The sequence below is a fragment of the Dromaius novaehollandiae genome, chromosome 1 (assembly GCF_036370855.1).
Source record: "Dromaius novaehollandiae isolate bDroNov1 chromosome 1, bDroNov1.hap1, whole genome shotgun sequence".
Taxonomy (NCBI): domain Eukaryota; kingdom Metazoa; phylum Chordata; class Aves; order Casuariiformes; family Dromaiidae; genus Dromaius; species Dromaius novaehollandiae.
In genome coordinates, this window is record NC_088098.1 from 51,717,039 (window position 1) to 51,854,396 (window position 137,358).

General features: G+C 51.9%; 9 protein-coding genes and 1 long non-coding RNA gene across 18 annotated transcripts in view; 5 read left to right on the plus strand and 5 right to left on the minus strand.

The window, feature by feature from the left end:
* Positions 1 to 324: 324 nt before the first annotated feature.
* On the plus strand, positions 325 to 2,862 carry NDUFA6 (NADH:ubiquinone oxidoreductase subunit A6). Its single transcript, XM_026101760.2, has 3 exons — positions 325 to 545; positions 1,095 to 1,210; positions 2,603 to 2,862. Exons 1-3 carry the CDS (start codon positions 419 to 421, stop codon positions 2,732 to 2,734), a joined length of 375 nt encoding a protein of 124 aa, XP_025957545.1. The 5' UTR covers positions 325 to 418; the 3' UTR covers positions 2,735 to 2,862.
* A 2,105-nt stretch (positions 2,863 to 4,967) lies between these two features.
* Positions 4,968 to 7,827, minus strand: SMDT1 (single-pass membrane protein with aspartate rich tail 1). Its single transcript, XM_026101773.2, has 3 exons — positions 7,569 to 7,827; positions 6,802 to 6,942; positions 4,968 to 5,875 (listed from the first exon to the last, which is right to left on the minus strand). The coding sequence occupies exons 1-2, from the start codon at positions 7,716 to 7,718 to the stop codon at positions 6,805 to 6,807; spliced, it is 288 nt and encodes a 95-aa protein (XP_025957558.1). The 5' UTR covers positions 7,719 to 7,827; the 3' UTR covers positions 4,968 to 5,875; positions 6,802 to 6,804.
* A 477-nt stretch (positions 7,828 to 8,304) lies between these two features.
* On the minus strand, positions 8,305 to 15,637 carry PHETA2 (PH domain containing endocytic trafficking adaptor 2). The gene is made up of 3 exons (XM_064511753.1): positions 15,500 to 15,637; positions 14,421 to 14,573; positions 8,305 to 13,860 (listed from the first exon to the last, which is right to left on the minus strand). Exon 3 carries the CDS (start codon positions 13,836 to 13,838, stop codon positions 13,035 to 13,037), a length of 804 nt encoding a protein of 267 aa, XP_064367823.1. The 5' UTR covers positions 13,839 to 13,860; positions 14,421 to 14,573; positions 15,500 to 15,637; the 3' UTR covers positions 8,305 to 13,034.
* On the plus strand, positions 15,587 to 23,114 carry NAGA (alpha-N-acetylgalactosaminidase). The gene is made up of 8 exons (XM_026102549.2): positions 15,587 to 15,884; positions 16,629 to 16,803; positions 16,992 to 17,169; positions 17,771 to 17,865; positions 18,626 to 18,787; positions 19,274 to 19,471; positions 19,986 to 20,129; positions 20,722 to 23,114. Exons 1-8 carry the CDS (start codon positions 15,727 to 15,729, stop codon positions 20,893 to 20,895), a joined length of 1,284 nt encoding a protein of 427 aa, XP_025958334.2. The 5' UTR covers positions 15,587 to 15,726; the 3' UTR covers positions 20,896 to 23,114.
* A 704-nt stretch (positions 23,115 to 23,818) lies between these two features.
* Positions 23,819 to 34,581, minus strand: WBP2NL (WBP2 N-terminal like). Its single transcript, XM_026101294.2, has 8 exons — positions 34,471 to 34,581; positions 30,390 to 30,498; positions 29,697 to 29,832; positions 28,019 to 28,111; positions 27,053 to 27,268; positions 26,527 to 26,655; positions 26,071 to 26,147; positions 23,819 to 25,753 (listed from the first exon to the last, which is right to left on the minus strand). The coding sequence occupies exons 1-8, from the start codon at positions 34,527 to 34,529 to the stop codon at positions 25,706 to 25,708; spliced, it is 867 nt and encodes a 288-aa protein (XP_025957079.1). The 5' UTR covers positions 34,530 to 34,581; the 3' UTR covers positions 23,819 to 25,705.
* A 672-nt stretch (positions 34,582 to 35,253) lies between these two features.
* SEPTIN3 (septin 3) lies at positions 35,254 to 55,315 on the minus strand. Of its 7 annotated transcripts, none has more exons than XM_026101239.2 (10): positions 54,835 to 55,315; positions 46,661 to 46,852; positions 46,285 to 46,413; positions 45,895 to 45,976; positions 44,998 to 45,135; positions 44,578 to 44,695; positions 43,672 to 43,767; positions 41,512 to 41,611; positions 40,991 to 41,042; positions 35,254 to 39,697 (listed from the first exon to the last, which is right to left on the minus strand). In XM_026101239.2, the coding sequence occupies exons 1-10, from the start codon at positions 55,298 to 55,300 to the stop codon at positions 39,562 to 39,564; spliced, it is 1,509 nt and encodes a 502-aa protein (XP_025957024.2). In that variant the 5' UTR covers positions 55,301 to 55,315; the 3' UTR covers positions 35,254 to 39,561. The 7 variants fall into 7 exon arrangements, with proteins under 7 accessions (XP_025957024.2, XP_064367828.1, XP_064367826.1 ...); XM_064511758.1 differs by having other exon boundaries at positions 41,512 to 41,608; positions 54,799 to 55,315; XM_064511756.1 differs by having other exon boundaries at positions 54,799 to 55,315.
* A 3,135-nt stretch (positions 55,316 to 58,450) lies between these two features.
* Positions 58,451 to 66,836, minus strand: LOC112983451 (uncharacterized). The gene is made up of 3 exons (XR_010389219.1): positions 66,616 to 66,836; positions 63,148 to 63,216; positions 58,451 to 61,918 (listed from the first exon to the last, which is right to left on the minus strand). It is a non-coding gene; the product is annotated as an uncharacterized LOC112983451 (long non-coding RNA).
* Positions 66,837 to 75,311: 8,475 nt separating this feature from the next.
* CENPM (centromere protein M) lies at positions 75,312 to 82,628 on the plus strand. Of its 3 annotated transcripts, none has more exons than XM_026102259.2 (6): positions 75,312 to 75,454; positions 75,825 to 75,904; positions 78,079 to 78,177; positions 79,156 to 79,283; positions 80,286 to 80,377; positions 81,206 to 82,628. In XM_026102259.2, exons 1-6 carry the CDS (start codon positions 75,398 to 75,400, stop codon positions 81,329 to 81,331), a joined length of 582 nt encoding a protein of 193 aa, XP_025958044.1. In that variant the 5' UTR covers positions 75,312 to 75,397; the 3' UTR covers positions 81,332 to 82,628. The 3 variants fall into 3 exon arrangements, with proteins under 3 accessions (XP_025958044.1, XP_025958052.1, XP_064367843.1); XM_026102267.2 differs by having other exon boundaries at positions 79,204 to 79,283; XM_064511773.1 differs by lacking the exon at positions 78,079 to 78,177 and having other exon boundaries at positions 79,204 to 79,283.
* Positions 82,629 to 91,364: 8,736 nt separating this feature from the next.
* TNFRSF13C (TNF receptor superfamily member 13C) lies at positions 91,365 to 106,528 on the plus strand. Its single transcript, XM_064511768.1, has 4 exons — positions 91,365 to 94,144; positions 99,368 to 99,559; positions 100,027 to 100,377; positions 103,134 to 106,528. Exons 2-4 carry the CDS (start codon positions 99,418 to 99,420, stop codon positions 103,457 to 103,459), a joined length of 819 nt encoding a protein of 272 aa, XP_064367838.1. The 5' UTR covers positions 91,365 to 94,144; positions 99,368 to 99,417; the 3' UTR covers positions 103,460 to 106,528.
* Positions 106,529 to 127,971: 21,443 nt separating this feature from the next.
* Positions 127,972 to 137,358, plus strand: part of SHISA8 (shisa family member 8) — an 18,005-nt gene continuing 8,618 nt past the window's right edge. The window contains exon 1 of the mRNA XM_026101367.2: positions 127,972 to 128,963. Within this exon, the coding sequence (XP_025957152.1) occupies positions 128,404 to 128,963 (560 nt within the window). The 5' untranslated portion in view covers positions 127,972 to 128,403. The remainder of the gene's footprint in view (positions 128,964 to 137,358) is intronic.

The window sequence follows — 137,358 nt, forward strand, 5'->3', positions numbered from 1 at the left end:
ACACACTCAAAGAGTGAAAGTAAATGTGCACGTGTGACTGTCAACTGGTGGTAAAAATGAACATTACCGCACGTCAGGGGATGCCGGGAGCAAGCACCACCCAGGACAGTCAGGGGAAGAAGGGCGTTACACCTATGGCGGCCCTGGCGCCCGGGAGCCGTTGAAAAACATCCCGGCAGCCACCGCGGCGGGGGGGGAGGGGGAAGGGGAGCGGGGGAGCCCCAAGGACTCTGCTTCTCCCCACCACCGCCCGCGGCGATTGACCACGTGGGAGGGCCTCGGGCCGCCGCTATTTGCCAAGGAGGGCGCGCGCCGCGCCCAAGAGGCGCGGAGTGGCAGCGCGGCGACCCAATGAGACGCGGCCGGGAAGGGGCAGGCCGCGCCGCGCGAAGCGGTGGAGGGGGGCGGTCGTGGAAAGATGGCAGTGGCCGGCAAAGGAGTCGTGGCTACGGCGGTGAAGCCGATCTTCAGCCGGGACTTGGGCGAGGCGAAGCGACGCGTGAGGGAGCTGTACCGAGCCTGGTACCGCGAGGTGCCCAACACCGGTGAGGGGAGGGAGGGGGCGTAGGGCCGACCGCGCATGAGCGGGCGGGAGCGCGAGCTCAAGGTCGTAACGGCCGCCCCGCCGCCGTTGGGTTCTTAAAGGGCCAGTCCAGGGTGCCGGTTACCCGTCTCCCGCGTCGTGTGGAGGGTCCGTTCTCGTCCCATCGCAGCCCCCGGCTTCTCGCTGTCGGGTTTGCCTTGCCTTGGCTGCCCGACTTTCTCCGCGCCTGGAGGCTGAGGGAGGCGCGGCCTCCGCACACTTGTTTACCGAGTGAAATCGGTTTTATGTTTCTAGTTAAGTAGCAGATAAGCCCATATTTAATTCTCCGTAATAGGGTGTGCGGCATCACTGTCTGCCTTCTTAAAGCTGCACTGGTTTTGTACCGTGACTGTGTTGTATATTTGTTTTACATTAGTAATGCTAACTAAGCTGGCAGACAATACAAGAACAAATGACTGTAGGATCTCATAGGGTTGGAGCTGAATGCTTTCAGCAGAAAAACTTATGAGCAACGTAGATGAGCTCTGTTGGTGTTCTCTGCTTTTCCTAGTACACATATACCAGCTGGACATCACAGTGAAACAGGGGCGTAATAAGGTGCGGGAGATGTTCATGAAGAATGCCCATGTTACAGACCCTCGGGTGATTGACTTGCTGGTTATTAAGGTATAAAAAAATTATTCCTGTCTTGTTGAAACTGCAATATGTGAAAGTGGGTAATTGATGGTGAGTGCGATGGAGAATAGGGGCTGTTTTACAGCTCAGTTTTATCTCTGCTTGCTCTATGGAGGAGCTGAGCCAATCTGGACTGCAAGAGAGTTATCTCAAGTGACACAAGCTTGTTGATAAGGAAACAAGTTGCTTTAGCATGGAGAGGAATAGGGTCTTCCCTCCACTGTCATATGGCAGAGTGGCTAGAATATGGATTTTAGTCATTCAGTGTAAGTGGCTCTTCCAGTTTGCAGATGCTTAAAAGAAGTGCATGACAGGCAAAACAGTGATCTAAACACTACTGTATTTGCTTTTAGAAAGCAGTGGCAATTGAAGGAGAGGGGGAAAAAGATGTTACCAGCTAGTTTGCTATCAGAAATGACCTTTCTACTCCCTATTGCACTTGCTTAGATTGTGGTGTGTTTCTCCTCACCACTTCTGAAACATGCAATTAGAAAGGCAGTGCTTGATGGGAGACTGGTTTTGGGTTTACATAGGTGGCAAAACAGCCTGACCCAGTAAGATTTCTGGGTACAGCTTAAGCCTGAAACCTGTCTGAGTCAAAGGAATAATGCAAATACCAAGAGCAGGTAACACTTCAAAACTTGTCTGAGCAACAATAGCTGAACTCTGCAGTTCTGATGGATTAGAAAGCTTCCAGCCAAGCACTGCCATGCTCATCTGTAGTGCTTCATGCACTTCAAGACTGCTAATCTGTCTTTAAATGATTGAAAGGAAGTCTGGAAACAAGAGTTCTAGGTATTACATTAGGTGGTACCTCCAGACACTTTCATCCTGCGCTATGCTGCCATCCCCTGAAACTGGTGCAATAACTATTATACTAGAGTTATAAAGAATCTGGTATGTTTAATATCTCTGTGGTAGTGATGTCAGTGCAGAGCACTTACCAGTGATTTTACTTAGCTTTACAGCTAACTCACTGGTATTCCAAAAGTGCTTTTAAGTGGAGATGCAGGAAAGTTAGGAATGTTATATAGACATGTTAATGCGGTGCCAGTGACCAGAGAGACAAGCCAGGCTCTAGAAAGAGGGCAGGGCCCCTTGCTCATTCCACAGGGCTGGGAAGCTGTACTGTAGAGGCAACTATCTGCTAATGTAGGACACAAAGCATTGAAATACTAAGGCAAGAACAGTGTATAAGTGATGCAAGGAATCTTCCAGAGTGCAGATTAGTTGATGCAGCTATTTAAACCTTTAAAGCTTTTCTTAAGACTAAATGTGGAACAAATAAGCCAGAGAGCAATCAGATGACTTTTACAGTGGTGTATAGTTAGAACTGGGTTCTAATTGAGAATTAGTCTAAGATATTCTTTTGTTTGTGCACAGGGAAAAATGGAACTTCAAGAAACTATTAATGTATGGAAGCAGAGGACTCACATCATGAGGTATTTCCATGAGACAGAAACTCCACGACCTAAAGACTTTCTGTCCAAATTCTATGCAGGCCATGATCCTTGAGATGGACTGGGTGTGTCTTGCTGCCTTGTATTACAAATAAAGAGCTATATAGTAGAAAGAAAATCTGTTCAGAAAGAGTGTATACCACTGTGTATATAAGAGCCTAATGACTAAATTTGAATCCAGTGTGTGTGCGTACAAGTCATTATGAACAGCAGTGATTTCCTGGTTTTTGACAGTGTTTATTTTCAATGCGTGGAGTTTTTCCATCACTTGCCCTAGAATACTAGCGAGTAGCCAGAATATAACCTGGTTGTGGAGTTTTCTGCTTAGCCTGCAAGGCCTGTGTGTAGGTGTTAGCTCCCAGGAATAAAGAGCAGACCTTCAGAAAAGCCACTGTAGTCACAGAAATATTTTTGTGCTTGAGGCCCATCTGTCTTCATGCAGTGTTTTGCAATTTCATGCTATGACTTTGTTGACCATGTTTTTACTTTGACACTGTTCTCTGTTTAACTCCTACCAGAGAATGGTGTAAAATCCAATAGGCCAATAAAGCCTTTTGTACAAAAAAAGATCAGCAGAGTCTCTGTTTCCCTGCTGCAAAATGAAATTATCTAGGAAAATTGATTTTTATATCATTATCTAGAATAGGGAGACACTATAAGAACATCTGAATGCATAATAGAATGTAATGTCCTACCATCACCTCCCTAATTAAATCAGGAATTACTAGCTAAATTGTTGAGAAGAGTAAGCAGAATTTGCTCCTTCACTAGTGGAAATGTTTTTCAGCAGGTGGCTAAATGCTGGAGCACTCCTGTGTGCAATCAGCATTGAATCCTTGTAGCACTCTCAAACTTCTTATCCTTGCCAAAATACCATTTTGGGCTGCCTTCCCCATATAAGAACTGTTAGGCAGCGTTCCTCAGGGCTCTGGGTGTGTATGTGTACCAAGAAGCTGAAGAAGGACAGACTACAGGATCAAGCAGCAATAATGAACAAAGATATGCGGGTTCCCAAGAGCAGATGAACTGAGGAACCACTTCTCAGAAGGTCCTGGGGAAGCAGGGAACAACTCAGATACTGAGTAACTTGAGAACTTGTCAACTGCCTTCAACTACCACTGTTAGGGCTACTCAATTTGCAGGTTCCCTTTTCTGTCAGTTGTACGTGGATCTGTCCTAAGCTAGAGAGAGCTACAGAGCAAACATCAAAATCATTGTCAAATAGCTAGCAAATATGGCTGTTTGAACTATACGTTGTGCTAATGTGTATGCATACTGTCTCAAAATTTTTTTGTCACCTGAAATCAGAGCAAGTTACATGTAATTGAAGGATGCAAAGCAATTCTGTACATTTACAAAATGAAGCTAAGGAAGGCAGTGCCATAAATGTTAGATATGCCACAGCATGGAATCTACTTAAAACATAGTCCAGACTATGAGAATGCTGGCAAGCTAAGAAGTAACTGTTCACTGTTAGGAGGTAAGTGAGACTAACTTAAATTTTACATTTAATTTAAGAGATTTTAAAAAAGTGAGAAATTTTTCACCCTAATCTCCTTAAAATCATAAGTAAACTAATTGTGATAAAAGATGAGATTTCTTTTGACAGATCTTTCTTGAGGAAAAGTAAAAGGAATCTCTCAATTTGAGAGATACTCATAGATTTTCATAAGAAGGCATTATTCTTGGGTACCAGTAAGTCAAGAACTTCTTCCTTGCATTTTTAGATATAAAAGAACGATGTATATATCCTGGTGGAACACATCTTGCATTTCATACCTGTTCATAAACAGGAGGTAATCACAGCCATAAAAAGGCAAAGCTCATGTATTTTGCAGGATAATCTGCTGCAATGTATAAATCTGAGGATTTTATTTAAAACAAAAGATTCCCACTTACAAAAAATAGGTATACCATTATGTAAACTCAGGGTGTGATTGTGAAGCAGTGCATACTAGCGTTTGCTCTTTGGAAGAGCCAGGGGTCAGCCTCCCTGCTCTGATACTGCCCTCTCCCTTGTGCAAGCATCTGTACAGCTGGCCAGACTGGGGGAGCTGACATTAAAAGAAACTTTGCTTTTTAACACTTACTTGAATCCTGAAGGGAAAGGTGGCAATCAAGAGGCCAGACCTAGTGTCCAGAAACAGAGAAAGACATAAATGCTTCTCCCTGTGGCAATACTAGCTTAAAAAAAAGTACGCACATTTGACCTTAATATTTCCAGTTATTTGAGAAAACAAGTGGCATTCCACTCGTCCGAAGTAACAGAAGATATCCTAGGCACATACTATCAGTAAAGAAAAGATCTTAAAGTTTATTATTGATGATTTAACTGCCCTAATGAACACTTTTGAGGAAGAAAAGGTTGAAATTTATACACAGGTAAGAAAATAAATATATTAGGACTCATACAGAAGTACAGAATGGCAATTACAAAATAGCTGTGGCCAGAGCATTCAGAGAGAATCTCCTTGTTCTTAGATAAGATGCAGTAAAACACATTAGCTTAGTTAGTTTGCCACTCATGATCTTAACTTTCTATTAGCAAATCTGCTCAGAACTTTGACTCCACAAGGAAATACTCTGTTTAACCATCAAATGAAATTAATGATGTGGTCCCTGTCAGACATAACTGCATAGGGCCAGATTACAGAGGAACATTATCTGAACTGTAGTGCCAGCATCAACATGCACCCCACAGTTCTAATGGGAGTCTGTTGTGGGACTGCTTGTTCCTCTAGGACTCCTGTTGTGCACGTTAGATGGCACGGTACTGAGTCTCATGGAAAGGACAACTGCATGTGCATATGAACAGAGCATCCTCACTTGAACAGACACATGGAGGTAGAAAGGTTAAGACAGAAATGCTGCATCATAATCTATAAAAACAAGAAAACAAATCTGTACTTCTCAGTCTGTTGTTCTTTAATTATGTTTTCATTTAGCTAATAAAAGGAATCCCAAGCAGTCTTTTTATGAGGCGAAGATAGTGTATGCAAGGATGTAGTCCTATCAATTATTCCCTTCAACCTTCATCTACAATTTTCTCTCATACAGACATGCAAAGGACAATTACTGGCAAAGGGGATACAGGGCCCCCTGCCCTTCCTCTTTAGGAATGGTAAAGCACAGGTGACAGATGTCAAAACCACTTCTTTGCCACTGGCTTCCTCATTTCTGTTCTTCCATTACAATTCTGCAAAGAGATTAAAAAAAAAAAAAGCATTACTTGCCAAAGGATCAGCCTTGTATTATTCTTCAGATATACTGTACCAACCTCCAGACCATTCCCTTCCCCACAAACCATGCAAAGTTGGAGTTTACATAAAACAGACTTCTAACAGGCCACTGCAATCTTTCCAACTTTTTAATTCCTGTCTTTAGCTACTACAAAGTATGTTATGAAAAATTCCTTTATCAAATGAAGCACATCCACCAGACTGATTCCTGGAGCTGAGAAAGAATCAGATGCACTCAACCTAAAATTTGTACACAAGAAGGGCAAGCCAAATGGAATAACATAAAATGGGGGTAAGTGTGGTGTAGTGTAGATACATTTCTGCTTTTCCTTTGATGACACCAAAAGATCCAACTACTTGAGAGATCAGTGTTGTAACACCACCTATCTGATGCTTTGATGTGATGGATTCTGAAATTCTCTCCAATTGTTCTACGTTAGAATTTCATACAATGAGTGATTGTTACTTAAAAGTCATTCTACTAGTTAGCAGAAGACTTTTAAACAGGTAATATGTAATAACACTTTGATACCAAAGTCCCTCTTTTATTTTTGCAGTATAGACCTATAATCCTTTACTGACTACAGACGGTTTATTTCTGATCCAAATGACAAGATTTAAAAAGAGTATCAGTTTATTATGATCACGAAAGAATTTACGCTGTAGAGATTTCATATTCAGACACCAGTCTGGCCTACTCCAGTGTAAGAGAATAAAGAAGTCCATAGCCGGGGTAATACGGCTGCGCATGTGCATGGGTTTAACCACAAGTACATCTTTCAAAGCTGCTGATCCCTGTATTTCCTAGTCTGTCATTCTCCTCCCTCTTCCCAGCCAGCAGGAAGCACAAATAATTAGATTGCTGGTGACGTTAAACACATACCCTTTAATCATCATCGTCATCATCCTCTGGGACAAAGATGTCATGTTCTTCAAGTAGGGCTGCGAAGTTCTTACTGATCTGAGTTCCAACGTACAGGAAAGGGATCACAACGCTAAATACTCTGAGGAGGCCAAAGGGCATCTACAAGGATCCAATCGAAAAGGATAAGTTTTTACCAGCAAGTTTCACTCTGGAAGAATTTACATACCTCTGGCTCTACAGACAGGCAGCGGGGCTGCAAAGCCAGAGAAGTTTGTCACCATCACGAGAGCATGGCACGGTTAAAAGTACTTCGGCACCAGAAAGCGAGAAACCCGCAGAGGATTCAGGACAAACAGGAGCAGCAAAAATTGTTGCCAGTGAGAAATGGTGCCGGAGCCGCTATGCCAAGGGGCAGGAGAACGGCACGAAGAGCAGAGGCAATTCCCACAGCTGGCCCGGGGCCCTCGGCAGCGCCACAGCCGCGGTACCGCCGGCCTACGTGCCAGCCGGCCTCGGCGGCGCTTTAAACGCAGCCCTGAAGCGAGCAACCACCTAACGCCGCATACACCTGGAAAACGCCGGCCCCGGGGCTCTCGCCAGCACTTCCGCGTCCCTCCGCCCCGCCCTCAGTCTCCCCGCTCATTAGCCCAGCCCCTGTCACTCAACACCGCCGCCGCCCGCCCACGACCCATACGGCGGCAACGATTGGCCAACGCTGCCCATCAATACGCCGCTCCCTGCCGCCCATTGGCTGCCTTCCTTCGCCCTCCTCGCAACTCGCTCACCTTAACCGGCTGGGGCAAAATGGCGCCGCTGCGAGTGACGGTGGCGCTGCGGGAGGGCACAACGGGCACAGCTGGGGCGCGGAGAAGCCCGCCCGCCCGCGCCGAGGAAGCCGCGGCAGCCGCCAGGAAGCGCCCGGCTGCCGCTGCCATCGTCCTTCCTGCCCCTTGTCGGGTGCTGGAGCAGCCGAGTCGAGGCGGCAGCGGCCCCGGCGACGCCTCCAGCTCTCGCGATGCTTGGGAGGGGACGGGGGGAGGGGGAAGTCTCTAGTGAGCATGCGCAATGGGGGCGGGACGGCCCGCCCTGCAGGCCGCCGGGAGCGAGGGCGCCCAGCCGCCGTGTACCAGCTGGGGGCGGGGGGTCGTGGTGTCCCCTGCGCTGGCGGTTTCCGCCCTGAAAGTGCTTTTGGCTTGAAATCAGAGAAAGAAACGCCGCCCTGGGCATCATGGCTGCGTTTTCCACAAAATGGGCTCGAAGATACTGAGAAAGATGGGAACAAATACAGCCCAAACGACCCCCTTGAGTAATCGTATCTCTCTTCGCAGTCAGGTTACCGCGGAAAGAGAAGGGAAAAGAGAAGTATCCAACCTCTTTCCACGCAAAGTGCTCGTCATGGATATGCAACCAGAGAGAACTGAGGTTGGGTAACTCTAAAAACATGAATAGCGAGAGCCACTAGGCTGTGGAAAACCTTTTCTTGGGTGTTATGTGTTTACAATTCTATTAGTAACAGATGGGTTACAGATAAAAATGGTTTATTCAGCTTACTAGCATAAAATACAAATGTTAACAATGTATTGAAATGCATAATACACACTTTTTCCGCATGTAAAAGACAGGCACATGCAAAGTTGCCTTTTAAAAAAAGATAACACATTATCTACTTAATATAAGCACTTCAAAATAAGGGAGTGTTTCTGCAAGTTGCATGTAGTGTCACCTGTTAATTGTGCAGATTTTAAAGTACATTTGATGCTGGTGAAAGATGCCACTGAAACTTGAACTCCACAAAGTTCCCAGTGCATTTCAGTGGTTTTTGTTTCTTTTAAGTTTCTCCTCAAAGGTAGCTGAGAGGAGTGAGTTTGGGGGCTTTGGTTCTCCCTACCTGTTCATGCAGTAACTATTGTGATAGAAAGTGTTTCTCCAATCTTAATCATTAATGTCCAAAAAATGGCTAGCAGATAGTGGTAAGAGTAACCTAAAAATTTTACCAATGGCTAAGACCTGGATTCAGATCAAGTGAAAAACATCACAGTGGTTGTTTTATGAAAAGATAAATGTGCATAAATCAGTACATTATGGGCCTGAATTTGAAATCCCTTCCTCAGAACAGTACAAGTATTTCATCGTTTTTTTAGCTGGATTGAGAGTCCTACTGGCAAAGCTTACAAAAAACATGTCGGCATCTCCCTCCCTCTTTAGGTCTTCAGATTATTAAAATTCAAGCATTCTGGTTCAGGCATTTTTCTCCCATCGTTTTTGCGTATCGTTCTAGAGAGAATTGCTAGAAAAGAAAGTGACGTCAGTACTTTGAGAAAAATAGCCTTTCAACTTCAAAGTATTCAGTTCCCCTTTTGCCAGGGATCCTGTTTTGTGCTGGCCAGAGATTTTCCATTTTAAAAAATAATAAGAGAAAGAGAAGGCAGGAGGTGGAGCAGTTCAAACCTGAATGACTGGAGAAAAACATACAGTGGCAATCAGTCTCATTTTGGTATAGGGGATAATGTGCTAGCAGGCAGGGAAAATTCTCTCCTTTACCTGTAATGATCTGGGCCTGCACATACAGAGAGAGCACAGTCTATTAGCAGGATGAATGTACAATCTCAGGAAACAGAAATCCTGACCTTTTGCCTGGGGGCTGCTTCAAAAGGTTGTTTCACAGCCAGCATAACTGATCACAGATGAGCTGATTTGATACATTCTATCTCAAAGAAGGTGGTGGAGCACCACCAGCTAGTTGATTCCTGCCTAATGAAGCAAGTGGTGGTGTTCAGCCAACAAGGTACCTAACACATGCACATGTGCGTGCAAGCACATACAAATTTTGGCACGGCTCCAATAATGATTCTTTTTACTCAAACAAGGGCAGTCCCTCCTATGGAATGGGCTAGACAGAGATGGCAAGGAAGCCCTGTCAAGTGCATCGGAAGTCATAGAGCACTTTCAAGATCTAGCAAATGCCCAGGCATAAACTGTTAGGCAAGGCAGGAATATTGTTTAAAATTCGGCCATTTCCTTCTCAGTACTGCAGAACAAAATGCAAAATTACTTAAAATGTAATCAGACAGAAAGCAGAGGGCAGCTCCTCATTTGCAGGATTTAGGATTTAGCTGGAGCGTGTACTAATGCAAAGCCAGGTAGCGTGGAAATTGTGTGATTTGAATGGGACAGATGAAAGCATTAAATATAAGCTCTTTAGTAGTGTTACTAGCAGTATCCTGGCTTACTGAAACAAACTAAGCTTCTTAAAAAAAAAAAAACCCTGCCATTAAATGAATAATAGTGTTTCAATTTCAGTTCTGACAGAACTGGCTTTGTTAATTTATTCTCTCTGTTAAGTCACTCCCGATTCCTGGGTCTCATGTAGGAACTGCCATTATATTTTGATTTATTTTGGAAGTAAAATCTTCACTGTCACACTGCCTTCTATAGGTTTGAGACATCCTTCTCTCCCTATTACATAAAAAAATAAAAAAATGCTCACCAAATCTGACCATGGCCCCAACATACTCTCAGTCAGAATGACAAGGCACCAGACAATGCCTGCCATCCCCTGGTGCTGCTGAGCTGTCATGGGGAAGGGGGCAGATTCCCATCAAGGTCAAACTGTCCAAGGGGCAGCTAACGAGGCGGAGGTGGCCCGTAAGTTCAGCCAAGTGGGCTGCCGAAGGAGCCTGGGCACAGGCCCAGGGTTGTGTCAGACCCAGTGCAGCTGCTGCCACTGAACATAGGAGCCTGAAGCAGCTGGAAACAGGCAGTGCAAACACCTGCTCCCACCATGCTCACACACACAGGGGAATCTGGAGTCACAAACACCCCGATGGACAAAGGCCTATTCCTGGCCCACCTGCTCCTATTTCTTCCTTACTGTTTTCACTTTAGAAACAAAAATCCTCCAAACCCTGAAGATTGCTACTATGAAGAAATACAGACATGAACTAGAGATGACTGGACTCCATTATTCATACATGAAGGTTGCACTCCCCCCTGCCTGAAGTTATTTTTTTAAGATCTGATTTCCTCTAATATACCATAAAGTAATAATCAGGCAGGAAGCTTTTTATCCAAAGCTACCAAAGAGATATTTTCAAAGGCACCAAGTGTCAATGGCAGTCATTTGATTTCTGTCTTTGACAATGTCTATTGGCTATTGTGAAGTATTAAGATGAGTGCAATTAACTCCAGAAAAGTGAACAGGTACCTACCAGGCATGACTTGGAATGACCTGTTGCTTTTCTAGTAAGATTCCTTAATAGAATGGGGCAATAAAAACAAGTTTAACACTGTTAGGGAAGATGAGATACACAAGACTGTTTCATGTATTCTTCTGCTCTGAAAAGCAGCCCTCACCAAGAGGATATGAGTTATAAACACCATCTCTGGGGTGTTCTGAACAGCTTTTTGTAAAGCCCCTGGAATAATGGACTCAGCACCCATGCACTTGTAGCCCCGAAACCTGAGTGTCCTTTAGCCAGTCTCTGACCTACTAGTTAATCACAAATCCATTTCTGTATAAAGGCAAAAGGCTTAGCTCACCATAGTGCTTCTCATCTGCTAAGATGGGAAAAGCTACTGAGATTAGCTAAGTGATGCTGAGACAAAATTGGAGGGAAGCCCCAACGGGTCAGGTTCTGGCTTTGGTAGAAGGAAACATTATGGCTTTTATGTTCAAGGCAAGTTCAAACATGGCTGACGCGCAGGGACCAGGGAATAACTTACAACTCACACCTTCGGTTCTCTTTGGGGCCAACCCTTCTCTTCCTCCCTGCTTCTCCGGGGCCCGGTCATATCTTTTCTTTCCTCCAACTCCTTGGCTCCGCCAGGCGCTCTGGAGAGCTTGGCAAAAGACGCTCTGCAAGGCTCTGGACACTGTCTTCAGCGATCCTGGAGACAATAGACTCCAACGAGCAGACTGTACCATATATGGCACTTTCCAGGAACTGTGGTCTGTACAGAGGCTAATAAATTCTTCCCTGGGAAGGCAGACAGGCTTTATCATTCCTGGTTTATAACAGGGAAGACTTAAGCCAGAGAAATTAACAGGCCTGGAGACTGCTAGATAGTCAGAGCCCAAATCAGACTTGTGGAGCTCCTGACGCCAACTTTTGGTTCAGACCAAGCCCAGCATTTCCCTTTCTCCTCCCCACGAGCCTTGCTACTGAGTTTGTGTGCCCAAAGGAGCCTACGCAAGCTTGTGGAATCCACCCAAGACATCCTGAGGTATTCAGCAGGGAAGAGGATTAGTGCGGATGAAAGTAAATAAAGAATGAGGTTTGTGGATATGGCAGCGCTCTAGTTTGGTACACAGCCCCACTCCCTACCCTGCTAAGCAAGTTGCTAATAGGGTGTAAGAAGAGGTTCCTGCACCCAGTTATCCATCCAAGTATCCTGTCACTGAGTCCCACCCATCTGGGCTTGACACTGTCGCTGCAATGCATTACTGATACAAATTTTGAAAGCTGAAAGGCTACGGTCTTAAACTTGAGCCCATTATCACAGGCAGACCCAAGAAACAGAGTATGTGCCAGCCACTAGGTCAAATCCAAGCAGGGACCTATCAAGGTGAACCACGGCTCCTGGGCCAGCCAAAACCACGGTATCTCAAATATGTCCTTGTAAGGCTTGCGTGTGGCAGAAGAGGCACAAAGCTGTAGGTACCATTTAGGGCCAACAGCCCACCGGAGGCATTTCGTAAGAACTCAGTCTTATCTACAGTGAAAAAAAAAACTTGCAGAACTTCAGCATAATACCACAGACACTAATAAATGCTGACTGGCGCAAACTTTCACACTGAAAAACAAAACCAAAGCAATTGGTGAAGGAGAGGCTGATGATGAAACACCCAGAGCATCCGCCATCCCAGGATGGCAAGGATCAAGACAAGCCATTTGAGTGGAAACAGGATGAGGCCTGTTCTGTATGTGCCACTTTGGGTCCCTTTCACACCTCCAATCACCAGTGGAGAGTTCAAAGGCAGCTCTCCTGGATTACACACTCTCCAGCTGTATAAAGCCTCATGGAAACGCAGAGAAAGCAAAAAATGAGGTCCAGTGAAGACACAGGTCCCTCCTGCATGCCCTGTGAAGCATACACACAGCCCCCCCCCCCCCCCCCCACACACACACACTCTCAACCACCAAAAAGGGAAGAGGGCAAACAATGTCCCTCATTTCTCTTTTCCTGCACGGGACAGCAGCCAGATGCAGCAACAGCTCTGCTAGAAGTCAGCTCTGTCTCCACGTCCCATGTCACAGGTTTCCCCTCTGCTGCCTCTCCAGCCATTCCCGTCTCAGCACCGCAATCTCCTGGCCATACCAGTTGTGCAGCTTTGAAAAGCAGGCCGTCTCTGGAGACACCGGGCTCTCCTGCAGAGCGAGGGAGAGGCCGGGCGCAGGGGACCCCGCTGCACTGCCGGCGGCTGAGCGCCGGCGCGGAGGCAGAGGCGGGGGCTTCGAATACCCCCCATCGCGGTCAGGGCTGGAGGTCACCCCGGGAACACCGCTGCTACCCCATGTGCAGTAACCATTCTCCAGAACAGCGGGCTTCTCCTGGACAGGCAGCAAGGCAGGATTGGAGAGGTGCCTCTTCCTGCCTGAGGATGACCTCCTGGGTGACTTGCGGCAAGCAGCCAAGCTCTTGCAGGCCTCCTCCAGCTGCTTCTCTAGCTCCCTCACCACCAACCGCATGTAATCGAAGCTGGCCCGTGAAAGTGCCTTCACCCAGGCCTCCATGGCAGCCTGCCCATCAGCCACCAGCACATAGGCCTTGGCACCCGCATCATCAAAGCGGATGGCAAAGGCGAACTCCTCAGCAGCCTCGCACAGCTCCACGGTGCAGCCCTCTAGCACCACCAGGCCCATGGGCTCCCGGCTTTCCCGCTCCTCAAAATAGAAGAGGAGGTTTCCCTTGAGGACGAACCAGCGGCGCTGGTAAGAGGTGGTGTGGTGGGTATGGTGGTGGTGCCGCTCCACGCGCTTGCGGAGGAAGCCAGCATGGTCGGCAGGCGAGTCGCAGGTGGCATAGTGCGCCACACTTCGCTCATTCAGCTTCATCGTCCCCCCGCCAGCAGCCCACCTAGGAGCAGAGGAAGAGACAGGGAAGAAGTCGACTCGGCGCAAGGAACGATTCACCCCTCCAATCCTGCGCAGAGCCAGGCCGTGGGGAGAAGCATCTCTGACTCCAGCAGTCCCAGCTGTACAACAACGTTTAGCCCAGCACGTATCACTCGCTGCAAATGGCAGGCCAGACTCCTCACGGGTCTAGAGGGAAAGTCACTAGAGCTCCACCACCAAGATGCCTACCTTCTCCAGGGGGAAAACAATACTGCTGTTTCTTTTTTTTACTCCACTGATGTCCTACAGAAATGAATGTGGCAGGTTCTTATGGTGCACATCAAAGAAATTTGCCTCTATGACTATGAGGCATTCATTTTGACCTCTCCTCTACTATGGGACAGGATAAAGAGAGCATTTTCAGACCAAAGAGCTCAGGGAGCTCTATTTAAGCACCCTCTCCCTGCTCCCTGTCTACACTGAGGACCATGTGGCCCCATCAGCCTTCCTGGCAGCAAGTGCCTTTGCCCAGCTTGCTCCCAGCACCAGCAAGTTGGGCAACGGGGCTGAGAGGTGCCTTACCAGCTGGGCTCGTCAGACTGCAGTCCCTCGCCACCTTCCTTGCGCTGGCTGCTTTCTTGATGAGAGCCTCCGGAGCTTCATTGTGCTCATCTCCATGTCCGGTCGGAGCTAAACTGGCAGAGACGGAGTCGACAAGACCAGAACAGCTCGGAGCTGAAAGAACAGAAAGCTGCATCACTCAAACAGACCCTCCCAGGGCAAAAAGTCGAGGCAACGCAGAGCGTTCAGTGTGCAGGAGCGGAGACGGCCGGGTGCCACAGATGGGTGGCTCTGAAAAGCAGGTGCAGCAAAATCTGGGACATTTGTGTTTGGCTTCAAAACCTCAGCCTTGTCCTAGTACAGGCTAATACTCACACCTTCCTGGAGAGAGTGCTGAGAAAGTGTTTTCTCCCGGGACACAAGTACAGTTCAACCTCGCAAGGTGATTCTACAAGTGTTTTTTGGCTCCCATGGGCTTGTTTTGGTTTTATTTAAAAATAAAGAGAGCTTTTGTAGAAGCACGTCGCTGCATCATCCGCACAGGCCCTGCGCAGGCAGTTCAGCCAGCCGCACAGAGCAGCTCCCACGGAGCGGCGTGCTGAGAGCAGCCTTTGCGCTTCTACAGCTGCAAATGGGGGCTCAACCGCTAAAACACGGCACAAGGAAACACACAGAAAATAAACCACAACCGCCACTTCCAGCCAGGTCGTGGCGGGGGCAGGGGGCCTCCTTCTCAGGCAAGGCAACCCCCGGCCCACGGCTCCCTCTTCCCGCTGTCCGCCCCCCTCCCTGCCCCGGCACCGCGGGTTCCCGGGCCCCACTGGCCTCCAGCCCGCACCCACGGCCGCGTCCCCGCCGGCCCCCTTTGCCCCTTGACGCCCTGGCAGCGCTGCCCCGCGGCGGCCCCCCCCTGCTGCGGGGGGGCCTCAGGCGCCGGCCTCCCCCCTACATCGACACCGGCGCGCAACAGCGACGGGGAGCAACAGCAGCGGGGCAGCACCGACGGGGCACGTTGCCGACGGGGCGCAATGCCGCCAGCGTGCAACCCCCGGGGGGGGCAGCGGCGGCGGGGGAGGGGGGCGCGCACAGCCATGGGGTACCTTAGCGGCGGGGCGGCCCCGACGAGGCGCAGCAGCGCGCGGGCGGGGGCGGCGGCGCGGCAGCGGGCCGGGGGGCGGGGACGGAGGCGGGCGGCGCGGTCAGGTGATGCGGCGGGATCATGTGAGCGCGGCGGGGCGCGGCCGGTGTCGGCGGGGCCCGAGGCAGTCGGAGCCGCGTGTCCCTGGGCGGCGGCGGCGGCGGCGCTCGCCCCCCGCCCCCCCGAGCGATGGGCGCCTGGGGGCTGGCTCTGGCCTGGGCGCTGCTGCTGGCCTGCGGCCGGGCCCTGGAGAACGGGCTGGCGCGGACGCCGCCGATGGGCTGGTTGGCCTGGGAGAGGTTTCGCTGCAACGTGGACTGCGAGGTGGACCCCCAAAACTGCATCAGGTGAGGGGGCGAGGAGACCAGCACCCTGGTCCGGGTGCTCCCGTCAGCCGAAGGCGCTGCGGGGACCCAGGCCTTGGCGAGCTGCCGCCTCGCCGAGAGGCCAAGTGGTCTGAAGAAACACTGGGTTGGTTTCCGGAGTGTCCCCCCGCGTGTGCGTGGGGGGATCCCGGCACGCGAGGTGGATGTGTGTGTTGGGACCGTGCCACGGCCGAGGGCGGAATGGGGCAACGCGTGAAAAACCTGCTGAGCGGCAGGGAAGATGAAGGGAGGATGAATGGGATGAGTGGGGTGGTGGGACATCGGGCCTGGGGCTGCTGGTGGGCAAGGCAGGACTGTGCTTTGGCACAGGCTGTGCGTCCTGGGGCAAGTCCTGCAGCAGTGGGTAGTGGTGCCTTGTGAGGGCACTGGGAGACCTGGTATGTGTGAGACAAGGAGCCCAGGCACTGTGGTGCTGGGGCCAGGAGTGTGCAAGACTGAAAGATGTGGCTGGGCCTTGCGAGGTGTCAGGGAAGCATTTCTGCTTGGTGAGATCTGCTAGGCAATGAATGGGCCACTGGAGACCCTCCCATATCACCTGGCCTGCTTTGTGGTGGCAGGGGGAGGTGGACCCTCCAGAGCCCTAGTCAGTCCAGAAATCCCGCTGGCTACCAGCAGTCGGTGAGGTAAAGAGTTAGCAAGGGCTAAGTGTTATGGACTGGTGGCGCTGTGCTTCCTCGCCACGTCCGAGTCTCTCTCTCCCCACAGTGAGAAGCTCTTCTTTGACATGGCAGACCGCCTGGCAGAGGATGGCTGGAGGGAGCTGGGCTACAAGTACATCAACATTGATGACTGCTGGTCAGCAAAGCAGCGGGATGCCTCAGGACAGCTGGTTCCCGATCCCAAGAGGTTCCCCCGAGGGATTAAGGCCTTGGCTGACTATGTAAGTGCATGTAGAAGAGGTTGGATCCAGAGGGAGGATGGAGATGGCTGGGGCATCTCTGTGTCTTTGCATCACCTTGGCTGGAGCTGTTGAGGCAGGAGGGCTGGGATGGGGTAGAGGAGCTCACTCCCCTGGGAGATGCCTTGGACCCCCTCTGTCCCCTCCTTGCAGCTCTCCTCTCCTCACAGGTCCATTCCCGGGGCCTGAAGCTGGGCATTTATGGAGACCTGGGCACCCTCACCTGTGGGGGCTATCCAGGCACCACAGTGGACCGTGTGGAGCAGGATGCCCAGACCTTTGCGCAGTGGGGTGTGGACATGCTGAAGCTGGATGGGTGCTACTCATCGGAGGAAGAGCAGGCAGAGGGTAAAGGCTGAGGCTCGCTGGCTGGCTGGCGTTTGTCTCGTAGGTGCTTCAATTGGGAGCAGCCATCTGTCTTCTGTCCTCGGAAATGCTTGGCCAGCTTTGGTTCTTTTCTCACGTCTCCTCTTGTCGGTCTTTATACCCCTGATGGGCTGGGGTTTGGGAAATGTTTCCAAAAAAGCTGCATCTCAGAGGAGCTTTTGGAGATGAGGCTTATCTGCGCATGAAATAGGGCCCAGGGTGGAGGAGGAGGAGGGAGCCATCCTTGCCGGTCCCTTTCCTGCAGAAGTCGTGTATGCCGATGCATGGTGAGCTTGGAGGGTGGTGGTTGGGTTGGTGTTTCCACCCCAGGATCAGAGCAGTAAGTGTTTGATTCTGAGAGAAGGCAGCTTTTGTCTGTCTCCCAGGGTTAAATCTTTTCCCTGGCTGAGCTCATGGGTAGCTTTCTGAGGGCTGCCATTCCAGCAGGGCTGCCATGGGCTTCCTGGGGGCTGGGTGCACCCTAGCTGCAGGGCAAAAGGGTAACCTGGGCAGCTCTTGGGCAAAGAGGAGCCCCAGAGCTGGTATAATGCAAGTTTACCAGTCAGCTGCTTCTCTCCCTAAGGCTACCCGAAGATGGCGAAGGCCTTGAACGCAACAGGCCGTCCCATAGTCTACTCCTGCAGCTGGCCAGCGTATCAGGGTGGGCTCCCCCCAAAGGTGAGGGTTATCCCAATGTGTGCTGGGTCTGGTGGGTTTTCCCGTGTCCCCTGTGCCCTGGGGAGCTCTCACTGTGAGCTGCAGGAGGCCATGTGCTGCACTCCTTTCTTACTGCTCCATTCTTCATAGGATGGGTCTGTAGGTCCCAGAAGGGGAAATGACCTCCCTGCCAGGAATTGGCTTCCTGTGAAAAATTGGGGTTCCCAGTGTGACTGGGCCATAAGATTTTGGAGCAAGACCCCAAGATGTGCCTTATCCACCCCTCTCAGCTCATGTGGGCTTGATCCTGACAGTCTGTCCTCCTCAGTGTTGTCCTGTCTGGTTCAAATACTTGAAATGGAGCTTCTACTCTTCCCCAGCAGATGTTGCTCCTAGTAACATTTCTTGTTACCTGAGCACATATTTTTTCCCCCTTCCACCTTCTGAATCAACCCCAAGCTGCCCCTATTCCCTTCTTGCAATGGTCTTATTCCCCCATAGCCTCTGTGGTTGTTTTGACAGACGTTGTGTCATATTGGGATATGCCCAGTCATATTGGGATGTGATTCTGTCCTTCCTAATTTCATGCTGTTGTCCTTCCCTGGAGCCCTCTGGCTTGCAAATACTTTTCAGACACTGCAGTCCCAGCAAGCACCTTCTCGCTGGCGGGGGTGAGGAATGTAGTGTCTGCATCCCACCAACCTCTGGCATGTAATGCATCCCCCCAGCCTGCAGGCTCCATCCTCTCTCCCTCCTGCCTGACTCCTTTACTCCTATCCAGGTGAACTACACCCTCCTGGCAGAGATCTGCAACCTCTGGCGTAACTATGGAGATATTGAGGACTCCTGGGACAGTGTGCTTTCCATCGTGGACTGGTTCTCTGCACACCAGGACGTGCTGCAGCCGGCGGCTGGCCCTGGCCACTGGAATGACCCAGACATGGTGCGACTGGGTGGTGGGTGCCTTGGCCCAAGCCAGGAGTGGAGGATCTCCAGGGATCCCCTTCTAGATACAAGGCAAAGAAAGCGTGCTCGAGTAGAATCCATGTTGCTTCAGGCAGAAGAGGAAAAGCCCGTGTTGCCCTGGCTAAACTGATGGAAAAGCCTATATTGCAGTGAACCCTCCACCCCTTGTGTGTCCTGTTACCCAGGTGACCTTGTCCTTCCCTATACCCCTGCATAGCCTGGGGGAGAAATAGTGGTGAAGCTGAGGGTATTAGTGGGTGCTTTTGAATATGTGCCGATCACTTAGCACCTAGTAGAAACAGGACCTTCCAGCAATGGTACTGCTCAAAGGGAAGTGAAAGAGCATGTGAGGTTTTCTGCACTTACCCCCCACCTAGCAGGCTGCAGCGTCACTGAGTCAGACATGCAGACAAGTTTCCATCCATTTTCTGCTTCTGCTTTCTTTGTCCCCTCTCCCTTCCAGCTCATCATTGGAAACTTTGGCCTTAGCTACGAGCAGTCACGCTCTCAAATGGCCTTGTGGACGGTGATGGCAGCTCCGCTCCTCATGTCTACTGACCTCCGCACCATCTCCCCGAGCGCCAAGGAGATCCTGCAGAACCGGCTGATGATCCAGATCAACCAGGATCCCCTGGGAATCCAGGGACGTAGGATTGTCCAGGTTAGGGGGAAGGTGTATGCATTTGTGAGACAGCAGAGAAAACAGGAGCAGCACGAGGGAGACAGTACTGAGGGAGAGGGAGGGTATGCAGAGAAGCAGGAGCGCTGTGGAAATGGGGACCTGCTGGCTTAGCAACCCATCCAGGCAAGGTCAGAAGTTACAGACCAGCATTTCTGTGTGCGCCTCCTGGAACTCAATGGTTTGGATCCTCTTCCCCCTGCAAGGGTCTTTCCTGGTGCCCACTGCATTCCCAAATGTTCTCATGCCCATGAGAGGGTAAGATGAAGTACAACAAGAAGTCTCAGCTGTCACTTGCCTCCCACCACCCTGTCTGCCTTTGGCTGGCAGGCACCTCCTGCTCAGAGCTGCTCTTCGCTTCCCAGTGGGCAAAGCAATGAGGCGCCCTAAGAGCCTGCAGCATTTGGGGCACCACGTGGGCCTTTTCCCCTGCTCTGTCCCTGCAAGAGGGAGCTGGTCCTGGCAGCTCTGTCTCACCTGCCTGTTCCCATCCCAGGAGAAATTCCACATCGAGGTGTTCCTGCGCCCGCTGTCCCAGGCTGCCAGTGCGCTCGTCTTTTTCAGCCGGAGGACGGACATGCCATTTCGCTACACCACCAGCCTGGCCAAGCTTGACTTTCCGGACCATGCCATGTATGAGGTGAGCCCTGCTGGCTGGCTGGGCTGGCCCCACAGTGTCTGCCCGCCCCCCCCCCCCCCCCCCCCCCAATCTCCCTCCTATTGCAACCCTGTGCAATTGGGGACAGGAAAGAGGGGAGTTTTACCCTCTCACTGGCTGCCCCCATGTCAAAGGGAAGGCCTGTTCCCCTACCCTGAGTCATGTGCTGCAGGCTATTCTGTAGATGGCAAACACTCTCTTGCTGTGCTCTGGCAGGTGAATGTTTCCTGCTTTCCGTGACATCTCCCTCTTAGGAGGGACATGACATAAAGTCTGGGGGCTGCACTGCTGCCTGGGGCACAGAGGGGACAGCTGATTTCTCTCTTTTCTCCTAACTCTCACCCAGTCCCTGCAAACCTTTGTGCAGTGACCACTGAGCAGGGAGCCTCAGGGTCTGATCAGGTTTTGAGGCTGAGCCTGTGGTTAAGGCCATGTTCTTATGTGTGGCATGGCCAGCTTGGGCCAACTGCAGGTGCATGGTGGGCTTGGAATTTTGTCAACCCTGGCTGGACTGGCAGCAACTCAGGATGGAGGATTTGTGGACATCCTGGTAATGACTGTCTCTCTCTTGCAGGTCCAAGATGTGTACAGTGGTAAAATCATCAGCAGCTTAAAGACAGGAGACAACTTCACGGTTGTGATTAACCCCTCGGGAGTGGTCATGTGGTATCTCTACCCCATGGCGCAGCCCTGGCACTTAGTCAAACAGCAAGGTCCTGAGGGAGGTGTCCACCCTGTCATCCTGTGACAGTGCTCAGCACGGGGGACGTGGGGCAGTACCAGGGTCATCTGTGAGGCCCTGGAGCGCCTTTCTCTGCGCTGCATAAGTGCCTCTTGCTGACATTATTGACAGTGCAGGGGGATGAAGTTTATGCCATTCCTCTGGTACAAACTTGATGATTTCTACTTAATCTTTGTAAAGCAGGACTTCTTGTTACCTGCTTCCTAAGGGTGGTGCACAGCTTGATTCCCTGATCATTGCAAAGCGCTCCTGTGGAAAAAATGCCATAAAAACAGGGTCTGACCTCTGAGCTTACAAACCCTGATACCTGAGTGCTTCATCACATCAAGGTGGGTACCACATACCACTGCAGGAGATATTTTAACTAGACCTGCAGAAAGGCTTTAGATGCTTTAGTATCTTGTCAGGTAATAGCTCCCCATGTGTGTGATGGAGTGACTCCCAAGGGTCAGACATGATCACCTTCTCTCCTTTGCTGTAATCAACTTGGCTCAGAATAAGGGGCTGTCAGTAGGGCTTCACCCCTCCCACATACCCTCTGTGAGACCAAGAGCTCATGGAGGCAGGATGGTCCTGAGCACAGAGGCTAGGGGGACTCCCAGAGGCGCTAGCTTTGCTTGCAGACCTGAGCCTGCTGCCAGCATCCTCGAGGCCAGCACTACTATTGTCCAACATGCATGCCAAAAAAAAAAAAAAAAAAAAGGCTAGTAACACCAATCCTTCAGGAGTTTCCTACCAATTTCACTGCCACGCTGCTGGGGAAGGTTTTCAGTCAGTGGGTCCGCACTGTATTAAAGTCCCTCTGCTGTCAGTTTACAGCAGAGCAAAAACCAAAAAATGCCTATGCAGAACCCCAGTAGTCTTGCTGTGGAACAGCTTAAAAAACCTGCCGTGTCATAGCATGTTGTGCCCATAACTGATGGTGGGGAGTTACTGGTCTTTAGAGTTGGTGGATAGTCACAGGTGCCTCCAAGCTGCAAGTTGCATTCCTGTCTTGCTTTATTTCAGCAGGAAAGTTGATTTACCTGCTGAAAGGGGGCTCACCCTCTCCTCTAGTAGGCTGAACACTCCAGGGTTTCTCAGGGAACAGCTCCTCCTTCTCCAAAGGGCAGCTACATACACAGCTCCAGTAAAAGGAGGAGTTAGCACTAACACCCTGGAGGGGCTTGGAGTTGTGGGATGAGCTCTGGAACTCTTAACTGATTCATTTTGGTACTTTGGCTGTGCCTGACAGTACATATCCTCCTACAGTGGAGGCTGAGTATCTGCAACTGCTACCACAGATGTTAGTCATGGTGGGACCAACCACGAGGGGGAAAACTGCCATCCCTCCCAGGCACTAGTTCCTGCTGTTCCCCATAAAGAGAAAAGCTGTGACAAACAACTGAGTAGAAGAACATTGTGGGGAGGAATGTCTCAAAACATGGGGGAGACTTTACCCATAGGATTGAGGGATGGATAGGGCTGTTTCTTATCTTGGATACACAAAAGAACGTGGCAGATGCTATGCTCACTCTGCCCTTTGCTGCTGGACACGAGCAATGCCAATGTGCACTGGTGCTTGCCCTTCCTTGGTTGTTGTAAGCACAGGGAAGCACTAAAGAAAATACTGCTTAAAAACCTACTTGTGATACAGGTGAAGTTTATCTCACCTGATCTCATGTACTTCAATGTGTCATCTCAGTGCCCACAAAAGAGGCAGCTAATGCACTGTGTTGCAGGATCACTCGCTGCTTCTCCCACCCCCCTGTCAGAGCAATTTTAGCAGACCAGCTAAAGGCAAGCACAGGCAGAACAGGTATTCAAGTTTAGATGAGACACGGCCTGCCTACCTACCTCGACTGACTCAGGATAGGGGTGCAACATTTGTTAAAATTCCTCCCTAAGAGTACAGGGCAACTGAGGGAGACTGATAACAAGAACAGCCTCAGATGGGGGAAGTACCACATTTTAACTTAACCCAAAGAAAAAAAAGTTTCCCCTTTCAAGTCACTCCAGATGACAAAGGAGGGTTGGGAGTCTACTCCAGTTCTTGGAGGACCAAATGGCTGACTCTAGCCACTCACAGCAGCTTTCTCCAAGCGCAGCAGCAAGATACTGAATATCATGCTTTGCAATGCCAATAATAAACCAAAACAAAAAAATCCACTTCATGCCCATGTACAGGAGCTGGCTTTGTTCTTGCTAAGTGATTTAGACAATTTAAATAAAAGGGAAGCAGGTCACAGACTGTCTCTTTCACATTTATTCAGCATTGCTAGCTGCTTGGTTAATGCCAAATTTTGGGGTCAGTACCTCCAAAGAGGAAGAACTACACCAGGAGGTAAAACTGGTTTCCTGTCAGCGACTGATGTGGAATAGGAGACAGCTTTCCAGTAGTTACATTATGCTCAGCAGGGCATCAGCTTTCACTGGCACAAGAAGAAACTCAAGATTGTGCAGTCTGCAATTAAGTGTGATTTTCTTCTTTAAAATATATTATCCCACACTGAGCAAAAAAATAAAAAGCTGTATTAACTGGCTAGTTGGGAGTTCCTCTTAAAGACAGGCTTCCCTCAGACAGTAAATATTCATAGGAGAGCTGCTAAAAATCCAGCTTTAGTGAGGGGCAGGGGGGTGACACCACCCTGTTAAACAGTGTCACCTGCCCTGAGTGCCAGTTCTGGATACTGGTGACAGGAGCAAAGGCACAAACCACCCTTCCACCCTCCACAGGCAGTCAAATGATTAGCCAAACTCAGTGCTTCTGCCCCACTGTCTTTCCCCCCAATTCTGATTCCAGACCCAGCTTAGCAGTGCACAGGGAAGAGAGCAGGATTGACCCAAAGCCAACCAGAGAGACCAACAATGTTTAACACTTGTTCCCGCCTTCTGTGTAACTGGCAGGAATGACAGGTCAACATAACACACACAACAGCAAACAGGCAGCTAAAGTTATCAACACTTCTGTATTAAAGTGCAATGCAAAAGTTACAAACATTCATGGCTGAATTTTTTAGTTTCAGAGAATCATCAGAACATCTCTAACTGATTTAAAAGGTTTTGTTGGTGGTGGGTTTTTTTAGAAAAGGAAGTTCACTTCCCCCTATGCCAGGCTGCTTCAAGAATTCATTCTTATATGTTGTGCAAACCTCAAGCCCTGGCATGCAGGGAAGTAAGAGGAAAACATGCTCTTTCCCCTTCACTGAGAAAGTAGGAAGACTACAGGGAAGAAGTATGATCATCCCATATATAAAGGACCACATTGGTCTCCATCATACTAGTGGCACTCTCTTCAGAGCAGGTTTAATGGCAATATCTCCTAAAGAAGAAGGAAAGGCTGCAGCTGAGCAGCAGCAGAGTTGAGCATTAGTAACATCCACACCAGAGACAGCAGTTTCCCAGTTCAGAGGGTGCTGCAACCCTAAGCAACCAAAGCCCAGTACTACAAAGCCTGCTCTTCCCACACTGCTCAGATGCAGGCATACACAGTATCGCTTTAGCAGCCTAAGGAAGAGAGGAAGCCCAGTTTTCCCTTGTCAGGCTCACACTCTGCATGAGCTTGCTCAGCAGAAGGAGCCAGGGCTGCCGGACCTGTCCTCTGACAAGGCCAGTGCCAGGTTACCTTCCTGCTGTTATCTTGCTCCAAGGCAAGCAGCTTCCTGCTCAGCACTTGGCTCTGTTATGCTTGAAGAATGGCTACTTGACACAGGACCTGCTCCTAGAAGACCAAAAGGAAGACTGATACCCACACCTGCCAAGCTATTAGTTCACGGCCCTGCAGCCCCACCTCCTGTTTGCTTTTCTATTCTACAGCTACAAAGGCAGGCTGATTTTAGGAAGTCATTGCTTGTTTCCAGTTACTTCTCACACAGCTTCTCTGCCATGAGCATCAGGCAACTATACAGCCTGGCTTTGTGGCATGTAAGGGATCTGTCAGAAAACTCCCATCGTGACTTTGAAGATTCACTGGAAATGCAGAGGTGCATCTCACAGCAGAGGGGAAGGAGCAGAGACAGTGCTGGCTCTCCAGACACCAGCAAGTGCAACATCTCACCCCATTCTGGAAGGATAAGTAGGAAAGGAGATGGAGAAATACTAGCAGAAGGTTTTGCTGCATTCAAAGCAGGCATGTCTGTGCCCAGAAGCTCCTCTTGCCGTCAGAAATGCAGTAGGATGATCTATCCAGAGCACTTTGTAGTTCTTATGACTGAGCTGCTGGGTTTGGCCTCTGCAGGTTGGGTCCCATCCCCTTCCCACTTACACTACCAAATGGTTAAGTGTCTCTCAGGATGCATTTCTCAAGTTTGTCACCCCACGACTATTAGTCCAGGACATGAAACATGCTTCCAGCACGACACAGGATTTCCAGAGTCCCATCTCACACTGAGCTGTGCCAGAATTTAAGGAAATTACCACCTTTCTTGGGCTCCCAAGGGTCTATGCGAGGAACTTCATGGCTGTCTATACCTTTCCTCTTGGCTGATGCTTGAAGTCAAAAGGCTGCCACTCCAAATAGTTCTACTGCAAGATCCCAGAGACTTCATATTTTACTCTTAGATTAGTGATATGGTTCACTGGTTTATGAAGAAATCCATCTCTTCCCTCAAGCCAAGGGCAGAGCAAAAGGTTAGTGCTCTGACCCCATGAGATGATGCAAATAAGCAGGAAAGTGCCGCTGCTCTGCCTTGTATTGCCACTGACAATGTTTAAGGAGGGCAGGGGCTCAGCAGCCCGACACTACATACACTGTATATACATAGAGATCTAGAGATATGCTAACCCAAGGGGTAGTGACAGCCAAATTGTCTTCAGGGAGAGAGAGTGTGGGAGGCTGTTAGTTGTTCTTTTTATCCTCAGGAGGTGTATAAGGAGGTGGCTGATCCTGGAAGAGAAACAAGACAGTCAACCACTCTGCCTGTTTTATGAGGATCTCTTCCCAAGCATTCCCAGGCTTGGTTTATGGAAGTCACTGCTTCTCAGTAAGTTACAACCAGAACTGGATGCTGTATTTTAAGCTGTCATTTCACCCCACACACATTCCACTGTGTGTGGCATATGCCAGGATCTGACTCCCACAGCCAAAAGGCTGACTGTCCAAACTTCAGCTCAGCACATGCATAGCAACACCGTGTTCCTCATAACTCCTCCCCAGCTTCCCTCCCAAAAGCGCAGAGCCCCCACTAAGGGTGCAGTGCTTACCATGGGCATGTACACGTTGTGTGGGTTGGCAGGGTTGTAATATGCACTGGAAGTAGCTTCCATGGCCTTACTGCCACCTAGAGAGGAAGGAGAGGGAGCAAGCATAGGACACACTTGTCTTAAGCGGCTTTTGCTGTGGCCCCAGCCCCAGAGCCTTCTCCCCAACTACTGCTCTTTTGGGGAGCTGACATATCCAAAGAGCAGCAGCAACCGCAGCAAGCTGGGTTTGAATCTGGAGCAGTGCAGGAAAGGTGCAAGCTGGCTAGAGCTGACCACAAGCTGTACAGTGCAGCGCAGAGCTGAGCAGCTTCTCCAGTCCTCTGGCATCTCAAATTACAGACCAACATGACTTAGAGCTCCTGCAACAACAGGTTCCCCCTCCGCCAGCACCACCCAGAGCTCAAGCCTCCAACTGCCCCTTTGTGCCTGGGCCCTGGCAGCCCAAGTCCCATTTACCTGGCATCCCTGGGTCCACCCAGGCTGTGGGAGCTGAGGGGGCCGAAGGTCCTGCAGGAGAAGGCCCGGAGTATGGGGGAGGAGGTGGCACATACATGGGGTTCATGTTTGGAAGTGGTGGGTAAATACCTGTTAAAAAGATGACACCGGATTGATGCTTTAGGTTGTTGCATCTAAAGGGAAGGGGAGCTCACAGGCTTAGCAGCATATCAGCCCTGGACATGAGCTCTGCTGCCACAACGTGGAAGCAGACAGCAGAAATTTTATGTTTGGCCTGTCATGCCAGCAGGTAACAATTCTCTGCCAAGCAGAAGCACAATTTAGATGCTGCATTTTCACCTCCTGTCCAGCTGCAACTCAGGAGACACACAGGTATGATCAAGAACACATGGTAAGTTTTGCAAGGACAATGATCCTCGTGTGAAAAGGAGACAAAACTACAGTAACCCTCAGTGTGCTGTCATGATTTTTTTTACAGCTAAGACCAAACACACCCTGTTACTAATCACCACACAGCTTCCATTACCTGGAGGCTGGGCATATGGATATCCCATGGGCTGTGGAGCTGGTCCATAGGCATTCACTGGTGGTGGCATGTAAGGATATGGTCCATTTGGTGGTGGAGGAGCATAGCCCCCCGGCGCAGGCGAATAACCCCCTGGAGCAGGTGGGGTGGGTGGATACCCTCCGGGCACAGGTGTATAGCCATAGCCAGGGTTCTGGAGAGGGACTCCACTGGAAGCTAGAGAGTACACATTTATTAAGACAGATGCTCTTTTGTTTTAACTGAATGTTTGTACAGAATAAAAGATAAACAGTCCCGTTAATGCAGCCCTATTGCCCATCATCCTAATTCTAGAGACACTCACTATACAGTCCTAGCATAACACTGGGCTTGAAAAGCATTTGGAAATAATCTCCCTGCAAGTTCATAGGGTGCTAAAAGAAGTCAGCTGCACAAATACTAGCTAGAGGGTAACAGATCAATGGCAGGGCTTCTGCAGTTGGAGTGGGGGGAGAGCATTTTAAAACCTGCACAATTGTTTTTTTAAACTTTCTTATCAATAAAGGCTGAACAGATTTTTTTTTCCATTTCAAAGTTTTAAACAGAAATGATTTTTTTTAAATTTAGTTTTCCCCTCTCCAAATGTGGATGTATTATCTTTCCTCATATCATTCCACTATGAGAGAACTGGGCTGAGGGTAGGTAAGTGCTCTGGATATATTTTTCATTGTCACGTATTTCAACTTTTTTCCAGGAGGAATAAGTTTCCACAGAAAAACAAAGACCACCTCAAAAACACAAACTCCAGAATATTCTGGTTACACCAAGCACTAAGGTGAAACAAAGGAAAAGGACTGGAAGGAAAAACAAGCGTTCCCCCCCCAGAATACATTGTTGTGGATGAGTGCATAGGATGCCCCCTCTCCCAGTCCCTAGCTCAGCCAGCTACGGCGGGGGGGGGAACTGCAGACTCTGAAGATCCCTTACCGCTGGAAGCAACTTTGAACATCAGCTGTCCAAACTCAATGGCTCCTCCGCTGTTAAAGGTCAGTTTAAATGTCCCCTGCCCTTCCCAGCCACCTAGGAGAGAAAATTGGAATTGAGATATACTAAAGAAGCTAATTTCAATTAGTCATGGTTAAGACAGAAAAACAGTTAGTATTCAAATTTAATGTATTCTTTATTAGACTTTCAATAAAATTTTGTATTGTATTGCCAGGAGGATAGAATCATGGCTTTTGTCTCAGAGGTCTCCAAAATAATACTTTCTAAATAATGTCTCAGGAAGACCGTGAATTTATTATTATTTTTTTAAACACTTTAAAAGAGATCTCCAATCTTGTTATGTAGAAGAACCCTATTTTATATCCTAGGTTGGTCTATCCTTTCCCAAAAGGTTTAATAGTCCCCAGTTATGATTACAATGCAAAGAAAGAACATTTTATTCACTGAGGACTTCATCAAAGCCCTTGAATGAAATTTTATTACTGATCCCAGTAGACTATAGACCAGGGCCTGAAACTCAAACTAGGATCAGAATCAAGTACTACATTTTAATTTTCATTACACTACGTTTAATTTACAATTTACATTACATCTTCGCCCCACAGGAGCTCAGGCATATTATAAACATTTAGGTATAATGAAATACTTCCAGAGAATTTCTAATTAGTCAGTGAGATCACAAGATAAGCACAAGAGTACTTTGTTCTGTAATTTTTTCTTTTTTAGAAACAAGGTATCATTTAAATTAAAAATTTCATAAAATAAGCTTGAATATTCTTTTCCCTTGTCTAATTAGCAATGAAGTTATGCTGAGAAAGTAAATGTAGAGATAATCTCTTGGGGAAAAAAGTAGAAATAAAGAGCAGAAATACAACAGAACAATCCTCCATGGACAAAGTAATCCCCTTGGAGATTCACCTCCTTAAAACCACTGTCTTAGAATGATTTCAGCATCAGGAAATGGCTGATCCACAATCCAGAAGGCCTAGCCACTCTAAAACATCGTTAGGAACACGAAGTGAGAGTGTAAGCTCTCCAAATACGTCAAAGCGCACATAAACTAGTGCTGGGGCTAAAGAAGGAAGAAATGTGAACCAATAGCTCTGTTTTTTAATCCTAATTACCTGCAATTCCCCATGTTTGGTCATGACTCTTACTATAGTTCTTATCAGTTTCATCATCAAGTTGTGGACAAAGCTGAATCAACGATACAAAGCAGTGTCCGAGATGCATACAAATGTACACATGTTAATAAGGGTCTACTGATCTCCACAAAGCACATTTAGTTGCTAAATACATCTAACAATACCAATGGCTGGTGACTTGATCACTTAACCATCCTTTCAGGTCAAAGTTAAGGGAAAACAAGCACAGGCAGAAACCAAGTAAACACAACTGACACAGCAAGACAGAATTTACAAGATTAAATAAAAGCCATTCTATCGAAGTCCGTTACAAGCTTTGGGGGCAGAAGGTAACACTGAAACCATCTCAAAATTCAGAAGACAGGAGTCACCTTAGTGTGCACATGCTAGCCATACTGCTGTAGCTACACTGTTCACTCTTCCTGTGCAAGCAAGCACTCCATCTGAAGTTCAGCAGAGCAGAAAAGGACTTGTGAAACTTAGGAAGAGATAGTCTACAAAGCATGGGCACGTACCTCCTGCCTCAGCCTGAATCTGTCCTTTGATGTAATTAGCAGAGAAAACAGGCTGCTCAATAGAGCACCCTTTGACCAAATAAAATGGCATCATGAAAGACAGCATGGGATCCTTGCCCTTCGATACAAAGATCATCTGTAAGACAGGAAGGAACACTTTTGAAGTAGCTGATTTAGATATAAAGGCTGATTATGGAGTTCTAGTTGTAGCAGTATCCCAAAAAGGGTAATTTAAACACTGCTGTGGAGAACTGAATGCCTAGCGTCAATATGTATGCTGTTATTTCAGTGACATAGCTTTCACACTGCGCGATCCCAAACAGACTTGATGTCATGGCTCACTCACCTGAAGCACTTATGTTCCACAATGACACACAACAATACACAAATGCAGAGTTTTACTGTTCTATTATTTAAGGATAAACTGGACAGTTTTCAAAGAGAATAATACTGATTGATGCATCACATGAAATATATTCTCTACATAGGATATTTCCCAGTTGGCATGAGCCTTAGGGAATTGGGATAGCGATACAAGAACAAACTGTTTTATTTCCACTATTCCTTCTCCTATCTAACACTCTCAGTGATTCCTCGCTTAACAAAATCACCTCTCCTATTGCTGACTAGGTTTCTGACTTAGAAGTCTGAGATCCCTTGGGAAAGGGGAAGCCCTATTGGCATCAGACTTACCCTGTAAGGGGTGAGGTATAGCATTCCTTTCTTGGTGCCTTTGAAGGCTTCAGGCTTGCCCGTCACGTCACTGAAGGAGAGCTCCACATCTTTACACTGTTTGAGAACGCTACAGGAGGAAATTGGACAAATTGGAGACCTCAGCAACAGCTGTAAGGCATGCACCATCACATAGGGAGGGATTAGCACACCAGAAACACTGAATATGGTCCCCAAAGATTCAGTTCTGCTGTGGGCCCTGCTGTTTTCTCTTTGAACATAGAGGAATGATTTATGCAGAGCAGAAGATCTCACACTTGTGACAAGCCCTGCTCCTCCTCCACAAAGAATAGTTTTAAACGATCATTCCACCTTCCACCTCCTAAGTGTTAAGGCTGAAGGAACTCCCCTATCCTCAGGGAAAGGGCCTCAGCCCAAAGGTCAGGGTACTGAAAGGGCCAAACCTCTTGAAACCTTCCCACTGAAATCAAGGGACCATCTCAGAGCAAGCCACTCTCTCACCAAGTCCATGTTCACATTCAGGACTGGCCACTGCGCAAACAGAAGTCCTCTACCACCACACCCATTGGGCAAACTGCACTCCAGAGGAAGTTACTTCATTAACATACTAACTGCAGACCACATTTCACATGATTTAAGTAAATAACTATGATAAAAAGCACTGCACTAAGGAGCGGAACTGAGGAGCCACTAATGCTAGCAGGAAGGTTATCATCATAAGAAGTCTATGTGAACATTAGCAAACTCTCCTACTGACACCAAAGCTTGATGGGAAATTGCGAATGTCTGTTGGGTTAGGGAAATGGAGGTATCTGAAGAATTAAATACATTTTTCAGGAAAATAGGAACAGTCAACTCAGGTGTCACCAAGTTGGGGGGTGGGGGCGGGGAGATCCTAAACCACCTTGTAAGAAAAAAAATGCAGAATAAATGAAAGTACCTTGGGAGTGAGGAGCTTGCAGTGTGTCACAGTAGTAGAGAAAGCCAATACATTTTCAATTTGAGAGTGTAGAAAAAATACTCTAAAAAACAATCACCTCAACACAAGCGTGAGGAGGCCAGATCTAAAGTTACCCTTACATATTCTGACCAGCCTATTGTAGTACTCAGATCAAGTCAGGAAGTTGCATGATTATTGGGGGAAAGGAGAAATCGGTAAGGCCAAGTTATGGGAAAACAACCAAAAGCTCTGTAGTTTCAGGTTGTATGTTCTTTAAGGAAGACAAAACATAACAAGATACATATATCTGAAAAAATGCAGCTATCCAAGAAGTAAGACATTAACAAGTTTAGCTTCAACGAGAAAAAAATCCCGACGAAGAGAACCTGCTGAAACATTATTTCACAGCTTAGCTAGACCCAGATTCCCACACTGGCCGAGAGGGATAGACTGATGATGCAGCAGAGCTTTTTCCATTTCCAAGATGTAAAAGGGAGACATTTCTTCTAAGTTAAATAAAAGTAATGCCTCAGTATTCTGAATATTACCAATATTACTTCCTCAACAATACGCTATAGCAGTTTTTCACGTCAGCTGGCTTCATTGGGAAGAACTTCCATGTAGTCGCTTTGATGTTTACTCTTGTAAAGTTACTCAAACAAGCAAACGCCACAGCAGCCAACGCTGGGCATAATTATACTGCTGAACTGGTTTGCATTCGCATGCCAGTCTAGGACTGTCATGGGATGGCTTAGCACCTCGTGGAGGCCTGGCTTCACCCATCTATGACTAAGCAGCATCTCAAATAATGGCTTGAGGTCAAGGATACAGAGATTTCCTTCAAGTCAGCCAAGACTACAAGTTTCAAAGATCTCGCCTGACTAAAGTTTTAGTGGTGAGTTCCTAATTCAACACTATTTGGAGCATATTTCTCCTATCATTTACCAGGCTGAAAACAACTTCACAACCCTTTAACACACCTTTCCTTTCTAGGATTTCTCTGGGCAAGTCCAGGATCTCAGAAGCATCTTAACACAATTAAAGGGAGCTCAGGACTTGTCGAGCTAGTTCAGCAATCTCAGGTAGTGGCAAGTGTCAACACTAAACAGCTGGTTTAGATTTCATAACAAGACAAGAAGAGCTTCTGCTCTGTTCACATCTTCTCTTTGGCAGAAACCTTTCCGCTTCTTTCCCCTCTTACTGTGAATTAAAGTGATTAAGGCTCTGCCTTAAGTGATCTATGCCTCTCTGGCATCGTTATTGAACAGAACAACATAAAAATCCCACATTCCTTCTCTATTACAGCCACTTACACAACAGGTACATACTCATCACTGCAGATGCTTCCTGAAATGCCATTAAAAACCAATGAACTTCAACAGAATAGGCTGGGCAGCTTTGTAGATTTTAGCAAAGTTTGCTTCCTTTTGCTTGCTCTAATTCTGCCTGCGTGTTTCAACACTGCCAGGGAGGACTTCAATAAAACAACCCCCCCGGGTTTCCCGAATTCACTCTAAAGCAGCGCAGAAAACCTCCACTTTTATCTGTGAATTCAGCACTATTCTCTTTTCAAAATTAAAGGTATTACATAAGCACCAATTAGATTACATGCAAGGACTGGCTGTACGAGGTAGGGTTTGCTTGCCACAGACAACAGGACCGGCCTAATGTGGGACACAGCTGAAAACCCATCCGACACTCCAGCGCATGCAACTCTGAGATCTTTCAAGCTTTTCCAGTCACTCACAAAGAAAAGTGGAAAGAGAGGTAGGAAGAAAAGATACTACTAGATAAACAAGGCTGCACAGAGGTCTACAGTCGCGTGCAGAAACAAATCGGGAGAATGCAAGGCTCTCAATAATTTTTCTCTACCCACTGACCAGAAGATGCAACAGAAAGACAGTGAGATGGGAGCGGGGAAAGCACTGCCAAACCCGGCTACGTGCTCGAGGGTCCCTAAAGGAGCAAAATCAGCGCAGTGGGGGGCAGTGCCCTTCTGGCAGAGGTCACGAGACCGTGCTTGCGGGAGACGGACGGGCAGACGAGGGGACCTGAAATGCCGCAAAGTGGCCAAAGGTCCCGGCCCGCCTGGGAGAGACAAAGCGGGAGACAGGGATGCCCGCAGCTGGGTCTCTGCAGCCACAGCGGATCTTATGGAGCAGGAGGGCAGCCCCCCAAGCGGTAGGCCGAGCAGCAGCCTCCCACCCCCAGCACCCCTCTGAGTGCAGCGGCTGAGGATGGGACCTCCAGCCTGGCTGCCACACCGCTCCCCTCTGCCCTGCCTGCTCCAGGCCCAGGGCAGGGCCCCCACGGACCCCAATGGCAGGGCTCCCCAGCCCCATAGCTACCTTGCAGCAGTAGTCCCCGGCCCCACAGCAGAGCCTCCCCATGCCACAGCCACCCCACAGCAGGACCCCCATACACCCCAACAGCAGGGCTCCTCAGCCCTGTAGCTACCTTGCAGCAGTGGTCCCCAGCCCCACAGCTGCCCCATGGCAGGGCCTCCCCACTCCACGGCAGGGCTCCACAGCCCTGTAGTTACCTTGCAGCAGTGGTCCCCAGCCCCACAGCAGGGCCTCCCTGCCCCACAGCTGCCGCATGGAAAGGGCTCCCCAGCCCTGCAGCTACCTCACAGCAGCGATCCCCAACCCCACAGCAGCCCCATGGCAAGGCCTCCCCGCCCCATGGCCGCCCCACGGCAGGGTCTCCCCACCCCACGGCAGGCCTCCCCAGCCCTGCAGCTACCTCGCGGCAGTGGTCCCCAGCCCCATGGCCACCCCACTGCAAGCCCCCTAGTACCTGACACTGCAGGGCTCCCCAGCCCTAAAGCTCCCCCACAGAGGAGGCCCCCACAGCCCCCCATGGCAGGGCTCCCCTGCCCCACAACTATCCCACAGCAGGGCCTCTATAGCCACCTCATGACAGGATCCTCCCCCCCAGCCCCCCCCCCCATAGCAGCATAAACCCAGCTCATGGCACGCTCCCCCCACTCCCCACAGAGCAGGGCCCCCAGCCCCATAGCCATCGCAGGCAGGACCCCCAGAGCAGGGCTTCCCTGCCCTACATCTACCTCACAGCAGGGCCCCTCAGCCCTACAGGCACCCCAGGCAGAGCCCCCCACCCCACAGGCACCCCCGGTACCTCTCGCCGTTAGGAACGACGACACCACCCTCCTGCGAGTGGTTCCTGTTCAGCGCCATCTTGCCCCGCACTGGCCCCGCCCCCACCTTGTGCCACCACTTCCCCCGTGACGTCGTGCCCCGCCCCGCGTGACGCCCCACTCCGCCTCCGTGACGTCATCGGGCGCCTTGTTCTCTCCCCCCTCCCCGGCCTGTGATGGCGCAGCTGTGAAAGAGTTGGGGTTTTTTTTACCCTCTTGGTTTCCCTAATCCGCAGCTAAATGCGTGGGGCTTTTTTTTTTGGTAAAACGCCCTCCCAGGCCCAGTTCCCTCAGCCTGGCCTCAAGTGCTGTGGGGCAGAGCCTGCCCTCCAGCTGCCGCCCTGGCCCGGCGGGGCACAGGGAACAGACGAGGCGAAGTTCAAACGGCAAAGTTGTGTTTAATTGGACAGCACAGAGAGAAAGTTAAACCTGGCGGCGCTCGCACCCGGCTGGCGTGTGTGTGTGTGTGTGTGTGTGTGTGTGTGTGCGCGCTCCCTCGGCCGGGCCCGGCGCGGGGCCTGCGCCTGGCTGCTTCCCGCCTTTCTGCCGCTGCCCCGGTCTCCCGGCACCCCTCAGGCCGGACGTGCGAGCTGCAGTAGTTACGGAGGACGATGTGGTGGCTTACTGGGATTATTCCTCTTGTATTAAACTACGTATTTCCTCTGGGGAAGAAGCTAATTCTGGAACGGCCTTGGATGTTTCCAGCGGGCTCCGGTGTTTCCCCAGTTGGATTTGATGCTGCTGGGCAGGGTTGGTTGTACTCAGGGAAAGCTTTGGATGTAAATACTGCCAAACCTTCCATTCACGTCTCACTGAAGCACTCCCTTTCCATCCCGGGCTCAATGAACCCTTCCAGCACCTCGTTTTGCTGCCCTTTTTCAGAGGCTTGCTGAGGCTGGGGGAAATACGCATCCCCTTCCAAAGGTACTGACTAACACCATGTTTTACACAGCCTTGCCCTCCGAGATGCCTGCTTAAAAACATAAGCTGATCTTAATTAATTTGCCCTTATAATTAACCGCAAATACTAGTGTCTAATCATAACCCTTCTTGCTCTCTTTAAGGGCAAAACCATGTCTGCCATAATGTTAGTTAGCACCTTAGCTAGCCTAAATGATATTTTGTCCAGTATAAAAAAAGGCCTTTGGGATCTACCACGCATTACAAACTTCCTTTGGGAATAACTTACATGGTAAAGAGTTCATGAGTCTTTGAATGCTAAAAGACTGCATACCTCCCGGGTAAAGTTTGAACTCTATCATCTCTCTGTGTTGCGTACCATTAAAGTGGTGACTATGAGGGGTTCATCTGATTTGCTGCGGTCACCCTGGGAATCAGCTGGTGACACGAGAGAGCTAGGATCCACTGAGGCTTTTCCCAGCTTTTCCATCAGCAGAGACCTATCTCCAACAGACTCCTATCTTCTGCAGTCACACAACATGGGCAGTTTTTGATTTTTGTCACTTGTGGACATAGAAAGACTTTCTGGTAGATATGCAGATGCCATTAGGATGTTTGCATGACTGGATGGCAGTGTGGCATACCTGAGCTTGCTTTGCTCAGTGAACTTTTATGGGTCCATTAAAAGTAGTCCATGATCTGACTGGGAATTGCAGAGCAGAGCTTGAAACAAGTTATAAGCAATGGAAAACTGCCCTCTTTTTTTGCATGAGGACCACTTTGCTTTCACTAAGCAGGGCAGTGTTGGCTTTCTGCCATAACCCATGTTTGGGCCCAAAAGTCACAGAGGTGAACCTACTGCAGACAAAAAGGCACCCTGCAGCACTTGGCACCGATGGTGCATGTCACAGCCTGGGGTGACAAAGCCCAACGGCAAGAAAGTTTCTTTATAGCAGCAGCACGGCTGTCAAAGAGAGACGTGAGAAAGCAAGTACAGGAAGCACCTCCGTATGCACCTGCTGAATATGATAGAGCGCAGATTCAGGCTTCAGTTCAGTGAAGAAGAGGAGGACTGGAGATGTCTTTCCTGCTGTACTGGGTTTAAAACATTATGTACAGCATGGACAGAAGCAGCCACAGCAGAGAACTCCGGGATGATGTTCATGGCAGCCAGTGATGCTGCAGTCACGTCCACGTTGGTCTGGCCAGTGGGAGGAGATGAGCCGTGCGGAGGCTTTTACCCTGCGTCTGGCTGTGAATGGCCAAGACAGATGGCAGGACAAGTAGCAATAACAGGACATTTTCCCTGTCTGTGAGGTCTGTGATACAGCTGCTTGCACCAGTGAAGAGGCTTTTATTCTCTGTTGGGCCCGGGAGGCCTGGTGCGAATGGGAAGGAGGAGGTAACACTATGTGTGCACACTGCATACAGGAGTGCTGGGAGCCATGAACATGGGTGGTGAAAGGACCAAGAAAGACCAGTAGGGCCTTCACATCCTTGTGATGTTGAGAATGGCTGACTTGTATGGACAGATAGGAGTGAAACTGAAGAGACTTTTGCTTTGCAATGACAACACCAGAGAAAGCCACATCATGGACATATTCTCTTACATGGTTCTGCTAAGGCTCGGTGTCTCCGAAGCACCCTCTGCCTTCCCAGGGCTGGCCCCCATACTGCTCTGTCAGCAAACCTCAGACTTAGCCTGAGTCATCTCCAGCTATTCACTCGCTAGGATCTCCTCCTCCCTCCTGCGTCAGCCTTACCAGCTGCCCATCCCTAACCAACTGCACTTCCCGTTACTCGTGCTGCTACAGTCCCACACCATGGCATTCTCCATGTGCATTTGAAATACAACCTACCGCTCTTCTGGAAGCGACAGCCCCTGCCAACTGTGTGACATGCATCCGCTAGGTGACAGACAGGCAGAGGCTGTCGAACTTGCAGCAGCTGTGATATCTGTCAGGAGGGGCTGAGTCCCTCCTCCCTTCTGTGCAGTCAGCTATGATGCCTTCTTCCTGGCTCAGCTACGTAGAGGAAAGAGCTGACAGTGCTCTTTCACCAGAGATCAAATGTGAAGATGCCTCTGGATTAAGATGCCTCAGATGAAGAAAACTAAAGCTATTCTCAGTAACAGCACTGACTTGTGACTTGGCCTCTGTGTGAAGAAGGAAGTCAGCTCCTTGAAAACAGATGTGAGGACATATCCCTGCTGATGGGCAAGGAGGGCTGATACAGCAGCCACTGCAGCTCTCTGCCCCAGCAGCATCACAAGCACATGTGGCGGCAGGCAGGGGCAAGGCTGCAGCTGAGCCCCAGGGAGGACGGGGAGCCCCAGCACACAGGAATCTTGGGCAAAAGGGGGAAAGTGCATTTCTACATAACTGAATTCGGTGATGTCTCTCCCTCCTTGTGGTACATAGTTTTCACCCCACAGCACCCTGACACAGTGGAGCCCTTGCTGTCTGCCTGAGAGGGCACGTGCTGCCACCTTCCTTGTGCCCAGCTGGAGGCTGAATACTCAGGCCTGCTCCACACTGGCCAGAGGGATCGGGGAACAGAGTAGGCCAGGTGTGTTTGTCTTTCCTAAAAGCAATGTATTTTACAATGTGAAAATGAATTCCAACCCTGACGTGGGGACACTGGCTAAACAGGACAATAAAGCCTTCAGTAAAGCTGCTGTTCCACAGTCTGCTTCTGGGTCCCAGTCCCATACAAGGGAAGGTAAAACAGCAGCTTCTGAACATGGCACAACAAAAGCATGTACATAAGGAGCATGTGTGAGAGCTGGTGAAGAGATGGGGAGGGAGAAGGAAGAAAGAACTTGGAGAAGAGGAACACTAAAACACTTGGAGAAAATGAAGGAGAGACAGGGTAGAGAACAGAGAAAGAGAGGGAAAGAAATGGAATAAGGAAGAGATAGAGGGGTAAAAGGGAATGAGGAGAAAAATAAAAGAGAGGAGGACTTAGAAGCTGGGAGCGCAATAGGAGGGGCAGAGGGGCAGCACAGACTAAGACTGCTGGAGTAGCAAATAGACGTTTTAGTGAAGAGAAGGTTTTTCTTGTGTTCTTGCCACCAGTGGAGACCAAGGGAGACACCCTGGTCCAGTGTGTCACCCTCAGCAACTCTCTTAGCCCAAGGCCGTGTGCTGAGCAGAGCTGTCCCCAAGGAGTCCCCAGCCAGCCCCGCATGATACAGTGTTCCCTGCACCCCTCAGCAGTGGGACCGTGCTGCAGAAGAAAGGTATGGCCAGGACCAGCTTGGCGCTGGTGGAGAGAGGCTGAAGAGACTGCTGCAGCTGGGCATGAGGTAGGGTAGCCTCAGGACAGCTCGGTCGGAGCTGGAGGCTACACAGGATCAAAAGCCTGTGACCTTCAAGGATGGCTTTTGATCTTAGCACAAGGCAGGGAAAATGCATCCTCTGCTGCAGAAACACATTCTGTTCCTCTTGGTTTTGCTTTTTTTGGAAAATATGGCTATTTCCCTCAATACTTTGATGCTTCTCAAATAGATGGTAAGGCCCAAGAACTAGTGTGTCTCCTCCCATCAGTCATGGCCTGGACCTCAAAACATGTCAGTATGTCACTTCCCGCATCTATCCACTTCCACATTTCTATTTCCCCTTGGGAAGCCACAGCAAGAAATGGGGAAAAAATACTGCCCTCCCCCATACTCCTCAGAGCAACCACTGCCTTTTCACCCACCAAGGACCCAGCAGAAAGCTCTGCTGCCATCACTGGAAGACACTGCATGCACTGACTCCACCATCTCTCCTGGGAGTCTCTCCTTGCTGCGTCTCCAAGGGATAAACACAGGACTACAGCCTACTCCATATGCCATACCTCCCACCTCCAGAGCCCTCCTGCTCCCAGAAATCAACCCCCCAGCCCTATTTCCTCTAAGCAAGACACACATCTGAGCCACAGAACATGAGAAAAAGGAAGATGACAGTCTGTGTAAAAACAAAACAAGAATGAGGACATACTGGGAAGGACAAAGGAGATGCTTTGGTCCAACCCTGGCACACAGGTATACATACACACACGCATGCACACATCCTCTCGCACACGCAGAGGATGCGCCACGTTTCCAAGACAGGCCCATGGTAGAGTCAAGGGTAGCACGGATGGATTGTCATATCCAGAGACAACGGGTGACAGCAGGGAGGGGTCATTCACAGGTTACTTTCATGGTTTTCCTCTGTCTCGACGGTCATGGGGGGCAGCCCTCCGTTGTCATTCAGTCGCTTGGCCCTGTAGGTCTCGTAGTGGATGTTGTGGGTCACTTCTTTTAGATCTTGAAGGTGGGTCCTGCAGAAGACAAAGTGGAGATGGGGTTGCAAAGAGGATACAATAACCAGCATCAGCGCTGTTAGTGTTAGTCTTCTGAGGATCATTTTATTCCCCAAGATAAATGGAAGATTCCTTCAGTCAGTCTGGCTAACGAACATACTGCTCTTATTGTACAAATGCCATAACACAACTGATAGCTGGAGCATCATCATTCAAGAGAATGCATACACAGCATGTAGGATATTGGCTGAAATCCCTGGTTCTGCTTGATAGTGCCATGCCCCTCTCAAACCAGTGCCAGTGGAGACAGCTACTGGCCATTGTGGTGTGTGAGAGCAGGCAGTGACTCATATCTTCTCACATCCTGCTTCCAGCAGTGTTGAGATGATAATGTGTATTAGGTGCACTGGGGACCATAACCTGCAGAACTCTGCCATGAACAGTAGTATCTAACCTCCTTAAAAAGCCTGTGGGCTTGGGTTGTTTTTTGTTTTGTGACTATCACTTGGCTAGGATGTTTTTACTAGAAGACTTGGGGAAAGCACAACTGCTCTGGTAAGTACCACTGTTACGAACTTGTCCTGAGCACAAAAAGAGGGTAGTAGGGTGATGTCAGAGCTCTGTACCTTGCCACGTGTCTTATTACCACCATATCTACAGCTGTTATGAGTCACAGAGCTCTGGCTTTGTAGTGTATTTCCCCTATATTTTAGTTTTGGTCCTATTTAAAAACCTTATTGTGTTTACAGGGAACAGATGTCACCCTGGCTCTTTGCAGGTCTTCTGCAGAATTCAGGGCAGATATCATTTGTGCTGAGATAGCTTCATAGAATAGAATATGAATAAGACAGGACAATGAAAGCTGAATGAAATATGAAGCCTTTCACTTCCAGATCTTATGTTCCAGGGCATCCCTCAAGCTGGGTAGGAGGCATGGTCTAGGACTGGGTAGGGGCCTCTTTCTCACTGATTCTAGCCTAGTCATATGTTGGCAACAACGAGAAGTTGTTGCCACCTAATATGCTAAATGGGATGGCACGGGGTGCTAGCATCCTGCTCTTCCTCAAAGCATCCATATCATACATGAAAACTAACGCTATATCTTGGTGAGGTAGGCCACATCACTAAGAGAGCCACTAGCGCATCCTACCCCTTAGTTCAGTCCAAACTATCCTTCGGAGTGTCCACACAAGCTTTCACTGCCTGGAACATGCTTTTTCTTCCCTCCCATGGGGGCTATTTCACTCTAAGGGGTGCAGTCTCAGGAAGACTTCTCATCAAGAACAAACTGGTGCACGACCATAGCCTCACCTGATGACAAAGTCTCGAAGTAGGGCAAATTCGCAGTGAGTGAGGTTTTCCACTGAAAAGAAAGAAAGTAGTTGTTATATTTTCTTAATAACCCCTTCATGGTTACAGAGCATGGGCAGGTCATTGCTGTGAGGCATGTTCCAGGTGGGCAGAGACTGCATACTTAAAAAAGGACAGACAGTTGTTGTGTGGACACCAGACACTGTCAAGCATTGAGTGGACACACTGTCAGGCATTGAGCAGCCATATGTGAATTTTCATTTGAAAATCAAGAAAACCTCAGGAGATCAGCTTCCCTCCTGGTGGTATTCAGCATGGTTCCAGCTTCTGCCAGTTAGTGGTACTGCAGTGAACATGGCAGTTCCTTACAAACAGAACTATCTGAAATTTCTTCTTTTGCTCGGTTTTAAAAAGTTTACAAAAGGCACAGGAAGGTAGCCACAGGAAATGTGTTTGGACCCTGGTCTATTACTGGGGCCTGCAGAGATACTTTAGTTTCCCAGAAGCAAGGGTTTCTTTACCTTCAATGATTCCCCAAGGTGTTTTTCTGCCCAGGACTCTTTTGCCGTTCACTTGGTACTCCTTGTCGCTGCCCACTACTGCGAACGGCATGCTTTCCTGCTAGGGAGAGACAGGTGGAGAGACCTATCGAACCCATTCCAGTGAGCAGCAGTATCACTGTTCCCCATCCACCTTTCCTTCTGCAAAGTAACAAGTTTTCCAGAGCAACACTTCAACTCGCTGTCCTCTTCACCCATCAGCGCTATCCCTGGCATTTTGAGCCCTTACTTTACAGGTGTCCTTGCACCTCCAGAGCTCAGCGTGCAGTTTGCAGCAGTGCCAAGGGTTCTGGAGGATGGGGCAGAGCTTTTCTGCACACATCCTCAGCATTTCTAAAGGGGAGATGCGACCAGAAGGAGGTTGCTTGGTGTAACGAGAAGAAGATCTACTGGCTGAAGGCTGCTCACAGGGATAGTTTGCAGTGAGTATTTCTCACCAAGGAGTTTGCAGTCCCTAACCAGAAGGATAGGACTCAAAATAATCCCCTCCAACAGGACACATGAATGTTCAAAATCTAATATCTGAAATGGTTGCACTCAGAAAGGCCAGGGATGGGATGGGGTGCTCCCCCCCGACCATAGGTGAGGCTATCAGAGAACTTAAAATCTCTGAACGGGGGAGAAAGCACCTGTTCCCAGGCTGCAGGGTGCAGGAGACCCTAGTATCTCCATAACGTTTTGCAGATATTCATAGATGTACTGTGTTTCATAGATGCCCTAGGACCTGGGAAGGAACTTCAATTATCCCAGGAATGGCAATTAAAAAAAAAAAAGTGATTCTTACATGTGAAACTACCAAACCCTAAGGCCATGGGGCTGAAGTGCAGAACAAAATGTGTAAAACAGTAATGGTTTTGGAGAAGTCGTCAAACCTATCTGGTCTTCACAAGAATATGTGTTGTGTTGCCATATGGGAAATGATTAATTAAGCTGGGGAACATGGGAATTTCTGCTAGGGGTGTGACAAGAAAAGAGAGTTGAAAAGACTAGTGTCAGGTTGCGAGGCAGATACCATTGGAGTTTCTTGAGGACTGTCATGGAAGCCAATATATTTTCACTAATGGCCTTGCCACAATAATGATGAGTGGGATAATTAAATGCACTAACGTCACGAAGCCAGGAGGCATTGTCAGTATAGAGGCAGGCTGGGTTGTTATCCAGGAAGGTGTGCAGAAGTTTGAGGCATGAAAGGCAGCATTCAGGAAATAACAGCAAGAATTTCTGCTACAGCTTGGGAGCTCATGAGCAAGTAACCACTGAAGGAGGGGAAGGACTGCATGTGCTAGTCAGTCACAAGATGACCACGAGGCTCCAATGTGATGTGTTTGTTTAAAAAGCACATGTGGTCCAAGGGCTTACAGTTCAGATCTCTCCAGGAGAGGCAGGGAGCATCGGGTACCGGTATCACAATACTCTGCTGGGGAATCAAGTCAAACTGGAGAAAGTGCAGAAAAAAGTGAGTAGGAGGATGGGGTACCAAGAAATGGGAAGCCCATTCTAGGAAGCTTGTCTCATTTAGCTGACCAGAAAGCCAACAGAGGATAATGTGGTTCTCTACAAATGCCTGAGCAGTGGAAGCAATCACTAGGCAGGAGAACTGCTCAAGTCAGTGTTGGCACAAGAACACAGACATAATCCTGGGTACAAGCTGGTCATGAACAAACACAGTCTGCAAATTACAAGGTGGTTTCTAACTCTGATGAGGGAAGGATGGGACAAGCCTTTTCACAGGAACTAGGGGAGCAACAAACTGAACTGCTTTTCAGATAGAGTTTGATCAGTGGATGAAAGTGCTCATGGGGCAGTTGTCTGGGACAGTGAGAGGCTGGGCATCAGCCACATACCAGGCCTGTTTTATCCTTAACACAGGCCAAACAGAGCATTCAGCAAGAGAAGGTGAAACATGGTCCTTCCTCACTCAGCCCTCATAGCACTCTGTGATAATGACAGGGACAAATTAAACTAGAAAGGACGAATGACCATCCCTTACATTTATTGCATCTTTCACCCAGGGACCATAAAGCACTTAAAACCTTCTAGCGACTCTGTGTCTGGTTCACACTCATTAAATTTGACTAGTCCTCATCCCCCCTTCCATTCCCATGATGAAGTGTTTCCTACCCTGATTTTGTCGTTCTCTGTTTTATCTTCCAGGTCCTCATCAAATTCTTTCTGGGGGTAAAACTCAATCCCATTTACTTCTAGCTCTTTGCGCACCTGAGCAGAGAGAACATTTTGAAGCAAAAAGCCACACAAGCCTGAAGGGAAGGCAGGCAGGACAGCCGGGCAAACATGCCTGGCATATCCTCCCAGAGAGGAAAGGCTGGAGGGACCGTTCCCAGGGAAGTGTGCAGCAAAGTGAGGACTTACGGCAGCAATGACAAGCCTTTCTTCCTCAACCCCAGTTACTCATCTAGCTGTGGGTTATCATGGGTTAACACAGGTCACATGGCAGACCACCTCATGGCATGTCACAGGGATACACATCTTTATTCTCCCTCTAACAGGTGCCCTCAGAGCCTGCAAACAGCTACATCTTCAGGACAGTCTCAAGACTCAAGCACTTTTTGGTTTTCACTGTGCTGTCTTTACCAGATCCTTATTGGGTTTTTTTTTGACTATGAATGTCCCTTTGGGTCAAGAGACAACATTTTCCCAGAAACCCAGAAATGGGATTCATGAGCACAGACGTGTCAATAACAGGTACCTCTGTCTGGAGATACCTGTTGCCCACACGTTCATTCAAAGCCCGCTCTTGGATACAACCAAGGAAAGGAACTGGGGCACAATTCTGTGGGCATGGAGTAGTGCCAGCAGCCACAAGGTGTGAAAGGCAAAGCAGTCCAGGCTGCACTTAGCCACTGCTACCCCACACCTGGGCTCTTGGTCAGAGAGGCAGGACCTGGTGTAGGACTCTGTGCAGGCACTGTGGACTGTGCTGCAGCCCCAGGAGGAAAGAGACAGCCCATCTCTCCCATCTTTGAGCTGGGGTGGAGAAGGGTTCCATGCAAGGGAGGAGATACTCACTCTTTGTTTGAATTCAGTCTTCTCCTCCAAGGTCATGGTGTCAGCCTTGGCAATAACAGGGATGATGTTCACTACCTTGCTGAGATGTTTCATGAACTCCAGGTCCAAAGGCCGCAGGCTGCAGCCCGGGAGGGAGCAACGTGAAAGGGATCATTTTACCCTCCCCATCCATCATCCTAGTGACCCTCCCAAGCATCAATGCATCAATGAAACCTCCCTTGTTCATTCCCTGCTTGTTGCCACCATGATCTTTTCTACTCCCTTGTTATCCTAGACCCTTTCAAGTCCCACAGTGCCCAAAGTGTGGCCAGCCCCACAGGCAGGATCCCTGGGTCCATGGCTGACACAGAGCAGTGCAAAGTATGTATCTGCCACAGAGGCACTGTGGGGTTGAGAAAGGAAGGGGGATTGTATACGTACGAGTGGCCTGTGGGGGAGATGAAGTAGAGGCAGCAGTGCACTCGCGTGTCTGGAATTCGTTTCTTCCTTGCAATATTCACCTCCTCTTTCAAAAATTTTTCATATTGCTCATTGATGTATTTCTCAATAGGTTCCCAGCTGTTAGGGTAGGAGAGAGAGATGAATAGACAGGTACAATCTCCTCATGTTCCTGCCTACAGTGTTCCCAGCTTTGACAGCAGTAAAGCAGGCTCTGGGGTATAAAAAATCCTCCACTACCATCTCACCATCAGTAGAGATATTTAAGAGTTTCTGTAGCTGAGATCAGGGGCTTTTGCAAAACCACTGTTGAAATTGGGGGGGGGGGGGAAGGGGAAATTAGAAGGGGAAAAAGAAAGACCCACTGTTAGCATGGCAAGGGGCTGCTGAAGGCTGCTCTTTGTGAGAAATATAGGAAAAATTTGGAGTTGGCTCAGTATGGGCAAAAGAACTTGAATCTGCTAACTTTCAGGTAAAGGAATGTATGTAGAATTTGGGGGAACTGTCAATCTGGGAAGGGGATTATAGTTTTTTGCCTGACTTCGTGGCAGTGAGTTTTCTGACAGCATCACTGCATTTTACATGCATTAGGGGAGGGCTGAAGGGTTGAGAGTGAAGAGGCGGGAGGAGGTGAGTGTTTGAGTGGGACCAAAGGTTTTAAGGCACAGAAATAGGCACTTGCTGTGTAATGTGTGCATACCTCCAAGCAAACACATGAAATCAGAGCACTCACAATTTCATATCCCCATTACCTCCCCCAGCCCCTGAGTGCCATACAGTCCCAGACCTTTTCCAGGCCGCGTAGGTCGGAGTTACTCTATTTGCTGGATTAAATGCAGCCCTTTCTGGGGCACAAGGCCCTGGCTGTGTAAAACTCACCAGTTCTCATTGTTGATCTGGTCCCCAAATCCTGGGGTGTCAATCACTGTCAGCTTCATCTTGACACCACCTTCTTCAATGACTGGGGAAGAAATTACAAACGATCATACACCTCCCTGGGGACTTGCTCCATCATGAAACACATCTCTGTGCCCTGCAAGGGAACAAGAGTGCTCTACACTCACCCCTGCCCAGAAAGCATGAACAGGCCAGGCTGGCTCACTGCAAGCCTGGACAGCTGTGATCCCACTTCGGTTTCTTACTCCAAATTTTGATAACCTCTGCATTAAACCACTCTGTCACAGGAAAATGGCTTTGTGCTCAATCTGTGGCCTAAAGAGCTCTTGAGGAGAATGGGAATTGCCCACACTGCAGCAGCCCAGCTCTTACCATGCCCAATAGCTTTGATCTCCACTGTCTTGGGGATCTTCTCCTCACGGTTCCAGCCTGAAGATTTGCGGCTCACCTGGGATTTGAAGAGGGTGTTCACCAGTGTCGACTTCCCCAGCCCACTCTGACCTGAGGATTACAAAGAGGAAGCTCGTGACATCTGCCACAGCTTGATGATGTGCAGGGCCAGAGGACAGAACAAGACTAGCGAGGGAAAGGTCTGTAGGTATCTTCTTGCCTTGCGCAAGCTGCCCTTTGCCCCCACTGCAAGCACTGCCTGTTCCCTCATACTTCCCAATGCGGCCTGCGCTCCCACCTGGCCTCATGGGACAGTGTCCTACCATGGTTCCCAGGACTTCAGCTGATTCCTGCCTACCTACAACCATGATGTTGAAGTCGAAACCTGTCTTCATGGTCTTCTTGCGCATCTGCTCAATGATGGTGTCAATCCCGATGTAGCCCAGCAAGTTGGCATTAATGCCCATTGGTTTCATTGGCACAGCTGGTTTTTGCCGCGGCTCTGGGACCAGTTCAGACATGGCTGCCTCGTTTTTGCCCTCCACTGGCCCTGCACAGGGAGAAAGATTGAAAATCATCATTCAGGTATAATGAGGGCCTCCCTGCTATCCTATCAGGGGCCAAGGGCAATTCATTTCAAGGGCTGGTGGTTGAGCATGACTGAACAAAATGATTTTAGCAGTAAGACCCTTCATGGGGGAGCATCTAAAGTTTCTAGCATACTTTTCTATATATCGCTCTAGTTTTGGAAGTTGAAAAGTGGGGCTCTTCAAACACTCAGCATACTAATGGCTACCTCCAAACAGCAACAGATCTAGCGAAGCTGACCATGCTGCTAATCAGATACCAGAAGATCTGTGCAGCTCCATTTTTTTCCCCCCATTCACACCAAGATCACTGGTGTTTTATCCCCTCCAAGTTTAGCATGTGCCCTGAAATTTGGAATGGAACAGACTTCCCTTTCAAAAATGTTCATGTGTCAAACCTTGGCATCAAAACAGAGCTTGGGATTTAACGTGAGGCCTTGCAAGCTTGGCCACAAGCGGAGAGAAGAGCCCTTCTCTTCCAGGGGAGGCTGCGTTACTCACTGTGCCACACGCTCTGAGCTCTTTAGAGGAAGGTAGTGGTGGAAGTGCAAAGTATGGCCACAACCTCTGTTTTTGCCTCCAGCCTGTAGATTGGAGTTTTTTGTCATGTCTACCAAGAAACTTATCAACTGCACCTTTTTTTCCTCACTGTCCCCTCCTTGGTTCTTCCATGTAAAACAGACCAGCAAAAGGGAAGGCCCTGTGGGCTTTCCAGCCTCCCTGACTCTCTTTATCAGGTAATGGCACACTCTGCTTGGGGCAGGCCTCATCTGCTTATCTCCGTCTCTTGTTTCTCTCATTAGTGAGCAGCTCCCACCCGCCATGGGAAGAAGCTGGATGTTGGGAGAGGACAGGACACAGAAGGAAAGCTGTAGTTTGTGGGGAAAGGAAGCTTGAGGGATGAATCCAGAAAAGAAGAAAAGAAGTTGAAGAGGATGGGAACCGAATACCTTCAATACACAAAACAGCTGCAAACTAGAGCCTCTCCCACTCTAATCACTTGGCTCCCCCATGCTTTGTCTCATTAGATGGTTATTTTTTCAGGACAAGGACAGCTTGCCTCTTTGCTTGGTAAGCACTTTGCTTATTTTGGTTACCACTTCAGTTCAAATAATCCACACTAAATTATCCCTTTAAATCCTTTTGGTGGGTTTTTTGCTCCTCTCAGCAGAACCCACTGGCTGCAGAGAAGCAGGCGAGCGGTCAGGCAGACAACTGCCATTTGGTGGATGACACACCACTTGGAGAGGAAGACAATTCAGAGGTGGCTGAGATGGGGACACTGTCAGCACTAGTCTGGGACCCTGGTGGCAGTTCAGCCAGGTCAGTCAGAGACAGGGGTGGAGAGGAGGTCAGAGGGGTTTTGTTCAAGGACAGGGTTAGGCTGTAACAGCCTGCATGGGCATCTGTCTACCTACCCTGCTCATCATTGCCATATCAAAGCTTCAATGCAGACACAAAGGACTGCTCTACATAGGGAAAAATTTTTGTTTTATGTAAGCTTTAATATCCCAAGATCATATGCCTGGAGTAGAACTTGCAGAAGGGCCACCCTTAGCAAGGAGAAAGGTGCCTGTACACAGCTCGTTTTACACCACTTGGAAAGTGTTTTACGTTAAACTGGGAAGAGAAGTTTTCCCTCCAGAAGGGCTGCATTACACCTGTGAGAGCACAGCAGCACAGCAACCCAAGCATAGCGCAGCTGGTAATTTCCTAAGGGTCTCTGCTTCATACCACCTCTGTTTCACCTTGCCCGCAGAGGACAGACCTGCCCAGAGGATGTCCCTTGCCTGCTCTTTCCCACTGAGCGGGTGCACTCTGAGCTATCATCACCTTATTCTGGAGCAGTGAGCGTTAGCCTGGAGGGGCCACAGCACAAGATGGACCGCTGGCCTGAGCCAAGCTGGCAAATCTGAGCTCCTTATGCTAACGGGGAGCTCTAGGTTGAGGCAGCCTGCCGAGCTGAGTGTTTCTCAGCTGCAATCCGCTCGTACACGCGTCACAACTAGTCTGTGCCTTTCCTGCTGACAAAGCATCCCCTGAGGCTCCTGTTGTCTTTTTCCAGCTTTCTCAAAGCTGTTGCCAGCCAGGAAAGCCCATCTATCTGGCAGAGCACAGAGGGCCAATCCAGACAGCTCTCCTGCATCCTTCCCTTTGCTCATCCTCTCTCAGTCTGCCCCACACAACACACGTTGTGGGTGTGTGGCTGTGCCAAGGCCCCTATTCCTGATGCGGCATCCTCCAGTGCTGACCCCACACAACCCTGCTCAGGAGAGCATCTCATCAGTGTCTGGGCCCGAGCATGTGAGGATGAGTAAGGAGGAGACCAAAGGCTGAAGGCAAGCACAGCTATTGCTTGCTGTTCCTGGCCACAAGGTGCCAACCCTCCACTGCAGGGGTAAGAGGAGGGATGGTTTCCCAGAGCAGCCTGCACTGAGGCCCCCATACTCCAGACTGAGTTGTGGAGCAGGGGAATGATGGTGGGATGTGGGGCAGGGGGCTGCAGCCCAGCAGCAGTACTGGGGAGACTGTCTTGCTGTATGACCAGAGCGGAAAGGCAGCCCAGTCCCGCGGGAGCAAGCCAGACAGGAGGAGCTCAGGTCCCATTCCTGCCCTGCTGAGCCGTCTTTGCCACCTCCCATGGCATCTCCTTCCTGTCTCCCAATGGCCAAAGAGTCCTTCTGACAGTCACAAGGATCAGTATATTAAAGGAAGTGAAGCACTTGGCTATTACAGTAATAGGGGATGAATAAAGCCCTGGAGGCAAATGCGGAACAGGTTGAGGTGAGAAGAAAGCCTAGACAACAAAGACATCTCCGGAGAAGGGAACACAGGCGTTCCCTAAGCAGCCTCCCTGTGGGGCTGATGGCATGGGCTGAGCAGGACAGGCCCAGGACCCTTTGCTGCATGGGCAGTAGCTTCTCCTTTGGGAGTCTGTTACCCTCTCCTTTATTCCTTTAACTCCTTTTTCTTATATGGGGAGAAGGAAGGAGGGACGGAGCTGCCAGCCAACCTCAAGGTTCACAGGAACATTCATGAGTTGTCCCCGAGTCTCGCTGCACTGAGGGATGCTTTGCCCAGAGTTGCCAGATGTTGCCAACTCTGCTGTGCACTGCAATACTTGGACATTTCTTTGCAGGCTTTGCTGCTGGGGCTGGGAGCTTGCAGTGGCTAGAGCGAGCTTTTCAGTGTCATGTCTTAAGTGCCTGAAGTAAGCACCTACAAAAAGCCCTCAAATCAGGAAAAAAGAACTCCTAAAGTCTCCTTAAATATTTCCTGGATTTTCTATCAGTGATGTGGCTCTGGGGGAAGGAGTTTTGATTTTGGATATTCAAGGTCTCAGGGTAGACAATATCCTCTTTCACTTGCCTTCCTCTCTCCCCATGCCACATCTGAAAGGGAAGCCCCCGTTTTACAAAGAGGTATCCAGGGGCTCAGCTTTGTGCACATGATTTTCCACCTCTCGGCTTCCACAGAGGAATCCAAAGAGACAACTGAGGAAACGGCATGCCGGCAAGGTCAGGGTGTGCAGAACCAGAGGCGTGAGAAACACCTTGAGGGAGGAAATGTATCTGCCTGGTCTGCTGGGAATATCTCTGTTTTATATGAAGTAATGCTAACACTGCTATGAAACCTCATTAAAGCTCTTAGTGCATGGTCAAGGGGTAGCATTATGCATCCCAGGCACATCCTGCAGCCCCTTCAGCTGCTGCCTGTCCCTGTAATGAATATATGACAGGTCACTATTGTCAATGTAGCTTCTAATGAGTAGGGGGTTAGCCAAGGTTGACAATATGCATCCGCTGTTTGCATCACCACCCTTTTCTCTGCTGCTTTGTTCTGTCTGCTAAGCAAAGGCTGATTTAAGAGGGTGGTTGTTGGTGATACCTCTGCTCCCCAGTTCCCAGCAGGAGGCCTGGGCTCGGCTGCTAGCTGATAACCTCTGGCTCAGAGAAGACGTTACGCTCAGATCCTAGCCCACAGCAGGGAGAGCTGCAGTGTCTGGGCCAGGGCAGGCAGGGTCAGAGGGGGCAATGGGTGCCCAGAGAGGTACCCGCGGGACCAGCTAGCCCCTGCCTAACCACTCACCAGTCCACCCCAAAACCTCTCACTGGAAGGCCGGCGTACATAGCCAGCAGCAAACACCACTGCTGCACCACACCGTTAACATCTACTTGCCTCTGACATTCACAACAGCTATCTGGAGACGGAGGTAGCCTTGTAAGATGCATTACAGGGCTCAGATGGTGGGGACGTCCGTTTACTCCTATCCTGGAGGCAGACTAGACCCGATAACCTAGATACAGTCTTATCCCCTCCCCCTGTCTTCCCGTTCTTTGTCTGAGAGGCAACACGGAGGGAGGGGTAGAAACCATCCGTTCACAACGAATCCAGCTTCCAGTAAGGAAAGGCTATTTAACCCTCACGTAACACATCAACAGACTCCCTGTAGGTCTCCTCCCATTCAGCAAAAGGCCATCCTGCTCCAGCTGGAGGCAGTGATCCAAAAGCACGTTTTGCTCCGTCCCCCTTCACCCATGTGGCCCCAGACTCGCATTCCCACTCCCTGCTGATGCCACACGTGGAGGAGGGAAGGCTTTGGTGCGTGAACGCGGCTGCAGGAGCAGGCCCTACGCAGGTTACATCAGGTCCCTAGGAAAGCAAGCAGCTGCTGCTGTAGTGTGGCTCTCCCTGTGGCTTGCAGGCAGTAATATCTGTTCCTTGCTTCACATCTACGGAGGTACTGGATTAAGCATTTGTCCATTGGAAAACTCCTTTTCCCTCCATTCCCATGATGATCCCGACGGCATTTCTCCCAGCGTATAGTGCAAAGGCCAAACCGTGCTGGACACACCACCTCACCTCAGGTTGCAGAACACAGGCATTTTCTTTACCAGGTCTTTTTGCCTGGCCTAGGGACCACTGGGTGTTTTGAGTGGGGCCGTGAAACTTATCCCAGCCCTTCGGGCTGCTGCAGCCTTCCTGGGGGCCACCTTCCTCTGGGAGCCCTCACCACTCTGCAGAGGGCTGGGGCAGGAGCCCGGCTCTGCCAGGGCCACAGTGAAATCTGGGGCAGAGTGTGCTGAAGCCTCACTAGAAATGCAGACGGTGGAGGTGAAGGTGCCCGAGTGGGGCTCCCCGCACCTCCCTAGTGGCCGCCCCAGCACGTCCCCCCATCCCGCCTCCCCAAATGCCTCTCCCCGCACCCATGCCTCGGCACCTCTCGGGAGGAAGCCGTCCCCCTCGGTGCCTGCACTGGGCTGCACCGTTGCAGTCCTTGCCCGTGTGCCCCGTAGCCCGAGGTCGCAGCCTGGGTGGCAGGACTGTCCCATGAGGTGAGAGGATGCCGGCACATGGGTGCCCCATCTCCCTGCAGCTGCCTGTCCCCCTGCCCTCCTGCCTGCTGGTGTCAGAGGGTCCCAGCCTGCCGCTGGCTCCGGCGCCGATGCCTAGGGAGTCACACAAGACGTTCCCACTGCCCTGGCAGAGACCACTTGTCAGTGGAAGGGACAAGCCAGCTGCAAAGCAGCTTGGGGGTTTTCCCCAGCTCCGGGCCGGCTGGGATTATAGCTTTCTTTCAGAGCAGCCCCTGGCGACAGCTACCCAGCATCAGCACCACAACCGCCCCTGCTCTTTCTCCTTGATGCCAGACTGCTACCACAGAAAGAAAAAAAAATACACACCAGGACCAATTTCTTCCACTGCCCTTTGGAGGATATATTCATCCCCAATGGCCAGAGCTTGGCAGCATGGGGGTACCGCGGAGAGTGCATGCACAAAAAGCCCAAGTGCCCCTCCAGCATCGCCCAGCCCTGCCAAGCCCGGAGCATCCTACCTTTGAACATGAAGCTTCCTTTGTCTCTGATTACTCTCCCAAGAGGGTGGGTTTCCCCCCAGTTTTCTAGCCTGATGCTGGCGCAGCGCGGTGAGCTACGAAGCTCTGCTTTTACCTCTCTCTTTCTTTCCTGTCCTCTTCTCCCCCCTCTCCTTCCCCTCCTTCTCCAGTGGCTATTTCAGCTGAGCGGGGATGCTGGTGCTGCTCCTGCTGCCATTGTCATGTGACCTGAATATTAAACATCGCTGCAAAATCTCCCCCCGCGCGCCCTCCCCCCGGCTCCATCCTGGAGCCTGCGAGAGCCTCCCCGCCTGGGTGGGCAGGGGAGCAGGGCTGCAGGGGCCGCGAGGGACGGGCTCCATGTGTCCGGGGGGCCCCCCAAGCACACGCCTGCCCCCCCCCTCCTTGCACCACACACATGTTTTCTTGCTCTTTCCCTCCCTATTCCCCAGCAGTTTGGCATGCTGCTGTCTGCAGAGCATCTCTGGATGTAGCCACTTGTTTATGGAGGGAGATATTTAACCCCTTGCGGTTTTGCTCTGGCAGGGCTGAGCGATGCCAAGAGTCTTGCTCCCTCTCTCTGTAGATGTCTACTGGGTTTAGGGGATTGCAAGGCCTCATCCTGCTTTCCTGAAGAAAGGGAATTGGGGATAGCTCATCAAAAGCAATTTGCCCTTCAGCTCAGCTTTGGAGGCATGAGAAACCCTTTCTCCTTTGGCACCATGATTCCTGGCTGTCAGCCCCTGGTGCAGAGGCAGAGTGCGAGCCGTCCCCTCTGCATGCGTGTGTGTGTATGTGTGTGTGCGTGCATGTGTGTGCATAGCAAGCAAGGAGAGGTGCCGTTTGCAGGCCACGCCAGCAGCGTTGGCATGAGCAAGGCGACGTGTGCCTTTGTGTCAGGGTGCAGAGATCACATCTCTACGTGCCCCCGGAGGCATCTGTGCCTGGCTGTGCCCGTGTGCATGTGTCAGGGTGGATGTGCCTGCTTCTGGAGAGCCGTGCAGATGCGCCCGGCTGCATTTCTGCCAGGGGCTGGAGGCGTCTGGAGGGGGACACCCCTTCCTCCCTCCGCGCTTCCTTCTCCTACTATTTGCTGGCTCGATTCCTTCTTTCACGGAGGGCTCTGCTCCGCTCTGGTGATGGGGACGGGCCCAAAGCAGGTCTCATGGGGAACAACACTGGCTGTCCTGGTCACAGGTACGTAGGGGGGGCGCAAGGCAGGCTCTGAGCTCACCCCTCCGCTGCCCTCCCTCTGCACCACTTTCTCTCAGGGGATTATCTGCAGGTCCCAGGATTATCCCATGCGTGGCTTGGCTCGCCTGGGAGCAGCAGCCCCACAGCCTTCTGCGAGCCCCTTTGGGGAGCGGTACCCCAGGCCCCTCCCATGCCGTGCCCTTGCTGAGCGCGGCAGCCCTGCGGCGCCGTGCCAAGATGCCTCCGCCTGGGACAACTCCCACCTCCGGCTCGGTGGGGCGAAGGCAGTGTCCGGCACGTCGCCACCTCAGTGGGTCAACGGCGTTTTCTTTTTAGGGCCAGGCTGCTCTGCCCAGGCCTTTCCGGGAGGTCTCCGCATGTCCCTCTGCTGCGTGGCAGTCCCACTGGCAGCTGTGGGTGCCCCGCTGGCTTATTTCTTGTGGAGGGTTTTGAGCACCTCCTTTTCCAACGGCAAAAAAAGAAAGCCGTATCCACTGTGAGTTATGGGAGCATTTAGAAATCACCCTCTGCACTGAAAAGCTGCTCAGGTGAGCCTGGATAGTCTGAAGAGGTGACTGCCTTTGGCAAATGCATGGGTAGAGACACCCCGGCCCTCACACCAGCTTCCGACCACCAGATTTTTCTCCTTAAAATGTTGGTATTGGAGTAATTTGCTCACCTTTCACCTGCTGCTTATAAACACACTCCTGTGGTTGTCATGCGTGACCCAGAGCCCAAGGGGAGACATTCCCCGGGGAGAGGAACTGCCTTCACCCCTGTCCCCTCGCCTGCTCCCACAGTCTCCTGGTGGGAATGGGTCCCGCGCGGCGCAGCGATGCCCTCCTGCCCGTGCCCCCGCGCCCTCCGCGTCGGACTCACGTGCCGGCCAGGCTGGGCCGGGCCGAGGAGACCCACCGGTGCTGCCCGTGCTCCCTCCGCCGGCGCTCGCTTGCAGCCCGGGGCCCAGCATCTTCGCCGCCATCTCTGTGCTGCCAGGGCCGTCGTGCCGCGGCCGAGGGAGGATGGGGGTGACGGGGGCCGAGCCCCTCTGGGTGTCAGGGTGCGGGCGAAGCACTGCCACCGGCATCTCCCCCCGGGCTGGCGGGGGGCTGCTCAGCCCCTCGGCCCCGGCCGGCCTCTCCCTGCCGCCCAGGGGCGGCCGGCGGGGCGAGGGGGCCGAGGCGGGGAAGGGCTGGGGCCATGGCGCAGCCACCTCGCACAGGGCCAGCGGCTCCCGGGGGGCTGGGAGGCGCTGCCGGTCCCGGGGGGCCGCCCAGCCGCTGTGGCGGAGGGTCACTGAGAGGGAGCTGCGCTTTGTCAGCGCCGCGCCGTCAGCCCGCGGCAGGGGCCCAGCCGTGGTGGAGATGGGGCCTGGCTCCATGGGGCCAGGCCGGGCGCCCCCGCGGCCCCCGGCGAGGGCATGGCCCCGGGGCAGAGATGTGGGGGCGATTTCCCTTGGCGGGGGCAGTGGGCCGAGGAGCGGCAGCCCGCCAGGCACCGCGGGGCGGGTGGCCAGCCCCGGGATGCGGCTGGGGCCGGAGGAGGAGCCCGGGGTGGGGAGACGCCTGCGGTGAGGGGCCGGGGTGAAGTCCTCGTCCATCCCCGGCGCTGGCAGCCACAGCCCGGCCTGGAAAAACAAGCAGGAAGGGTGCGCTTAGCCCCCGGCCCCAGCCCCGCTGCCGGCCGCCAGCTACCCCCGGTGCCCTACGCAGGGGCACCGCAGGCCCCAGCAGGTCCTGCCCGGCAGCTGTTCGGAGGATGCTCGCGCCGTGAAAGGGGGCCGAGCCCTTACCTGGTCCCGAAATGGGGGCGCGGGGGGGCACCCCGCAAGGGGACACACAGAGCGCGAGCGCCCAGGGTGCTGCGTCCGCCCGCAGCCTGCACCCGGCGGGCTGCCAGCCTGTCCTGCCCTCCATCCCGCCTTCCCTCCCTCTGGCCGCTTCTGCCCGGCCCTTAGTCGTCTCGTAGGAGGTTTTCCCAGCTTTGTTCAGAGGCAGTGGGAGAGGGCGACGCTCTGGTGGGGGGGACCCTGGCGGGCCGGGAGGAGTGGGCAGGGTGTGAAAGGCAGCTCTCAGGCAGCGCCAGGGAAAAACAAGGCCGAGGGGCACGTGAATGACCAGCGTTTCCACAGAGTGGCCTTCAGCTGCGAGACGGCCAGCCCTTTCACGGGGTCTTTCCTGGCGAGCCCCGGCCAGCTGGGGACACCGGCCCACGCGGCCCCAGTCGGAGCGGGGAGCTCCGCCGGGGCGAGTGAAAGCCGCCTCCGGCCACGACAATGAGCTGCTTGTGGTGCGCCCGAAATGGCCAAGTGCCTCGCATTGCAGCCATTCCTCCCCCCCTGTGCTGGCACATTCCCGGCCTGGTGGCTCGCGGGCCCCGGGGGGCCGCCCCACAGCCCGCACCGGCGTCCCCTGTGCCCCCCGTCTGGCTCCCATGCTGCTGGTGGGAAAAATGCCGCTGGGATGTTTTCAGACCCGCCGGACGTCACAGCAGAGCCACCTGCTCTTGAGAAAACGACTGCGATTAAAAACAAAAAGCACTGAATTTTTGAAATATTTTCCCTTTCTCCTCTTTTTGTTTTTAAATTACAGATTTCAGTTCAACAGATTATGCACCCATTGAAGAAGGCAGTGTTTGCTTTTCAGGTCTTTGTCCAGGTTTATGCCTTTTGTGCTATTCTGATTTTCTTTTGCTTCTCTATTATTACGGTTGCTTTTTAATTCCACTAGCATTTGGCCATTTTCAGGGTTAAAAGGGCATCCGTTACAAGCAGCCAGTGTGTTACTCTGTACCTTCATCAAAATAAAAGAGATTTTGAAGAGCAGTGCGATAACCAAACAGGAAAGGAAAAGAATGCATGTGTTTTGGTGGGAGGGATGAGCCAAAACATTGCTCATTGGCAGGACAAAAAGAGAGAGATGGAGCGGAAAGTGAAAATAGCAACCATTGCAATATCTATGCTTTTGCTTTTTTCCGAAAAACTGGAAACGTTCAAAATGCCAAAAGCTTCTTGTGAGAAGTTTCAGCATCTCCAAAGCTGAGGAGTCTCTCATGCAGATCCGTGCCCTGGTGGAGAGGAGTCACCTCTCCCCTGGGGAGACCGTCCTCAGGTCCTTGGGGGCATTAATGCTGTAAAGGAGATGGCAGCCAGCTGACTCAGTATCTCTCCGTCCTGTGGCGGGCAGAGAAGGGCACCACACTGGCCTGGGACCAGCCATGAACTGCTCATCCACAGAGCGGCATCATGGCAATGACCGCGCTCAGGGGCACACCGGGGGAAGCAGGGGCACTGGGAACTTCACCTTTCAAAATTTTCTTTCAAGAAAAAATACAATCAAGGTATATGAAGTCCCATCTCTGCTTACATGCATGTGGACCAGTGACAGCAGAGACGCAGGGAGAGATGGAGAGGAAGGCAAGGGCACCACAGCACAGTGATGCTCATGTGCCGTCCGGTGGCCCTGCTGAAGGCAGGGACCATGCCGACAATGCGGAGGGGATCTCAGCCTTGTTGCTGGCCATTTTCGTGGCAGACAGCACCACACAAGAGTGGTGCATTGCATTGGCCCACTGGCAGCACATGGCAATCAGGGGGAGAAAAATATCTATTATTTCAGTTATGCATCTGATCTCTTACACAGCTGATTTACGCAGCAATAGGAGAGGTTGGGTTGATAGTTTCTGCAGCTGTGGGGACCTGTAAGCATTTTGGCTGCATCATCTTGCTGGTTAGAACCACCTGCCTGAGGTGGAGGGGGTAACCACCACCCCATAAATCACACGGTGGCTCCATCGAGAAGCTCCCTTGCAGGGCTGGCATATTCTTCCCAGCACTGCCTGCTCCTCCAGGCCCCAGCTTGGCCATTGGAGGGTAGCCGGGTATTTGGACTTGCTTGGCCCCTTGTGCAGGAGGCCACGTCCCTGTCAGCCCTCTGGCCGCGACAATCTTCCAGGGGTCTAAAGGCTGTGCTGAGAGCCTGATGGGAAGTGTTGTGGGTAAAGAAGTGCTGTGTAATTTCTATGTTTCTTTCAAGAAAAAGAGAAAGGAAAGGTGAAAAAGACCAATCCAATGCTGTTCAGTGTTTCCAGCACTAAGTATCTTCTCTAATGCTTCATCCAGTTTAATTCAGTGTCTGAGACTATTTCACTCTCCCTAGAGAGAGTCTTTATAGCTGCACAGATATCACAGTGAAGAAACAGTCTCAGTTTTCAGTCAGTGTTTTCCTTTTGCTTAATTACTCCCAGATAACCCCTCAGTATACCCAGAAGAGAAACCACTCAGATAAAGAACTGTCCTACTTTAAAGAGAATCTAACTACAAACTAGTCCTTGCTGGCTGTCTTAAGCCGGAGGGAGGCGGCTCCCAGGAGGAACAAAATGAAAACAGAGCAGTGGAAAATGTGGTTTGTTACACACTTTTATTTCATATTTCATAGTAGAGGGCTTTGACACTATTGACAATAAAGTACTTAGTAGCCATGAAAAATACCTGGCTTGATACCATCAGGGCTAAAGGGAGTGAAACATAAGCCAGAGAAGCTAAATAAATAGTTTGCAAAATATCCAGCAGGCCTTGAAACTTGGGCCTATGCCTTCATTAGCTCTTGGGATGAGGATGGGGTATCAGGCAGATGAATGAAGAGGTACTGGGGATGTCAAAGGCAACAGATATTCACTAGACCACGTCTCAGTCCTCCCCCCACCCTGGCAGAGTTGTTTCCTATGGCATCGTCTCCAGCGGTTCACCCCGCTAAATGCTCAGTGCCAAAAGCGCTGGTGCTCTCCTTGTTTCCCTTTTGAGATACTCAAACCCCAGGATTCACCATAGAAAACTGAACAAAAAGGCAAAGGCAAGTGGGACGGGACTGAACTTGTCTTCCTCTTTTTGGTCAGGTTTCTATACTGACTCCGGTGTGCAGAGGAGATGAAAACAGGCAAGATTGTACACAGTGAGTGATGCAGAGCAGTAATGAGGCATCAAGGGGCCAGTGTGAGCCGGCAGACCCATGGGAAGCCCCGTGGCAGCCCAGCCTGCCAGCTCACTGAGAGCGGGGCTGGCCAGGCACCTGAGCTTGTATGCAGGGCACTCCCATACACGGCACAGACCTGCAGCAGCAGGCATGGTGCGCCTTTCATTTTTACTAGTTTGGTGGTTTTTCGACTTCTCTTTTGACTCAGCAGGTGAAAGCAGGTTTGGAGGAGGTGAAATGGCAGAGCAACTTGTGCTGGTGGAGACCACGGTGACCAGCTCCACACATCCTGACTGCAACATACCTTTTGACTCTGGCCTTTTTCATCCTGCCCATCCATGTCTATCCAGGCTTGGAGAAGCCATGCTGCTGGGGCAGAGGAGGGTTCATTTGTAGGGTTGAGAGAGTCCTTTCTGAAGATCTAGTCTAACCATTTTGTAAGCAACTAGCTGAACCAGCAACCAGACCTTTTTTTCAGGTGAGATTGACTGGGAGGTGCCCAGCCATGGGAACCAGCTCCTAACAAGAGATCAAACTGGAAACACCAGAAAGACCCCCATGCATGAGAGGGATTTCCTTACTATAAGTCTGTTCAGCAGGCAGCCTTGTCGCACAGGGACAATTTAGCCTGTCCTCAACCTCACAGAGCCCCTGATCTCTAGTACAAAGATTTTTTATTGCTATCCCATTATTCCAGCTGGGGTCCATTTGCATTGCAGTCCTAGTTACCAGCAATGATGGGAAGCAGGTTTCCAAGCTGACACTTGGAGACTATAGCTATATTGTGCTGGAGGACAGGAGATATGATCGATGCAGCTGAGGACGGTATGTGATACCATGCAGTATGCAGCCCTGTGGTTTTTCCCTTTCACAGGCCTGATTCGCCAAGGCACAAAAATGCCTGGGATGTACCTGTTTCAGGTTGCACCTGCGCTCGCTAGAGCGAGTGTAACTTTCAGCACAGGAGTCATCCCACTCATTTCATTTCCCTGCTGGATGAGACTCCCCAGTTCAGGACACTTGCATCAAGATCTCCGCTTTTGGCTGAATGGAGGGACTCTTAACTTGCCTTCTGGCTGAAACAGAGCTAAAAAGCTCCCACCAGTTTTGCTGTGAAAGATAATGGTGATACTGTTGCAATCTGAGTGGATGAAAAGGCCCAGAAAGACCTAGGCTATTTACAAGGTGCCCTGACCCATTCCCTCCTGAGCCAAAGCCCTTAGAATTAAAAATTAATTGTATCCTCAGAGAATTACCAACAGCACATCACTCAGTTAAATCAGCCCAGTGCACTCTCCTCCTCCACTCAAGAATCGAGGAGAAAACCTCTGCTGACAGTTTCAAAGGAGAGTTATTGCATGCTGCCAAACTCTCATCTTGGAGGCTGAGCAACATGACCCCATCTGGGAGGTGTGATGGAAGGAAGAAGCCTATTTCCACAGCTGGATCGAGGGACTCCTGCTGCCCAAAGGAGCTGTCGGGGTCTATGGCACAGAGCTGGCACCCTCGGAGCAGCCTGGGGATCTGGATATGATATCAGCATGTGCAGGTGGCAGCGTGGGATGCTTGGACACATGCACACCAGGGTCGTGGTGGCCGGCTGACATCCTCCAGGATGTGTGCGAGTGGGGCCCATAGAACCCTGCCGGTAGCTGACATCTATCACCTACACAGCTTGCATATCCAAAGAGTGTCTTCTGGGTGAGAGGAGAAGCGATCACTATGACCAGGGTGCTGTGGATGGCACAGGAGAGCAGCACCATGTACGTTCACGCTGGCTGGACTAGCAATGGCTCATTACAGTGTCCCACAGAGGTGAAGGCAGGAGCACAATATACAACAGTGACACATCACCATGATATGCATCAACAAGAGCCAGGCCTGGCTCTTGACAAAACCTCCTGTCACAGGTTCAGAGCTCCCCTAGGGCTTAATTTACACCCTGGGCATCGCACTCCACTGGCAGGGAGGGAAAAGGTGCAAATGCCCCAGGTACCCACAGCTTCACATCTTCTTTCAGTGCTTTGGTAGCAGATCAGCCCCAGGGGTGTGCAGAAAGTGCAAATACTGTATATAAACATTGGATTTTGTGCGAGACCCACATTATACAGCTTGAGTCCAGAAAACACAGGCAGTGTGACTGGTCCACTTCACTAAATGGCTCAGTGTCCCTTCTCAGAGACATGCAGGGAAAGGGGGTTGAGGGATGTTTCACAGCTTTCAGTGAGGATGACAGTGAAGGGAGAGTGGCACCCAGTGCTCCAGGGATTCACACAATATGACTCTGGGGTGCAGGGGACCAAACAAGTGCAAATCAATTCACAGAAAAGTATCCTGTCTCCTTCAGTTGCAGAGAGGAGCAGAAGATCAGGTGCTCCATGGTGGACCAGAAGAGGTTTACAAGATAAATCTGGCAGCATCCCTTCACGAAGTGGTGCAGAATATTCTCTGCTTGGCACAGGGTTTGGACGAACCTCTTTAGTAAAGATCTTAATGTGAACATTGTGCTTACAAAAATGCTAGACTGAGAGCTCCAAACTCTGAAGCTCTCAATCTCCAAAACAGACACAAAAAAGCAGTGCACCTTTAACAGGGAGAAAGGCATCCAGTCTGCAGGGCTCAGTCAGTCCTTGGCCCCTCTGCACAGAGCTTCAGCAAGCTTACCAGCGCATTGCCAAGGGTGATTGCTGTGAAGAGCTCAGCTGAAGCAATGAATGGGGCTGAAAGCCACCAAATTCATTTCACCAAAAACACCTCTCTGACTTAAGCAGCCTGGGTTAGATTTAACCCAGCAACTAGGAGTAAAAGGCTCTGTATCCTCTTGGAAGCCTGGTACCCCTGCAGAGACCTTTCTTTGTGAAGGTCATGTCAAGACACAAGGCAGCTCAAACTCACCAGTGAATAGCAAGACATCTTTTTGTTTTAGTGACTCATCAGTCCCAGCCATGGGAGGTGCAGAAGTCCTTTGCTGGATAAAGGGTTATGGGCAGATAGAAAGCCCTGAGTCTGCAGTGCCACATAAACATTGCCTAAGGAGTGAAGGGAAAGAAAGGTGAACGTTAAGAGACCCATATCAGCAAAGAATGACGTGACGATCTGCCCCACTTGCACATGGGAGACCTGTCATCCTGACGAAGGCCTGTGGATGTCCACCCACCCAGGAGAGGCTCTTCTGGACTCAGCACACAGAGCACACCCCTTGTGGGCAGCATATTAGACCTCAGGCACCCCAAAGGCAAGGTTGTCCCGAATCATCAACGTCTTCCGCAGGTCCCGTTCCATGATCGGCCTCTGTGTTCGCCACTTATGGGCTTCCTGCAGTCCTGGCTCAAAGTAGTAAATGCATGCTCCAAAGCCCACCAGGATGAGAATGGAGATCATCAGATACACAGGCACGAACCAATCCAAGAAGTGGGGCATGGCTGCCAGAGAAAAGGGGAGAAAGCTCGTGTAGCGGGAGCACTCAAAGAAATAGCTCCACCAGGCTTCACCATGCCGAGTCCATCCCCTAAGCAGTGCCAGCCTCACTGCACCCTGACTCCCAGTCCTGCTGCATCCCAGTTGGTGCCCAGTTACCCCCTAATGCACCTCAGCCTTCTGGAGAGGGCAATTCCTTTTGGCTCTTTGCTGTGGGACCTCCTCAGTGAGCAGCAGTCCTGATCCTCCACAGCAGAGGAGTGTGAACCCGCTAGAGTCGCCAGCTAGCAGTGCGAACACCCACTCCCACAGCCCTGCTGCCGGCAGCAAAAGGTAGGGAGCAGATGCCTGCCTAAGCCAAGCTCCTGCAGCTAGTAAATACAGCTGCTTCGCATCTCCTGCTTTGGGGAAACGCAGCTGCTGCTGCCGCTGTCACTTTCTCTAGCATTTCATGACCCCTTTGAATCCATGGTCTGAGACAGCCTAGCTCAGTGCTGAGCTCTACCTTGCTGTATCCTTATTTAGAGTCAGTTTTTACCCTGGTTTGGGGATCTTGCAGCTAATTCTTGGTTCACCACTGATTTTTGCCTTGCCTGTCCCGGTCTCTCATCATTTTCCTGAGGGCTCCCAAGTCTCCCCACACTTTTTTGCAGTGGTATTCAGTAGGTGACAGTTGGGTTTATTAGCAGAACTTATCACTGCCCACAATGTTTTTATGACTTCTGCTTTTTGATCCTTTTGACCCAGGTCTCCGGTTTGCGATTGTTTGCCAGCTGCAGTGTGTTTGAACTGAGCTCAGGTTTAAACCCCACATCACCTGCTAGGTGCAGAAGTGACTTACCTGGAGTGGCCGGTCTGCCTTGCCAAAAATCTCTTGTGACCCGCGTTCCTATTCCAGAACAGCACTGCCCTGGGAAACACAAAACAACACGTCCACTGTTGACCCAGCCCACTGCGCTATCGCCACCGCCGCTAAAACCAAACGAGAAGGAAGGATCAGATGTCTCCCTCTCCAGCCCCCAGGGCTGAAGCTTCCTGGGGGGGGCAGACAGGGAGCGAAGCCGGCAGCCTGCCAGCACCCTGCCCTGCTCCCTGCCCCATCTTCACCCCACACTGACTCAGGCTCAGGCACACACCCCGACTCTGTGCTGTTAGTAATGACCTCACATTTGTGCCCACCCTTGTCCCCTTCCCTGGAAAGGAGGGATCATTTCTATCCCTTTCAAAGCAAACTGGCGCCTAGTAAAGAGGTGCCAATGCCCTAGCGAAAATCTGTGTTGCAGCCCGCCGCAGTGCCCAAGTTTTCTGCCTCCCAGCTGCCTGCTCTTGCTGAAACACCCACCAGCAGGTGGATCAGGCAAGGGCAGAAAAGGGGCTCCAAAAGCACCCCCAAGCAGGTGCAGCCCATGCCCTCCCTGCGGACTGTGGGACTGCCCTTGCCCAAGCCCCTTCTGGATCTGGCACGGCGACTGTGTGGCTTGTCGCAGGCTTAGGAGAATAAAACCAGGAACCCTCAGGCTTGGCAAAGCTGGATGGGCAGTGAAGGGATCAGCACAGAGGCACAAAATGCAATACTTAAAGTACATTTTTGAAAATACTTGCCCCGGGGTGCTGGTGATGAAATGCCCCTTGACTTCAGTGCAGGCAGAGCTGAGCCCTCATTGAAATCCTGCCTTTCAAAACGCCTTAAAGCTGTCACACGTGATGGTCCTCCGAATCACCACGCTGCTAGTAACCACTTGTTCCTGCCCTCCCATGCATGGGCCTGTTACGGCAGGACTGGGGAGAGCTCTGCACCGGCTGCACAGTCGCTGCTGCCCATCCCTGCCCCAGGCTAATGCTTGGGACTCCTTCCCCATTCCTGCTGCTGCGGTTTCTCTCAGCGATCACATCGCACATGCTCTGGAAGCGAACGCCTCCTGACACAAGCTGTGCCTGGTGATGCCGGGATGTGGCATCTTCCCCTCCCATTTATTTTGTCCTGTGGCCCCAATTTAGGAAGATAAACTCCTGCAGGCATCCCTGCTGGCAGAGTGCAGGAATGAACACATCATTACCTGGCAAGTTGTTTTTCACTCTGATTTCTGTGACGCAGCAAGTGCTAGTTAGTTTGGAACCACATTAACTGATTTCGCACAGAGCGTGCTGGGCTTTTTTATTTATTTATTTTTATACCAGAGCAATCAATTGATTCAAATCTGCCCAGAAGCATTTATCTGCTGAATGCATCCTGCAGCGAGAGTCCCTGTCCTCGCCTGCTAGCATAAAGACTATCAGCAGGAAGCACAAGAATGAGCAAGACATTCATTTCTACCCTATAAATAAGATTTTCTGTCACATGGTTAGATCTGAAACTAGCAGGAATTCTTGCTAAGATAAGTAAGAAACTGCCAGAAGTAGAGAGAAAAAAAAAGATTCCCCTCCACTGAGTGGCATAGATGTTGAATATTTATCTGTTCTCCTTGCATGATGGGGGAGAAACTAGTGCATTTTGGTTCCTCATACCATGTTCTTTTCTGCTTTTAGCACTCATCATGTTGCCTGCCTCCAGCACTGCTGTTACTACCACCAAGTCCTGGAGGATTTTTGCTGTATTTCTCTTGCTGATTGGTGCCTCGCTTTTGCCCAGACCCCACTTGTCCTGACCGCGCACAACGAAGCAGATGCCCAATCCAGACTGCTCAGCATCAGCCACCATTCAGCCAGGCGTGAAGAGACAGTCTTGCAGTGTTCCTACCCCTTCGTTTCTGCAGTAAATAACTTAGGAGGAAAAAAAAACAGCCCAAGCCCTAGGACATTGTAGACGCGTTGTGGCGAGCAGGGAGCTGGACAGGGGATTTCCCTCATCATCAGGGGCTGCAAAGGTGGGGAGGGCATCAGGCCTGATCCCTCCCCTGAGAGTATCCCGGTCTGAGGCCCAGCTGTGGCCAGAGACCCCTGAATCCTGCCCTCTCTCTTCTCTCTGCAAAAGTAGCTCCTGTTTCTTCAAATGCTGCTGCTGCTTAACAAAGCCCAACACACACCCCTGCATTCTCCTCCACCAGCACTGGTGGAGCCCGGCTAGAGGCAGCCGAGCCTCTACAAACCCTCTACCCGGAGGTGCCCGAGCAGATGATATAAATCCCTGCGCAGTTTAATGCAGGAAGTGCCAGGGCTTGGGAGCCTGGGAAGGTAACTCTGACTCAGACCCCCCGGGCGACGGGTTGCAAGCCAACAACCTAATTTCCTTCCCCCATCATTCGCTTTCAAAATCCAAAAGTGCAGCTGCCATCCAAAAAGCACCACAATAAAAAGCAGCCCGACAGAGTGCCCAATTTATCCTTTCTTGGTGACCAGCAGAGCTAGTATTTCCCAGCTCCTCGCCAGCAAGCTGGTCCTCAGCCTGCTTGCTTTGCCACCCTCACCTTGCCTGGCATCCCCCATTGCCCGCCCGTCCCGGCACCCTGATGAAGGACCTCGCTGTGGCCAAGCCGAGCAGTGGGGTTGGTGGGTCTAAGCCCCCCTGGCTCTGCAGAGCCAGCACCGTGAAGCGCTTGCTCTTGTCAGGCAGGTGAGCAGATTTTGACTGCAAATGCTGAAAAGAGGGAGTTGAATTTGGGAAGGTGTCAGCTTTCCAGAGTGGCTCTGCAGATATGCAAGGTGCCTTAACCCTTGCTGGCATGGTCGGTCTTAGTGCCCCTTTTGGCAGGGGGACATCCGTGCCCTCCCAAAGATTAAAAAGAAAGTCCCCAGTATTCCAGCTGAGACACACCTCTTAGAGGTAAGGTGAGTGATCCCTTTTAAACACACGCTCCACGTGTCCCTCCAGCTACTCCCCTTCGAATGCCACCCCAGGACCTTTCTGCTGATTGCTGCTGCCCCCCGAGGTGCTGGGGGTGCGCGTGTGACGTACACCCCCGGGGGCACACTGCTGGTGACTGGGCAGAATCGGCTCTGGGGGAGGCCAGGAGCGGGGAACAGGAGTTTGCAAGTGACATGCACACGCAGCGGGCACCCGGGCACGGGGTGAGCGAGGCAGAAGTCGTGCCCACGGAGTGCCAGGACGCAGGTGACTTTGGCCACAAAAACCACTAGGTGCACGGTCAGGAGCACAAATAAGGTTCAGCTCAATTTTCCCAGTACTAGACCCTAACCATGCACCAACAACAGGCTTATCCCAACCACGGAAGATCACGCCGAGACTGGGCACCCCCGGGGGAACTTGCAGCTTGGGGCAAGGCACTGTCGATGGCTGGGACAGGCACCGGACACAACCCCGTTGGTGCAACCCCCCGAGCACCCGCTGCCTGCCCCACAAAGTGCCACCTACCTCCTTCCGCGGGAGTGGGGCATCAGGATGAGGCTGCTCTTGTTGGCATGTGCTGGGGCCCGGCCGGGATGAGTCAGGCTTGCTTCCCAGCGAGCGGTTTTCCCTCCGGTGCCAGGGAGAAGGGAGCCGGCTCTGGGAGAGCCAGGGCGACAGCGAAAAGCGACAGGAGCGGGGCGGGAGGGAGGGCTGGAGGTGGTGGCGGCTGGCGGGAGCGCGCAGGGATGGTGCGCGGCCGGGCGCGCTGCCTCATTCCCCCATTGCCTCCCCGCCGGCCTCGGCGCCCCTCCGGCCTCCCCGGGGCCCCGTCACCCCCGAAGGAGGGACCATCTCGGACCAATTGCATGCCCGCGCAAGGGGGGCATTTTTGCAGCAGTCGTTATGGCAACCGGCCTCCCGCGCTCGCCCGCTCACGGTACCCAGGGAGAGTCGCAGGAGCCCGGCTGAGCGATGCTCTCCTTCCTCCAGCACCGCCGGCACCATGGCGGGGGTCGGGGGGCTCAGCCCCAGCTGAGCCGCCAAGCTGGAAAGGATTTTAGAATAGCAGAAAAGACTTTTTTCTTTCAAAGAGGAAAAGCAGGAGTGATTTAAGAGGCTAAGGAGCTGAGCATGGAAAGAGGAGGCGATGGGCACTGCTCCCCATGGGAGGGTGGGAGTGCTTGAGAGCCCACCGAGAGGGCAAGGATAGGGCACGGGGATGCAGAAGGAGGATGCACAAATGTGTCAGCTTGGGCCGATGGAGCTTTATGGGATTTTAAGGCTCTAGTGATTTCCAGGTGTGCCTGCCTCATGGCCAACCTGGCCCACAGGGTGCTGCTGGAGGCTGGAGGTTTGCTGTGGGAGTGGAGACAGAGGCATGGAAAGGGAATGATGGAAGGGGCAGGTTAGCACTCCTTTTCAAAAAATAGGCAAAAAGAAAACAGTCAACATTTTGACCAGAAGATCTCAAACCAGAAAACAGAAAAAATGTTATTTTTGAAGTAATAGTTTTGCTTTCAGTGAAATACTTTCTTTACAGAATCAAAGCGTGGCTCCATAATTGCCACTGATGACAGAAATAGTTGCACTGAAATATTTTCTGCTTCAGCTTTTCAGTAGCACAGAAATGGAAACAACCCAACTGCTTCTTCTTCTTCTTCTTCTTCTTCTTCTTCTTCTTCTTCTTCTTCTTCTTCTTCTTCTTCTTCTTCCTTTTTTTTTTTTTTTTTTTTTTTTTTTTTGTACACAGGGAAAATTTTCACCATGACTCAAAAGTCATTTAACACAAAAACATTTTAACAAAATCAATTAACTGACCAGCTCCAGCCCAGAGAGCTCGCTGCTCTCCTGCCAGCACCCCAGCCCTCCCTGTTTGTTCACTGACACCTATAGCCCTACAAGGCACACTGCAGGGGCTGCTTGGAAAGGGTTGCAGGGCCAATAAAATCTGCAAAACTGTCCTAGCCTGGACCCAAGTTTGCACCAGCTACACACCTATGTCTTGGAAGCCAAGAAGAGCAAGGTTTGATTTTTCTGGAAAATTGCATTTCAGCCACAAAAGGGTTAACTCACTCCCTAAGCAAACCTGTGGACTGCAATAGAGTCAATGTGCTCCTATTGCCTTCAGCTGCTGAAGAAAGTGAAAGGTAATACCCCAAAGCAGTTTGTTGTCTAGCCTGTGCCAGTGTTTAATTCACTGGCATAGAGACAGGGCTGAGCTGAGAGCTATGGGAGTTGACTGGAGTGCTACATGATTTCTTTCTCATACTCCTTTTGTCTTCCCCGGCCCCCTTCTGCTTAATGCAACTTAGTAATATCTTAAAAACATTAAGAAATATGTTTGTGATAGCCCAGTATCCAAGACATCTGCACAGTGGATCAGATCCTCTAGGATTAGTTAACTGCTTCTTGGTTTGCTCCAGAAAAAGTGGGCAGTCCGGGAGATTGCAGTGTATCTCCAGAGAGAAGAGCCTGCAATTGTGCTAAATTTTAACTTCACAGAAGTCAGCCTTGATACCCACCTTGACCATCAGCATGGTTATTGCTTCGCTAATTCCATTCCAGAGAGTGGAAAACACAAGCCTCATAGTTTTGGCCATACTAGGAGAGAAACATATGGTCTGGACAAACCAAAAACCAAGCAGATAAAAAAGAAATATGTTGAAAGGATATCATGTTTCAGGAGTAAATCCTAAGGCAGACAACAATGCAGTACATTTGAGAAAGGGGAAAGAAAATCACTTTCCAGGTATCTAACAAATGTGTCAAAAATGACAGGAGCAAACATCATTTTGGGGCCATTCCAGAGAGCCGTGGAGGGCAGCAGCTCCACGCCGTGCTGTGACAGCAGGGTCTGAGAGACGGCTGCTGGTGAGCATCGCACGCTGCTGCCCGGCAGGGAGAGGCAGACCATGGTTTGGCTGTGACGAGGCTGGACAACCCATCTGGTCCTCCAGAAGACTGGTGGGTGCTGGAGCTGCAGGCTGCCTCGGTCCACCTGGGATATCACGCCGAAATGCATAAGATCCCGCAGCCACCTGTCCTCTGCTCTGTTCGTAGGTCACTGCTACTGCAGGGCAGACACCAGGACGAGGATGAGCCCAACACACTATAATTTCTCCATTGGTTTAAGCAGATTTGAGTTTGGGCTTAATGCTTGCATGATGCTCCTGCAGTCAAAACCCCAGAACCAGCAATATTTTTTGTCTCATTGGGTTAGCTTTTCCCTGACTTGCTTCCCTGCTACATAAGCATTAGTGCTGTCACCCTGGAGCTGGCAGGAGGACACAGTGGTGCACTGGCAGTGGTTGTGGCCCACGACACCACAGCAGCTGTTCACTGCATGCGTCAGGGCTCTCAGGTGCTGTCAAGTCATTTGGTTTCCGATAGGAGCTGCAGCGGTGACGCAGCACCAGACATCGACATGCTACGCATAGTTCAACAGCACAGAAATGCTTCAGCTGAAGTTCAGCTTTCACTAAGAATAAGGCTGCCACATGCCACTCAGCATTTTCCAGACATAAATATGTGCCAAATTTTGTTCCACTCAGTGCCTAAACAAATAGCCCAGCAGTGCTGGGGGGCTTCCAGCCCACCACAGATGCACTCTGAGGAAGCCCCTGCATTGTTGTGCATACACGGACCACCTGGAGGAGATTCACCCCAGGAGACCTGCCCAAGGCCAAAGCCTTGGTCTTCCTCCGTATCTCCCTGCAGCCACAAATTTACCCGCACTGTGAAGGTGAATGCAGGATGCCTGGAGACAGGGCAGGCATCCAGAGCTCCTGTACGTGCCCAGCACAGGCTGGTGTGACAGGGTCACCCAGCCAGAAGAGAAACCCTTAAAACATTATCAGCTCTGGATGAAGAAGGAGGAGATAGCTGGGAAACCTCAGGCACATTTCTTGCATTTAAGGTGCCAAAAAATGACAGGATGAATGCCACAAAAAATATACTGGGGCAGCAGTTCTTCTAAGTTCACGTTAATCCCAAGCCTCATTGAGTCCGCTTTTCCAGTTTTCCCCACATGTAAACCCTGTGTTTCAAATATTGAACCAGAATGAGGCGATGGTAAACTGTGCACTAGATGGTGGTGTCTCAGTCAGCAGCAGCACTTTTTTACCATAACACCTTCTACTTCTTTGACAGCAACTTCCTTTCCCAGTTCAGTGACATTAACACCAGTAGGAGCTGGGGGAAAGCGATGCAGAGCCAAGGGCCCACAGTCACACTGCAGACGTGTGTTCACAGGCAAAAGCGGGGATGGAGCAGGAGCAAGGTGAAAGTAGGCAATGCTGTGCCAAGCACATGGGATTAGTCAGAGACCTCATGCGAATGTAAATAGCTGAAGCATGTAGAGCCAGGCCCCAGGTACGGACAGAGCAGCCAGGATCGGTCAAGGACAGAGGGAGTGCATCAGCGGACGGGCACTATGTGCCCTTGCTCTCCCTCTATTCAGACCAACTCTACACACCTGGACACTGCCTTGCCTACTTCCACCTTGCCCAAGCTCGGCAGCAAACATGCACAAGTATTTGGCTGGGTTAGACGAAACAGTAATTCCTGGCCACAGCAGATCCAGGGCGACATGCAGCCCCATGCTTCAGTTTCTTCCCCGTTCTTTAGCATCCTTTAAGCTTATATCAGCATCTTCTCAGCCGTCCAGAATGTGCCCTACAGCATGTGGGTACACCTGCACATCATGGTCTTGCTCTCAATTTTCTTTGCAGCTCAGGGATTTTTTTAAGGTAACTTTGCAATTGAAACAGACCCCTTTCGCTCACAGCACATGTCCCACTGATTGTGCTCTCTGTCACTCCCAGCACCTGTATGATTTTCACAATATGACAATACCTCCAAGAACTCCCCAAAATTAGGTAGGGGAGAAGAGAGTCATTACCAAACTAGCCTTGCCCCAAGGCCAGCAGTAGAGGACACTCCAGAAAGAGTCACAGAAATGCTTCCCTGGTCTGCTGTTGGAGACAAGGGAGTCACAGCAGGACACAGAAGGCCCTTTGGACGCATGTCAGGACATCAATCAGATATTCCGCTGGTGAAGCAGAGTAACCTGCCTTCTGGGTGCTTTTACAGTTTCAGATAACAAAACCCATTTGAGAAGCTTTGTTGAGTTGTTCAAACAGCTAAAGTTAGCTAAATTAAAGAGCATAATGGAAAAATGATTTCCTTTGGGTCAAAAGTTTGCTATGGAGGGCCTTTACCAAAGGATAATGAAGTTGCCAGCAACAAAAGTGGAAATGTCATTAGTTTCCCTAATAATTTGCACTTGCAAAAATATCACTTTTGACTATTAGTGAGGGAATAAGTGCAATCAAGTAAGTGCGACTCCATACTCCACACGCTACCCATGCAGAGTAACGTTGCTGACAGGTCTACCCTGAGTCAGCTGCTTGTGGTCAAGTGAGATCTCACAAAGCAAGTGCTGAGCGGGGCTGTGAAGAAGCCACACAAATGCTTCTTTCGCAGAGGGGTTTGGGGAGAGAGGGTGTTGTGATAACAGAGACCACTGCCTTGCTGGGAAGTGTCAGCCCTTCTCCCAATACTGTCTCCAGAGCTTGTTTCCATACCTCCTCTGGCTGGAGGGAGAACCAAGAAAGAAAACAGAGAGAAAATGCCCTGAGATTCATTCATCAACACACTGGATGAAGCATATAGCAAATTGGGCAAGGATATGTGAGGGCAACATGTGCTGTGTAATTTCTCTTGCACTGACTAGTGCTGCCCTGTCTCCAGGTGTGACTGCACCATTCCTCAGGAGCCCTGGTGATGACCAGGCCCAAGTCTCACTCATGCTGACTGCATTAATTGGCAGCCTCAGAGCATCTTCACACAGGCTGTGCTACACTTATATCCATTTTTGGAGTGGTTCGTGCTACCAGAGTGATGTACAGTGGCCCACAGAGTAAAATCAGGAACTACCTTTTTAATATCATGTACTACTGTAGCCTCTCTTGTCTGCACTTAGGTAAAATGCATTTAAACACCTGCTTCAGCTTTAATGTACCACTCAGAAGCAGAGAAGGACTTGTTATTCCCACTTTACAAACTGAAACAACATGACACAATCATGCAGTGATTTGTGAAATATAGCCGGGTCTCCAACACTAACCATGTCTCATCTCTCTCCCCTCCTCTCCTTGCCAAATTATAAATCTAGGACCTCAGGCATGTTGCCAGCTGAGTCTCCACCTCCTAATGACATCATCTTTACCTCAAAAAGCAGTTTTTAAATGCTACTCTTTGGCTTTATATATGCTTTATGCCCCCCCCTTTCTTAGCCCACGGATAAACAGCCACAGAAGGTGCAAGGTGATGGTGCATGTCCTCCTCTCTCCTTCTCCATGGACCGGAGCTCAGTTTGCAGGGTTTTTATCCCCCTTTCATGTCCACCTGCCTGTTTTTGAAAGGGGAATGAAAGCAAACTGCATCTACATGGCACAGTTCATCGTGGCAGCTGTCGTGCAACTGTTTTGCCTCTCAGGAGGAAACCAACTGTGCCAAAGACCTGGACTTTCAGGCAAGGACTGTTGAACCATCATGATCCCCTCCAAGTCACCCTGAGACAGGCCACACACCCACAGGTGCTCCCTTACTAAGGGGCTAAGGCAGAGGGGACCTCCACCATGCAAGGATGAAGTAAACGTGAGGCACACGGAGGAATGAGCAGCAAGAATTTTTGCTGCCTGTGGGAAGGCAGAGTTCAGCCCTTGCTGAGGGATGTCTGTCAAGGGGTGGCCAAGGCTGGACAAAAATGGGGATTGATGGATGAGAGCAGAGACAGCGTTGCTCCTTCCTCAGCCCTCCCAGGGGCTGGGGTTTCTTTGCAGACGGAATCAACGGTGCTGTCAGTACATCTGCTTGGACTTCTCAGCTGAAAGCTAAGTAAAATGTCTGTGGTGAACGCGGAAATAACTGTGGGATCGGTGTGAGTTCATCTGCTGCACTTGACTCACTGAACCACAAGCAGACGCCCGTGTCGCCGATGGAGGGAGCCAGAGCTGCCTGACGGAGGAGACAATAAGCGTGCCCCTGCTCAGACAGTGATCTCATCTGGCTGCAGCAATTGCAGTCCTTCTGTGGGGCCAGAGAACTGGAAAGAGGGAGAAGGACGGGGGAAGAGAGAGGAGAATCATCTCATTAGGCCAGCGCTGCAGCTTTTAGCATATTTCCATACCATCTGCAGCTCAAAAAGAGTGTTGTCCCAATTGCTCTCTGCATCCCCCCACCCAGGGAGCTGGCTCCCGTTATTTAACACTTTCTCTCTGCCTTCCATCTTTAGGACACGTCTGCCCTGATTTCATCCTCCCTTCCCCCAGCTGAACGTGACAACAACCAGAAATATCCTGTGATCTCTTCTGCTTCACCTGTAATTTGTCTAATGCTGGCAATGAGCTGAACCGTCTGCCTTTGTCAAGATCAAAAAAGACATCTCAGCCATATGATGTCAGCTTACATTAAACCCCACCTCTCCCCCCCTTCACCTCCCCTCTCCAGTGCTCAGTGGAAGGGGGGAGAAGTCTTTGTTGGCAACCTCACCCTGTAGCCCCCTTTCTCCCCTTTGCACATCTCCTGCCCCTCGGAGGAGCCCTAGTGAAAGGTGCAAGGAAAGCACACCCGAGCTGGCAGCCCCGGTGCAGAGCTGGGGTGCTCAACCTGCAGCGAAGGCTCACAGCAAGGGATGCAGCAAGACAGACTGTGGGTCAGCAAGGGAAACTGGCCCTCTGAGGGTTTTTGATCATCGCATGTCATCTCCTCCTGCTCTGCTCTCATCATATGGTGTGGTAGCAGCTCAACATGCATCTACAACGTTGCTTCTCTGCAGTGCCTTGGCATGCACCGCTTCCTGCCCGTAACACTGAGACCACGAGCAGAGGAGTGCCAGGCTGGGAAGAGGCAGGCAGTGATGGACAGGACACCTTGGGGGAAGGTGGCCAGATGGGCACGAGGGGGTAGGACTGAGATCAGGGCTGCTGGAGCATCCTTCCAAAGCCAGCACAGGATGATTTAGCACGCACAACCCAGAGCCCTGCTGAAGCAAGGTCCCTGAACTCTTTCCAGATGGCATGGAGGTACTAGGCGATGTGCCAAAGGCCACAGAGGTGATCGGCTTAAGCACAAAGTATAGAGATAACTTGAAACAGATGGATCAATTTTTTTTTAAACAAAGTTAGTGACTATGCAGGCTTGATTATGCCTCTCACTAGCTTGTAATCAATACTTAATATAGCAAGCGCTTCTGTGCTGCTTGGAAATGAGGTTGGTGGTCTGAATATGCTTTTCACTTCCCCATCCTAATGCATAATTTATATCACTATTGCTATAAATATAGCCATTTCAGGGAATATACATATGGTTGCTGCACCACAGCAGAGATGGTAAGGATTAGCTCTCCTCAGCTTCCACTAAGGAGTGCTAGGCTAGCACGTGAACATTTGTCTGTGAGAGTCCACTTTCACTCCTGCAAGCCAGAGGTCAGCACATGAGAAAGAACCCCAATATGGGGGGGGGGGGGGGGGGGAGACAACTCCACACATTTTTAAGAAGACACATGAATCAAATAAGGCTCACAGCGAAGCTTGGGGAGGAAGGATGCAACACAAAAGATGGATGGGGTTTTCTGCAGAACCACCTAGTTTAGCTGTGGGATTAACAAAAGGTCAGGGAAGGGCAGCTGGTTTTCAGGTGAGAGGCTTTGAGACACAGGAATATGTTTCTGAGCAATGAATATGTTTCTGAGCAATGCAAAAGTCCCCGCGTCAGCAGAGAATGCTCCAGAGAGACAAAGAAACTAGGCCGGGGCGTCGTAACACACGTAGAATTCGGTATTTGGGTCGTGCTCCAACTGTTTCTTATTCTAGGAGCGAAGAGCTGTTGTGTTTCTATACCCGCGCTGGCAGCGTGGTGGTGGATCTCCTCCCTCAGGGTTACAGGGAGGCAGAACATGCCTGCCCACGGTGCTGGAGCCAGACCGGACAGGGAAAAGTTTAGCACAGCAGCCTGGGTCGCTAAACAGGCAACAGAAAGAACGTCCAACGCAAAGGCCCCGCTGCCCGCCTGCCCCGCCACGGCGCGGAGCGAACAGCGCTGCGCACTCCCACAGCCGCACGGCGCCGGCGCGAGCGCATGCGCACTCAGCATCCTGCCATCCCCGCGCATGCGCCACGGAAGGCGCCCCGCCTCCCTCCCACCCCACACCCGGCCCCGACGCGCCACGTGACGCCGTGACGCAGGACGCGGCGGCGGTTTGAATCGCGGCGCGCGCACTCTGGCGGTGCTGCCTCCTGCGACGATGGCGGTGGTGAGGCCCTTCGACAAGCTCCCGGCGCTCAACTCCGCCACTGTCTTGGTAGGTCGACCGGGACCGGGCCGCCCCCACTCCCCGCGCGGCTGCCGTCGCCGCCGCGCACCCTCCGCCTCGCTCTGGGCCGCACCGCAACGGTAACGGCACCGGCGGCGCTGGCCCCGCCCCCGCTCCCGGAGGGGCGGGGCTCGCGCTGTCCACGTTGGCTCCGCCCCGGGGGCGGGGCTCAGAGGCCAGGTCACGTGGGGGCGCCGAGGAGGTAGCAGCTCCGCGCTGGCCCCGGGGGGGGGGTCGCGGTGCTGCCCCCCCCTCCCCCGCCCCGGTGCCTCCCGGGTGCTGCCCTGGGCCGGTCGCCCCGAGCTGGGTCCTTCTTGGGGCAGTATCTGATGATGCTTCCCTCCGTGTCGCCGAGCAGCTGGTGGGTTCAGATGAGAGTCTGCAGCAGAAGCTCGCAGAGGCGATTCTCAAAGAGAAGAAGAGCTTCAAGATCAGCATGTGAGTTCTGGGGGAGGGAGGGATGCGAGTCTTGCCAGCGCTGTCTGGGCCTGCCCGCTGCCAGAGGTTCCCGTGCCCCCCTCCCCCTTCAGCTTGAGATCCGGGCAAATGACCATAAGCAGATCATACAGGTACTGCTGTCATCTGGTTTAGGAGGAGAAACACAAGCAGAGGAGGTGACGCTGATCCACAAGTTTCTGCTTCTGAAGTACAGATAAGAAGCTTGCGTATAAATGCAGCTTCTACCCCAGTGGTAGTAGTTGGAACTAAGGTAACTAAAGTGAATTCCTTTCAAAGACAGAACTTGCTTTTGTGAACGCTAGAGTACAGTATTGCACAGATATGCCTGTCATTTACAAAAGACAAACTGTTCTTTCTTCAGAAAAAGCAATTTGGATCTGCTTAGAAGTGGGGGTGGAAAAAATTCTCACTTATTTTTCTTGTTTATTGTGCATGTACTGTTCGCCTTTGCATGTTGCACAGATGTTTGATTAATAAAGTGCAAGGGTACAGTAAGGGCACCATTCTGGGATTTTTTTTTTCTTGGTTGGCAGACAGGTATATCTAGGGATTAAGCATATGCAGAAAATTGAGACAAGTAAGATTCCTGCAATTACTTGAAACCAATTAAGTTTTCCTGAAAGACGTCCATTAATTCTAGTGCTATTCTTAGCCAGAATCTGATTTATATGCATGTGCAAGCTTTCTTCAAGCTATTAAAATGCATTTGGAATTTTAACTTTAGCTGCATGATGAGTCCTATCTAAAAGCTTGCCTAATTAGCTTTTTACTAGATAACAACCTTGACAGCTCTCTTGCCAAGAGCAAATCAGTTTAGTCAGATTTTTCAGAAGGTGTTCGTGTTATTTTGCATAGTCCTAGACTGCACAGTAAAGGCAAACCTGAATTAATGTTTTGCTAGCTAGTTTGAATTTCTGCCCCTCTTTGATCATAGCGTCCCAGAGACTTATGCTAACTGATAGCAAATTATTTGCCCAATTTTCTATGCTAATACTACAGCCTGTACTGAGCTCTGAAGTGACGTAACTAGGTGGCTACTGATATTCCAGCTAGGTAGTTCAAGGGCATTGAAGTTTATGCTTGCACAACAGAGTGATTGTGTCAGGATGAAAGTTCCTGTGCTAGAATCGCTAGGGGAACAGAGATCCATGACAGCTCTTTTTCCACTGTGTTGGCTTGGGATTATGTACATTACAAAGTAATACAGTGTCTGGCAGACCTACCTGAATGGTCTGGAGACTCTTGACATCATTGAATGATGTTAACTTGAATATAGTGGAATTCTAAATCATGGAGCTTTTTTTTTTTTTTAAATGGGGATATCTGCTAACTTCACCAAAGCTTATCACTAAATCTCACCTGAAATTTTTAAGCTCATTTGTATTGCAATGTATCTTCTAAACACAATTCACTCATATCTTCTGTTAGTTTCAAAATGTTTTTGTTAAATCATACCTTTCATATTTATAGGAAAGAAAACACCTTTATTTAGAGGCTGGCAGACACCTATATTGCAAGTCTCAATACAGAGTTCATTAAAAATTTAGTTAAAAAACTGGAATATGTGATCATCTCATATGTTGCCTTGATCTGAGGTGGGATAAGGTGTATATGTAAATAAATGCTTGAGGATATAAAACGTCTTTGCTCATTCTTTTGTTCCAAAATACAGCCAACTATTTGCTGATGCTAGCAAAGCTACATATGAATGATAGAAGGAAATGTATTCTGTAGTTTGTGATTGCTGGAGAAAACTATTAAATCCCACAGTTCTAATTGCTAGAAGTGAGTCTCCAGTGAGTCCAAGATCAGAGTTTCTCTCTCCTCTTGTAGTGAGGGAGTGGTATGTGAGAAAGATTGAAATTCTGGGGTTTTTGTTCTTCCAACCTACCCTTCAGGTGATCTTCCAGAAGCATGGCATTGGTAACGTTCTTCTCTGTGAAAGGACTAAGCTGTATACTACACAGGCCTTTCTTTTCAGTGGGAAGAAGGGTTTTAAAAAAAAAAAACAGTGGCTCTTTAGTGCCTAAATATTTCATAAGTAGCTGGTGCTGGATCTGCTTCCTGGTCACTTGCCACATGGTGAACTGCAATAGTTAAGTGGATACTGTCTTGCCAAGCTATTTGGGTAAACTGGCAAATTTATTTTTCAGTCACCTTGCAACATCCCTCCCCTTACCTTCAGAGAGAGATCACCTTCGGCCCAGGATAGATCTGATTGCATTTATGATTGACATCAAGAGCAAATACAGGTAAAAGAAGGGCAAAACTATGATGGGGAAGCTGATATCCTTTCTTGGATTGATGGCTAAATCTGCATTTTTCTTGTGTTGGAAACATTGAATACTAGACCTCAAACCCAAGATTTGCTGTGGTAGAACAGCTCACTAATAAATGCAGTGGTTATCCAGCCTCAAAGAATGGATTAGGTAGGATTGTGAACGTGGCTATTGTGCATTAAATTGCCATAGCGGAGAAGGCAGAATTTCTTCCTGGATTCAGGTATGGAGTGATATGAGCTGAGACTTGGAAAGACACTGCCTGTAAAATTAGGTGGAAATTATAGTGGTACTCCTAAGTTCTGTAGTACGCAGATGGCTGGCATGCACTAGGCAGTACTACCTAATAATCAGCCACTTGCTGTGTTTGTGTTGGCACTTCATTGGCACTGCTGGCTGAGTGGGATCAGCACTGCAGATGTCCCTTTGGAGAAAAGGAAGTCTACAGGGATCAATCCTTCTTCTCTCATCTTGTGCTTATCTTTTCAGAAATCTTATTTTTGTCCACAGGCCATGAGTGAAGACTTGTTAGGGGACAAAAGTCAGTATTCTGTTACTTAGTTAGCTTGTGACTGATGATCTTGGGCTTTCATTTACCAAAAGTGACAGGCCCAGCTGCATACTTACAGTACAGATGGTGCTGCAGAAATGTGTGGGTTAGCTCTTTTGAAAGAGCCTAAGTAGTACTGAAGTCTCATTGGATCTTAATGAGCTTGGATGCTTGGTGTCTGCAAATCTTAGAGGACGCTGTTCAAACTAGTCTAACCATTAAGTCTTGGGTAGAAAGGATATTTTCTGGATTCTTCAATGGCTGTGGGTATTACAGAGGTCTCTGTTGCCATGCTTTTTGTATAGAGAATGATTCTGTCAGCTCATGGATCAACAGATTTTAGCATCGTTGGCTCTCTATTTGGACTTCTGAAAGTTATTCCCTTTGTCCTTGTGGTGCAGTAGTTCTACCTCCTTGTCCCCACTGGATTGTCTGTGCTTTTCTGACAGCTTGAAGAATGTTGAAGCTTCGCTAGCTCATGTGGATGCCAGCTTCTTCCTGGGGAAAGTATGCTTCCTTGTCACTGGGGGTATGTATGGCATCTGCCCTCTTCATCTCTCAGCAGCACAACTCACTGTTGCTTTTCTTAAAACAAGGCAGTAGCTTAACTTGAAACAAAGCAGAGCAGCAGCTTTGTCAAAAGCTTTGTTTAAATTATAGCTAAACTCAACTGACTTGTTTTTTATTAACTACAGGGTAAAAAAGCGTGGTTTTTGCTCACTTCCAGTTAGACCTCTCTTCTCTGTCCCTAATTCTCTAAATATGAATTGTGTTATTGATTTTCTGTGGCACTGCAGAAGTCTGTCCTAATGGTAGTCTCATTAGCAGTGAGGAGCATATGATGCTGTTGTAATAAAACGAATCCAAATGGAGAAGCTACTGAACTATTATATATATTTTTAATATATGATTGGTATCCCTGCTGTGTGCTGTCTGGTCCCATTGTGCCTCTAATATTTTTCTCTCCCTTGCTTCTGAGCAAAAAAGGTGCTTAGTTTCATAGCCTCCCAGGCTTGGCTCTGAGGAGCTGGAGGGACCAGCCTACACTGCTCTGTGTTGGAACAGAGCTGCCATGTCCCTGGAATTTTGGGGTCATAGGAGGGCTTCTTCTGGGGTGGGAAAGGAAGGAGTCTCAGCATTACCTTGTGCTATGACTCTTATGATGGGGTGAGGTCCTGGAGATAGGAACACCCTGTGATACTACATGGGACAGGAGAGCTTCTGATTGATGGATAAGTGGAAGATTTTGCCTCTGCTGACACTGTATGGGTCCCTTATCCAAAACGTTAACAACATTGCAGTACTCATTAATGTGGTGATACTATTCCTGCCATCCGTATTATGAGACTTCTGTGCTAATACCCGGTGCTAATCTTGTACCATTCAGTTTGTACTCCTTACTGTTGTCTTACCAAATATGATGCTCTCAAAATTAGCCCTGGATCATTTTGTGGATGTGGAATTTCCTGGTACTTTTCTTCACTGAATGTTGATTATGGGCCTCGTAATGTGGAAAAACCCTTTTCTGTAGTTGGCAGGGTGAATTATTGCAGCGTACAGACGAATGCTGTCTGGAAACTGGGAGAAGTCTATTGCAGTCCTGTGCTATACTGTGAGCTGGAGGTAAGATGCATACTTGGCATCTGAAGGAATTTGTGGATTCCCCTGCTTTCTGATTCTTAGTATAGTCATTATGTTAGTAATAAATACATGTACATATGTTACTATCATGTGTAAGTGCCAGAGACCAGATTCTTTCTACAAGAATAGTACAGGTATAGGACTTTGGCTGTCCTTGAAATGAGTCTTCTAGATTGATTGTAACTTCCTGTGCTACTTCAAAGTTTCCGAAAGCCAAGCCATCCAAATTTAGCAAAGACTTCCTTGCCATGCAAAGCCGTGGTATGTTTGTTCCTTAAAGCATTCTCTCTTCTTCCTGGGAGCCCCTGAGCTGTTGTCTGTCATGTGATTCTTTTTCACACTGCACATACAACACTTCCTGTTACCCAGGCTTTCATGCTTCACACACCGTTTTGCAATCTGATACGCCACTCTTCTCAGTTGAAAAGCTGAAGGGAGAGCTTGTCACTCAGGGTAGCACACTTCAGTTTTCCGTGTACTCATTATACCTCATTGAGGGACCTCTTCCCTCACCAGCAGATAGTTTTGTTCCTTTGGCAATCCTTTTATTTGCCTCTCCCTCTCTGAGCAAATCAGAGTGAGGTTGGGCACCCAAAACTTTCTTAGGGTCTTTGAGCTGGTGTAACTATGCCTTCTCTAACAGTAAGCAAGTAAATTGTCCTGTTTGGGGGTGTGTCTGTACCTAGCAGTCCTGAAATATACTTAGTGCTGGTTTTAATGCTGCCAGTTTTTCTTTGTATAACAGCTGAGCACTGCTTTTTTTATTTTTATTTTTAAATTATTAAATAATTTCTCCATTTTTGTTCCCAGTTGGAAGGGATACGAGTTGCCACTGCTCAGCGACTTCTCCGGATGTTGCAGATCTGTTCTGGTCAGATACCAGGGATTTCTGCCTTGTCCTTTGGCTCGTTGATAAGGAACTCTGCTGATGAATAACCTTGTATTGTGAGAATTCAGCCAGATTCATCAATTCTTCACTTCCAGGCATTCAAGCTGGAAACACTTTGGGAAGGTTTTTTTTTGCCTGTCTTATGACCACCTCCTCCTCTAGAGCTGTTCCTAGTTATTAATCTATCGAGAAAAGCTTGATTCCTGTTTAGTGGACAAGGCAGGGGTGTTGGGGGGAGGATAGCTTGACCTGGGGATCCCGTTATTACATCCGAATCTCATTTTATACTGAAGTTCGGATTTCACCCAGTTTGCCAGTGGCCAGAAGCTACATGTTTTACTGAGAGAACATCAAAAGAACAGGCCACTGTCCTAAATGCTGCACATCATGGTTGGATATCTGAGTTTCAGTGGCCCAGAACTACTAGAGATGAGACACCAGGCTTCTACTTCCTTTCACCTGAAATATAGCACCTTGGACTAATACAAAACCTCACTGCCAAACTTGCTGTCTCTGCACTAAGAGAGTAATGTGGCAAGAAGGCTGTCCTGCAGCTTCTAGATATTCAGCAATTGGCAGTTAATGATCCAGCTGTGGGAGCATCTGCCCAGTGAAGGGCTCAATATTTCCATGCCTGATACCTAGTCAAGGTTGAAGGGACTAAAGAAGGTAACTTAGCACTTTAGCTTTCTTTGTATCTTTAAAGAAGAAAGTTCCAGAACAAAGTTTTCAGACCCGGGATAACAACCAACCCAAGTCTTTGCTCATGGCTTGAACAGCTGTAGACTGTTCTGCTGCAAGTCAATCCCTGCAGGCCAAGGAGGAGTCCTCCAGAGAAGTCGAACTGTCTCTGACTCAAGAAATTAAGAGGTAAAGAGGACTGTAACTGAGAGTATTGCTGCACGTAACAGGTTATTGCCTGGACAGGTGGGGCAGAGAAGGAGAAACATGCAGCCACTAATGAAAATAAGCCTCCACTTTCAAAATAAAGAGCCATGAAATAGCTTTTCTTTCAACCTCGGGGAGTCAAATTTCAGAATAGTGGAAGCTGCTGGCCCTTAGCAAGCTTCTGCAAATAGGGCAGTTCAGCTCCAGGAGCTACATTTGTCCCTCCAGCATCCTTAGTGCTGGAGCTCTGCACTCTGGGGCTGATCACAGATGGAACATAGCAAATCTGACTATAACAACATACAGAAAACACATGGTGTCTCTTGCAAGTTGGGCATATGCTGCATATAAATCCCTTAACTGACAGGTTCTTGTCAGCAGTAATTCATGCCTTATTCTTAATGCAAGCTAATAGTATGTTTTGCAATTCTAAGTTAATAAAATGTATCATATTTACATTAGTTGTATGCTCTCTGTTTAGATATGTGGCATGGGCTCCAAAATCCATGAACGCTTCCACCAGTTTGCCCTGACAGTGAGTCTGGTCCTTGCTGTTTTTGAACTTCCTGTTCAGTGGGGTGGGCTGCAGTCACTGTTTCAGCCACGTGGTGGTGGTAAAAGCTTTCCAAAGAAAATCCTTTATGTAAACTGAATTGAGCCACCTTCCAGAATAGAGTATATGGGTGGTTCTTACCCAGAACTGGATGCTAGGTAGGAATGAAGTCTGGAGGCAATCATTTAAGCTCCCCTCTGGTTTAATTTATTAAATCCCTAGTGGTCTGCTTTAATGTTCCTAGGTGCAGAGCTCTAGCTGAGCGTGCTGTTTCCCTGAGCTTGTTTCTGACATCTGTCTGTGAGCAGGAAAAAGCAGAAAGCAGCATTGCAGGCTTAATCAGCTGTGAGTGTTGGCAGTCCTTGCACAGACAGCTCAGCGAGGCACAGAGCCTGTATCCTTGCTCAGAGGACACATGAATCCTAACTCTAGTTGTATTGTTGCTGGGCGAGGGGGAGGAGGGTGGGGTTGTTTGTCAGCTGGAACAAAGGAACTAAACCATTCAGCTGCATTATGGTGTCCAAAAGGGCTGGACTCTCTGGCTGTAGCCCAGAGGAGAAAGATGTGTACAGATTCTTATGGCCATGTAAGAAGGATGGGGAGCTTAATGGAGATGCCCTACTTCCAGCTAGCTTTGCAATCCTGATAGTGCTAGCCAGGACTTTGCCACCAGAGAGGAGCAGTCATGCTGAGAAACAAGTTTCTCTTAGTTGGTTATGCTGTCTCAGCCTCGCTCTCACTTTGGGTCCCTCAAAATAAATGAGCCCATGGTTTAGAATAGACTAGTTTCGATTTGCTCTTAATGTGCAGGTGCAGTCTGGGGGAGGGGAGGAAGGGCTGCGGTGTAAAACAAAAAATGAGCAATTCTTTTGTCCTTTGCAATCTACTGTAAGGTGCATCCCTGTCTTATCTCCTAGGTTGCTCTCCAGTTGCATCTAATAACCATTGGACTGCAGTAAAATCCATTCAATTTCAAGAGTAACTTCTCTCACTGTGATAATTCTTAAGTGGTGAAAATGAAACCTTCTTTGTTTCACCCAGAATACTTTGTAGCAACCAATCTATGCTACTGTTGGTTCCAGGACCTTCAATTTTTTTTTTTTCTTTCTTTCCTTTGGTATGTTTCAGGTACTGTATTTCCTTCCCTCTACTTTCAAAGGGGAAAGATGCTGTTTGTTTGCACTTCCTACAGGTGGTTGAATCCTACCTGGTACAAAATGAAATCTAGTTCCTTAAGAGCAGCATCTCTCTTTACCTTGGGGCAAATATTTTTCTTACTCTTAAAAAAAAAAAAAAAAAGTCTTTAATAGAACTGGCAGGGGAAGTGGAGCATATCTAAGAATATGACACTGTGTCTCAGGTCCATCATGTTTTACAACTGAAAGTAGTTGGGACATATCTAAAGCTACAGCTACAACTATGTAAATACCTCTAGGAACTGTCAGCTATTAGTTTAGACAGGACATAGCAATGCCCCTAACAGAGAAGACAAGGCAGCTGAGGATATCTTTTGTCTAGATGGAGTAGTGAGTGCTAATGTTTGTGAAAGTAGTATTTGGGTTGGGATCAGACACAAGGAAGGCCTGAAGTTGATTAAGATTAGCAATCCAGAGTTTGTTGTGTTTAAACATCATTAAAGAACTTGCCGAGCTGGTTGAAATCAAACAGAAATGTTCTGGAGTTTTTTATTTTCTCTTCATCTCCCTGCCTCAGTTCCCTATCTCTCTGGAGGTTCACAAAGAGAAATTCTCCTGTCTGTAGCAAAACTACCTGTGAGCTTTGCTGGATTGATTATATCAGTTTGTGGGCATGTTTTTTTGTTTGTCAACTGTTTACATCAGCAAAATTGGTGTAAAAGCAGTTGTATTACTATAGAAGTGCTTATACCAGTTGCATTGGTATAAGCTTCAGTGGTGCAATGCTTTCATTCTGGTGCAACTGAGTGGCACTGATGGGGTCTCTTCTGCTACCGCAGTGAGACCCACAGGTTTTTGCCTTCGGCCCAGGCATTTGAAGAAGGTTTTATATCTTCAACCTGCTAGCTGAGCTGCTTGCGGAGATGCTTTATAAGTGATTTCAGCACACATCAGCATGCTTAGTGTTAGTTGTATTATAGCTCTTCGCTAGCCCAGGTTTTGCAAGTGAAGGGTTTGCTGCCTTAGCAACATCAGCAGTTAAGTCAGACCAACTTTTAAGTGTGAAGAAGACATGCGGCGTGCTCAGTTTATACTAACGGGGGAGAGAATCTTTGTACTGGTATGGGGCCTATCATAGAAGATCTCTCTGGCCTGGAACAGATCAGAGATAAATCTAGCTTGGCTGATTTGTCTGTCCTCCAAACTTTGAAACTGGTGGTAGAGGTTTTGATTCAAGGCCATCTCTAATATTTGCTTTTGGGACTGATTAAAGCTAGATCTCTCTGCTTGCCAAGATCTGTAGTTAGGAGGGCCTGGCTGGGCTATGGCAGGTTGGTCAGGACACACAGCAGCTGTGGTCCTGTAAGAGCTGCTTGGTAGCTTGTATCTTGACTGCTGTCCACAGCAGAAGTGGTGGATGAGAAGGGATTTGTGTGTGACCTGCTGCCCCGAGCTGACCTGGGTTACAGAGATATCTGGGAGAGGTATCTGGTCTGCTGCAGGCCTCCTTTCTCATAAAGGACATAAAAGAAAGGGAGGAGTTTTCTGCTGTACTCTTATTCTCTGAAGTTTTTAACTTGTGCTGTGGATTCTGTAACAACACTGGGCTTTGCTCTGGCCAGATTCCAGCTGTTCTGTCTCCTTTCAGCTGGCCCAGTTCCCCTGGCAGTTTCCCCTGCGTGCTGAGTATTCTTCACTTCCTATCCTAAGCTGGTGTGCAGTTTTGCTGTAGGCTGTTGAACAACTGCCACTTTCCATTCAGTGACCAGCTGTCCTTCACTGGTGGGGAGAAGTGATTTATATGCAAGAGAAAGCAATAGCTGGCACAGCCCAGAGCTGGAAGCCAGAAATGCTGGGCCTGTTTGCCCTGTGGCTGATTTCTTGCATGACTCTGGGCATGTGTGTTGAAGTTCTCCGTGCTTTGCTTACATTGTCTGTAAAATAAGAACCACCTTTTCCTAAGGGATGTGATAAGAAAGAACTGACACTCTTCTACCGTGTTTTGGGGTCCTTTGGGTTAGGAGTCTAGAACTGGCTGGAAACATTCAGAAGAAATAGTTTGCTCCTGTTTAGTAGAGCTTGATTTTTGCTAGAGTTCTGGGTGAAGATAAAGGAGCATTTGACAGGAACCTGCCAGCCAAACAGCTTCTGAGATTGGCTGTTTCATGCTGTTTACCCACCTGACTGCACAGCAGGCAGCTAAGGAAGCTGCCTGAAACTGAGCTCCACTCCTTCTCATAGGGCATTTCAATGTGGTTGAGTTTTGTTCTGAACTGGAACAAAACCACCTTCTGACATACTGAAATTCCCCACACAATAGCTTTATCCTTGAATTGGCTTGGGGGAGGAGGGGATCAAAGTCTCTGGATGTTTCTCGTTGTTAAATATTAATACAATGCTTAGATGCTAGGCAGGATGGTATCCCTGCGGGTTGGCTCTGCAGAGAAGAGGCCGTCTTGGCTGTGAAGAACTGGTCGGCTAGAGAGGTTGGATGCAGAGGAACTCGGAAGTGATCTGTCTTGCTTAGACTCCTCAGCAGATGAGTAGCACAGGCTCCTGGCCCACATTGGGCCACACTTGCCTCGCCACAGGCTTCATCTAGAGGGGCTGATACATGCCATGACGCTGAGATCTCTTTTTTTTCTCTCTCTCTCTAGTTTAGCATGTCGAGGGATTTGCGAAGAGACTTTTTTGTGTGCAGGGCATTCTGTCATGGTAACGTCTGTCACAAAGCAATGTCTGTGAGGAGCTGGGAAAGACACTGCGCCAGCTCCCCCGCCTTGCTATGTCCTTTGCTCAAGGAAGTCAGCGGTGTGTGAAAGAGAGCCTGTATTTTACATACACACAGGCTGCCTCCCCGCTGCCAGGCACAGGTGCAGCTGTGGGCTCAGTGCAAGAGCCCCCGGGGCTCTGCACGTCACAGGAAGAAGCACTGAGGTGGGGTGAGGACAAAAACAAAGACAGAGAAGCCACCTCCCCTTGGGAAACCTGGCCCCAGCCCCAATGCACAGGATCTGCTCTGTCTTTCTAGCCTTCAGATACTGCTGCTGTTGCCTTCTCTGCACTACAACAAGCTGTGCCAGGACCAACTAAAGTGACTGCTCTTTCTAGAGTGGTTTCCAAGCAGGAGCAAGGCAAAGGCACAATGGCGAGCACTAAAAAGCCCATAGAGAGTTGAACATGCTAAAGAGGCTCTGCCCATTTTTTGGCAATAGAGCATTTTGCTTTTCTGTCTTTCCACTGAAGCTATCCTGTCCCACAGCGTGCCTATCCTGCAGTGAAGGGATGACAGTGCTGTACTGTCAATGGCCCTGATGTAGTGCTATAACAGCTTGCTGAGACCCTGCTGGCTCTGTAGTCGCAGTATCACGGAGCTCAGGCTCACCTAATGCATTAGTGTTTACTGAGGTTCAGTGATCTTTGAGACACTGTCAGTACCTGCACTGGTTGGCTTAAAATTGTCCTGAACCTGTCTGTGCTGGCTGCTTGCCTAGATTTGACAGCAGTGTTGACATTCTCCAAGTGTGAATGTACACGTTAATTTTTTTTCCCTTGCTACGTTCCCTTTTCTAACTCTTCCAGAGTTAACAAATGTGAAGGCAGAGCTGCATTCAACTCAGCTGTCTACATAACAACCTGTAGCTCTTATGCAGGAGAGTACTTCTCTTCAAAGCAATGTGCCAGCATTAACTAATTAATCCTCAAGCCCTACTGTGGGACCGAGAGGTGACTCAGTGCTTCATGTTGTTATGCTGAGCAGCAGAGAATCACAGGCATTGGAGCTGGGGAAGCCCTGGGACAGTGCTGTGTCTCAGCAGTTTCTCTGCGCAAGCACATCTTGGGCTTGTAAAGATGAAGTCTGAGCTTGGTGTTCTCCAGGGCTCTGTCCAGGCCCATTTTAAGCAAATCAGAGAAGGGATGAAAACTTTGTTACCTTAAAGACTGGGCCAGAGTTGCCTTCACCTCACTTTGCAGAGTGTTTTTACTATCCAGTTTTCCTTTTGATCTTTTCCATCCTGTTGCTCCTTTATTACAACATGATTTGGCTACCCTGAGCAATGCTCCCTCTTATTTTTGTGTAAAGGTCCTTCATGCCTCTCCAGCATCCCTTCCTGGCTGTGCTGAATGACAAATGTGTGTATTTGGGTAAAAGGCAGGGGAGGGGGAGGCTTAGGCACCATGAAAATAAAGCTACCTTGGTGGCTTCTAGCCTACTTAGGCTTCACGGTACCCAGCAAGTCCCATGCCAGCTCAGTGGCACAGCCCTGAAGAAATGTAGACAAAAACCAATACCTGGCCCTGGACTATTCTGGCATGCTCATGCTGCTGTGTCTGAGCTCCTTCTGGGGAAACGAAGGAGAGTTGCTTGTGTGCAGATGTTGTGTAATAACGACCTAGTTTGAGCACAAGTTCGTGGGCTGGATAGAGTTTGCCCAGCCTACAGGGAAGAGTCACCCCCTCCGGTGTGAGGGCTGCTGCATTAAGCTCTGCTCTGTATTATGAAGGAGATCAAATGTGAAGCTTGTGCTTTTTTTCAGCCTGTGGACCTGGCTCTACCTCTTGCCTGAGTTACACTTAGAATATCACCTGCCAAAGTCTGCTCTGTGTGCGTTTAGCTGTGGTTTGGCTTAGTTCAGCCACTGCATGGGTGTAATACATAGTGATGGTGCCCTATAAATTATATAGTAAGTATATTCACCATCTGTTCTGCACTGAATGCTGAGTGTGATTGAGACCTTCCCCTCTGTTTCCCAAAGCTCGACTCTCTTACTAGGCTGAAATGTGTGTGGATTTTCTTTAAGTGGTTCTGATTTAATCAGGTAAAGAAGAAATTTTTAACCAGGCTGCAGTGTCCCCTGCCCCCAAAGTGAGAATTGAAACATAGGCCAGCATCATATTACTATGAGGAAATGAGTAAAAAGCGAGTCTGATTTGATGCTAATTAGGGTTTTAAATGTAGTGAATATTGATTGCAATGGTCGCATCAAAGAATCAAAATAGGTGCAATGCAAAAAGCAAAGGAAACTCCAGAGTGATTCATATGAGAAGGGGGAAATAGAGTTTGAGGGGGACTAAATTGCTCTGCTACCCAAGAGCAGAGAGGATTTGAATCTGATTATCCTCATTAAATGTCTCTTTAAAGCATCATCAAGCAAAATAAATGGTCCAGGGGAAACCTTGCAGGCATCGTGTCTGTATTTATCACCAGGGATTTCCAGTCCTAGTTATCTAGCTTAGAGACAAGATCATTAGGGGGTTACACAGCTGTATCTGCCCTCATCCTAAAATATGGTTATTAGTTCAGATGATGGGAGAGGTTACATTGCTGCATGGTCTCTTATCAGCCTGCTGCATCCTATGCTAGTCAAGCTCCCGCACTGCTGTTGCCATCAGTGCCAGCTCTGCTGGGGAAGGCGCACGTGAGGGACTCTTACACCTGGGGGTGGGGATGGGAGGCCAGTGAACCATGCAAACTGGCCCGGAAATATTTCTTGGGGCCAGTCTCCATCCAGACTCTCAGGGTGGAAGGAAGGAAAGAAGGAAAAATCTGATCCCACAAAGACTGTTTGCACTGTTGTCCTAGCCCCTCACCCATTTTATTGCTCTGTGCCCATCCAGTGACAGACTGAACTAACTGATGGTGACTGTGTTGCTGCCTCTTACCAAGGCCAGGGTAAATTCTGCCCCAGCTGGCCTCCCTGGCTGCCTGGTGGGCTTGCAGAGGGCAGGACCAGCTACGACTCTATATAAACACAGTTGGAAGATGGAAGAAGGGATCTGCTGATCTCTATAGAGAAGGGAAAGGGAGTTACATGTCTCTGAATGAGGCAGGAGGAGACGTCTGCAGTACCATCTTGCTCCCCCAGCACATTCTTCCTTGCAGCAACCTGTACTAGTCTAGCTGCTTGTATTTTCAGCCAGACCATTTAAAGTCTCAAAGGTTCAGAAGTCAATGGGGCTGTGCCCATTATTGGGAGAGCCCCTACAAGCTGTGGAAAGGGCTGTCTTTTTGAAAAGAAATCAACCAATTTCACGCAGATAGTAGATCTCTTGGGGAACAGAGGAAGGAGCATGGCTCAGGACTGCTGGTGTTCGCTTTCCACCTTCCCAGCTCTCTGCATCTGCAGCATTTCATCCTTCCCTCTCTTTTTTCCTCACCTAATACATCATTCCCCTGTTGCTTTCCTTTTGCTTTGGAAGCATAGCTGAGGCATCATTCCCAGGTGCTGGCCAGGAGAGAAGAGGCATGGGCCAAATCTGCATGTCGGCTCTCTGCTACATCACGTCCTTAATGAGGTCATTGAAATTCATTAAGTTATCCTGTGTTCAGGCCTGTGCAAATGAAATCAGCCTGGCCCTTTTACACCAGGCCAGTACCTAAAGGTTCAGGATAAGCCCAAGACCTATTAGTAGATGCTGTTAAACACAGAGATAAGGCCACAGACTAATGCAATGTAGCCCAGCAGTTTCAGCATTGAGGTGCTTCAGCTGGAGGAGGAGGAGAGAGGGGGCTGTCAACTGGAGCCTTGCAGTTGACTGTAATGTGGTGACACGCTCCCCGCTGGAGGCAGGCGGATGGCTGCGGGGCCTGTTGCAGCGCAGCAGAAACTCGCTGCTTTGCTTCTCATCCTGAATTGGTGCTTCGCTCATGTCCAAACACGTGCAACTCATTCCTTTCACAATATTACAGTCCCTGTCGATGCTCCAGGGCTGAAACCAGCTTGAGTTTGGCATCTGACTGTCCAAACAGCCTACAGTCAAAATCACTGTACTATATTGGCTCAACGGCTTGCAGGGCATTGTCCAGCATTTAAAAAAATGAAAAAATTGGAGCTCTCCAGGGTGCAGGCACTTGGCAGGGGAGGGCAGAGAGGGGGTGGGGGTGAGGGAGGCTATCCCTGGCACCTGCCAGGACTATCCATGTCTGATTTGGTGGGAGGCTGCAATGCAGCATGATGCATCATACTAACAAGGAAAACGAATCCACTACAAAAACTATCTCGGTGAACCACTTCCAGTTGATCTGGAGCAGTGCTTGGTCCTGGAACACACAAAGGCTCATGTTACTGTTGCTCCTGCTTAGGTGCCATTGTAATTTTGCAGGTGCCACAGGAATATATTTATATTTTCTGGTGTGCTCTGTTCCCGATTTGAGCCTTACTTCAGCAAGTATCTAGGTACATTGCTAGTTTTCAGCATCTTTTTTAGGATGGCTCCCACAGTCAAAGTGAATTATATGCTGAAGAGCGTGACTGTGTGGTGGCCATGCTGGGATTGTGCTGCAGTTGCAAGTGCGGTGTCCAAGCATTATTTGTTTGTTGGTTATGCTGCAGACAGCAGAGTAAATTGCAACAAATCAGTGCTTTGGGCAAACATCACTCCTTCTGTTTTGGAATCATCTGCAAGCACCTTCTTATTTTCTCAGGTTGACTTGCCATTCAAATACATTCACCAAGCCATTCATGTGAATGAGCCAGAGCCTGCAACTCTCCTGTAAGTAGTTCGTTATAACCACTTACTATGCAAAATTCAATCTGGGCTGGTTAGTTTAGTTTTGACTTCCAGGCTGACCAAACCACATTTCCGTCCCTTGCTGCTGGAGTAAGTTGCAAAGGGCTCGAAGGGAAACGGCCCTTTGACTTCAGCTGGCTCTAGCTTTGACTTTGGCTCTGGAGTGCTGTCTCCTGAAGGCCTCTGCATCCTGAGAGAGCAACAACGGGTGTCAGCAGTACTTAGCACTGGCCAAGTCACGCTGTGGAAAGGCAAATGCCGCCCACCTGATTTAAAGCTGCTTTCGGCCTCACGTTCCAGTGGGATTTCTGTCCTCATGTAAACATAGCTGAACTAGCTGAACCCACCTAGGCAGATGTTTGCAGTGTGACAGCACATCGCCCTCAGCGATTCAGTTGTGTCTGGGTGCTGGCGGTGCCACCCACTCCCAGGGCACAGAAAAGCTCCCAAACCAGCCTCAGCAAAACCTCGCCAAGAGGCAATGTACCCCCGCGCTGCTGGAGGGGGACAGCATGAGCTCCCGCCTGTCCTGTCCCCTGGTGGGGATGGGGACAGTGATCTCTGCCACAACAAGAGCTAGGAGGGGGATCTGCTCACGGTTTGCCCTTAGAGACATTCAGGTGGAACAACTGGCAGCAGCACAGCATGGTGCTGACCATATTCATAACATGTCACTCACTGTGAGGTCCCAGGCACTCGCAGTGTCCAGCTGCCTCAGCCTTGCTGGGGGAGTCCCATCACACTGTGCAGAGGGGCAAGGGTGGCCAGAAACACTAGGGAAATACCCCTGCCTGCCCCCACTGCCTACTCCTGGGGAGGATCAGCAAGAGCTGAGACACCCTCGGGCTGCATTGGGGTGCGGGAATTTCCCTTCAGTCCTCAGTGCCTCGGTGGCTGGAGAGGGCTCTCAGGGCAGAAGAGGGGAACCAGCGGAGGGGACCTGAGCACAGAAACGCTGACCCTCTCCCTTCCCTCCACAGCTCTGCAGTGCTCTTCAAAGGGCAACCCACTGTAGAAGCCAAATCTGAGGGCTCAGCATCATCCCTGGGGTGGTCCAAGTCTGTCCATTGATTGTGGAGGGAGCTAAGGACTTCTGCTAGTTTTCCCTTAGCCTCATTTGCAAGCAAAACTCCTGGGGAGCAGAAACGAGAGGGGAGGAAGTGGGTGATGTTCAGAACAGCAGATGCAACCAGGACACTGCCCCATGATGAATTCCCAGTGCTGGCAGCTGAGTCGTTTCACAGAAATTGTAGAGAAGCAGAGCACATGCAGAGGGGTCTGTTTGCCAGGGCTATGGTAAACCCTGTTGCATATTTCTCAAAGGCTTCAGTTTCCAGCCTGTTCTTAAAAGCTGCCTGAGCCTGCCTGGGTTTTAGGAGGGGAGTGAAGCCAGCAAACATGGGGGGCTCTGCCGTGCTGGGGCACTGCTGTGAACCCTTCGTGCTGCTGGGGCTGGCTTTGGGAAGGAGCCCCAGCAGGTGCAGGAGTGAGGCACCACCCGCCAGAGACCTCCAGCAACCGGCACAGCCACACGCAAGAGAAGACATCGGTCTGTGCCGAGGTGCTCCTGAGGGGGGGCAGTGCGTCTGATCAGAAGTTTGTCCTGAGGTAAACAAGTCTATTACACATATACCTTGCAGCTTCTGTCATCAGGATAAACCCTTGGGTTTCCGGTGCAAATACTCGTGTACACAAGCACAGCGTGAACTTTCGGTGGATATTTTTTGATACAGGCAGTTCTGCAAGCATGTGTGTGAGTCACTTTACCCACCCACCGATATCAAAGGAAGTGCTCACTTGAGTCCAGTTACTCATGCGTGTAAATGTTTGTAGGATGAGGTCCTTCATTCATGGCTCCCATGGTGGTTCTTGCCACCTGCACCATTTGCTAGGCTTTTTGTGGGGATCATAGGCGGTAAGGAGCAATCGCAGCTGAAGCCAGCTCTCTTGGTGCCTGGTTGGAGCAAACAGTGTGGAACTGAAAGATCTCTCTGGCTCTAGTATCAAGACATACTTTTTAAAAAGCTCTTTTGATATTTTTGCTGTTTTATTTGTTTAATAAAACCACTTAGCTAGCTGGACTCCCAAGCTCCTGGGGCTTCCGTTTCTCTGCAGAGAAGATAAGAAGAGCACATTTCCTTATCCAGTGAGTCATTTTTTTCTGCTCTTTAATTATGCATTTATGCTATTATCAAGCGTATTCGGCTCTTAGATACAAACACTTCATAACCACTAACTAGTTACCAGCCCTTAAAGCTCCAGAAAAGATCAGTTGCACTTACAAAGGACAGAGAGACAAAGACGTGAGAGAAAAAAGGGGAAAAGGAGATGCATGGAGCCAATCTGGGGAGCCCTGGGTCACGCTGGTATGTCGTTACGTGTGAGTGCTTCTGTGAAAATCAGCAGCAATTTGCTTCACGAATATATGTTATCGTGTGTGAATTCAGAGATCATTTTCTTGGCCCAGGAGGAAGCAGACAGGCTAGGAAAGAAGCATGGGGTGGTTAAAAGAACTGCTGAGGGTGACAGAAGAGGACTCTGAAGGTGGGGGAGAATAGGGTAGGAGCAGTCATTGCAATCAGGCAACAGCAGCCTCCTGCATAATAGGACCTCTGAGCAATTCATTAGTGGGAAGACGTCAAGACTGTTGTCCCAGCGCTCCCGGTCATGCATTCACAGCTTTGTTTTTTCTCTCTAGATACCTAAACAGGAGCTGTCAGGTGCACAACTTTACTGAAAATCTGACCCTCACTGTCAAAATCAAGATTTAGGTACCTTAATTTGGGCCCTCCCCAGTGTATAAATTTGGCTTGAGTGGTCACAGAGTTAATCTCTATGTGCAGTACAGCAAGATGCCAGGACTCCTCATTTTTCTCCCCTGTTAACCCAAGGAGGCAGGAGAGAGAAGCAAGGGAAAGCTGAGGGAGGGGAAGGAGAGGGGAAGGGTGACGGCGCTGGAGGGGAAACCGCAGGACTGGGGGGCCGGGGGTCACTGAGGGAGGACCAACGCTGGGGAAGCCCAAAGGGGCTGCTTGGGAGGGAGGACAGGAGAGGGATGACGGAGGAGAAGTGTCCCCCTTGGGAAAATGAGAATGGCAGGCAGGACTAACATAAGGCAAAAGAAACAGCTAAGCCTTTTGGCCTGTGAGGTATTTCCAAAGCAAGTTTCCTGATGAAGCCTTGACTGCCCTGTGGGTCCTCAGCCTCGGTGCACTGTCCCAGCCCCACTGGTGCCGTGGGAGCAGGGTGGCTGTGCGAGGACTGGTGCTTTTGTTACGTAGGGAAGGACCACCGTCCATCAGTCCTGCTGCCAGGGGGCTGGGCAGAGCACTTGGGCAGGGCGTGCTTGTGTGTGCATGCACGTGCTTGTGTGCATGCTGGGTGGGTTTGGGCCTGCAGGAGGTGAGCATCCCCTCCCGGGCTGCGCCACACCACGTAAAGCTGGGAGAAGAGCCTTGGTGGCAGACAGCATCTGGAAAGGGATCAGCTAAGTGTGAGGAACTGGTGGCTGGCCATTAACACAGCCAACTTACAAGTTGTGTTTTGTCCCATTTTAGGGGCATTTCTTTTACTCCTGCCAGCCGTGCTGTGAGCTGAGGGAGTTACAAAAGCTGTCGCCAAGCATGGCATAAACCTTGGTGAGCCCAGCACAGCCACTCTGCTTCCGCAACGGCTTGCAGACGTTCTCACTAGATTTGGGAGCAAAGGAAGAGCCAGGTGACAGGGAGGCAGTGCAGCCATGGGGATAGTTAGCAGAGAGGAGCCAGCAGAACAATCAGGTAGGAGGCGGCAGGAGAGCAGGAGTGGAGCATGGCTTCCAGGGCAGGACCAGCCACCACCAGTCCCAGAAAGCGAAGGACATGAGTTATTTTGGTTTGTTTAACTAGAGCTGATATATCATCTGAACTGGTGATGTAGAAAAGACCTCTAGAAACTGAACAAGGCCTTCCTCTCAGTCGACCACATCCTAGCAGAAAGGTGATGTTTATGTGCAGGTGTATCTCCCATACATACTCCATCTGCAAGGCATGCCTATATCCAGCCAGCCTACATCCATGTAGCACTTCATCAGCCATTCCGGCTGCTCTCTGCAGAGCAGGAATGAGGCAGGGTACCCCCCAAAACTCCCATCCTGATTTTTTTACATGCTCATGCTGCTCTTCTGTATCTCCAAGTGCATGCACACCACCACCTCATGCTCCCTGCTGTACACCTTGGAAGCAGAAAAGCATCTCGCCTGCTTTGTGAAGGGCTGTAGCAAATCCTCTGTGCTGAAGCCATTGCTGTGAGCATCCTACAATACAAGATGCTTTCTGTTTGCTAGTTCTTACCGTTAACCATCTGTGAGCTGCCTGACAGGGACAGCGAGTGCTCTGGGGTGCCCTTTGCTCTCCGGGACTCTCTCCTGCAATGCTCAGATGTGGATTGGAGGGAGCCTGGGCTTTTAATTGCTCCCTCACCTCCCCCAGCTTCTGGGCATGGCTGTGCAACACTGCTTTTCATCACACTCCCCCTCAAGTGCCATGCCATGGCACTAGAGATGCTCCATCAGTGCTCTCTGCTGCTGGAAGCACTCACCTCCTGCTCACTTATCTGCACTGTCTGGGATGTGCAAGAGACAGGGAGCCCAGGAAGGCTGGGTAAGAAGAAAAATCCTTGCCTTGAGCCCAGCACCCCAAAGCAGGAATTGCCAGGCAAGATCCCTGATGCACATCGCCGGGCTCAGCTGAGGCTCCTTGCCAGCAACCAGACACGAGCTGGTTTTGGCTCAGATGTGTTCCCACTGCCAGACGAGAGCACTGTAGGGCATTAATTCCCGCCAGAAGAACCTGGTTGGAGCTGATCACAGCCTGGATATCTGAGCTTTCTTCACTTGCCACAGGAAGTGAGGAATGGCCCACGTCTGGGATGATGTAAGGAGGACCGCACAGAGCAGTGACAACATGCTCTAGGAGAAACTCAGCGCCATCCTCCCTGCCTTTCCCTGCTCTTTCATTGCTTAAGCATTGGATTTGCTGGATAGCAGTGCATTCAGCATGAAACAGCTGTCCAGAAAAAAACTGTCAGAAGGAGGGAAAGCTTTTGACTGGAGAGAATTCAATGCACTAAGACTCAGAGATTAAAGCACTGAAGTATCTTGTACCTCATGTAAGCCAGGCACTCCTGAGGTACTGGCTCTGGATTCATGAAGCAAAATCATTAGTGAGGAATCTGTCACGAGTTTTGAACCTCTGAGCCCCATTTCAGTCTCAGCCAGAAGGGTGCGACTGGGCTTTACTGCTTTATAGGTATCCAGGAGTGGAAGAATAGCTTGTGCTGTAGGTGCAGGGTGCACCCACTCTGACAGATCTGAGGGGGAATAAAGCTGACACAAAAAAAATCAAGATTCAGACAAATCCCCCCCACTGCAAAGGGGGAAAGCTGCCGCACCTGCAGATTACCTGCAAAGAGCTGAAAACAGCCTGTTCAATGCAAACAACAAGCTGGAGGGTGTCGAGTTCACAATGTTCCCCGGCCCTTGCGGCTTCGATGCTCCGAGCTGCACTGAGAGAGGGAAGTGTTTGGTGTGCCTGAGCTCATTCAGAGAGTTTTCGTTTGACTAGCGCTTAGGTGGAATAACTGAGTCACAAGCACAGAAACCGCAGCAGGGCTCCCACAGTGCTCCTCGGGAGGAGAGAGCGAAGCCTGGTTTGCTACCGCGATCCATGCCAGCGAAACGCATCTGGGAGAATGGCAGAAATCGAGAAAGCAACCAAGCAAGGAGATCTCCAAAACCAAAGTGTGTGTGCCTGTGCGTGTGTGTGTAAGAGGGTGAGAGGGAGATTAGGTATATCAAGTGAAAAAGGAAGTGAAATTGCACTAGGTAGGGAACTGGTGGACAGTGACTGAGGCCGGGTTTTGGTTGTGACTTTCACTCGCTTGGACTCCTTCAGCCCCCGGAGCACTCTGGGGAGGGCCGAGGTCCCAGCAGGGGCTGAGCTGGAGTCCAGCCATGGTTGGTCCTCACCAGAGAGGGGCTCCAGCCTCGCAGCCTGCCTCCTGATGGGGCCAGCTGGAGAGCGTCGGGAAGGAGTAGGAGAGGGAAGGCAAGCGCACAGAGATGCACTACCTGTGGAGCTTGTGGCATTTTAGAAATGGAGTGAGAGAGTCTGATTAGCTTCATTTTGATAAGGAATGAAATCCTGGAGGAAGGGAGAGCAGAGGTCAGTGTGGAAGGATTGTAGCTGGGCTGGGGTAGCCACTGGGGATGACAAAATGACCCACTCACTGAGTCCCTTATGGCAGAGGGTGGCATGGTTTGCCATAGCTTGGCAGGGGACAGCATGGCAGGCAGACAAAATGCCTGGCCTGAAACAGCGGGGCTCTGAATGTGCACAACAAACTGCCCAAAGTGCCGTGGTTGCTCCTCCGCTGCCCTAGAGCGAGCCACCCTCCGTTGCTCTCAGATGAGTTTGATTGCCCAATGGGGATACCTAATACTCCTCTAAGGCAGAGCAACCCATAGCCTTTCTCACCCTCCCCTCCTAGCTTCAGTCCAGGGCAGCGACTGGAAGGGACTTTGCTAGAAAGAGCTTAGAGGCGGTAGCTTTGCAAGAATGGGCTGCCAGCAATAACGTGAATTAGGATTCTGCTGAATGTGGTGGGTCTCCTGTGCTGCTTCCTTCAGCTGAGAGCAGGCCAACAACAGAGTGGTTGGGTCTTTCTTGCCATGGGGTGCAGGAAAAAGGGCATGAGATTTGTTTAGTAAAGATGAAGAAGAGCCACCTGCAGCTCTGAAATCAATTGTTTATCCACTCAGGCATCAGCTGCAGGCTTTGACATATGGGTATTGGTGGTAGAAAACCTCTCCTGCTCACAATCAGGAACACCAAAGACCCTTAAAGCTGTATTTTGTACCCTTCAAGGGTATGGGGACAGGACAGCCTTGGTGGGACCTCCTTTCTCCATACACCAGGCATTTACTCACAGCAGAGCCAGTCCTGATCTCCTGAGGTATAGGACGTGGTGCCAGAGGCCTGAAAGACCTGGTCAAGGTTGGGGATATAGAGGGTCTACAGAGCAAGCAGCTTGGCTCTTTTGGGTCAGTCCTGGAGCGAGACAAGGTCTCTGAGTCTGTACTGAATGTTGCGAGCAAAGGCAGTGCTGAAGGCTGATTTCTGTCCCATTCCCTGAATGGACAAGACATTGTCCATCATAGAGCATGGACTATACCCACCACAGATTTCACCAAAGGAAATTTTATGGAATATTGGCAAATATAAAGGAATATATTGCCAATATAAAGGAATATTGGCAGATATCCTGATCCTGGAGTCCAGGTAGATTTCAGCACAAGTAAAGTCTACCTGGTCAGCCTCTCCAAACAGCTTGCTAGGAGAGTGGTGCCATGACATTAGCAGCCAGCCTGTCCCAGGTGGGCCCGGCTGTGCCAAGATCGCTACGAGGATGTGTCCCAAGAGCAGTGGGAATTTCTAAAAGAGGAAACCTAAGTGCCTCTGCAGTTTTTTTTCCACGGGTCATTTTCAGCATTTTGTATCCTTGCTGGATCCGTGGCCTTGGGACAGGGGCCTATAGAAGACTTGGGCAGGGGAAAGTCACTTATAGATGCTGGAAAAGCTGAGGGGGCTTTCACGGGCAGGGGCGCAGGCCAAGGGGACATGGACAGGCTGGGGTTGGGGGTGGGCTGTGAGGGTGACAGACGGGTGGGCTGGGGAAGGGTGAGGGCCGAGGGGATGACACCGGCGGGCAGGGACAAGGTGCGGGATGAACCCAGGACACTGCGTAGCTGGGGACAGCCAGAAGCTGCAGGGATTTTGGACACACATTTTGGAGGACGGGAGTAGCTTGAGAACGCGTTGCATGGGCAGCCAGGGGTAGGGCTTTGGTGCTTGCTCTCCTCCTCCTGATGAAGATCCGCCCCAGGGGAAGCGCAGAGATCACAAGCCCCAAGGGGGAAGACGCGGCTTGACAGACTGTATCTCCCTCTGCCACAGGCCTCAGGGCTTAGCGATTTCACACTTGGGCAGTCCCTCTCTACAGTGCCATGCAGGAAGACAGCTCTCAAGCTCACTCGGTCATGTCGTCGGGAAAAGCAGACTCCAGCGCCTCCTGTCTCCCTTCCCAGTGCTTTGATTCCCTGACCAGGTTGTGTGTGAAATGCTCCGAACTGTACAAGGACAACACAAGTAAGAGGGTGAAGGCAGCCCGGTCCAAAGCACCCCAGGGCTGGGTGGTTGGCAAAGGGGGCTGGAGTGCAGCCATGGGTTGGATGGGAGGTTGGATCAGCAGGTAGAGGGGAGGGGACCTTCTCCTGCAGAGGAGAAGGAGACGGTGTGGAAGGAAAGCCTCCTTCCACCTGGAGCAAGAGCAGAAAGGGGGGCCCCAGCTAGGGGAGAGGAGTACAGCGAGAGGAGGGCTGATCCAGCCTGGATAGGGGGTAACAGCGGGAGGCCCCCATCTCCCACCAGACAGGAAAGATGGAGGAGGAGGTGAGGGTCCTGCAAGGTGGGGAGGCTGTTCATTGAGGGTGGCGGGCGGGCAGAGGTGAAGAGTCACTCTTTCTCGCTTTATGAAAATATTGTGATTAAACCCCTGAGGCCGGCCTGTCCACAGACCGGTGGGTAACACTGCTGCCCTCCTTCCCTCACATCAGCTCTCCCCCTCACAGAATCACAGAATGACAGAATGGTTGAGGTTGGAAGGGACCTCTGGAGATCATCTAGTGCAACCCCCCTGCTCAAGCAGGGTCACCTAGAGCACATTACCCAGGACCCTATCCTGACACTGCCGGTGTTTCCCTCCACGGCAGAGCCCGCCCATGCGGCGCCCACCTCAGCCCTGATACCCTTGCCCCCTTCGGTGGACCTGCCAGGCACGGTCTTGATCTTCGGGATCCCTGCGCTTGTGGGGCTCATCCTGGCTCTGGCTGCCATCTGGGGCTTCCTGGCCTGGAAAGTGGGGAGGCAGAGGAGGAAGAGGAAGAAGCCGGATGAGGAGTCCAAAGGTAGGAGATCTCTTGTGCTCCCTATCACAGCACCCTGAGTCTGCCCAGGCTGAAGGGACTGTTCCACGCGGGCATACTCAGCTCCTCCGAGGCACATGCCAGAGACCTGCCCGTGCTGGTTCCTCTGCCTGGAGGCAGCACGTTGTCCCACTAGACATTCAGTCTGCCCTCACAGCAGACCCCCTGTGGCTCAACTCACCTCCCCGACACCAGGCTCTGGTGCCACTTGAGATGCCCCAGGGCATCCTGCCTGGCCTCCTGCCTGGCCTTCAGCCATGGTTGTGTCTCCTTGGTTCTGTGCCAGCTCACCCAGCGGATTTGCAGATGCCTGAAGGTGTTTCAGATGGCACTAGACAAGCCTGTTTGGGCAACTGAATGGAGCCCTAAGTGACAGTCTCCCACATCCCCTGATAATCCCTTCTAACAGCTAATTCCCATCACCTCTTTCCAACGTGAGCTCTGCTGAATTCTTCCTCCATTTTCTGGATCTTGTTTTTCCTTTGCTTGCTTAAAGCACCTACTGGCACTGGATCTCCTCTCCATGTGGCAGTACTTAAAGAGCATAAGCAAAGAGCCTTTTAGCTTCCCTTCCATAAACCAAACAAGTCAGGCACCTTAAGCCTGCCAATAGTGATGAGGTTCCTCGTGCTCTGGGTCAGAGGAAGCAGATTTAAATACCATCCAGCTTTTGCTCACCACCCTACCACTTTGAGGCAAAATTTTCACATTTCCATGAAAACAAAGAAGGGAACAAAACTCGGAGTATGGACATTTCCTAAGCAGCTTCAACCTGGTTTCATGAGTGTGTGTGAAATTTTAAGAATGCAAATATATATGCTACTCATTTTCTATCTTTACATTTGGATACTCTAGAGAGTCTCTGCCTTGGTAGTTGGAGGGCAATGTGCAAAACACAGCCACATCTAGGTTGAAGAGTTTGGGGTTTAGGGACAGCTGGGAACGGCTCCAGAGGGCATGCCCTAAGAGCCCACACGACTCAGTGAGGAAAGGGAGCCTCTCGGTGGGAAAGACCAAAGGACCCAAAGACCTCAGCAGTGTCCAAGTCAGACTGCATCAGTGGGAGCCTGCAGTGCCGCGCGTCCCATGGGCTTGTCCCCAAAGGCATCAGCAGCGGACCCCGCTCGATAAGCTACTGGCGCTGAAGCTGCAAGGAGGGATGTAACTGCGGAGGCACCTCTGTACTCAGCCTCTCGCGTGTCCTCAAGTGCCCAGCGCTCTGCTCCTGCGCCCGCGCGGCGCCGGCTGGCTCTGAGCACCCCCCTCCCGCCTTCCCCACGCGGCAGAGGGGTTGCGCCGGGCTTGACGCAGCCTGAAAATGCCCTGAACATGAGGCTCTGTGCAAAACGCAGCTGCGGCCAGTCTTCTTCTAACAATATAACCAGGACAGCCCTGCCCATCCTTTTTCTGGACATAGTGTTGTCTCTTGAAAAAACAGATATTGTGCACATATATTTACCTCCCCTCACCCTCATTCTAGCCTCCTCTCCACCCAGCTGAGCGCGGGCTGGGAGCAGGGGCTGAAAAGACGTGGCCTGGAGACGAGGGGATGGGCTCCGGCCTTTCTGAGGAGGCATTTCAAACGATGGCCGGCCACCAAGCGGGAGCTCGGCCTCCTGCACCACAGCCCGCCAGGCCAGCGGGGACGGAGGCTGAGGCCAGGCCGGCTGCGGCGCCAGCACGTGCCCCATGGCCGGCGCCCCGGACGGCATCCCTGCAGGCCAGTGAGGGCCGTTGGCCGGGCCAGTGCCTCCGCAAAGGCCTGTCCCGGCCGCACGGGGTGGCTGTCGCCTTCCCCGGGGACCCCGGCCCCGGCGCTGACTCAACCCCGCGCTCTCTTCTCGGAAACGGTCTCGCCTGGCTTCACCCCCCGCTTCCCCGCACCACGGGCTGCCCAGACCCACCACCAAGGCCTCCCTGGCGGGTCGGGGGTGGCCGTGGCGGTCGCGCCTCGTGCTCCCCTGGCCGGGCCGCGCTGGCTCTCCCCAGCGGGCGGCGGTGCCGGCGCTGTGACTAAGACGGGGAGATTTTTTACCTGGGGCCTTTCCGTTGCAAGGTGGCGCGCAGGGCTAAACTTAGCGAGGCTGCGACAGCGAGCGCTGACGCAAATGCTCGGGAAAAATACCAAGAACGAAAGAGGCGAAAGAAATCCAGCGGCAAGAAAGGGTTGGCGGTTGCTGGCTGCAATAATGAATGTTTAAGGGGCCCTGAGCGCGGGTCTGCCCCACTGCTGTACCCCCGACACACACCCTTTACGCTGCCCCCCCAGCCGCCTGCAAACACACCTCTCCAATTTGTGAGGTGTAAAAAGTTTCTCTAGGAGTTTTCAGGGCCGAAGTTTCAAGCCAGCAGCATGCGTGTGCATTTACAGTGTGTAAACAAGTCTATTTTTAAGTCAGAGGCGGTCAGAAGACAGTGAGACAAAAAAGGGACCGGCTGCTAGCTAGCTGCACCGCCGGTACCCTTTCGTGAAAAGGCTTGAAGTGCAAGTGCCAATTTCTACATTTCCCCATTACTATTTGGGGGAAAAGAGTAATAATAAGCAGCGCTGCAGAAAAAAAGGGGGTTTTGTTCCCCGAAGATGCAGTGCGGTGGAAACCGTGCAGGTCCCCTCTGCTTTGCCACAGCGCCCATGCCCACCCCGTGGGTCCCATGGACGTGTTTGTCCCTCAGCACCCTGTGCCTTGCCTTGCTTTACTTCCCAGGCCCGATAATCCTGTTTGCTTGTCCTCTCTCAGAAAGCCTGGACAACGTCGTCTCCTCGTCAAGCCCGGTCCAGCAGGACCACACTGTGCTGGCAGCAGATGATGACCTTGCTTTGGCCAAGTGCCCACATGTCAATGGAGCGGTGAAGGTGCCTGGGCCGCCAGGAAAAGACGGGGCGAAGCCGAAGTTGTGCTGCCAAGGCAATACCGTCGGCGACATCATTCTGCTCTCTGCTGTGTCCCCCTGCCTTGAGGAGTGCAACCACTGCTTCCCGCTGCCGGCTACAGAGCTGGGCGCCACTGCCCTGGTCACCACCAAAACCACCCAGAAGACCTGCATCAACGAGGAGATACCATGAGAGCTGGTGGAGCGGGGCTGGAGCTCTCTGGCTTCTCCCTGCAAACACCATGACGCCTTCCCTTGGGTGGATAAAGCGTTGTGTGGAAGTGAGTTGAATCAGAACTAGGTTTTGCCTTGAGCAAGATCAGCCTTCTAGGATCATTGCCTTTTCTACTTTCCCATTTGTGCAGAGTCCCAAATAAGCTGGTAGTCACTGGAGGAAGTCTAAGTCGATCACGCAGAGTTACACTGAGCCAATAGCTGCCATGGTTGTGCTGTCTGGAAGAGGCAGAGGAGATGTGACTGATGAGGAAGAAGGATTGCTGGGGGCTGCTGTGACATTCACAAGGCTGCAGTGTTGAGGACATGGGTGGAAGGGAGAGCCAGGGTGGGTCTGTTGATGGATGGGGGATTTCTTGGGGCAGGGAGCTGAAAGGAGGAGAAAAAAGGAAAACGGAAAGGGAAAAAGAGAAGAGTTGCAGTTAGGGCCAAATCCCACACCATTGACATTAGCTGAATTTTTGCTGCTGACCTCAGTAAAATGAGGCTCATGGCCATATGGAGCAAACCTCATCCAGCATCTGCTCCATTCACAGTCCTGCCTTCTCCTGTCTGCTGCATGTCGTGCCATTCAGGTCTCTCCTCCCTCTGGACGCCCTCGCTCTGTGGAAGGCATCCACTGACTGCCACGAGGCATGGCAGTCATGGGAAACCCCCTCAGCAGCTGGGTAGCCAGGAGACTGAAAACAAGTTTATCTTCCTAAGCAGGGATTGAGGAGAGGAAGAGCGAAAAAGCTCTCTTTGCTATGACCTACAAGCACTTAAGTCAGAGAGGACCTGAGGCAGGCAATGGAGGCTGCTGGTCCAGAGGAACACTGGCTGTATGAGCTTGTCATTATGGCCTGAGACAACCATCACTTTCACTCACAGTTGTTGCAAAAATACTACGTGTCACTTGTGATGACAGGACTCACAGTGATGGATGTTTCCATGCTGCATAAAACCAGGCAGGGAGTGATGTGCGTGTAGGAGGGATCACTTAATTTATGCGTGTCTTAAAGAGCTTGCCCCTGTGTGAAAACTGACCATCAGTGCTGGTCCAGGACATCTCTCTGTAGATGATGCAGTCCACACATGGGCACACACACGAGTGGCTTTATGGTGCAGGAAGCACTCTGCTTTGAAAATGAAGTCATTAGTCCAGAATGCACTCGCTTTATTCCACCACACTGTCTACACAAGGGAGTTTTGCCAGTGTAGTTAAATGGCATTGGAATAGCTGTAGCAGAACTGTTGATCCAGAGTAATTATAGCAACCAATTCTCCTGGGTAAATAAAGCCCAGGAAACAGGGCTTCGGTGAGAGATCCTGCAGGTCCTGAAGGGGGTGATTAGAAAATTAGAAGTGCCTGAGGGGTTTTATTTGCATAAAGTACCATCCTAGCAGCAGTCCCAGTAAACTCTTCCATCAGAAAGGTGACTTCCTTGCCTCAGAGGCAACGAATGCAGAGCAGACACAGCCAAGCAAGGAGAGATAGCACCACTGCGCAGCAGTACAACAGTGGCCTCCATCTTGCTAGTGACTGATTACCAGCTTTCTTCTAGATTTGCCACCAGTTCTAGCACCCGACCTCACTGTTAATGGATGTCCAGTCTTTAGGGCTGGAGTCAAAGACAGACCCTGGCTAGAGTGCTCTCCTGTGTACTGCTGTCTTCAGAAATTGGAAGACTTTACCTTGCTCACCCGATGGAGGACTCTGGTGCACAGCTCTTTTTAGGACTGATCTGTGACACCAGGTGCAAGGGAATGTCCCTCTGATGACAGGAAGCTGCCTCTCTCCCAAGGTGTGTTAGCCCAAGCCTTAGCTCTCTTTGGAGCTCAAGGAGCTCTTATATTAAAGGGTGATGTCTCCTTCCATGCCATGGATGCTGGAGCTGGTTTCACTGTGTACATCTCATAAGGGGAACCACAGAAGCTGCCACAAGGCACAGAGGCCCCACTTCTTCCTCACAGCTCATCTCTCTGACCTTCTCATGGCCATCCTAAATGCAGGTTCACTGAGGTGAACCTCGATCTGAATAATGCTTAACAGAATTCAAGATGTGAGAGGAGCCCGGTCTCAGTCTCACTGCCTCATGGTTGGGGATGTTGCAGGGCCTGGTCCAAGTGCCCAGCAACCTTTCCTTGGAGCTTCAGACTGGAGTGGCTGGCTCAGCTCAATCAGGAGGAGTTGTGGAGGCTCCAGCATTTGGTTCCCCAGCAATCCCTCTGCTACTCTGCAACAGTCACTGCAGCTCTCCGACAGCAACCACTGCCTGCTGCAGAAGAGAAGTCACCTCCGCACAAATCAAGGGTCTCTTCATCTCTGTGCTCTGCACTCAGCCATTCAGAGTTCCTTCTAGCAATCTTTGCACATCTGGTTTGGGGAAAGTAATTTTGAAATGAACCAAGGCCTGTCCCAGGGGACATTCTGGCATTTGGAAGAAAGATGGCTCATGAGAGGCAGGAATGGGAGCAGGACTGTAATGCATTTCTTTCCCTTTTCCTGCCTGGTGACTGCTATGGCTGAGAATCGCAGATGCAGTGCCATCCCTGAGCGAGGTGAAGATTTGAAAATGAAACTCCTGAAGTATGCTCTGTCTAAAAATCCTGTTAAAAAAATCCTCTTTCTGCTAAGGTAAGGGCTTCTGCTCTCATTTCCTCTAAAGCTTCAGTGATATGTCTTCTTTATGGGACTCTGGGCACCTGCAGTTCACAGAAGCAGCTTTTCAATCCACATTGGATTCTCCAGATAGCAAATATCCCTCGTATCCCTCTGTCCATTACGGCATGCAGGAGTTCCTCCATGGTCTCGCCTGCCTGACTCAGTCAAGCATAGTAAGGATAAATCTCCCCTCCTCCATGGCCTCCTTGCCTGACTGGTTGGGAAAAATTTGTCTCATGTTGCAGTTCTTTTTGTACATGCTTCTCATTCCTTATTTACAGGACATAGGGTTGTCCATTTTGTCTGCATGGGGAGAATAGGGAAAGGAAACAAAAAAATATAATTGTAGAAATTAAAGAATAAAATGTAAATCCATGACGCTTCTCTTCTGACTCTCAGGAGTTTATTCAGGGAGGCGTCTAGTCAGCCCTCGTTCATTTGGTTGGCATCAGGATTCTCCGGCACAGCAGCCCTGCCGGTATGGCAAGGGCATGAGATGCAGAGGCTTCCTCTGCACAGGCTTCACAGACACATCCTGTTCGCATGGCTCTCTACTAGCCTGGGACAGCTTCTGCGGGGGAAAGAGACCCCTTGCCTTGCAGTGTCTAGCCCCGGTGATCTCTGCAAAGGATGGCAGGCAAGGGGAAAGCCCACCACTGCTCAGCTGGGAGCAGAGGGTATGTAGAGAGACCCCATCTGGGAGAAAAGAGGACAAGAGACCCCTTGATTCACTGTATATGGGGCATGTCTCCCCACAGAAGGAGCCCAGTGTCACTGCCAGCTGGAGGGCTTGGAGGATGCTCCAGCAGACCCCGAAGCAGAGTGGGGAGAGATGAGAAAGGAGTTTTCAGGCCAGCAGCTCTGATCCAAATAATTTCATGTCCAAATAATTGCATAAAAGCCCTCAAAAAATCCAGGGGTCAGTGTCAGTCCTTCCTGGGTTGGGGCTATAGGCCACCAGTTTCTGCAAGCCCTTTAGGCTCTTGCTTTCTAGAGCCCTAAAAATCAGCCTCCATCCACAGAAATCCCAGCCCCACCACTGCAGTCTGACCTGTCTGTCCATCTTCCCTCGCTCCCTATGCCTACTGGCCACAGTCATCACAGCAATATGTGGCAGCAGAGGATGGGCAGGCCTGAGAGAAGCCCAGACTCCCAGGTCACCTCTCCTTTCACCGCAGCCTCCCCAGCAGCTATGGACCTTCCTGAGGGCCTTGCTCTTATTTGGGCTGGGGACAATGATGGGGACTGGGGTGAGAGGTGCGGAGGGTGTTGCCTGTTGACTGTCCTCACTGCCCTCTTTGACTTTCCACAGCAGTTTCTCACTTCCCCATGCTGGGCAGGAGCTGTGCTTCCTCCCCAGCTCAGCAGCCCTTCCCCGCAGCGTGCAGAAATGCCTAGAAAGGCTGGCGAGGCCGGGGCTTCACCTGGCTGGAGTGGCACGGGCTTTCGGAGAGAACAGGGGAAAGCCAGTGGAAACCCCAGCGCGGGTCGAAAGCAGCTGGGACTGAACTCCTCCCCACTATAAAACCATGTCCAACATATTAAGAGTGCGTCTGAGAGCCACTCTCCCTCTTGCGCTCAGCCTGCAACCATGACTCCCAAAGACGCACCACGAAGCACCTGCAGAAGCGGAAGCCCCCTGGAGAGGGGAAGGGATGCCGCGGCACGGCCCATGGCCCTCCATGCTGCAGGAGGGTGGTCAAAGGGAGCTAGAAAGGAGGTCTGGAGGTCAAACATTTCTACTGCAGCCTTTTATTTGATGCCACTGCTCCCAGAGATTGTGCCTGTGGTGAAGGTAACTCCTGGCTGGAGCAAGGCTGAGCTAAACAGGGCAGAGCTGCCTTCCTAGGCCAGACAGGGGCAGACGCCAGCTCCAAAGTTTAAAGCCACAGTAAGCTTTTAGCTAGGTTTCCTAAAGAAGCTGTCTGTGCATTTATCTGCTCTCTCCATAACTATTTCAATCCCATCAGCTGATTACAAACCACACATAATGAAGACAGAGATTACAAAGGTATTTAAGTCCTTACAAGCATCCCAACAATGTTGGTGGCTAAATGAAAGACCTTGATGTCCCTAGGGAAAGGGGGACTTGGTTTCCATCCATTCCCTGGTCCAAGTGGCAGACACAAGGTGCAGAAGCAAGGCTGCGCATCAGCTGTAGCGTGCATGGTGTCTTCCCAGCAGGATAAAAGGAGGCAAAGGAGAGCAAAGAGGGTGTTCAGGCAAGGCATGGAGAGGATCAGAGACCTGGGCAGAGGGTGACTGGGCAGCTGGAGGAGAGGGACACACTGGAGAGTCATGGGACATGAGAACACAGGATGCCAGTGAGCTCCCTACCTCCCTGCGGCAACACCACCTTCAATCTCTGGCTGTCCCATGGCACAGGCAATCAGATGAAAAACCATGAGGTGCACCCCCCCCCGCCCCGAATGCTTTTTAACTTTCTATCTCCTCAGCAGATTTATTCAATCTTTTTCATGTAAGTAGCCCCCCCCCCCCCCCCCCACGACTTGTCACTCTGCCATGTACCCATCCCCGCAGCCTCCTTGCTCTCAGGGCTTTGCCTCTCTACCTTGCTCTGCAACATCGGACGCCCACATGCAGCACCTGGGCTTTGCAAGGCTCCATGACCCCAGTTCTTCCCTCGATAGCGTGGTGAGGCTAAGGGTCTTCCTCTGCAGCCGTCAATCACGTCTACCAAACCATTCTCAATCCCACAGGCTCTTCAGCCTCCAAACTGCTTGGCTTTCCTCTGTCGGCCTCCCCAGCTGGGACTCCTGTGGGCCCTTCTCCTCTCTCTTTCTCCTCACTCAAGGACAGAGACTCCCTTGCCAATTCACCCACTGATTTCTTCTCCTGGTAGTTCACCCAAGAGCCCAGCTACACCAGCCTGAAGTTCCCATGCAGACCAGCATTGCCTCACCATGGGCTTTCGGCAGTGCGTGCAGGGCAGCCATGCTGTGCCTCGCGTTCAGCTGGAGAGGGAGGGTAAGGTGGGGACCATTTTGTCCCTTGCACAAAGCCATGCCATGACATCCATCTTCCAGCAGAGACCACGTCTATAGGTACAGGCTCCTCTCCCTGTGCTTGCTATGTGCCTCATACTGGAGAAGACCTGGGTTTGGTGACCACCCCATTGCCTGATCGCAGGGCACAGACCTCTTCCTTCCCAAACTCCTGTGGGCCAGGCTCTCCACGGGAGCATCCCAAACCGCCCACTTCCCGGTGTCAGCCATGCAGAGCTTTGCAGAGAGACCTGTGGGAGCACCTGCAAGCCCATGAGGACATTCATGGGAGACCATGGGGGAGGAAGAGAGGCCAGAGATGCCTCAGGAGCCAGGGAACCTGCCACGAGGTGGCACTGACACTGCATGTGTGAGTGCATGGAGGCAGCGCTGCAGTGGAGCTGCATGGGAGGGTGAATGCCAAAATGCAGCAAGGGGTGCTGCACAGGGGCAGGCAGGCTGGCGGCAAGCCCCTCTTTGGCCAGACAGAAGGGTGATACCTGGGCCTGACCCCCATCTGCCCACAGAGCCCACCACCGTGGCCTCGGGGCTGTCCAGGAGAAAGAGCGGCTGGTGGCTGGGCTGCACGTGCACCTGAGGGCAGGGCAGGCACCATGCAGTGGGGAGGTGCTGGAGGCAGAGCAGAGCAGAGCAGGACGCATCAAGTTCTTGCTCCTCCACCCAGCTCTGACTCCAGGGATCATGCTCTCACTCCTGATCTGCCTCTAGCTATTGCTAAGGTGCCCATCAGCCTGGCTTTGAGGCACCAAGCGGCATGTTAGCTCTGGTCTTTGGCCTGTCTCAACAGTGCCTCTGTGTCACTCTAATTGCAGCATTTGCCCTTATTCCCCTGGGGTTCCCGCAGTCCCTTGGCAACGGCAGCATCGGGTGTGCCAGCTCACACCTCCCTTTCCCTTTGCCCTCTCCTCCCTCCAGCTTCTATTTAAAAAGAAATTATCCTTTCTACCTGCAAAACTTCCCAATTTCAAATGGCCCCGGTCTATTTTCGCCCCTCCCCTAAACGGCTGAGAAGATGCTGCGTGGATCCGTGAGCCGAGCCTGTGGGGGGACACGGCCCTCCTGATATCGCTCATCAGCATCCGTCCGTAATCACTACCCACTGCGTAATGACAGTAATTAGGAAGAGCAAAATTGCCTCAGGACTGGAAGTGCTGATGGAGTTAGGGGAGCCAGATGGTGTTCGCACTTAAGGAAAAAAAAATACTCCACTTAAATCAGCCTTCATTTCCTTTACTTACTGTCAGAATTGCTTTGGTCCTACCCAGCATCCAGAAGGATTTGGCATGCTCCACGGGTCAATACATGGCGCACTGGGGAGGTGGGGAAATCCACTGCCCCAGCGCCGTGCCCCGGGACCGAGAGGGCAGGAGCCTCCCGAAAACCCTCGTGGTCAGCAGCACAGCAGGAAGGGCAGGACGGAGGGGCTGGGGCGCAGGGAGGCGGGGGCGCAGGGAGGCGAGAGGGGCCGCCAAGCCGCAACCCCCCCCCTCGGGAACAGCGCTATAAATACCTCCCCCCCCCCCGCTGTAGCACATCTCCCGCGCGCGATGCTGGGAGGGAGGCTCGGGGAGCGGGAGCCAGGCTCGGTGCTGCCTGGCCCGCTCGGGGCCGGGGGAGGAACCGCGCTGTCAGCCCCGAGCCGTAATTAAGCGGCACCGTCGTTTGAGCCCCCGGGGGAACAATGGGCTGTCGCTTACCTAGTTATTACCCAGGAAGCGGCTGTCGTGCAACTGAGCCCGTGCGCCTGCCGCCGAGGGTCTGCGGCGGCGGGAAGCCGGAGTCAGGGGGTGCGAAAGGCGGCATTGCAGGGCCTCCGGTCACCCCATTGCCAAGTATGATGTTATTTGGGGTTTTTTTTGTTTTTTTTTGTTTTTGGCAGGGCCTGGAGGAAGCCAAGGAAGGGGGATATAGTGGTGCCAGCCTGGATGCCCCACTGGGAGGTGGTTTCCCAGCTGTCTTCTTGCTCCTGGTCGCGGCGTTACAGTTCGATGCAGGTGGGATGGTCTCGCTCCAGCTCCTCTCCCCCATGTCTGCCCGCTCTCCCGCCGGGACACAGCACGCTCCCGCTTTCCAAGCCACCGTGCCGTGCTGGCTGCGCTCGGTGGGCCGTTACCTGTGGGGAAGCCGAAACCGCGCAGGCCAGCTGCGGTGAGCCCAGCCCGAGCCCTGCTCACGGAAAGGGCCGGCCCTGTTCTCGGGAGGCGAAGGGACAGTCCCACAGTTTCCCCGGGGCGACCATGAGCGGGGCTGTGGCGAGGGCTGCGTTGCAGCCAGCTGGGAGCGAGGAGCAAGGTGCTCTGCAGGCGAACAGAAAAAAACGAATTTGGGGTGACCGAAGCAAAGCCCCTCCAGTCGGGCAGGGGAGACCTAGGGGGTGGTGCACGCAGCCACGTGCCGGCGAGGGCAGGCAGCTGGGCAGAAATGATCCCTGCTGTGCAGCACCGGCAAGGGAGAAATGCTGGACACAAGGGAGAAAGGTCGCGGCTGGTCCACAGGGCTCCTGCCAGCCAAAATGGCCTGAAACAGGGCCTGGGAAAAGCCACATGACCAGGGACAGGTCCTGACCGTGACACCTACCTTAGTGTCTCTCTGGAGCAGTCCCACCTGCAGCTAAATCCCTTCAAACCCTTTCACTCAGCTGCTTCCCCGAGCCCCCACCTGCGTGGCCGGAGTAGCCAGGCAAGGAGGGGGGGGTTGCACGCTGTCTCATCTGTGCTTGCACCTCCAGCATGGGAAATCCCCTTCCCACCCCCGGCGGCTGCCCCCATCACACCAGCAGCTCTCAGGGTCGGGCCAGGTCGTTCCCGGGTCCCCAGGTGCAGGAGACCATGGCCTGGGCTCTGCAGGCCACCAGCGAGCTGATGCCCCGGGGCCCGCAGACAGATGGTCCTTTGCGTCGGCATCACTAGCTCCTGCCACACGCAGTGCAAAGACCGATGCTTGAAAAGGAGGCAGATGCGGGGAAGCAGCCCACCTCCGCCTCTCTGAGAGCTCTGAGAGCAACGTTCCATCCTGCCCAGCCCCTGAACAGACTGGGACGAAACCAGACTGGGACAAAACCAAGTGCTGTAGCCAAGCTGCGAACATCATCTTGCCCCAGAGACTCTGCTCCAGGGAAAGTTCGTGCCCAAGACACTGGCAAATCCTTTACAGCCCTGCTGGCCTCTGAGGGCTTCAGCACTGCCAGCAGCAGGGTTGTAGCTGCAACAACAAGAGATGTTTCCAGTGCTGAAAGTCAAGAGCAGGTTGAGGTGCTTAGTGCAAGCCCTGAGAGATGTCTGTGGGCTCCTCCTGCCCTTCTCCCCTCACCTCCACCTGCAACGTGAGCTGCTGTTCCGCAGCAGAGCACTGCAGGTGGGCAGTGGCGTCCACCAAGCTGGGCAGAGGCAGATGGTCATGCTGGCCAGAGCCAAGTCTCATGGGGAGAGAAAGGGTGAGAAGGACTTGGGGCGCACCAGGACTGCAGTCCTGGAGGGATCACATCATCAACCTGGCACTGTGTCCATGGGACTGGACGCGACCTCGCTAAGGGTTGAGGAGGGGACCAGTGGGGAGTAGCCAGCCCTTGGCCAGGCAGAGAGGCAGGAGATGATCTGAGGACCCAGGTCTGCCCTCTGGGCTCAATGCCCTGCTGTGACGCACATTTCCTTGGGCAAATCACTTAGTGTCTCTGTGCCTCTGTTCCCCGTCTGTCAAACCAGGATGATGCCTTGCTGTGGTGCCGTGAGCTTGAAGCCATTCCTGGCTTGGGGATGCTCCAAGATAAGATTGATATTGGCCCGGGACAAGAATAAGACAAACCAACACATTCCTTTGGGTTTTGAGGGTTAGGCTTCCCCCTCGGATAGCAAGTTGGGTCATTTTAAATCCTCTCCTCACTCCCGGTCCTGCCTGGTGACCACTTCCCTGCCTCCCCACCGAAGACCCCAGGCAGGCGCTGGGGTGGAGCAGGACCTGTGTGCCCAGTGAGCGCGGGGAGGAAAAGCCTCGCAGAGTGACACAAACGTGTCCTGACTCCTGAAGTGATCGGATGCGACAGACAGATTGTGTGGGGACTGTGTCTGGGCTTGTGTCAACATGCCGTGTTGGCAAGGGACTGACCCTTCTCCGCTGGGGGCACCTCGCAGGGTCTCCCCCGAGCGCTGCAGTCATTTCCCGCTGCCCGCCGCGGCCGGTGGTGAGCCAGTCTCCCTTTCCCTTCTCATTAAGGGCAGGCAGGACTGATTGAGCTGTTGACGAGTGGCACGTTCGGGTTCAGACCGCACTGGGTAGCTGGTGCTGGCAGCTGTCGGAGGCAGCGTGCTGGGCTGTCAGGCCGGCTGGCACGGCACTGGCCGTGGAGGCATCTGACTCTTATTTCAGCGTTTGCTGTGTTTGTACAGGGACAGGGGCTATTCCCCACAGTGCCGAAGTCCATTTCTGTGGAGAAGCGTCACGTCCTGTGGAGCAAGATGCGTAACCTGGCCATGCTCACCAACGTGGTCTCCAATGTTCTGCAAACGTGACCCAAGCTCTGCTGGCCACCCCAGAAAGGGGTCAGCTCTGGATAGTGGAGGTCTGCCCTGGATGGTGGGGTCTGCCCTGGGTGGTGGGCTTGGTCCTGGATGGTGGGGTTGGCACTGGATGGTGGGGTCTGCCCTAGGTGGTGGGCATGGTCCTGGATGGTGGGCTTGGCCCTGGGTGGCTTGCATGCCGACATGCGAAGGGCAGGTTTGGGGTGGGAGAAGATACCAGGGGGAAGAAAGTCCTGGGAGTCGGGGCAGCCTCCAGGCACCCCAGGAGCACCCGGGGGGCGGGCTCAGCCCCGTCGTGGCAGGCACCAGCGGCGCCGAGGTTGGGGAAGCAGCGGCCGTGCCCTTCAGGCAGCAGCGGGAGCGCGTCCTGCTCCCGGCAGCTCCGGTGTCGGCCTCCGCAGCTCGCTGGCTGCTCTTGCCTGGCAGGAGCTATTCTGAGCCCTGATCGATGGGTGAGCGTGGGGCCGGGTTTGCAGCGACGGGGAGGCAGCCGGCATTGCTGCCCAGCCTGGGGACGGGGAACGAGAGCAGCCGGATTGATTTCGTGCTCTTCTTTTCTGGAGTGGCGGGATGCTAAAGGAGCCAGGGAGGAAGATGCAGGAGGGAGGCCGGCACACGGGGCTGGTGCCGCGGGGCTGGGAGACCCCCGGGGAAAATCCCGACGCTGCTCACAGCTCTCACGGTGATTTCGCTCCACTCCCAGACCTGCAGCAGTGGAGGACAGTGTGCAAGGAGGGCTCCCTTCTATACGAAGCTCCAAACCAGGGACCATCCATGGCCAGGGAAGATCCCACGGGATTTTTGAGGAGATTCCATCAGGCCTGTTCCCCCCCCCCCCCCCCCACAAGGTTTCGATAATGCAGATGTTGTTTTCATTTCCTTCCGTACTGTGTTGTAGTATGACTGTGTCCTGTCAACCAGCTGCTGCTTCCTGGCTTACCAAGTGCTGGCATTTCACCAAATGCAGAAAAGCTGCAGAGGCTGAACTTCAGGAAGAAAGCACCTGCAACCAAAAGTTGTGGCTGAGACTGAGCCAAGTTTAACAATTTAAATAGGAGTTCGTGGTGGTGGCTATATGTAAAAGAACACCTTCTCCCTCCACCAGAAGAAAACAAACCTACCCTTTCCCCCCCGCCCAGAGTCCCCTATGGTTCTCCAAACCCCACAGGACCTTCCTGGCTCCCCAGTCCCACAGGCCAGTGACCTGCCCAGACCTCCCCTGCTCCCCCAAGTTCACCCAGGCTGCTGCTCCCCAGGAGCCCCCGCAGCTCTGCGGGACTCCCAGGAGGGGACGAAGCAGCTCAAGCTCCCCAGCAAAGCTGACCCCCCCACCACCACTGAAGTAATGTCAAAAATAAATATATTTTATAAATATATAAATATATAAAATGCTGTGTGGGCATTAAGTTGCTAAACGTGTTCCCTGGTAATGTTCTCTTTGGGCTTCTTGTTTGCTGTTCAGCTCCTCGATTATTTATTGCCTCAAAGAAACAGGGAAACAAACTCAGTGATGCAAACTTTGTGCCCTGTAGTGACACCATGAGTTATTTAAAAAAAAAAAAAATCCCAGTGAGTCATTTTAAAATGTATTTAATCAGCTCTAACCACACACACACGATATTCATGAGTAGCTGCTTACTGCCTGGCATCAGCTGGGGAGGGCCAGTGGCAGGAGCGACTTTGGATCCCTCCATTGCATTTTCTAATATGAATATTTTGGGGGCTCTTTTCAGAGAACTGTAAACTCTGAATGTCCACATTTATAGTTTAGCGTGGTTGGAGGATAATTATAACTTTCCTGTAATACGCACACGCACACACGTCTGAGGTGGCATAAATTACACGCAGTCTCTCAGCCCAGGTGGAGGGGCCCAGCTCCCACTTTTGGCTGAGGCAGAGGCACCCCGGGATGGCCGGGGCAGGGGGATCCCGCTCCCCGCTGACACACGCCTGGGCCCCTCCATGTTGCCTCTTCCCCTGGCTCCCATGGACACTGTGGGACCCACAGAGGTGCAGGTGTCAGCCCAGTCCTGCCACGGCCGGCAGGCTCTGGGGGCTTTGGAGGATGCTGGGGGATTACAGAGTGCAGGGGATGCAGGAGATGCAGGGAGTGCAGGGGATGCAGAGAGGTACAGGAGGCTTTGGGGGATGCAGGGAGTGCAGGAGGCAGGTGATGGCAGGGGATGCAGGATGCAGGAGATGCAGGGAATACAGGGGGGTCCAGGGCACAGGGACATTCAGGAGGGTGCAGGGGATGCAGGATGCAGGGGGTGCAGGGGATATAGGAGATGCAGGATGCAGGGGATGCGTGGGATGCAGCGGATGCAGGATGCGGGGGACTGAAGAGATGCGGGGGGGGTCCACAGTGCGGGGAGATTCAGGCGGATGCAGGGGATGTAGAGGATGCAGGGATTTGCAGGGGATGTGGGAGAATGCAAGGGGACGTAGGGGATGCGGAGGGTGCAGGGGGGATGTGGGAAGAGGATGTAGGGGGGAATTTCTCTCCAGCCGGCTTGCCTGAGTGCAGGGGTGCCTTGTGCCAGGGACACTGCTGAGAGCCGGCTAAGCAATGTGGAAAGCAGCGTGGCACCCACTAGGCCAGTTTTTCAGGATCCCTGCTGTCCTGCCTCCCTCTGCCTATTCCTCCCCGTCTGCCCGAGCCCTCATCCCAACCCCACACAGACTCCGATAGAAAACGGCAAGCGGAGCAGCAGCAAAAGGGCCCCCTGGCTACTGCCTCCCCACGACACAGCTGCGTGCTGATTATGCCCTCTGTCACTCCCCGGGTGCCGTGGGGAGGTGAGGGAAGGCTCCACAGATAGGATGCGCGGTCCGGTGCCAGTGGGCTGTAGTAAAGAAAAATCAGCTGGGAAGCTGCTGGTCTGGAAGGTGTTAAGAGCAGATTATCTTTAGCTCCCTCCTTGGTTTCAGCCCAAATCCAGAGCGAATCACAGCTGAAATGTTCATGCCTAAATTGATGTGCACTTTGAACCTGGACTTACTTGTGCAGCAGAAAAAAAGTGTTAAAACCTGCCTTGCTTCCAGGAGTGCTCTGATCCTCCCTTTCCTTTCCGCTGAGGGCACACATGAGGTCCAGACAGCAGAGCTTGCGTCTGCACAGTCCTCAGTGTTACCCCTGGCTCCCCAGGGCTGCGTTTCCAGCCCTCTGACCTTCTCCTTCCTACGTATGAGGAGCCATCAGCCAGTTAATATTCACTTGGTCAGTGCTTGACCCTTTGCTCTGCTGGCCCGTGGAGCTGTAGTGAGCCCAAGAGCTGCTCTCCCTGCATGCTGCTGGCATGCCAGGCTCTGGTTAATCTTGAGTGCCAGGAAAGCAAAGGGCATAATTTTAGGAGAAGCGTGTGAAATCTGTTCTGGCAGATCAAATGAAGAGCTCTCAAGCAAAGGGAAAGAATTAACATTTGCAAAAGGTCCCTGCAAGCACAAGATTCCCAGCAGGCAAACCACAGTGACCAGCCACGGAGAGGATGCTCTGATTTTCTGACTGGGATTAGTCAGGTTGGAGATAGAGAAAAAGACCAGGGACCCAAGCGAGGGGTGCTGCAAATCAGGACAAGCTGGGAACCTGCTAGCACTGGCCTGGGCATGGTCCAGGAGTGCCTTGGGGAAAAAAAGGTCCCTGGGCTGGAGTATTATTATGGCATGCTGTAATTGTGGAAGAAATCAGAGCAGGAGAGATTTCTGGGATCTGACCGAGATCGACGCAATGGGATGAATATAAACTTCTGTTTGGGACAGGATCTCCTCCATATCTGAGCTCCTTTTCTCTGCCAGCCTCTCTCCCCCACATGATAGATTCACAGAGAAGAAAGGAAAAATCCCAAAGTCTGTAGCCTGTGATTCATCCTTACTATATTTGCACTTATTATTAGAAAGACAAAAAAATAGTCAAAGCTGGAATTACAGATTTAGTAAGCAGGAGTGCCTATTTCAGCATATACTGCGCTCCTAATAACTCTGACGCTCCAGGAGACAGAATTACACCCTCACTAGCATTAAAGCACTGTCCCATACAGTCTAGTTATACATCCGAGTGAATATATTAAGGGAACGAGTCCTTCAGGAGCAGCAATGTTTGGATTCCTGGTGGTGCCCACTCAGCAAGCCACACAGGCAGGAGGCCCCAAATGTGCCCTTAGAAACCTCTGCGTCTAAATCCAGCATCCTATCAATGTCCAAGTTTCACCCCCTCTTTCTCCATAGCTGGTGAAAAAGGAGATTTTTCGGTCCATGAAGTGTGTAGGCAGGACAGTCTTCCAGCTCTTTTCTTCACAGACCTGGAAGTGGAGGTCAGCCAAGAGGGAAGGGGAAAGAGACCCCACGCCTGCAGTCTCCTTGCTGTAACTCACCTCCTCGCCCCAAGCCCCCAGATTTTTGTGGGCAAATTAACAAATCCTGCGCTCTAACCGCAATGCCTGGCGTGCTTCTGTCTCACACCCAGGCCTCTGGGAGACAGGACTCCCAGGGGAGAGCCAAGAGGCCGAAGGCTAAGCCGGGGCGCTGAGCACTGCCAGCAGAAGCAACGCGGGGTGACGGCACCAGCAGCTGCAGGGAGCTGGTCCCAGGGGCTTCAGGCATGATGAGGGGGGACATAGCGGGTCTGGGAGCAGGCAGGGTGGCTGGCTGCGGCCCCATATCCCGCAGCAGCCGGGCAGGCGGGCTCTACACCCCTCCATGGACGGGAACAGGCGGCCGGTTCCCCTTCACGCCGCTCTGCATTGCCCCGCGCAGCCCAGGCGAAGGAGATCAGACGTGCTGTCATCAGCGAGCCTGGGCAGCGTGCCCGAATGCAACAGCGCGGTCGTTCATGGTTTTTCCTCCCCTCTGAACTGTTATTTGTGTTAAAGCAGCTGGGGTATCTGCAGCGATCTGCAGCACACTCGGCTATTTTAAGAGCTCTGGGGTTGTTAAGAAACCAGGCTTGTTCAATATTGTGACTGTCTGAGAAAGTTGTTTTCCAAGCTTTAATAAAGCATCAGTCTGCTGCATGATCACAAAGCAGCAATAGCAAATAAACCACCAAGTACCCCTGCGACAGCGTGCAGCCGCTGGGCTCCCCCATCTTAGCACTGCACTTTCTCCCCCACATCACCTTACCTCTGGAGCTTGCAAGGCGCGCAAGGCCCGCTGCTCCCTCCTCGCAGGCCTGGCCCTGGCCCCGGCCCTGGCAGCGAGATGCACTTGCTGGTTGCCAGTATCATGCTTGCAAAGCACCGGTGCCTTGAGCCCCCTCCAACTGGGAAAGCTCTCAAGCATGGAAAGCACCTCGTGCCACAGCGCAGGCCCTGGCCACGCTGGCGCCAAGCAGCTGGGTAGACAGTACCAGAGTCCCTTCAGCCAGCCCAAAACTTTTCTGTCCAGCAGCCCGTGACGGCTCCGTGTGCAATCAGACCCTCTTTGCCAGGCGCTTGCTCACCGTGGTGCAGTGCCAGGCGCAATGAAACTGGGACGGGAGGGGAGGTAACGGGCTCCCATCCAGTAATGGCAGGCACTGTGTCTTGCTCATAACAGTGTTATCTGGAAGGTCTCATTTGACCAGACAGGTAAATACCAGGGCTCTTCAGCAGCCTGGCACTGGGGAAGCCTCCTGTTGTTTCCTGGACCTAAATCTGCAGAGCAATTGCAGAGCAAGGCAGCAGCAACCCCTGCGAGAGGTATCTCCAGGCACTCCTCGCGGCAGGCAAATGTGTGCCCTCAGCGGCTCTAACACGGTACTGAAAACCCATCTTTTCACTGGCAGCTCTCATCTGAGGCATATTAGTTATGCTCATGCCTCCTTGGCAAATCTAGCTGCTCGTGACCTCCCAGATGTCCCTGGCCTCAGCTCCATGCTGACAACTCACCTGCCAGCCCGCAGTGACCAAGGCTGTTTCTGGATGCCGTAGCCTTCCTCACGTGGGGGTCCTGGACAGCTGGAGGGACGTTGTCACCCAGCTCCAGGGAGGTCGGCCTCCTCATGCCTGCTCATCGCAGGTCCGCCAGGCCCCACCAGCTGCATGTGCGCGGGGAACAAGGCATACATGCAACCTGCATGCCGGTCTCCTCCACCAGCGTGCCTGGGCCGGCCCGTCTCGGCTCATCGAGTGGACGAGGCCAACGTGCAGAGCACGCGGTGTCTGGGTGAAACGTGCTGGCAGGCTGAGACCGTGTCTGCACAGAGGCATGGGAAATTCAGGCAAATTTTTCCCCGGGATTGCAATGCACCAGCCTGCATGGCTCAGGTTTGGGAGGTGATCAGAGTTTCGCGGCACAGAAATTTCAGCCGCAGCATGATGACCCGCATGGGCATAGATGTGCTACCTGCAAGGCCGCCACACTGGCTCACATAGGGCACACTTGCTGTGTGAGGCTTTTCTGCTTGCAGAAGCTGGCAAAAAGTGGAGATCTGCTGCTTCTGGGGGGGAGTCTTAATTCCTCCAGCCCCAAAGAAGCAAAGGTCGGGTGCAAGAGCGCTGGCTCGTGGGACGGTGCTTTGCATGTGGCTCTGGGCTGCACCACCCCAGAGCTTTCTGTGAGGACGGGTTTGCTGCAAGGGGCACCGAGGGAGTCGGGCTTTGGGACTGCAAAGTACTGGGTTACCCCAAGCACTCTCTGGGGAGGTGATGGCAACCTGTATTTCTGTCCCTGACCTCGCAGGGAACATGTGGGAGGTATTTTTATCCTCCTGCCAGCTCCCTCAGTCACTGATGCTTGCTTTAAATGGGTCAAGAGGGAATAAAGATGCGGCAGCCCTCTCTCCCTCTCCGCCTGTCTTGGAGCGCATTTACTAGCGGTATTGACTTTCCCTCCTCTTCGGCTTCATCACAGCCAAGCGCTGCCACGGACCCAGAGACCCAGGAGAGATCTTCCCCGGTCGGGCAGCGTCAGCCGCAATTAGCGTCTCATTAAAAGCCCGGCGCTGCTCAGCCCTGCTGCAGAAGTGCCGCCCGCCCGTCAGGCCAACGCGGCCGCTCTCCCCGGCTGGCCCGGCGGTGGCAGACTCAGGCAGCCGCCTCCATCGCGTTTGAGGGAGCTCCTTCCCCTCCTGTCTGAGAGGCTGCTGCTAACCAGCGTGAAACCAGCCCCCAGGCACTCAGACGCGGGGGCCAGGCCCGCAGAAAGAGGACGGCAGGGCCGCTCAGGTGGTGCTAATTTTTCAGACCGCTCTTTTTTTATTTTTTTTGGCCTCTGTGAGGTGGCGTGGAGCAAATCGGCCCTGCTCAGCAAGCCATGCCGTCCCCCCCCGGCACCGCCATCCCCGACGGCTGCCTCCGAGGTGAATGCTCGAGCATCCACCACCCCTCCAAAGCCCCTTTCAGCAGGAGGCATCTTTGATGCCTCCCATGCCTTTGATCGCGCTGCTGAGTAATGGACGTTTCTGCGTTTTTTCCCATTCCCACTACCACGTTTTCCAAAATAATGAGGTTTCTTCAGGGACTGGTGCTTAGCTTAGGGCTCCCAGGGTTTTTCGAAGGTACTGAGCAGTTCTGCACCTCTGAAAATCAGGCGCCAGGGTCTCGCGGTAGGCACCTCAACATCAAGGGCCTGGAAACAAGGGGATGTTTCCGGACGTGCTGTTTTCAGCATGTTACCTAACATCACACAGGAGCCCCGAGGCACGAGGGGGAGGCGCTTTCTGTGCCGGTTTTGCTCTGTTTGCGTCGTCCGGTTCGTCCTTCCCACGATGCAAAAACAACCCTCAGAGGAGGGTAAAGAAGAGATAAATCCTCCCTGGTTTAGTGCTGGGCCACGTTGGCAATCAGAATGGTTTTAACCATTTCTAACCCCAATAAGAATCTGGGGGAAATCGGAAACCCCCCATTCCGCAGCGAGGGTTAACGCGCACGGCAGCGCGCATCGCGGCACGGCGGCGGCGGAGGAGCTCCCCAAGCAGCGCCCATGCCACCACGCGCCCCACTGGCAACGCGAGCGGCTCAGCTCGGGGGCTGGCAGAAGTGACACCAGACCTGTCGCATCCTCCAGCCTGACCCAGCACTGTTGCTTTCAGTACATTTTTAATGCCGCCTGGTTTGTTCTGGCTTGACTTGTCTGTATCCACATGCAACTCACTGTTTGGAATTATTTTCAGTTTTTCTCCTAGTTTTTTCATGACTTCCTCCCCTAGTTTTATTCCTGTTTCCACCATAACACATGCTCCTCTTACCCCATCCTTCGTGTCATTGCAAGTCATTGCTGAGCCCTGCTTCTGCACTCAGCACTTAGCAAACTTCACATTGACTTTCAACAAATTATATATTGGGAATCAGTCTCTCGCCTTCTTTCCCTTCCCTCCTTTTCCCCAAGATTTTCCGTTCCTCTTCTTTGATCACCTTGCATTCCTGGTCATGGGAATCCTCCACCATCTCCCATGCCCTGGCTTCTCGTGTCCCCAGGGAGGGCTGTACTCACCCATACACACTTCGGCTCAAAGCCGCTCGCTAATTTGCTCATCTGCTCTTTCCTCTAGACTTCGCCAAGCAGTTCCAGCTTTCTCCCTTCCTCACATTATGCGGCTCTTGGGGATTTTTTCCCACAGAAATATTTGCTTGAGTTCTCCCAAGCTGAATCTTATGCCACAAGCCTGCAATTTCCTTATGCTCTAGCGGTGACCGGGGAGCGTAGAGAAATCTGGAGCAAGACCCTGTTGTAGCAGGCACTTGGTGCACTCACACGTATCAAGGGACAGCGACAACCTAAAGAGACACGGAGACCAAACGTGACCTCAGCCAAATCTGGCAGTGGCAGGCTCAGTGGCTCTCTTGTCCCTGTCAATACAAAAAAATAGAGGGTCACCAAATGAACCGGGTTCACATTAAAAATGGAGGCGGTTCTTCCCATGATGGGCAGCTGCCCTGTGGGACTTCATGCCACTGGATATCCTAAGGGATGAGCATTTACACGAGTTCAAGGGAAGCTTGGACAAGTTCACAAAAGAGAAATCCTTTCACACTTACCAACCATATAAAAACCATCTCTGGGTCAGGAATTCCTTAAGAGCCACCTTATAGGAGGCTGGGACATTACTTGCGAAAGTATCATTATATGCTTGCCCTGCTACTATTTCCTCAACATCTCCTTTTGGTGGCTGCCAGGGACAATTCCCAGGGCTGGCTGACCCTTTGGTCTGACTGTGGCTACTCTCACGCTGCCTTCTGGGGGATTCAAAGGAGTTATTTGAGACAGCTTGGGCTGACATCTCAGGAAGATGTCCCTGAGCAACAGATAAGTCTTACATATAGGACTTGTTTCACCCAGATCACCGCTGCTTACAATATCAATCTTCTCCCTGAGCTGGGAATTGGGAGGTGGAAGAAAAATGCCTTATCCAGTGGGAGCACCAAGGTGACTCCAGCTTGCTCTAATGAGGCTCTCACCAGCACGACACAGGAACAGTTCCCACGGCGAGAAGAGGCAAATTTGGTTTTTGTTTCCTGAAAGACAGGGGCTTATCACGCAGCAAAATGTCGCTGGGTTAATGAAAGGAGACCTTAAGCAAATCCCTGATGCTAATAGGATTGGGGTGTCTTTAGCAGGTCCTGCATGCAAAGGCGGATCAGGCCAAAATGAACCCAGCTTGAGAGTTCATACGTTCCCAGTGGGCTGGGGAGCTCTGCCTGCAGCCAGCCCTCTCCCTCCTCAGTAATCCGGGGAAAAGAGACATCAAAAGCTCCCTGCAGGAGCTGCAGGCGAAAGGTTTCTGCCGAGGGCGATGCAGTGCCGTCTCTGAATGTCGCAGCTCCCTGGGGCAGCTCTTCTCCTCCTCGTGGGGGCTCACGGCAAATCTCCCGGCGGCTGAGGGCCTGCTAGAGCTGATCCCGGGCATCTCCTGCCTCCTTGTCCTGCTGCCCCAGGGGCTGCCAGCCGACTGCCCTGACCTCCCCGCCCCATGTGCAGGATCTTGCAGGGGATCGGCCCTGTGCCCACACCAGTGCACGGAGATGAGGAGGGGCAGCCACCCGCTGGTTTGCACAGCGACGTCCCGAGAGCCGCCCAGAGCACCTGAGCGTACCTGGCAGCCGGCGAGCTTGGCACGGCCGCCCTTCCCCAGCAGCCGCTCTGCCTGCTGCTGCCGGTCTGCCGCGGTGACAACGTGCCGCATGCTGTTCCTGGCCATATGGTCCCCTCCTAGCAACGTTACCCAGGCCGGCGGGAACACGCAAAGGAAATCGCGCCTCGGTGAACGCAGGCATTTCACTCTGCTGCTCCGGGTCCTGAAGTCTGGCGGTGGGGGAAAAACCCAGCTCAGCCTGAGGATGGGGTGTCTCTGCCCTTGCCGGGATCTGCCCATGGCCCTTAGCCAACTGCAAAAATAAGGCAAAAAGTGGCCGACCTGGCTGTGCGGTGGCCATCTGGCCCGGGCTCTAGCCTGTTTAGTCATTCCTGGCTAACGCGGGCTGAACCGGCTGGGCGCCCTGGGTCCCTCCAGCAGCCTGTCCATCAACGGCGGAGGACGAGCCTTCCCGCACTGCAGCATCCAAGGGCAAAGCGTCAGGACCAGGCGTCCATCGAGCTAGCAGGGAGGTGTGGCTGGCCCCAGCGCCTCCCCTTGCACCTCCATCCTTCAGGCCATGGCCTCGCTTCACCTGGAGCGATCTCCAGCCCCGGGGACGCCCAGCTGGTGCTCTCCATCTGAGGGCATTTTGCCCTGAATCCTTTGGGTATCAGTCCCTTCCACAACTGGGAGCCACTCTGGCAGGTTTGGGGCTCCCTCCGTGTTTTTGGCCCACAGCACCCAGGAGGAGGCAGCTTTTTGGCTCCAACGTCCTGCCGGTCACCCCAAAGCACAGGTGCAAGAGCGTAAAGGTCAGCTGCGAAGGCCCCACAACTCTTTGCACCCAGACAGTGCCAGGCAGGCTCTGCCTCGGGGAGCCGTGAGCGCTCCCGTCGCCCCAGAGCAGTCCAGCACCAAGTGCCTGTGCAGGGAAAGCTCTTCCTTTCTCTGGCAGGCCATTTTGCAGCCCAAATGTCGAACCCAGGCAGGGGAATGAAACCTCTGTGTGCACTGGGCTGGAGCTGGCGCCAGGGTCTAGGTTGCAGCTCTGCCACCGACTCCCTGCCTCCCCCACACGGGATATTTAACTTTCCCCTCCTTTAGCTCTCCGGCACTGAAACAAGAAGCTCAATATCTCCTCGAGGTTCCCTCATCTGTTGAGTCCACGAGCACCTTGGCAGGGGGGCAGTGTCTCGCTAGGTGTTAGCCCAGTGCCTGCCCCCAGGGGATCCCGTATCCCAGCCCTGGACAGCAGATCCAGGAGAAGGCAAGAAGTCCCCGGATGGATGTTCATTTCTGAAGGAGGTGCTGGTACCAGAAACTTCCTCTGTTGTGGCAACAAACACAAGGAAATCCTTTTCCCCAGCTCTACACCCACCTCAGGGGAAGGCCATCAACTCCAGTAGCTGAAGTTTCAAAGAAAATCGATTTTCTTCTGGGTTTCCTGGCCCAGGGATGCCGCTGGGTGCTGAGGCTGCTGGAGCCCGTGCCATGTGTTAGCGCGGAGATGGGCAGCAGGAGCATGGCCTCTCCTCTTCCTCCAGGCGGGGGGACGGCGTTACAGCACATGCTGTAATATCTTTCTGACAGCCTTTCTTAGCCTCCAGCTTTCCTGAGCTGACGATGTGTGGTTTTAGTTGCTGTTTTGTAGGTGGCAAAGCCTGTTCCAGCGGTGCTCGGCTGTGCGCGGGTGGGAGGTGCTGCTCTCCTACCCTGGCACAGCTCGGAGTGTCCGTCCTGTGCCAGCGTCTCCCAGCCCACCCTCTCCTCGGTCACCCATCGGACTGAGGCCAGCTCAGTCCGGCACGACAAAAAACGTTTTTGGGGCCATCCACTCTGGTCCCTTAGCTCCCATAGGGATTCCCTTCAGAGTGACCCCCGGGGCGCCTCGGGTCCCCCATTAGCCACTGCTGCCTTTCTCAGCCCTGCAAGCGTTTCCTTCCCAGCCCGAGGCAAAGCTGAGCCCTACAACTGACCTGTCCCCGCTCCCCAGCGAGGAGCAGCCTGGAGCTTGTCCTTGCTGTGTCCTCGATGCTGCATCCTTGATGCTTTCCAAGTTTCACCCAGGCTTGCGCCTCCAAAGTGCTGCAAAGCCTCTTGCCTCGGTTCTGTGGGGACCTCGCGCCCCTGTCCCCGCAGCTCAGGCCAAGGGCCGGGCAGGGAGAGCCATGGGTCATCTGGGCATGGCCAAGAGGAGCCAGGCCTCAGTCATCTCCTCTGTATTGCCGTGCCCTGCCAGAAACAATCTGTTTACAGTACCAGCATTCGGCGTATCCCTCTCTAGTCTGTGTTTAACCACCACATCGTATTTCTGCAGAGACACTCATTTGTAGGCTGGGTGGCGTTGTCACTGGAGGGAATATTTCTGTGATGGCCTTCAATGGCCTTCAATGCTTGTGGCCAGGATCCCCCACAACTCCTTCCCCAAATCCACCTTCCCCGAAGCGTTCGCAGATGGTGCAAGCGTGTGCTTTGCTTTTTCTCCAGCTGTCCCTACTGACCTGTAAGCTGATGCATCCAGCTAATTCCTGCAAGGGGCTTCCCTCTCAGTCCAGTCTGGATTGGCAGCAAAAGGCAATGTGATGGCATGGGATCCAAGGGACCCTTCAAAAAAAGTGCTTCACACCCATGAACATCCACCCTAGAAATGTTCTTTTTCCCAGGTCATTCCAGGCAACCATCTTCCAGCAAAGCCTCTAATTTTGACCAGTTTGTCTCTCTGCTTGCTTCCAGGCTGATAAGCCTCCTGGCCCCTGGGACGGCTCTGCTTGCAGGCATGTCGTGAGCAATCGCCCAGCTCCTAGGAAATTATTTCTGTCACTACCTGGGCAGCGAGCAAACTTTTCTTGCTTCTGTGCAGGCAAACACTGGTAATGGGTATTAGCATTAACGACACCCATGTTTGCAACTTCTGACTGATTGTGTGTTTAGTTAGAGAGACCCTCCGAGATTTGGCAAAAGCATGTCTTTTGGAGATGCAAAGCTTTATTCCGCCTCACTGGCTTTTATCTTCTGGGGAAGCTCTAGAGGCTCGAAGCTACCTTCCAAAATGGATCTCTCTTAGGTTTCAGCACTCAGGGCCGATCTCACCATGTCCCAGGCTCCAGCTGCTCTGTTTACTGACATTTGCAACGATCCTCTCAGCTCTGGCCATCAAAATGAGCAACTTTGGCTTTGCCCCCAGATGGGAAATGCCTGGGAACTGGCAGGGCTCGGTCCCGGTGACTTGACGGAGGAAGAGGGGAGAGGGGCTCCCCATCTCCTGAGGCGGGTGACAGCCGCAGCGGCTCCAGCCTGTGCCGGCTCTGCCAGGCTCCCTGCCTCCTGGGCACTTGCTGCAGCGGGCCGGGGGAGCTGAAGCTAACCCTGTTTTTCCTATATATTTTATCGCCTGAATTTGTCCCACAAGCAGAACACAGCAGCCTTTCAGCCTCGCTGCAGAGCTGTTTGTGCAAAGCTCTGGCCCAAAACCTCTAGTCATTATTTTGTGCAGAGAGGATAACGATGGTACATTGAATTCCCCCGTGCCCAGGACTCTTTCCCCGCCACAGCACATGCTGTAATGCTCCCCGGCGCTCGCCGTCTGAGCAGGTCACATCAGGCAAGCTGGCGAGCTCGGGCCACCGCGTGCCCTTTGGGAGGTTGCCCAAAGCCCTCACCATGGGGTTTGCCACTGAGGCTGGGTGGTTGCTTGCTCCAGTGGGGGGACAGGGGGGTTGTAATCAGGGGTGGCAGCTCCCCACCACCGCTGGAGGGGGGGATCAGCAGAGCACGGCGCAGGGAGGAAAAAGGCATCCGCGGATGTGGCCCCCTTCCTCCCCAAAGCGCGGCAGGTGCCTTGCACCTGGGCCAGTGGGGTATGGCTAGCATCCTCCTGTGTGGCCACTGCCAGCCCGGCGACAAGCCTTGGCCGCGGGCCAGGGCTCCGCGCGCGGGGCAGCGAGCGCGAGCATGTCCGAGGACTCAGTGAAGGAGCTTCTCTGGTTTCCTCAGGGAGCTGACGCGCAGCGCAGCCCTCCTCGCCGCGGCGCGGGGGGCCAACTCTTGCTCTCCTTCTGCCTCTCCCGCCGCCCATCCGCTGCTCCCTCCCTCTCTCCCTCCCTCTCTGGTGTGAAGGGTTGGGTTTTTCTTTTTTCCTTTTTTTTTTTTTCCCCTGTCAGGAGCTCAGTGTCTGGGAGGAAGGGGGAGAGGCAGGCGCGCGCTGCCTGCCCGCCTCCCGGCTCCTCTCCCGGCAGCCGGGATGGGATGGACGGCAGTGCCGCCAGGCAGCCCGGGGGCTCCTGCTGCCGGGGTGCCAGGGTCCCTCCCAAGCCGGGGAGAGGGGACGAGGGCTCTTCGCCGCCGCGCGCCTGAGCTCCTGCTCTGAATTCCTGCCTGTTGGGCTATTTTTTGCCAGGAGAGGAGGGGGTGCATCACCTCACACTTTTTTTTTTTTAAAACACTTCTTTTCCCTTTTTCCGCTCCGTCTTTCCCCTTTCCTTCCCCCTGCCCTTCCCTCAGCCAGACCCTCATCCCTTCTCCGCGGGGGCTTTTTTGCAGCCATGAGGCTCGTGCCGGGGGGCCCGTCTGGCGAGGGCCGGGGGGGCCAGCGGGCATAGCTCATCCCTGCCCGCGGGGAGGGCTGCGTGGAGCGGCGCAGGTGGCCTCTGCAAGCCAACGGACGCGTCTCGCTTGCTGCCCCGTGGGAGGCGAAGCGGCCACGCAGCCCTGAACGACAGGGGGCCCGGGATGGCGAGCCGGGGCCGCGCACGGATGGAGCGGACCTACGTCTTTGGCATCTGCTGCCTGGTGCTCCTGGACCCGGGCTGGGTGGGCACCAGCGAGCCCAGCACGCGGGGCCCCGAGCCCGAGGGGCAGGTGGAGAGCAGCAACGCCAGCTGGGGCCCCACGGCCAAGGATGTGGCCGCGGCGCCCACCGAAGCCATGCCGGGCGGCGACCGCTGCCGCGGCTACTACGATGTCATGGGGCAGTGGGACCCACCGTTTAACTGCAACCTGGGGATCTACCAGTACTGCTGCGGGACCTGCGGGTACCGCTTCTGCTGCCAGTTCAAGCCCGGGCGGCTGGACCAAAGCGGCTGCTCCAACTACGACACCCCCAACTGGGTCAACACGGGCCAGCCGCCGGCCAGGGTGGACGAGACCCCTGAGGATCCCACCCGGGACAAGACCAACATGATTGTGTACATCATCTGTGGCGTGGTGGCCATCATGGTGCTGGTGGGCATCTTCACCAAGCTGGGCCTGGAGAAGTCGCAGAGCCCCCAGGCAGAGATGACCATGTCCAGGTAAGGGGGGCAGGGAGGGCCCTTCCTTCACCCCCGCAGTCCTCCTGCAGGACAGCTCCAGCCCCTGCTCCGGGCTCTGGGTCTCCCTTTCCCAGGGTGAGCCCCAGCTTCACCCGGGCTCCCAACGGGGCCACTGCCATGCCCCTCTGGGCAATGACGGGGAGGGGGCTGATCCTCCAGCCCAGCACGCCGAAATGCAGAGTGAACCTACGCAGGAGGGAGATGTGGGCTAGGGCTCCTGGTCCTTCCCAGCCAGGACGGGCTGCCAACCCTGGGAATAGCCTGCCCAGGGATGGGGGTAAAGCATGTCACCTCGTTCGTTCCTAAATGACCTGGTCAGATCCCCACAGGCTGCGAGGTCTGCTCCTTGCTGAGGAGAACCGTCCACCCTGCCAGTGGGGTGGACAAAACATCACCTATTAGAAGTGGCTTTTTTTCCCCCTTCTCCCTAAATTCGTGGTTCCTGATGTGTTTTGGAGTCAGCCTGTGCCTAGGACAATCCTGGACAACAGTTGTCTTGGCTTTATCCTCATTGCCAGCACGGGGGGAGAGGAGATGGATAAGCGGTGCCTGTGCAGTTCCCGCACCTCCTTGCTGCATGTGTACGCCTGTGCTTGTGTGCGGCACATCGGCTCCTGCGTGTGTGTATCGGGGTGTCGCGGAGGACTGCAAACCCCTCAGGGCTCAGCTCGCTCTGGCCACAGGCAGAAAGTCAGGCTGCCAACCCTCTGGTCCTGCGGCCCCAGGTGCCTCGGGGAAGGGCAGCAAGCCTGCAGGGCACGCAGGGGGAAAGGGCCACACACCGCCGGGCTCCCAGCCCCTCGTTTTTACCTCCCCGGGCTCCCCCCACCTCCTCCAGCCAGCGCCGGGGCTGAGCCGAGGGGGGAGGAAAGGTCACGGCGTTCGTTGCACGCGCGTCTCCCCCCGCCGAGGCTCCCATCCCTCCTTCCACTTTCTCCACTCCTCCCTCCTGCTTTGTCTTGCTGTTAGCACATCGCCCGCTCCCCAGCTCGCTCATTATTCCTGACTTCAAATAAACACTTCTTGCCCCATTTCTGTTCCCCCCCCCAGCATGCGCACACATGCAGAACCACCAAAATGCCATGCCGAGGCTTGTTTTTGCCTCCCCACGCCCGGAGCACCCCTTTCCCCTGCGGGGACGTCTCCCAAGCAGCACCAAGGGAAGGCTGAGTCCCAGCTCGTGGTAAAGAAATGTCACACGCACCCAGGCCTTAGCATGATGCACCAGCCGTGGCTTGCAGGCACACAATGTGCTCCGTCACATGTCCCCAGCTTTCCGGGGGGAGCTGGGGGTTGTCCAGCAAAACACCACCTGCCTCCTGGGCAGGCAGCACGGCCTGACACATCGGCCTTGCTCCCCACCCTGGTTGCCCTGCCAGGGCATCGTCTGCACTGACACCATCCCAGGCACAGCTTGGCCCCCGCGGCTCGTGCCTGACTCAGAGCTGTCCCTCCTCATCCTCCTCCCACCTCGCACACGCATGTGCACGCGCTGCCTGCAGACCCCTCTGGCCATCCTGCCTGCTCCCGTGGGTGGCTGGGCCTGATGCCTGGGCTCTGCACGGTGCCAGAGCAGAGACGGGTCGGGACATATTCGGCCCTGGACGGACAGTGTGGCTCTGCCCCCCCGAACCAACTGGGGAGGGGAAGAGCCCAGGCAGGGGGTTGCAGGGGAAGGGGGGACCAGGCGGCTGCACTAGGCATTTGAGCCTCAATCTAGCACCTCGCTGGGTTTCTAATCAGCAAGGAGCATGCTCCACTTTGCATCCTCCTAGTGAGGACATCAAATCTGGTGATAAATCCATTTCTATGCCACTTTGTCCGGGGATTTTAGCAAAAAAAAAAAAAAAGAAAAAAAAAAGAAAAAAAAAGCAGGGCCCAAGGAAATGATTTTACCAAGACAAACAGGGAGCTGCTCTGATTGCACCCCCGAGCATAGGGAGCCTCTCTCCTTCTCGCAGAGCGCCTGTCTCCCCCTGCCACCATGGGACTTGGGCAGCACCTGAGCACTGCACCCCGTTCCCAGACCTGCTGCACCCTGTGCCCAGGATCCACCGCATCCCCTCCCCAGATCCACTGCATCCCATCCCTGGACCTGCTGCATCCCAGATCCACTGTGCCCATCCCCAGACCCAGTGCACCCCATGCCCAGACCACAGTGCCCATGCCCGGGAGGAAAGGCCAAGTGCCTCTGCCTGCCCACATGGCCAGGACCAGGGGAAGGGAGGGCTGAGCCCTCTGCGTTTGGAGGAGGCTAGGTGCAAACCAGGTGGAGCAGGGGGTCACAAGGCCCCCCTGAGCTGTGCAATGCTGTTTTGGGGGCTCTGTCCTCCAGCCCCCCCCCCTTGAGGGGGACCTGGCCTGGTGCCTGTGTCTGTGTCTCTCCCCTGTGTCGCCTGAGGAACCGCTGGCACATTGACAGGATCAATACAGCCTCTGCCAGTCGCCGTGCTTTCTGACTCCACTTTCATTTACCCAACTTGTGGGGTTTTTTTGCCCCTCCTCCTTAGAAGGAGACGTTGCAGCTGGGAGGGGTGCAGCACCACCCACCCCCTTGCCCTTTGATGTCCCAGCCTGGGGTAAGGGGGACAGAGAACAGCCCAGCTGCCACCCTAGCTTATCTCACCGCTCCGCTGCGGCCCCTGCAAGAGGCACATCATCGCCTCTGAGAGGGCAGGATGCCTGGGGGCATGAAGATTTGCCCCTACGTTCAGGATTTGTTAGCCCAAAAGCCTTTTGAGGGAAGCACTGGTGCAAAGACAGGAGGGAAACTGCCTCCAGGCAGCAGCCTTGTGCCTTGACCTTGTGCTTGCCTGTGGAGACCCGAGCCCTGCACCCATGTTGGAAACCACTTCCCAGGTCTCTGGGAAGCACCCGCTGCCCACGGTGGGACCCCAGCAAGGAGCGCTGCCCCTTGCCTGGCCTGGTGGGGCTGGGGCTGCCCCACAGCCCTTTGCTACGCCAGTGCTGGGGGCCAAGAGGCTGAGGGGAAATCTTCGCACTCATCCAGGTGTGATACTGGCGTGACACAAACTGGGGTGGGTGCAGGAGTCTCTACGTGCATGTGTGTGTGAGAAAGAGGGAATCTGGCATATTGACCTGGTCGTGCCGGTGCCTAGCTCTCTTGTGGGAATACAGTTTCACAGCAGGACCACCAGGCATATCTCCGGGATGTTGAACCTGGCTCCACCAGCAGGTCTTGCACTTTCTCGTTTCATCCACCAGATACCTGGTGGGAATATTGCTGCTGAGCAAAGGGAAACTTGTTTACTACTTGCAGCCTTCATTCTACCGAAGCTAAGTGTTTCCTTTTTTTCTTTTCCTTCCCATTTCATTAATACAAGTCAGAACTTTCCTGATTAACAGAGCGGTAATTTATTCTGCTCCCCATAAGCACACTTTCAGCTCACATGGGACTGCACTTTGAAATATGTGGGTCATTGCTCAACAGATCTTTTCTTCCTAGAAGCTGCAGATTTTTTGGACATGGGCATATGGAGTGGGAAAAGGAAAGTTTTTCTTGCGTGTCTCTGTGCTTTTCTCATGGGACAAAATTAGAAGCCCACCTCCGTCCGTACTGCACACGGAGTAGTTGTGGCTGAGCTCTGGCCGTGTGCCACAGCATTGCACAGCTGTTGCTGGCCCGCACGGGGTGATTTTTCTGAATGTCACTGCAGGAGCAGGGAGAGCAATCTCCTTTTCCCATTCCCTACTGAGTGGCTCCTTCTGCTTAAACTGAAAGCAACTCTGGCTTTGCGGGGTAATGCCATGGTCCCAGAAAGGGGATGGCAGACAGCAGAGTGCATCTCTACTGCCCCGTGAGCCCGTTTGCCACAAAATTTACTAGACCTTTTTGCACTGGAGATGGCAGAAAGGGAAAAAGTGCCCATGAATCAAAGGGGTGATGTCACATCCCACATGCGCCAAAATGCATGGGGATCCATGCACAAAGGCAGATGGATGCGAGGGCAGCACGGCAGTGAAGCTGTAGAGAGCCTTGGGAGGCAAAGCATCAGCCCTGCACCAGCAACTGCATCTGAGGTGGTGGATGATGGAGGAGCCACCCCTGTTTCCCTGGGCTTTGTCCCATGGTGGTGCAGAGTTGAGCCCATGGCCGAAGGCTGCTGGAGGACTCCTTACACCCACCCTGGGCCACTTTCTTCTCTCATAATGGGGCAACAGGGCAGCAAGCCATCCATACAGCCTGCTCGATGGCTGGGTCTCTTGTGTGTAACCTGCCAGACCCTCTGTGTCCTGTATGTTGCAAGCTCCCCTTTCCATGCGTGTGAGAGCACAGCTTTCTGACGCAGGCTGCACCATTGCCTCCGTCCCGGTGTGGTGGTGTGCGCAGGCAGCCTGTGCACCATGTTTCATCTCAGCACTACCTAGAGAGTGCAAATACTTCTATCTCCCTCTCCCCTGTACATCCACACGTAGCTCAGCATGGGCAATGCAACCTTGTGTCCCTCTCAGCGCATCAGTTATGAGGTTCTCACATTGCTGCTTCTGGACTGCATCATGGCCTCAGGCCAATTTCTCATTGCACAGCTCGTTTGGTGTCTGTTTGTATCTATTTGCCCTGCCATTTTTCTCCTTTTTCTGGGGAGTGTTCCTCATGCTCCAGGACAGTTCCTGGAGTCTTTGCTTCCAAAATTCCTAGGCTAAGGAGGAAGGTCTGCCCCTCGTATGCCTTCAAATGCCATCCTGTTCCTGGTCCCTGCAGGCTGCAAAACTCACATACTCCAAGGGTCACCTCCCGTCACTCGTGTGTGATGAGGGACACATCTTACAGAGGTGCTCCGTGGAGAGGGATTCAATTCATTCTGAGCTATGAAGAGCAATAAGTCTCAGAAACTCCCCCAACAGCTCTGCTGCTGATCCTCAGGGCACTGAGAGACCTGAAGACCCCAATTGGTCGCACCTCAGTGTCCTGCTTCTCCTGAACCTGTGAGACTGGGACCATCCAGTTTGTCCTGAGACCCCACCACCCCCTGCCCCAGCGAGTTTTCTGAGATGTTCACGTAAGCACAGCGTGATTGGCACCAGCACCAAACAAGGACATCCACACCCTGCTCATCTAGCTGGAAGCGAAAAAGCCCACATTAGGAAGACAGGTTCCTTCCCTCCTTCCGCACTGGCTCCTGCCCTACCCATGGTGGCATCTCTGTCTGGAAGCCAAGTTAAGGTTGTGTTCACCAGCCCTACATCCCCCATCCTGCTCCTTTCCAGACTCAGCATGGTCAACTTGGCCTTCTGTCCCTTGGAGCAGGAAGGCTTTGAGGGCTTTCTTGATCTTGCAGTACGCTTAGGCAGCCCATCCGGTGTGCCTTTGCTATGAAATAACCCATGCTCACTCCCAGTCAATATTTCACCCCTCACTTGGCACCATGTTCGCCCTGAGCACAACTTGCTCTCCCAGCTCTCATTGCTGGTCATCACCAGAGCAAATGAGAGGAGGAGGAACGTGAGAGGCCTCAGGCTGCAGTGCCCCACTGTGGATGGACATCATGGAGAGGAAATTGCAAACTGCTGAGTTCTGTTGGCTCAGTGTTGTCACCATCACCAAGAGCTCCTCTCCTCGGTAGGTAGAGACCTTCCTTTCCGCATGTGGCCCAAACACCCCTATGGGCAGTTCTGCATGGGGCAGACCTGGGGGATCCCAGCACTTTCTTGGCTGCTGTCATAGAAGTTGTCTACAAGTGGCAATGCAGGATTTTGTCTTGTGGGGGAAAAAATTGTTTCGCAGATAACATGCCCCATTCCCCCCAGCAGGTGATTTTTAGACCCACCCCCCACTTTAAGTCACTTCTGGCTGCTGAATAGCCCAGGGCCACCCATCAGCTCAGCTCATATGCGCACGGCAACTCTTTTCGCTTTGCCCAGCCAGGTGGAAACTTTTCCTGGACTTTCCTTCCTGACCACCTTACATGTTCTTAAGGGAACATCTGGTGTTTCAAGGCACCTATTTTCCAGTAGGATCTGAACCTTGTTCTCTTATCTTTGACTGGCCATGCATTCAGCCAGAAGGCTACCTGTTCCCTCCTCCCTCTCCCCATGACGGCTGTCATCCTTTTGCAGGTCCTTACGGTGGTTCCCACAAATCGTTCTTCTTCCTGTTTAGATTATGCTTGGCACCCATCCTGAGCATTTGCTCAGCCTGTCCAAATCCCGTGTGAGTCAGGAACACCTGCCTGTGTTTTTCTTTAGGCCCTAGATCTCCAGGGACATAGGGACCTCCTAGGCTACATGAATCTTTTTAGATTCACGCCATGAGATCCCACAGAAAGATCTTGCATCCGTTGGATGCCTATGGGCAAGAGATCTGGGGACCTTCCAGGGAAACTCAAGGAAAATTTGCTCCCCAATTGCTCCCATCCTTGAGATCCACCAAGATGCTAAGGAGATCTGAAGACACTCTTCCGCCAGTATACAGGTGCAGCAGCCTGCCATGACATCTCTCCTAGCGGTGTGCTTCCTGGGCCTTTCATCGGTAGGCACACAGCAAAGTCTGGCCTCTAGACAAATAGGGTTATGGCAAGGGTTGCCTAAGGGGTGAATGTCCCCAGGGATAAGCCATCTCAGGAGCAAGAAGAGTTACATACAGGAGCCGTTTATAGCCTTGTGAGGGGCAGTAGGGGCTGCTCGGACGGGGGAAAATAGTCTTGTACGTGCTTCTATGGATACTTCCAGCACCAGAGAAAGATCAGTCGGGGTTGTGTGGGCGTACCTGCGCCAAGCGTGCACCTGCATGAATGTGCAGGCTGTGCCTCCCAAAGTACGGCTACCACAGAGCAGCCTGCCTGACTTCCCCAGGTGCCTGCCATCCAGGCATGGAGTTGGGGAGTGGGGAGGCAGGCCCTAGGACAGCGGGGATAGCACTGCCCTGAGCTATCCCAACGAGATGGTGCCACTGGCCACTGCAGCTGCGAAGCCCCTTGGATGCTTGTGTTTTGCTATAGTCCAGATCAGGTCTCTCTGGGATATTTGGGGTCCTAAAACCTGTCCCCGCTGCATGTCTGATTGCAATGAGTGTTTCTCTGGCAATGCTCCAGGCTGAGGCTCTGCTTGTGGTTGATGTTCGTGATAGTAGGAAGCAGTAAAGACCTAGAAAAGGTGTTTGCAGGCAATATGGTGAATGCCTTGTCGCACGCTGCCCCAGCTCTCTGGAAGAAGAGACCAAAATGGCTCAGCTATGGGGAGGGAGGGAAACACAGGCCTCCTCCCCATTGTTACTCCCATCTGACTTCTACACATGATGTGCTGCTGGCACCTCAGAGACCTCATCCAGCAGCAATCCTCTCCCAGGAATTTCAGCAGTGTTCAGTTGCCCTCAGCCTGGATTGATATCATGTCTCCACGTCACCTAGAGGCCCCACTGCCCCAGGGCAGCTGTGTGGAGGAGCGACCAGGCTGGTTGAGTGCAGCCTGGAGGGGAGCCATGGCGGAGGGCTGCTGAGGACTACAGCCCGAGGGGATCCCGCGGCTCCCCAGGCCTGCGGCAATGCCCCTGTGAGGGCAGCCACAGCCTTTCTCCCTGCTCCCCGCTCCTGCGGCTGTGCCTGCCTCCCTCCTAAAGCACAAATGTGTCAGCAGGCTATTTCCTGATCCGCATTTAGCAGTCAGCATTGGCAGCAATGAGAGACCTGGGCAGGTGGTACGTGAGCGAGTGGGGCAGAAGAATTCATTTCTTTTGCCGCGTCCATTCACCTGACCTGCTGAGCCAGAGCAGAATGAGATCCACACAAACTAAAAACAAGTGTCTTGTCCTTTCCCAGCTGGCGGTAGCACTGACCAAGACAGGATGGGAGAGGGGTCAGGATTCTGGAAGATTCCAGGCCATTTAAGTGTTGCTCCTTCAAGAGAGAAGGTCTTTGTGTCCCCACAGAAGGTGACGTGTCTCACCACAAACGCCCATAGGGCAGAGGTGCTCTGGGGTGTAACCAAAGGTGTCTGAAGCAAATGCAGGCACCTTCTCACAGCCTTGCAGTGTGCCAGTCTCCCCACAGGAAGGGACACAGCATGCCAGACTGCATCATGTCTCTGCCAACACCACCTCACAGTCTGCCCACTGAAGAGGCTATCCAGTTAGCCTGGAGAAAGGACCTGATGGATGGGCTGGGAGGCACCCATGCCCATGGAAGCAGTGGTGTTGGGCTTTAGCTGCTCTTAAGCAGCCCGTTTTTCCTTCCCAGCCCTTTGCTAGGGTATGCTGTTGGGCAGGGACCCCCTCAGGATCCCAGTACACCAGGCTCTCCTGGAGTGGGACAGATTATGGGCTGGCAGCAATGTCCAGCTGGGCAAGCTCACTTCTGCCACACAATGCCTTGCCCAAGTTCTGTAACCCCCTGCTGCAACTCCAGTTTTGCAAAACCAC

Excerpts from the sequence above, each read along its gene's own strand:
- NDUFA6 (XM_026101760.2), top strand. The coding sequence starts at position 419 with ATGGCAGTGGCCGGCAAAGGAGTCGTGGCTACGGCGGTGAAGCCGATC. Across the intron at positions 546-1,094 it reads CCGCGAGGTGCCCAACACCG|TACACATATACCAGCTGGAC; the intron begins GTGAGGGGAGGG and ends TGCTTTTCCTAG. Across the intron at positions 1,211-2,602 it reads TTGACTTGCTGGTTATTAAG|GGAAAAATGGAACTTCAAGA; the intron begins GTATAAAAAAAT and ends GTTTGTGCACAG.
- SMDT1 (XM_026101773.2), bottom strand. The coding sequence starts at position 7,718 with ATGGCAGCGGCAGCCGGGCGCTTCCTGGCGGCTGCCGCGGCTTCCTCG. Across the intron at positions 6,943-7,568 it reads TTTTGCCCCAGCCGGTTAAG|ATGCCCTTTGGCCTCCTCAG; the intron begins GTGAGCGAGTTG and ends GGATCCTTGTAG.
- PHETA2 (XM_064511753.1), bottom strand. The coding sequence starts at position 13,838 with ATGAAGCTGAATGAGCGAAGTGTGGCGCACTATGCCACCTGCGACTCG.
- NAGA (XM_026102549.2), top strand. The coding sequence starts at position 15,727 with ATGGGCGCCTGGGGGCTGGCTCTGGCCTGGGCGCTGCTGCTGGCCTGC. Across the intron at positions 18,788-19,273 it reads ACTGGAATGACCCAGACATG|CTCATCATTGGAAACTTTGG; the intron begins GTGCGACTGGGT and ends TCTCCCTTCCAG. Across the intron at positions 19,472-19,985 it reads AGGGACGTAGGATTGTCCAG|GAGAAATTCCACATCGAGGT; the intron begins GTTAGGGGGAAG and ends TTCCCATCCCAG.
- WBP2NL (XM_026101294.2), bottom strand. The coding sequence starts at position 34,529 with ATGGCGCTGAACAGGAACCACTCGCAGGAGGGTGGTGTCGTCGTTCCT. Across the intron at positions 29,833-30,389 it reads TATACCTCACCCCTTACAGG|ATGATCTTTGTATCGAAGGG; the intron begins GTAAGTCTGATG and ends CCTGTCTTACAG. Across the intron at positions 27,269-28,018 it reads GTTCAAAGTTGCTTCCAGCG|CTTCCAGTGGAGTCCCTCTC; the intron begins GTAAGGGATCTT and ends TGTACTCTCTAG.
- SEPTIN3 (XM_064511756.1), bottom strand. The coding sequence starts at position 55,300 with ATGGAGCCAGGCCCCATCTCCACCACGGCTGGGCCCCTGCCGCGGGCT. Across the intron at positions 46,853-54,798 it reads CGGCCCAGCCTGGCCGGCAC|GGCCAGTGGAGGGCAAAAAC; the intron begins GTGAGTCCGACG and ends CTCCCTGTGCAG. Across the intron at positions 44,696-44,997 it reads ATCTCCCCCACAGGCCACTC|CCTGCGGCCTTTGGACCTGG; the intron begins GTACGTATACAA and ends CCCGGGCTGCAG.
- CENPM (XM_026102259.2), top strand. The coding sequence starts at position 75,398 with ATGGCGGTGGTGAGGCCCTTCGACAAGCTCCCGGCGCTCAACTCCGCC. Across the intron at positions 78,178-79,155 it reads GACATCAAGAGCAAATACAG|TAGTTCTACCTCCTTGTCCC; the intron begins GTAAAAGAAGGG and ends CTTGTGGTGCAG. Across the intron at positions 80,378-81,205 it reads TGCTATACTGTGAGCTGGAG|TTGGAAGGGATACGAGTTGC; the intron begins GTAAGATGCATA and ends TTTTGTTCCCAG.
- TNFRSF13C (XM_064511768.1), top strand. The coding sequence starts at position 99,418 with ATGCAGGAAGACAGCTCTCAAGCTCACTCGGTCATGTCGTCGGGAAAA. Across the intron at positions 99,560-100,026 it reads ACTGTACAAGGACAACACAA|CTCTCCCCCTCACAGAATCA; the intron begins GTAAGAGGGTGA and ends CCCTCACATCAG. Across the intron at positions 100,378-103,133 it reads GCCGGATGAGGAGTCCAAAG|AAAGCCTGGACAACGTCGTC; the intron begins GTAGGAGATCTC and ends GTCCTCTCTCAG.